The sequence below is a fragment of the Anser cygnoides genome, chromosome 6 (genome assembly GCF_040182565.1).
Source record: "Anser cygnoides isolate HZ-2024a breed goose chromosome 6, Taihu_goose_T2T_genome, whole genome shotgun sequence".
Lineage (NCBI taxonomy): Eukaryota > Metazoa > Chordata > Aves > Anseriformes > Anatidae > Anser > Anser cygnoides.
In genome coordinates, this window is record NC_089878.1 from 40,505,198 (window position 1) to 40,619,999 (window position 114,802).

At 48.9% G+C, this 114,802-nt stretch overlaps 2 protein-coding genes and 1 long non-coding RNA gene across 8 annotated transcripts; 1 reads left to right on the forward strand and 2 right to left on the reverse strand.

Annotated features, from left to right (window-relative positions):
- Nucleotides 1-1,047: 1,047 nt before the first annotated feature.
- On the reverse strand, nucleotides 1,048-78,621 carry CACNB4 (calcium voltage-gated channel auxiliary subunit beta 4). Of its 6 annotated transcripts, none has more exons than XM_048080976.2 (15): nucleotides 78,496-78,621; nucleotides 78,275-78,358; nucleotides 29,352-29,471; nucleotides 28,878-29,000; nucleotides 26,819-26,949; nucleotides 24,809-24,885; nucleotides 24,419-24,438; nucleotides 24,230-24,310; nucleotides 22,346-22,404; nucleotides 18,413-18,522; nucleotides 16,976-17,127; nucleotides 13,072-13,167; nucleotides 6,617-6,802; nucleotides 5,197-5,249; nucleotides 2,396-2,604 (listed from the first exon to the last, which is right to left on the reverse strand). In XM_048080976.2, exons 1-14 carry the CDS (start codon nucleotides 78,502-78,504, stop codon nucleotides 5,199-5,201), a joined length of 1,299 nt encoding a protein of 432 aa, XP_047936933.1. In that variant the 5' UTR covers nucleotides 78,505-78,621; the 3' UTR covers nucleotides 2,396-2,604; nucleotides 5,197-5,198. The 6 variants fall into 6 exon arrangements, 4 of the variants coding, with proteins under 4 accessions (XP_047936931.1, XP_047936932.1, XP_047936934.1 ...); XR_007169829.2 differs by lacking the exon at nucleotides 5,197-5,249 and adding an exon at nucleotides 5,923-5,988 and having other exon boundaries at nucleotides 2,536-2,604; XR_010832279.1 differs by lacking the exon at nucleotides 2,396-2,604 and adding an exon at nucleotides 5,923-5,988.
- On the forward strand, nucleotides 78,621-81,591 carry LOC125185021 (uncharacterized). Its single transcript, XR_010832287.1, has 2 exons — nucleotides 78,621-79,974; nucleotides 80,749-81,591. It is a non-coding gene; the product is annotated as an uncharacterized lncRNA (long non-coding RNA).
- STAM2 (signal transducing adaptor molecule 2) lies at nucleotides 81,116-104,514 on the reverse strand. Its single transcript, XM_066999330.1, has 14 exons — nucleotides 104,362-104,514; nucleotides 96,755-96,839; nucleotides 95,337-95,412; nucleotides 95,033-95,128; nucleotides 92,784-92,930; nucleotides 91,067-91,136; nucleotides 90,508-90,694; nucleotides 89,164-89,258; nucleotides 88,666-88,748; nucleotides 88,398-88,485; nucleotides 87,547-87,601; nucleotides 86,754-86,907; nucleotides 85,059-85,228; nucleotides 81,116-84,825 (listed from the first exon to the last, which is right to left on the reverse strand). Exons 1-14 carry the CDS (start codon nucleotides 104,399-104,401, stop codon nucleotides 84,594-84,596), a joined length of 1,578 nt encoding a protein of 525 aa, XP_066855431.1. The 5' UTR covers nucleotides 104,402-104,514; the 3' UTR covers nucleotides 81,116-84,593.
- Nucleotides 104,515-114,802: the final 10,288 nt, after the last annotated feature.

Genomic DNA, 114,802 nt, shown 5'->3' on the forward strand with positions numbered 1-114,802 from the left:
TTAAATGATCTGATCCCTAATGCTACTACAGAATAAAGATAAACAGCTGTCTAATCTAGCTTTATACATCTCAGTGCATCCTTTGCAATTAATACTTCAATGCACACAAACAAGAAACTTATTAAAGCTTATAGAAAAAATGTTTTGCCTAATGCCTTCTTTCTCATGCAGGTATGTGTGCTGTACATGTAATAAAGATTTGTAAAAATTACTGGAGAATGCTCCACTGTGCTATAGCAGAAAATATTAGAGAAGGCAGCTGAAGCTACCATTCCCAGACCAGATCTCGTGGTACTTTCTCAACCTAAATGCGCTTTTGGAATCTGCAGGCATTCAGCTGGAGAAAATCAAAGGGGATCAGGTCTGTTGTGTCCATTCTTAACTCTATTACTCCAGTGGATGCAGGTATTCTAATTTTCTTCTTGGTAACTGGCCCATTTGAATCATCTAGTAACGTTTAAGGATGCCTTTTAGGCAGAAGAATTGTTTAAAAAACTAATCATGCATCCATGATTTTTTAATGCTGCTAGAGATGTACATCACTTTTGGCTATACCAGATATGAGATGAATTACTTTTCTTGTTGTTAACAACAAGAAGATAACCAGACTCAATGGTGGTGGAAAATATCAGTGATCTTTGTTAACTGGTCCAGAAAGTAGAATAAACTGTAGTATCCAGGAAGTTCAGTTAGTGCTACATGCTTTTAAAGCCCGCTTTTGGGAAGAAAATAAGCGGATACAAAAGTCAATGATCCTCATTTTTTTGCAAAAATAGTTTTGACATGAACCTGCATAAAAAATGCATGTTCAGCATAGTTCTGTCAATTTTAGAAAATGCATGCAGTGTGGAGCTTTAGGAGTCTCTGCTTAAAGACGTTAGTGTGTTGTACAAAACTGTCAGTTACGGTAACTTTTTCCATCATATTGGATCTAAGGCTTCACTGATAATGTAAGACGTAAGGTCTAATCACATAAGTTTATCTATTTAAAAAGAAATGAAGACTCAGTAGGTGAGAAGAAGTGATCATTAAGAAGTAAGGCAGCAGTATCTCGAAAGATTTATCATGGTTCTTTGAATTAAAAACATCAGCTCTACAACTTTATGTGAGCAGATTTTTTTTCTGATACTCCATTTTTATTGCAAGCTAATTCTGACCAATATCCTATTTTAACTTTTGATAATTTATGAGTGTTTAACCCCGCCCCCTTCCCTCAGATTTCACTACTGAAATTTAAACTGATGTTCTTCTGGAGAATTCTTGTGCGATACTGGAATTTTCAGACATTCAAAGATGGATTTTGAAAGAAGTAATAAACAGGTACTCAAATGTACTGGAATGTGGGTAGTCTACACACTGGGTAAGAAAAGTGTATTGTTTTCCATTTAAAAAGGCAGAATACTAAAAATGGGAGAAAAAATATTACTTATCTATCCACTGACGTTCCATTTTGGGACTACTAGCTGTATTCAGGTAAGCTAGAGAAGAAAAAAAAAACTATTCTCAACCTCTAACCATACAAACCATTCCTAAGTTTGTTCTTTTTCCTATTTCCCTTTATCCTGTCACAGTTCATCTTTGCTGACCGCAACACAAACGCCGGTGCTGGCTAAACTAAAGAAATCATTTTGCTGCAACACTCATGCCAGGTCAAAAAATAATTTCAAACTGGAAAGTATTTTGTAACTGCTGCAATAATTTGTGATATTTGGCACTCTCAATAGTTTACGTTTGGTTTGTCTGAAAAAGCCATTCTGGAAGTAAGTAGTTAGAATAAAATACTTTTATTCTAGAATAAAATGCTTTTATTCTAACTCTATATGTAAATTGAGCTTCCAGCAAACAAATACTGTAGCTGACTTTCCAGCTCCTAGTGGTTTGTAATTTTCAGATTTTTCATGTTTATTTTTTTCAATTGATTGCAACAAGCTCAAGTCGACTTTCCAGTCAATTCACCCAAATTCCAACAGGAATTGGCTTATAAATTGGTTCCAACTGGAACTGGTCATTTGGAATTTCCAGCACAGGAAATTATTTTATAAGTGCCTTGATAAGTATCCTAAATTACAAACTGATGTGCCTAATATTTAATGACAAGAAAAGGTATGGCTATAAATGTAAATGCTGTACTAAAAAACCAAAACCCAAATACAACCTATATGATCGGGCATAAACGTAAGGGCATGGTAACTTTTTTTGTCCCCTACTTAACATCAAATGTCAGCAGATTGTAACCTCAGTATGACCGCATTACATCTGCCAAATTAAGATGAATTGTTTTTCCTAGCTACGTTATGGCAAGTTATCAACTGATGAATACTACTTTTCCCCGGGTTCTTGAACTCAAAGCCTATGTCGTGAATCATGGCTATATCCTCCAGGGGATCCTCGGTTCCTATGGGGTTTGTAAGTGTCCTGGTATGAGTCAGAGTACTCTTCTTCCACTAGAGGATAGTGATCTCGGCTGTGTTGGGAACTGGAAGACAAGCGGTTCCTGCTCTTCCGAGCCCTTTCATTGTGATAATTTTCATCTGAGGTCATTAGACTTCGTCGCTCAATGGGAGAGTTCTCTGCAGAATGGCTGCTGTGCCTCATACGCTGGCTCTACAAGTGTCAAAGAATCCAAGGATTAGTACAAATAAAGAATATTTTGTATTTTTAAGCTAGTTTTGAAACTTATTCTGAGGTCTTTCAGAATCCATCCACTTTTGAGTAATTCATTTTATATTAAAACCTGTATGCTTACAGGAATGGGTCACAACAACAGTCTGGTTCCTAGAGCTGAAAGCAGACTGATTATTATATGTATATATATGCATATATATATATATAATGTAGCTATATATATATAGTATTATAATGCTTTTTTTTTCTTATGGTATTCACCTTGTTAAATATTACAGGCCATTTAGCATGAAAAGTGAGCTGATGTATTCAGCATTTATCACTTTTCTCTGATCACGAACATAGTAACATTCATGCTTCTATTCTGCTTAGAAATAGTTCATCATCGACTTATGTATTTCTAGAAAACATCTGGAGAGGGTTTTTTTTTCCTGTTGCTTTTAAAGGTGCAGCTCTCTGAGCCCTATTTAAAAACCTTCCCATGACCAAACAAAGGACAGGCAGCTAAGTAGCTGAGGGATGGTTAAAATATTAACAAGTTCTTCCAACTAAAACATAATAAATATTTTAAATAAGGCGACTGAAAATCTTTTACTGAGATAATTAAAAGATTTAGCCTCTGCTATCCTCACATTCCCATAATGATAACGCATTACACTTGCCACACAGACAAAATTAGTTGATGAGTTTGCATTTTTTTTGCCAGTAAACTGGCACAACGAAAAGTAGCCTATGCTGAAAAAACCATTTTGTTTACTGTCACCACATTAAACCTCTCAGCAGTATAGCCGTCCATACTCTCAGAACAAACTCGGTCACTGCTTCTCCTTCTCTAGACTATAGTCCCAAAGTCACTCTGCTGATCCCGTACTTTAGCAGGATGTGCCGCAACGGCTGCCCCCTCGGTGCCTCCTGCTCACAGGCACAGACAGCATCGTCTGCTCCTCTTGCTTCTGAAATTTCGGACGATGCTCTCTGTGCTACAAAACCTTCCTCCTATTGCTACATCCTCTCTATGGCAACTGTTTAACTGCATAATTTATAACAAAGGCTTGTCTGCATGGGGAAGTAACCGTGCGGACGGGTGTACATTTACAGCAGAGCAGATAGGATGTCCCATCCCTCTATGTGGATCGATGTTACCAAGGTTACTCTGAGACACCAACCCCTCGCTGAGCTGACACAGAGGAGGTGCCGTTCTGCAAATTCACACGCTCCATTACTGGGCAGCAACTTCTACCATGCTACCCCCAAGTTCTCCTTCTAGCACCATGTTTTAGTAGTGATTGTATGCCAAAGTCCACATATTTTCTTAAACGGCAACTTGAACTTCCTACGCTCATGCCCTCTATCTTCCCTGTAGTAATTTCCTCTCTGGATGCAGCCTGCTCTTTTGTTGGACCCTTTCTGTTTCCCTGCTGTGACTGTGTAGTTATCCTGATCCCTCCCGAGACTGTGCAACTGTGGCACAAACGTGGTGTGGCTGCATGCTGGTGTCATGCCCCACGTAACTTTTGATCGTGCAGCACCATCTGCACCGTAAGCTGTATTACATTTACTTCAGTTGTGGACTTAAAATGCAAGTCCTGGGGGGCCTAAGAAACACATTCCCCCAAGACGTGAACTACAGGTTTAAGGCTATTCACTGGAATTAGCCCAAACTATGTAGATTTAGGCCTAACCAGAGATTAGCCACAAGGGCTAACCACTGGCCCCTCACAACTGGCGATGACAAAACCTACTCTTCCTACCACAACACACCTACCTTCCTACCTGCAAACACACGCAGCTGGACATCAACATCTTTCCCTGTTAGGCAAGGCCACAACCAAGGGCCAAGTGGCCACTGGCTCTGGCAGATGCACCATACACAGCACCTGTGATGGGGCACAGCTGGAGCATGCTGTTGTGCAAACCCTCCTCCCTTTTGCTCTTTGCTGTACATATGCCAGTTAACTTCACCCTCGTGTCCTTCGTGAAAGATTTAAGTTAAATCAGAAATTTCAGTTCTCAGTAAACTGAACTCCAAATCGCAAACAAGGTAAAAGAGAAACACTCCCAAGCCCTGATTAGGTAAAATACCATCAGATTGTCCCAGTGGATCTGCACCATTCTCAGGTGTGGCTGTTATAAAAAGCTCTGGGCTTCTGATATTCAGTTCCCCAAGATATCAGGCAAGGAGTCACAAGGCCATAAGTAAAAATTCTTAATTTATCATAATCACCTAAGCTAGTTTAATTCCTAGGATTCCTGTGAGTGCTTTAATCACCGCCATCACATCGCTACATTTAAAACTGACACAAAATCTTCCAAAGGTTTGAATTAGTACAAATCTTTTAGGAGGATAAGCACTTCAGATGGTGGATGTCTCTAAGATAACCATGTACAAACACCAGAACTCCTTAAATGGGCTGGAACACTTGAGTGGCACTGGAAGCCAAAAGCTGCTGTCTTTAGATGGGCACAGCATTCCCTCAGGGAGAAATTTACCCCTCTGCAGAGTACTAGCACCAGTCAAGTCCCATCTAAGTCTTCACAATTAGGGTGAAGTGGGGATTAAGTGATGCATACCTTCAGCCAGCCCACTGCACAGGGGTGATTTTCATCTTCAGTGTGAGTTTTCCCTAAGTAAATGGAGCAACATTTCACAGTCACTGCTGGTGTCCATTGATCAGAGAGAAATAAATGCCTGAAAAAAATTCTGTGGATACACCCAGTTTTCAAAATGAAACTGAAGAGGTGAAAATTCTACAGATGGGATTTTATTGTCATGAAGGGATGGAAAACTGAAATTTTAAGGCAAGTGAAAATGGAAACAACATTTTACATGTGCGCTTTATTAGTAACAGAACAGTGTTTGTGCATTCAGCCAGTCAGGAAACAGTGACTTACTGATCCTAATAAAATCAAGCACATCATTAGAAATGTGAGTATCAAATACCATGCACCTGCTGTGAAGTGCAGGTCACCCACAGGAAAAAAAAAAAAAAAAAAAGCTTTATATTAATTGAAGACACTGAACAATGAATTGTTTCCTTCAAAATTGTTACCTGCTTCCAGATATTCTACAAGCAGAACAGAGGTTAAATTTGTCAGGTGAATTATTCATTATAGGTAGTTTGTTCAGCTCTGCTTTTGACATACATTAGGAAGTGCACATTCCTAAAAGCCACACGCACACAAAACACCCTCTGAAACTTTCAGACTTAAAGGTTCACTGCAATCCTGATCTTCTCAAGCATTCAGAACTATTACTTCAAAAACAGTTTCTGTTTTCAAACTTAGTAAAGCACGTACTTCTCATTAAGGACTATTTACATGCCACGTTTGAAGTTTCAAAGTTCAGCCGTTTTTGAGCTATGCCTGTGAAAAAAAATGGTCAGAATTTTTTTCAATGGGTAAAAGATGTATATTATTCACACTCAAAGAACTCAAAAAGGTGAAGGCATTTTGCTGATACAAGAGACAAACATGGAAGTTTTTCACCCAACAGTGAATGTTTTGTGAAGTTATGAGGGTAACAAAACGGGACCATTACAGCAACTGGTCTACATTCTTAACTGTAATAGCTGTTAGCTCAACTGCTGTGACAAATCATAGCTGCTTATTCTCAATCTGAGAGGATCTCATTTTCACCGGCATTTTTTCCAGGTTCAGAATGCCATTTTTTAATATGGCTAGAATATTGCTCGACAGAGTGTCATTTATCCCCTCCTCAGGAACTAGCTCCTCGCCAGAAAATTGATGGCCATTTTAGTTCCCATTAAGGCAAGAACAGTCCCAGCACTTCAGCACACAGCTGCGCCTCCACTGCTTATGGGCCTCTGTTTTGAGGGCCTCTACTCTTACTGCTGGCTGTGGCCAACCAGTGAACAATAATCAATGAAACAAATAAAAATGATGCTATATGTTACACCATTTTCCCAAAGATAATAATTAAAAAAGAATACCTGATGTGCACTGCTGTTGGGGCTGAAACGTATTTTCATACCTGTAGTCCAGAGATTGCAGCAGGATATGGTGAAAGTGCAGTGGATCCTAAATTTCGCCCAAGAAGAGGAGTCATGGGTGTGCTACTGGTGGTGTGGGTAGCACGCCAGTATGCCTCAAGGTATTCTGCCAAGTGTTCGCAAGCATCTTCGAGCTGATTTTCATCCAAAATTACATCAAACATTTCCTGATCACAACAACAAAGTTTGGTTCGTTACGATGTTATGGAAGAAATGAGAGATGTTAAACAATTCTCATCATGCTAATCCTTTGGAATTAAATAAATAGCAATGAGAGCATGGCAATTGCAAAGGAAAACAATGCGAGTGGGCTTATACGGTGATCAAAAGCCAAAGCTCTCAGAAGTGACCGAATCCTTTCAGTGTGAGTCGCCAGATGTCGAACGGGGCCTACCACGCTCAAAGGCACGGGACTGTGTGAATGAAATTCATTTTGTACAAAACGCACTACAGTGGAAGACAGGACCTAAAGCTACTTGCCAGAGTAACACGGGGATGCTTTACGTTGGTTTTGAACCCAAGACTCACGCGCACTTCTCGTATCCCAGCTGTGAATGCACTTCCAGAGCGAATCGTGCCCCTAGCAGAGGTTGTCAGACCAGTGATGCAGCACGCCGCTCTGTCAGCAGTCCTGCTGCTCAAAGCTGTGACAGCGCAGCCAGCTGTTGGTGACAGGACAGCCAGTTTGGGGGTGTACAGCCAGGAATCTGTCTCCACGCACTGTGTGCGCAACTACCTGCTTATGCCTAGCTAGACAGACAGCCCTGTACCTGCTCTCGGATCGGCCAGGCCAGGTAACATCTTTTCCGCTGCTAATCCCTTCACCTGGGGACGGCACTCAAGCATCAGTGCAAATCCTGGCATTCTGCCTTGGACCTCTTCGCTGTGAGACCCCCAGAGAGGCTATTTGGTAGTGAGCATGGAAGGAATTCAAAGCCACGCGTCTTCCGTGCTGTCCAAAGGACACTCTGCAGATTGCAAGTGCTGGCGATCAACTGCTGATAGCAAGCCATCAGAAACAGAGTTCCTCAAAACAACTGTAAATGTATTTTCAGCAGTGAATTGCTGTACCTCATCTTTAATCTCAACTCTCACCCTAGTGGAAAAAACCTATTATGAAATTCTCACAGGAAATGACAAGTGCAGGTGGTGCAGGTGCTAAGAGCGACTAATACAAACCACAGCCTGCTTTTCCTCCCTGCATATTCACAGGTCTACCCAATGGACACGGAGCTGACGTCTCTGGCATAACATATAAGCCGCATGAGGAGGTTATTAGAAATCTCGCTCTTGCACCTACCTTCTGCCCAAAAGCCTGCTCCAGAACTTACTTCAATACTAAAACCATTTTATTGATTCATCCTTTCTTATCAGCATGGTGGAGAAATGTCTCCTCCCCTGCTGGCAAGTGTGGAATACTCTTTCACTTGCAGTGCTACAAATACTCCTAACACTACATCCTTTCATTGAATTCAGCGTTTATTGCTCCTTCTTCTGCTCCTCTGTTTATGTACACACCTGACACACTCCTTTGCTATTTTGACATTTGAAACTGCATCCTTCATTACATAGCCACCCCACTCACACCATCAGTTGTTGAAGAAATTAGTAATTCAAGCATAGTGGTGCTTGGAAATGTTACAATGGGAACTGTTTAAATATACTCTGGAAAATATTGAAAATAAATGCTACACTTGGAACATAACGTGGGTTTTCTTGTAATACAGAGCCAATATTGTTACCTCCTGTGCTGCTCACTCTTTGCATAGCTGGCTGCTGACTTGAGGGCACTCTAGCTGTGCATACAGCACCCCTTTTTGCAGGTCATCAGGTAATTGTACCTCTAGGAGTATTTTCAGCTGCAGGGGGACTTAGCAGCAAGCAGCTCACGCAGTACTCTTCCATCACCCTCCAACTTCCTCCCGCTAAACGAGGGAACTGTTTCTCAAGTTTCTCTTCACCCCGGTTCGGGTGATCCCAGGGGCTCACGACGTGCTGTCCCGGCACAGCTAAGCCTGCTGCACGGTGCGGGTAAGACAAAGTGAGCAGCGATGGGAACTCCACCGCTGCTACCTACGGCCTCCTTTGCGCTGGGGTAGCAGCTTCATGCACTTCCAAAACAGCACCAGCCAACACTCTAGCTAAAGTGCTTAAACCACACGGTTCTGTGGCAGTACACACCTTCATCTGCTATTTTGACAGTGATCTCAATTAAACTGAAATTAGGGAACAAGAACTTCTAACAGCTGCAGTGGAAGTGTCACCTTTTCAACAATTAACTCTGAAATAACGTCGGAACGGTAACGGTGAGCCTCTCAGGCTGTCACTTCAAGGTCACCTGGAAAAGCTGCAGAACTTGCAGGATCTTGATTCCAGGGCTCTACAGTGTTTTACAGAGAAAAACTGTAGAGAAAGCACTTTTTCTCTACAAAGAGAAAAGTTTTTTTCCTGAATTTAACAGTTCTGCTCGTAGCTAAACTGCATTTGTTCTATTTGTATGTATTTGGGAGGAGTTAAAAGAGAGTTAGAAGAATCATTTTAAAAGATCCTTGTTTGTAAGGCTCATGGAGCAAAGCAATTTCTTCCCAGTTCTCCTTGAAATGCAATTTATTGACTGCAGTGTTTTTTACTACATGCATAAAACGTTTATCATATAAGCTTTTCAATATATTAGTATTTCTTAAGTGATATGGATTAATACAGTGATATTTCCTGTATTTTTTCAGTAGCCACTGTCTCTGCTATTTCTTTTGGTTTACTCTAGTGCCATTGTAAAATATTCTAAGTGCGTTACCCCGTCAGCAACACAAACCAAAACTGCGGTGACTACAGAGGTGTCCTCCTCACCCACCGGTGAGAGAGGGAGTGGAACAGGGGCTGAGCCTCGGGCCCAGCCCGCAGGCGGTACTGCTACGGGCTAACAGTAAGATCCAAGTGTATACCACCAGAATATCTAAAGCTGCATGATCAGCACAGCTCCTGTTTCTTTGAGCCATATGATGTCCCTGCTGAACAGAGCCATGCAGCGCGAGGCATGCTTAGCCCTGGCTTGAGCAGCATCAGTGAAAGACTAGCAAGGAATTAATAATGAAAGCAGTTCCTGAACTTAAATATGCCAAAAAAGAGAGCTATTTTTGTAATGTCTAGACGTACAGCACCATCTGATTACTTAAGACTGACTTGCAGCGAATGAAAAAAAGTGTGGCTTTTATGGTTTTCAAGTATCTTCACTTTAAACAAATAATCCTCTTGCAGGAACTTGAGCCGCAAAACACATGAAGCAGGTCACAGTGCAGAAGACAGACAGTGATGTCTTTGGTCTTAGCAGTGTACCTATAGTTAATTAAATCATGAATCAACTCAGTCCTTTAATTTAAACACAAACAAATCTAAACACTCATCAGCAAAAATGAACACTTCCTGACAGCAGTGAAATTTGGTTAGGAAAGTCCTGTTGGCTTCACCATGGACTCTGGCTAATACATTGATACAGTGCAAGCCTTCGGTGTGATTTCATAGCAATTTCATTGCCAGAAGATTTTACCAGATAATTTGAAGACTGGTTTAAAAAGCTCAATCAAGGAAAACACAAATTCTGAACGATACAAAAGATTGGGTCCTACTTGTTCACAAGTGCCAGCCCTCAGGGCTCTTGCTAGGGGCTGTCTGTAAGGCTACAAGGTCTAACAGGCCAGGCAGAGACAGCAGGTCTGGCTCTGAAATGTGACCTGGAATAGCGAGGGCACTTCACCTGGATTTATATCTGTATCACGTGGGTATTGTCTTGGCAATCTTGTATTTTGCTCGTGACAGACTAGGTTCTACCCTCACAAACAAACCCAAACATCCCAGTAACCGGGGCTGGAGGTGTGAAGCCATCTCCCCTCGAGTGCTCTAAGCCAGGAATAACTTTCTCGAAACAAACCCGTGCAAGGCTGACCTGATGATGTCCGCAGCAGGCTGTTGTGCAAATCCGAGTGGAAAGCAGCCTCGGCGGCAGCACAGCCACAGGTCTGAAATCGGGACGCTCTGAAATTCGGGAACACTTCTTATCCGGGTGGGGTCCCTTTGTTGTCTTGGGCAAAAAACTAGAACCGCAGGACTGGGTACTGAGGCAGACTTTACTGCATCCTGGGCTGAACAATGTTAAGTGCTGTGGTGCAAGGAACAAGCTACAACACGCACCCCGTGCTGCACGCTGCTCGTTTCAAGCAACGCAGCTCTTGCATCACTTCGACTGCTGTGAGCAAATCCCAGGGGAGTAAGAGGAAATGACTGCACAAAAGAGCAACTGAGGCTGTGAAACACAGGTAGGCTCCTCCGTGCAGGTGGAAAAATAAATAAACCCTTCAAAATGCAAAGAATGAAAAATGTGTGGCAGCTTGTTGTGCATGCAAGCTCCCGGTGATGGCGCAGTGCAAACAGCACCAGCCAGATTCAGACAGGTGCAGGTGCAGTTCCCTTGGCTCACAGCCCTTAGGAGCTGGAAAGGCAGACACACACACACTTGTACAGGGATTGTTTTGTATGACAGAAAAGTGTACAGCATTGGTTTAGCTAATTGGACCTGAGTGCCTCACAGGAATTCTCTGTCACCATTTTAAGACATAACAATTCAGCAGAAAATTACACGTGAAGAGCACAACATAGCTAACTGCTCCAGAAGAAACAGGGTGGTTTGAGCAGCTTTCGGTGCTGCTCGAAGAGGGAAAGGAGGACGAGGCAGGAAAACAATCTCCAGTTACTGTAACCAGAAGCTCCGAGTGGCGCTGCCCTTGGCAGAGAGGGCAGAAACGAGGCTTTTCAAAACCACGGCGTCTCCTGCCTGCACCGCCTTGCCCACGCTGGGATGTGCCGGGCTGCGGTACGAACCCAGCAAGGGAACGTGAGCCTGTGCAATGCACAGCCCGACCCTCATCCGCCGTGTGACATCCCCTTCGGAAAGCCCTGGGGGCTAGGGGGGAATATGCACAACACCCACAAGCTGTCTGATGCCTCCAGGCTGCATTCAGCTGCTGGTGACAAGTTCGGGCTGGCTCCGCAGTGCAAGCAGCTGTGTATAATTGCTGTCACCATCCAGCGCTTCTGACAGGGGACATCTGCAAGTGGTGCTGCTAGGGCAAGAGAGCCAGCAGGAGGACGGCTGCTGAAACCACACCTGTTGGCAAATGGCAAGCTGCCTGGGGCAGAGAGCACTGCAAAAAAGTGCATTCAGCTGGAGGACCGAGCTACTCCCCTCAGACACACCACCACCACTTCTCTACATGATGGACATTTTTGTCCTGCATCGGGGAAAGGAGTTCTCTCATTCTGGACACGTTCTTAAAGCATTCAGCTTTCAGATAAGGACAAAAATTTCATTCAAGCCTCTTTCTTTCTCTGTTTTCTAACACCTCAGCATAGATCGAGCCTGAACACACACCCAAACATTGTGCAAAACTCCCAAGATTAAGTGTTTTGACAGATCTACATCAACTATTCCTCAGTTTGTGTCTGGGACATGTGTTGGACATGAGAGCACTGGAGTAAAGGAGATGTGGCTCAGCCTGAATCCCTACTCAGGGGAACAGTTAGAAAGAAACATCTTTGCTCATCTTTGCTATACACATGAGGAGTGTCCAGAAATACCTGAATTATCTTTTTATAGCCAGTGGGGACTAGAGAGGAGGAGGCTGTGAAGTTCGGTATCACAAGAAGCATACAAAACCAAAGTTTAATGGAAATAAATCCTTGTGGATCACTACTCCAGAACAAAAGCTGTTTCAACTTGTTTTATCTGAAATTTTAAGTCAGACGGTACGATCACAGAATCCCTCCTGGTGTCTAATCTGAATTTCTCTGATTCTCCTCACAGTGCTTTGGTGTGAGAAAGATGGTAAGCCACAGGCTGGATTTTCTCATCATTTTTGTGCTATGAACAGCAGCCTCTGCACTACTACAAGGTTGCTCACAGCTATTACACTGTAAAAGCAAGCCCTCAGCCAAGCCTGTTTCCACTGCGTGGCTTTCTCTGTCATAGAAAACAAGCCCGGTTTTCAAAAATAAACTACGCAGCTGAGGCAAACTCCTCTGAGGCTTCCCCTCAAACCAGGCCTCGGAGACTTTGGCCCTTCAGCACCTTAAGCCAGCGCTGCTCCTCAACTGACGTAACTCGCTGACGCGCTGCTGCAAGTTCAGTTTTACCATACACGTCATTTTTGACCTGTCATCTTGCCAAAGATAAAAGTAAACCCGGCTTTGGAGATAATCGGGAAGAAAGTAGCAAACATTTTTCTTTCTTAGCAATAAAAGCTGCTCTAGGGTTGCAATTGCAGGGCTGTCTGAATCACTACGAAGCGAAGTGATAACACGTGAACTCAGCTACAATAAAGGACCAACACAGCAGAAATCTTTAAAACTCCACGTATGACAAGTTCTTTCTTTCTTCCGTACTTACTGGTGGGCATTGTGCAAGTTTATCAGCTGCCACCAACTGAACATTCAAGTGTTTACTTTGTGACTTTCCTCTAGATTTAATCAGTCGCTGCAAAACCTGATAGGGGAAAAGAGGAAAATGTGAGTTTAAGAACCATGTATCTCTACAAAGCTCAGACTGACATCCCACTGGAGGACTAACAAGTTCAGAAGCTCTCCATTACGTTTAACAAAACTGATAAAATATCGTCCTAGAATATAAGCATAAACCTTGCTGATAACTTCTCTGAGAGCTGTGCACGTTTCCTTCCGCACCACATTTGATCCCTTGCAAGTATTTCAAAAGCAGTGGAAATGGTGATTTTGATTTATTCTACTCTAAGTAATAGGTTATTTATGACAAATGTAATCTGGAAGACCACAAAAAATATAAATGAAAACAAGCATGTTGTGCTGTGTAGCAATAATGCTGCGACTCTGTTCCAAGGTACATTCTAGGTCCAAAAGGTATTTTACACACTGTTTGTATTCCTCTTTTTTTTCCCTTTTTTTTAAAATTTATTTATTTATTTATTTTACTTCCACTATGTTCATTGCTATATTTTCAGGGGCAAAGTAGTTAGAAAAATCTAAATTATTTCTCTGTAAAGTCTCAAGGAAAATGACAGGAACATAGAGGAGAGTATTTTTTACGTTGGAAGGACCTCTAGAGGTCTCTGTGCCAACCCCTTAGTGAAAGGAAGCCCAGATGATCAGATTGCTTCAGTCTGCCAGCTGAGTTTTGAACCCACCCAAGGCAATCCCCAGCCTCCCAGGGCCAGGACTGAGCCGTTTGCTCACGCAGAGCTGCACGCGGCTGCCGGCCGTGTCGCAAGGCTCGCTGCTCGCTGCCGACACGCTGCCACCAGGACCCCCGGCTGCAGAGCTGCTCCCCAGCCGGTCGGCCCCGATTTAACTCCAGCCCCGCGGCAGGACTCAGCATTTGTCTCTGATGAACTTTGGGAGGTGGCCGACAGCTCGTTCTGCCAGCCTGCAAGGTGCCCCCAAATGACAGCCCTGCCAGCAGCACGTCGACCCGCCCCAGCCTTTGGTATTTCCCACGAACCCGTACTCTATCTCGTCACCAGGCTGTTAACGAAGACGCTGAACTGTGCTGGCCCCAGACGCCAGCTGGACTTTGCACCCTGACCAGCGCCCTGGACGCAGCAGCCCCTTCAGTCTTAAGCACCTTCCGTCGTCCGCGTTCACCCGGTGCCCGTCTCGGCAACTTGCCTGTCGGGATGCTACAGGAGAACACGTCACAGCCTCGCTGAAGTGAAAGCTAGCAATGGCCTACAGCTCATCCTTTGTCCACTGGGGTCATAATCCCTGACGAAAGGCAGCGAGGTGGGTCAGGCATAATTTGCCCTTGGTAAATCGCTGCAGGCTGCTCCCTGTCACCTCCTTGTCCTCCGTGTGGCCGGAGATGGCTTCCCGGAGATTTTCTCCGTAACCTTCCCAGGGACTGAGGTGAGGCTGGCTGGCCTGCGGTCCCCCAGCTCCTCCTTCCTGAGGACGGATGTCAGATCTGCCTTCTCACGCTTCTCAGCAATCTCCCTGGATCACTCTGAGTTTTAAACTACAATAGGGAGCAGCCCTGCAACAGCACGAGACATCTCCTTCAGCACCTCCAGATGGATCCCACCTGGTCCCTCGGCCTCGCAGCTGTCCAGTTAGGCCAGTGGGCACCAGATCAAGCTTCTGCTGTGGGTGCCTGCCACAAGCAGCACTGGGCCCACATTTTTCTTAGCCCTTCTTCTGCTTGCCACGTCCTTACAGAAGCCCTTTTTGTTACCCTTAGCGTCTCTTGCTACTTCTAGCTCCACCTGGACTCTGGCTTTCTCAATTCCCCACCCAAACTGTGCTCCTCATGGGACGCCTCTGCCTGCGTCCTCCTTCTGCGTGCCTCCTTTCCGTGTCTGAGCTCAGGCAGCCATTCCCTCTTCATCTGCACTGCTCACAGGGCTGGGTGCCTTGTCTGAAGCTCAGCTGAGGGTTAGGGCTCGCAGACAGACAACCCAGAGCTACGGCTGTGGTGGGGTCGGATGGCTGCAAAGGGGAACTGGGAGCTACACAGAGAATTTGCTCCTGAGGAATACTTTAATACGATGCACAACAGATCTCTAGCAACAGGTAATAGCATGGTGCAATTCTGTAATATTCACTGTTGCAATTTGTTGTTAGGCAACAGGGACCTCCCTCTGCTTCCTACTTACCTGGAAATACAGTGAAGGATCTGAGACAGATTATTCAGTGTAAAAATAACCGTTATTACAAAAAGAAAGTTTACACCAATGTTCAAAAAAAGGCATGTCCTAAAGGAACACGTGAAATATAAGATGAAGACAGATGTTTTCTTTCTATCCACTTACACTTATAAGAAAAATTGTTTTGTCTCCCCTCCTCCCCAGCCTTAACTGCTAGCGATTGCTCTTTTGGTCCCTGCTGCAAGCTGTGCCTCCTTCAGATGTGCCAGCTGAGCTGCTCATCTGTAACGTGTGAAACAAGCCAGGTTAGGAATGACTCGATTTAAAGTTACCCAGGCTTAGTGTGGGCTAGGACAGATGTTGCAACATGGAGATCTGAGAAATCGTGCAGCATGTCAGTGGCAAGGGCTGGATTTAGACAGAATGTGTTCTACGTGTTAGCAATTAAAAAGGATTTGCTAAGCCAGCAAAGTCTTTGTTGGATATGAACTCTGCGGGAGTTTCATTGAAATCACTTTTTCAAACAAGTGCTCTTACACCTGGTAGACATTCCTGAAACTTCTTAGACCTAATGGATTTCCGTTGGACAGTAACCCAAGCGAATTCAGTCAATATAAACTAAGCTACAAAAACAATTTTAAATGCATCTTCCCTAGCAGCACGGGCATACAGACAGGGGTGGGGTCTTCCTACTCATCACAATGCAAAGCCCTGTCTATATACCCAAGCCCAAATACAAGCAAGGTATCTGCTCTCGTGTCTTATTTTTTTTCAGCTTCTGTTGCCCAGCCAGCAGGTCAAGCAGGCTGTTACACCGGGGCTACAGGGGACAAATGAAGCCAGGAGGAGCTAGCCTGCAGGACAGCTGAAAAAGTCAAAGCCAGTAGGGAACAGGGCTGTGACCCAGAGCGTCACCACGGAGGGTACCCGCTCACCCAGTCCTCACTACAGCCCTAGCAAGCTAAGTATTATTGCTGCTGCCTTAGCCAGCTTGGCTTCGGGAGGGTAAGTCAGGTCAGGTAACATGCTGTGCTAACATAACTAGTTTGGGCTCAATTCTATCCTGTGTACACCAGGATGACTGTCTTAAGGAAATACAAATTACTTAATTCGTTTCCACGTCTTCTGTGAAATAACTGTATTTTCTCCCTTAAAGAATTACAAGACATCCTGAAAGCTTTCACCACTGCGGGCAGCCACGTGAATTGCTCTGTGATGCCAGGCACTGAACCCATCTTTCTTTTTAAGTGGCATCTCCAAATGAGCAAGAGAGTTCAGGAGAGCATAAAATAGGGAGAATCAACACCTGCTTCAGGGGAAAATGACGACTGTAAAGTGTTGATTAGCATCTTCATGAACAATATGCCAAATGCAGTATTAGCTAAAAAGTAAATGGCAACTTTAAAGAAAAATAGTTACATGACCAACTCCTTCCTCTCCAAGGAGAGAATAGGAGAAAAGAAGTGAATACATGACAGATGTTAGTCATCTTTTGACGCACTTCTGGAGGCAAAAAGTGGCAGTGACAGAGCTCTAGAAGGATCTTTGAGCCTCAAGCGGTTTGTCTGTATTGCTGTTACTGCTGGAAGGGTAAAGAAAAAAATCCTCTCCTGCCTCCAGGAATGCCATACAGCTATTTCAAAACGCAAATGCAGATAATTTAAGAGTCAGATACATTACCTTTGGAGAAGACACTTTAACATGGACAATAATTGGTGCTAAAGATGTCTTGATAAGTTGTGCAGGGTGATTGATAGTGTCTGCATCTAGGACAACCAGCTGTAAAGACCTTGCCAGCTCAAAGATTCTTTCAATTTCACTCTGTACTTCAGCTAGAAAAGGAAAACAAAATGGGAAAAAGCCGTTCAACCACGGCATTGCTTAGGCAAACACCATCACCCATTTAGCTTCATGGACTGTAAACACTCAATACATGAACTCTGTACGTGAATTAATGTAATTTCCAGAAAATAACCTGTTACTTAAGGACTTTTTTTTTTTAATTAATGTTACCTTGGAGACAATTTGGTTGTCTGAAAATACATACCTGCTACAATTAAATGCATGTTTCAATTAACAGAAAATAAACTCAGGCATATTTTCCAAACTGCTAAATATCTTAGGAGTCTTAAGATTTTTTTATTTTTTTTTGACAGCAAGTGATGCATTGATATTTCTTAGAAGAAATCTCTTCTTGCTTGAGAACTGCTCCACAGAGCAATGTACGTTCACAGGCCCAAGAAGATGTAGTACTCTCCCTCGCAGTTCTTCATTTTGGGGGTGCTTACTCCTGGACTAGAATGCAAACTAGAGGTGAAGAGCCCTGCCTCCTATACCTCAAGTTCAAACAGTCACTCAAAATATCAGAGAACTAGGTTTAGATGTCTTTTCTTCCTAAAAAGATTAAAAAATAACTCATCCTACTTCATGGGATGGCGTCCCAGAGAACAGGTTATCGGTTTGTGTATGCTACGCACAAATTTCCATGCCTTGTTAAAGAAATAAAGATTTATCAGGACAGCGTAACCCAGAAGTCATGGTACTGTAAGGGGAGAGCAGGAGGACCTATACCCTCATCTCCGCTCTCAAATCTTGGGAAATTTAAGCTGTAGCTGTTCAACATTAAAAATAATAATAATAATAATTAAAAAAACCAGCCTGAGGGTCAGAAACAAGAACCTGCTTCCTTCCTGACTGGACAAGGTGAAAGCTCTCTGGCACCTTGTGATGTGGAATTAAAAGCCCAGGCCTGAGAAGAGGGAGCTGTGAGGCCAACTCCCCTCTGGGAGGAAACAGCCCTAAACTCACCTTCTGGCTGCAGGCCTCTAACTCACCTCTGGCTAATGTCAGTATAATCGTTATAACAACTGTAATAGTGCTTGCTCCAGCCCAGGAATTGCCCAACGTGAGGCTAACAGAGTACGCTCTGCTCCGTTGTCACTCCTCAGCTGGGCAAATCTTGTCTCCCATCAGAGTACGTGAAATTCAGAATTCTACACTGAAATGCTGTAGGCACATTCAGAATTGCAGGACTGGTGACATCTTCAAGGCTGAAATCCTGTCACCTTCCTGCAGTAAGCAACCGTGTTCAGAATCAGATCTGTGTCAATGTCTCACCTAAACTGGATCTCGTGTTTGACCGCTCAATTATTGCCCTCTTACTCGGATTGTTTAGAACAGACCTCTTAGCAAGAGAAATGTCGGCCGTCACTCTCGTTATTGATATCCTACGGGTAAGAACACAGGACAGAACAAAACCACAGCAGTTACATTCTCATTGTGCCGCGCGTGGTTTACAGCTGCATTTCATTCCAAAGTGCAAATACAATAAAACATCAGGCAGACATTGATATCATTAAAGAACAACTAAAGAGAAACGCTGGGTAACTGAACAATGTTTTCTGTTGCCTACACTACTGTACACCCTTGCATACAGCTTCTGCTCTTCTGCTTAATGCATGAGCTCACCTCTCCCCATCCCAACCCTCACCCATCTCCTAGATGATTTTACACAATAGCAGAAATAACACAAGTTAAAGCAAGTCTTAGGGCATACAGAACAGCCGAGTCATAGCAGCAACAGTACTTCTCCTCCCGGATGGTTAAACTACAGCTGACGTTGCTGGCAGGTGAGGCAGGGCCATATTTAGACATCTGAGGAGCAGACTTTGTCACGTCTGAGTCACTGAGCAGCACTGCCTGCTCCAGGAGCTTGGCCCTCCAGCACACACCCTCCTTTTCCAGACAGAGCTGCGCCGACGGGCTAAATGAATCAGCCCAGAGTCAAACAGGAGAAAAGTTGAGCCTGTGAAGCCTTCTCTTTAACTCAAGGAAGGCGATCCTTTCCGCTTTTCACTGATCTGTCAGTGAGCTGGCGAGAGACCAAGAGTGAGTGCCCCCCTATATCCTACGCACGGGGGTTCGGGATGCGGAACAAGCCAGTTTTATGTACCTGTATCTGAGAATTTGCCTTTAAATTAGATTATAAAACAAAGAACACGCAATCACTTCACGTGAAATCCAGTTAGGAGGACTGTGATGAGTCAAAGAGCCATGAATAATGAAAAGAAAACAAGCTGGAAGCGACTCGCAGCCATTCCACTCAACTTGAGATGGAGTCTTAAAAACAAGTCCCAAGTATTTTTCCATATAATACATAAATAAAATTACTGCCAGAAAATGCAGTAGAAACAAAACGTATAAATGAGTTTAAAAGGAATGCAATAAATTAATGGATCATGGAGCTAAAGGTGCTAAAACACAGCGGGGTCTGGGCCCCCTCTGGCTCAGGAGGCTCCCACATCTCTGCTGGTATCTGAGCAGTGTAGCGGACGGACCCTAAATGCTCACCTACTGCACCTGGTCTAGCGCAGCCAGCCACAGGAAGCGTTTCATTCTCCTGAGGGAGGAGTAACCCTAGGCGTCACTGCTGCTGAAAGATGTTAAGAAAAAAACGTGCCTTTGCTGCCTTTTGTTTATGCTGCGTGTAGTCAGGCTTGGTCTTTGCAACAGCAACTAAATACAAGGCGGTTAGAAAAGGAGGCTGCTAAAGCCTCTGCAGCAGCCAGTCCCTGAACGCCTCGTAGCAGCCAAGCTCCAGCAGGCTCCTTTCAGCAGGTGCAGCCCTCGGGCCACTCGTTTCCTTCCCTGGCCAGGAGAGGCTGCCACAGGTACAAAAGAAGGGGCTGACAGAAGCACACGAAGGGGCAGGGAAGGAGCGCTGCTAGTTCAGGTCGTACTGAAGCCTTTTTCCCTTGTTGGTATCATGGACCTGCCGCAAAACTGCAGCACAGATGGAAAAAATAAAAAGCAAACCAGAAGGCTGGAGGGGGAAGACCCCAAAGCCAGAAAAGCTGGCAGAAGGACCAAGAAGCAGCTGAGGTTCCAGAAAAGGAACTCAATTGTTTTACCTAAAGGTTTGTATTTCACACTTCTGCCTGATCTGGTTGCCAACATAGCTAACAGCAGTAAGCTTGACAAAAAATAGCCCACTCCAGGCAGGATGCCTCCCTTTGCCTCTCGGTGCAGACCAAGGGCACAGTGGGGCCAAACAGAGCAGAGCAAGGCAAGGTGCGAGCCCACCTCCCGTCAGCTCAGGCAGCCTAGACGGGCGTTCAGAGGGCGTTACACGTGTCCTTCTGCTGATCTCTGGCGCTCAGGCCTCTGCCGAGTACATTCTCTTATCGGGTACACAAATACACCTCATAAAGGGTATGTTCCCAGCAGTCCCGCCCTGGCAACTCGAGATGACTTACCGCCTCCAGCTGCCATGGCTTCCTACCACAAACGACGATTTCCAGCTCCCGCGGGACATGCAGAGCTGGCAGACACGTGCCAACAGCTGGAAGGGAGCACACGCCACGGTTCCCTACCCGCCCCTAACACAAACGTGCACCACGGCTCCCGCAGTGAACTGCAGTGAAGCCAGCGCAGCCGTACCGCTCCGGAGCAGGGAGAGGATGTGCCGACAGGGTGCAGGAACAGCTCAGAACCACAACAAGTTTATCTGCAGGCTGCCACGTCCAGGGCTTCATCTGTCACATTTCCAATCAATCACTACATTTGTAGGATCTGCTAAAATCACTTGAGCCAAGTGATTAATAAAGCCGAGGAGATGCGTTATTTTGCACAGAGGTTGATCACTGAATGTTTTGTTGAAGCTGGTCACGGGTTAGTTCAGCATTGCCACCTCCCTGCACCCCAAACCTACCTTGACCACAAATCCTACTCCCCCTTTTCTAAACAGACACTTATTCTCATCATCTTAGTGCCAATGCTTTAGTTATTTACAACCTGACTTACTGTCATACACCAGCTAGCACAGAACGAGCTCCTCGTTACGTGGTTAGCATATACTGAACAAAGTAGGAGGAAGGAAGGGCAGAACACCCCGAAGATGCAGCGGATATCTACGACTACTGATGGTTTCCTTCCAGGGGCAAGAAGAGATGCCAATGACCAAGCCTCCCTTCCTAACAAGGGCATCCAAATTTTTACATTCCTCATCACAGCTCTTCAGGAAATTCTTGCTCCAGCTGAACAAGATGAACCCTCCTTGCAATTTCTAAGTTCTAACACTTTTTTTCCTGTATTTTAACTCTCAGCATTTCCTTCCTCAAACTTCTTAGTAATTTCTGACTACTAAGGGTATTCAAGAGTTCATTTTTCTTAGGTGCTGGTCTGAGGCACCACTACTGCACCCTGTTGAAATGGGCTGTTTCTGATACTTATTACAGGGCTTGGGTGCGATGAGTTTTATTTAGAGATTATCCTGCTGTACGGGAACCTGGAACTTTACAGAAGGTGCTGGAATGAACTTAGCCCATATGGAGCGACTTCAAAATAAACCAAGAGGAAATTGTATTTGGTGTTTGCACATTCCAGCACCTGGCTGGGCTGATCAAGTAGCTGTATCCAGTGGTTAAGAAATTTTCACATGTCCAAAGAACTGCGAATAAAACTGTACTTTTATGTGCAGTCGCATGGGCTTTCTCAACCGCTCCACGACATCCATGAAACGTACTGGACAGCTCTCTGAAACAGAAGCAATCCACGGGGCTCAGCACAGCAATGACCTGGGAGCTGCGGGGAGAAGATGGCCAGGAGCTGGGCTCTGCTGAAAGGGTTTTTAACTGGGTGGCACCGTTCTCTCCCACTCCTGGCTGTACAAGGGTACAGCCGGCTTCCCAGGGCAGCTCTGAAAACCCAAGCCTGGTAATGTCATCTTTAAAGTGGTTTTGGCACTCTTTCCATGTCCCCCAGTCACCTTTCATCTAGGTTTCTCCTGTGACTTCAGTCTGACAAGATACAGAGTCAAAAGTATTCACTTAAACCCGAGAAATCCTACTACAGACAGCAGATTTGCAGACACATGCACTTCTGGTAATACGCTAGCTGCTCTCCACCCCAAAGCTGGCTGCATTTCAGTGTTGATACAAAGCTGGTAAATCAGTTCTGAACATGCATCAGGCTTCTTACATTAAAAAAAATAATCACTAAACCATTAGCAACACACGGGGAACAAAGCAAGGGAAGGACAGGGTTTCTCACCTCCCATCAAACCTGTGCTTCAGGAAGTCAAAGAGAGCTTTCTGCATCATGTCAGTCACCTTTGCAGAGGTGAGGAAAATTGAACAGGGAGGATTGACAGGGAGAAAAAGAAGTCAAAAGCAAGAAGAGAAGTAAGTAAAAGGTAAGGATACTGCCAACAATCAATACCTTTTATAGGTAGCAATCATTTAATCATCATGCCCTCGGCAGCAAGCGTTGTAATAAATACCTGCAGGTTTCCTGACTCCCTCTCCAAAACGCAGCCTGGAGGATGTGAGAACTGTCACCCTGCTCCTGCCTTTGTTTGCACGGAGGCATTAGGAGACACCTCACCACCCTGCAGAGCAGTACCCTTCCCAACAGGCTTCAGCGTATGTCAGAAGCTTATGGGACTTTTCGGGTCCAACAGAACATTTTTTCCCCTCCAGTAATGTTATTAGAACTGGTTTAAGACTCCAGATACAAGATCTATCGTGTTGGATGACTGTTCTAGGAGAAGAGCACAACTATTCTCAGAGAGGCCTACAAGCAGGAAAAACAGATGTTTCCATTCCTGTACATGGGGAGCATCTGAGATGCTCAGCCCCGACAGCAGATGTCACCTCCTTTCCTGCCTGGGCTCCCTGTCCCTTCCAGTACAACTGCGACTGACACCGATTAGCTGCCGGTCTAGATAAAGCCCCCAGGCCTCTGGCACTTCAGTTCTCCCAGGTTATCTTTCAAAGAGGTTCTTACAGAATTTAGTCAGAAGGAAAAAATAGTGAAGAGGACTTTCCCATATAGGTTGCAAAGGAAGCTCAATGTGTTTCCGCCATGTGGAACAAAATTTGAAAAAAATTAACACCCCAACTGCGTTACCCCTTATACACCTTTAGATGTTCAAGATGTCATGTTTAGTATTGTTTAGTCTTATTTTCTTACACAAAGAGGGGAAACACATTTGTAGAGAGGTATGTTTTTAACAAATGGCCTCTCTCCCCTCCAAACATGAGAGTGCCTAAGCAAATTAACCTGTGGTGCAGCACCATAAAAATAAATGCATGACAGTTATTCCTGTCAAGAAACGTCGCTGCAAAATTAAAAGGCAGATAGTAGAAAATGAAGTACCTAATTCCCGCTTTGCTAATCTACACTCTAAATCATTCTTACAAAAAAAATGATGTAAGAACACTGCATTATGCTAACAACAGTGCCATGCTGCAATCTTCATAAAAGAGCCATTCCAATGTTTAATAATATCCTATAAAGTACTAACAACATTAATTAAACTAAATGAAGTGTAGCTTTGATTTTATGTTCATGTTCATTTAGATCCTAATTCAGCAAAACGCTTAACAGATGGATAAGTTCACCAAAATGCCCTGCTAAAAGCCTGTGTTCATTTAGCAAGTGTTAAATGCTCCTTTGAATCTGCAGCTACCTTGAAAAATGGGTCTCCTGCTTATCTGTACCTGTTATCTATCACGCCACTCTTCCACTTGGGAGTAGGTAAGTAATTTACAAGGGCTAAAGGTTTCCTTATGTATATATTTCAATATATTAATAATCTTGAAAAAATAAACATCAAGAAAACATGCTGAAACGACAGTCAGTTTCAGGTGCTGGAGAGCAGGTATGGATATTCTACAGCAGTCCACCTGTTTCATTTGCCAACGCCGAGTTTCATGGGACAAAGTTTTCATAAATGAAAAAAGGAGAACAATAACCTTACAGGGGAACTTTCTTTAAAATTTTGGCTAACTAAATTCAGAGCATCTGCTAGTTTGACTAAAGTTTTATATGTATATGGAAGTCTAGTTAGTTAATTGGACAATACAGCAAATGTATTAAGGCAAACGATGGACAAGAAAATATAAACTAAGTGCAAATACGTGGAATACGTACCTCGTAACCTTTCAGTGACGGACCTACTAAGACGACAGGCCTCATTGATGGGACTACGTCATACGGGGGAACATGTTCTGTCTAGAAGAAGAAAACGTCCCTTTAGATCATTAACCAAACCAGATGAAAATTCTGGGAATTATGTATTAGGAATAAATAAAACAAAATGAAAACAGAAGTATTACTTACCACTTTTTGTTTCTGTTTTGCTAAAAGACCAAATAAAGAACTTGGTTAAACATACGCTGTGCATAACAACTTGCAGACAAAAATCCCTTTCTCAATGCACTTTTCATTTCCCTCAACGTACCTTGCTCTTCATCAGCTCTATTTAAATTGGCCACTCATTGCATTCTGGGGGGAGCTGCCCCTTTTCCTGAGATTTCTTTTTTTCCAGTCCCTTAGCAACTACTGCATGTCTAGAAATAGATGTCTTTCTCCACCTCCGCATGCAAGCACTTTTCGGTAGAACATCTTAATAAGTCAGCAAAGAGGGAAAACATGCACTTTTCATATATGATTTTTAAAATAGAATTATTAGAAATAGCAAGAGTTTCCTTAAATAAAATTCTGCCTTACCCGTGGAAGTGGGCGTGGCTCGAAATGTGCCAGAAACCATTTCTCCAAGACTTGAAGAAGAATTTCCACTCGATTTCCTATGGTAGCAGATAGAGCCCCATTAGCACCAAGTATCCAGAGACGTGAACTCGTGAGGTTTGAGGCAGCAGCTAAGAAAATTGCCCCACGAGAAACTACACGGTAAATGAGAGTGTCTTCACCCCTATTCACACAGTGAGAAATCTTCCTCTGCAGGGAGCAGTGAAGGCAGGGGCATGGGGAAAGTGAAGAAGCTGGAATTAAGCAGACCTCTGTGTCCAGGAGAGCTGCATGCAGGCTGCGAGGGGACAGCAGGTCCCACTGCTGACCGAGCAAAGCTCTCAGGAAAGCTCAAGGCAGCCACAGGAGGGCTGCTGAAGCAACCCGATGACTGCACATGGCACCACGGCTCAGTACAACCAGCAAGTCCTCGGTGCAGTAGTTAGTATTTTGTGTTACGTGCACCCTGAGCAGCAAGGGGACGCTGTCCAAACCAGGGTTTTGTCCTTGCTTTCCTGCCATGCGCTCTCCGAAGTAGGGATTGTTTACCCCTGTAAGCTTGGCAAATCTTCCGCACACATATCCTAGACACTGCTGCAAAACTCACGATATTGCAAATAATCACTAGCGATAGTTACTGTGCTTAAAGACTCTAGAAACCCTCTTTAATAGGTAACTTTTTACTGCCTTGTTCAGGCAAAACCAGAATTCTTCATCACAGAGAGCCTTAATTAGCACAGGTACTCGCAGCTTTTAAAGGGATCTTAAGGTAGAGAAACTGTATGGCCATGTCTAATGAAGGCGCTCAAAAATAAATGATCTCACCATCATTCATTACAATCCTCTTTTATAATGTTTCGCCTTCTTATGTTTGATTTTATTCCCAATATTCTCCATAGATGAGATTAGACAAGATATTTGCAGGAATTGGTGATTTGGTGGTCATGCCCGTTCACACAAGCAGAGCATCCTTCTGCTAATACACCATACAAAAACAGGATCCTAAACACTCTCAATTTGATAGACCTCTTGCCCTGAGATACACTGCCTTTCTCTGAAGCTATTCCAGAAATTGTAAAAGCAACTTGAAAAAAAGCACAGTTAATGCTGCTCGATCATTCTAAAAATATTTCCCCAGATGGTTTATACTTGAAATGATTTCTGACCTTGATTAAGTGTATTAACTCCCTGACAGTACCATACAGGCTAAATTGTGCTCCTCTTACTGCTCTCTGCTAGGTCTAGATTCAAATGGCTCACCTTTCTTTACTCTGCAGTACTAAAGTTTCTGTCCTCCTTGTTATCTGCGTGAACGTTTAAATTCCGTTTTCAATTAGTGGGAATAATATGCTGGTAGTAAATTAGTAATTTAAAAAAAAGCATTCTGTGTATTCAGCCAGTAGAAGAGAGAGACTTCGATGACCAAACTGAGACTAAGAGAAATCATTTTACTTCCTAGACCTGTGAACAAGTTTGTATTTTTCCGGGGATTTGCTATCTCTAGGTTTAGCAGTGTGGAGACACAGAAGGGTCAGGCTGGAAGATGAAGAGAAGGGAAGCTGAAGGCCAGAACTGTCTCTATGATGTTTGAAAAGTCTGGTTCTGGCCAAAATGGAGGGGAAAAAAAGAAAAAAGAAAAAACCCACAACCTTGAGAATATGAGAGCTGGGATAAAAAGCTGGCAGCCTTTCAGCACCAACAGCTTGACTTAAACGCCCGGGGACATCAAACTCTCTAGCCCTTCAGAAATTGCTGTTGTTACCACTCCTACAGTATAATTTATCTTTTCTAAAGCCAATACGATTTTTCCCTGTTTTTCATAGTCAACTTCTAACATGCCTGTTCTCTGCAAATAGGTATTTTCATTTGGAATCCCAAACCAAACACTCATTCAGATACACTGCAATAAAAAAGAATCGAGTGACCTTTAAAAAACATTGTCCGGTGTCAGAAACGATTTTAAATTATTTTAAAAGGTTACAGCATTCTTACCCTCCATGGAAACGTCCTCTCTTCTGCTCCTGCTGAATGCGGATATTCTCCAGTCTAAGCGGGCTTGGAATAAAGCCAATCTCACAGCCCTCCTTAACCAGCCTTCCTATCCACCAGTCATTATTATATTTCTGGAACACAGAAAGGTTACTGGCTTCAGTTCAAATGCTTCATGTCCAAAACTCCCTCATTTTGTTATCCACAATTCTTAACTCCACACTGAAGTCAGAATACTGGACAATCTGCACAGTTTAAATGAAGTTAAAAGGTGCTGGGCAGTGCCCGGAAGGCCGGTATCTACAGCTAGAGAGTGGAAAGCCGCATTATCGGTGACAGCACTTGCTTATCTTTTAACTGCCCTAACACATTCTGCTGTGACTTCTCCTCTGATGCCACCAACTGAGGTGCTGAGTGTGATGGAGATTTAATGAGCGTGTGACATTTCTGGTGAACAGACTCAAACCAGGCTGGATGGGGTTTGGGCAACTTTTTGGGCAACCCTTCTTCTATTAGCAGGACGTGGACTTCTGAGCGATGCCTCTAGAGATGAGATTGGAATCGGGGTTATGCTGAGAGCACCTGCACAACAGAAACGATAAGGATGCAGTAAGGAAAGCAGGGCTGTGTGCAGCAGGTCATTACCTCCCATATGCTATTCTCTGCCTCCAGCGTGTGGGAGGACTACAGTTCCCTCCTAGTGGTTGCCATGCCCATGATTTCTTCTGCATTGTCAGTAATTGTTGCACTTTGTCTTTTCAGTAAGCTCATAACGTATAGTCTTGTAGGAGACAGATGAGACACACAGGACATATTCTCAATATAGCAACTCATCAGTTACTGCTGATGTTTCATCTTGGCAGCACGGCGACCTTACTTCTACCTAGTTTAGTGTTGTTCTAAAATCTGGAACCATGTTTATTCTAGTCCAAGTGATCTCTGCTGAAACGAGGGCAGCTGTTTGCTTCCAGCCCTGAGTGCTAGCAAAGGACATTTCCCTGATGGGAAGCAGGTTTAGAAGGTGGGCAGCTCAGGTGTGGTGCTAGGCGGGACAGAGCACATCCCTGGGGAACACGGAGGAGGGGGAAAACCAATTCTATACACAGAGATTCAGATTTCACAGTGCCCCGCTTCCTCAACAGGGGTTTAAGCATCACTCCACACAAACATATACATAAAAAAAACCCAGCCCACAACTAAACTAAACAAAAAATAAAATAAAAAATCTAAAAAAGAAAATCAAACTTCCATCTGTTTCCAGCAAATTGAGAAAGTGGAGCATGCAAATCAACTGCCTCTCCTGTGTCCTTCTCAGGGAGAAAGAATTTAAAGCAACCCCCTCTGTTCTAGCACCAATCTCTGTCTCTAGAGATGAAGAAGCAGGTGCTTTCCTCTTAAATAGGCTCAGTCTCGGGGAGATCAGTGCTTTGAAGCAATGATGGACTAACGTTCAAAGAAAGAGACAAATTAGTACTGAACACCCTCAAATAAACCCACAGAACGCAGAGATAAAGAAATGTTTCTGCAAGCTGCAAGCCTGTGTGCAGATCTACAAAACAACAGGGGGTTATGCAAATTTCGAGGGCTCACTTCAGATTAATAATTGCTGAAAATATGCCCGACATGCAATAAAATGTATTCTTCTCTACTAAAGACATATTCAGGGCCTGTTTATTCCCATTCCTTTTTCCTTATTTTAGTATATTTTTGTCCTACAGCCTCTTCCATATTTTCCTTTCTTCTTGTATTATTCTAAGTCTCATCTCTCTTGCAAGCCTCTCTGGTGCTTTATGAAGACCGGGTGCAAACTGCTGCTACTCCCCTTCTTGATGGACAGACTCCCTTTTTATTACTTAATCTCAGATCCATCACAAACTGGATTTGATTGACAAGAGTCTGAATCTACCACGTTGAAGGGAATTTCAAATACAGCAAGATTCTGTTGCCTTCCTGTGGCATGAAAATGCAACTAGAAGTCAGCGACATCAAGCTTCACGAAGTACAAGATAAGCACCCCAGGGTGCTGGGACTCTGAAAAGGATGGACTACTCCTTGTTTTTACCTCTTTAATGTGCAGGAAGTCCTTGGCATCAAAAGAGATGGCAGTGCTTGGGACAGGAACATCTTCGTCCAGAGCACCACAGTAACTCACATTAGTCTTAACAGCAAATGCTACTGGTTTGGACTACAAACAGAAACAGACATCACAAACAGCGGAAACTTTTCTGAATCAAGCATTCATTTGTTGTATCCAATTACCAGAAGTCTAGTAGAGGGTATTTGCCAAATACATCAAAATTCTGACCTAGTAATTTCACACGAGCCAACACAGTTCAGCTCACTAAAGCAGATCCCCTTTATACAAGAGCATTTACAGAATATTCCCCCCAAACCTTGCTTGCAGGTAACGTCACTTGGTTGCCAAACTACTGCCAAAGATACCATCGTCACTATAAAACAGCAGTGTGAATTTTAACACCAGGCAAAGGACAAGCACCACATAACTCAGCTGTTATAGAAGTTTACAAGATTGCACCTTCGCCCTTTCAAGTTGTATAGCTGCTTGCTGTTCTCTTTCCTGGCGGATTGCTTCCCTGTCTTCTTCCAAAGACACATCAGAGTCTGAGGGTCTGCTTGTGTACGAGTCTGCTGAGCCCTGAAAAGAAAAACACATCACTAAGAAAACAAATGTATGAAATCGGAACTCCTTCCCCAGCCAGGTACATGAAATACTTTTGAAACAATTGTTTCCTAATTCTGCTGCGTGGGTTTTACTTATTGTTTCTGCAGAATTTAGCAGAGAAATACCACGGCTTTATCTTAGCCAGAGACAAACCCCCAAGAAAAGCCTCTCCCCACTTTCAAAGAATCCCTTCGCTCCCTCACTGGGTCACATCCAGCTCAGCTGCAGGCACGGTACAAAAATCGTTGTAACACTTGAATCCTGTTAGCCAGCCTGAGACTCGAGCCTGTCAGGGGCTAGGTCACATCGAACGCAGTTCAGGTGTTATAAAGCTTGCTTGGAGCCACCCCTCCCTGCACACACAGCTCCGCTGTGCCAGCACCTCCCTCCTGCTGCGTGCGGCACTCACACGAAGCTCTGCTCTCTGCTTCAGGAGCAAAAAAAGGCAAAATTACGTTATTAAAAGCTACTCGACGGGGCAACACAAAAGCGAAGCGATGACGTGGATAAAACCGGCACATAGGAGCAGCAGCAGCGTGTAACCGCTCGCAGGGGGGAATAAGGCACGGCCACGGCTACACCTCTTCCCTGGACAGCCCTCGGGGTGCGCCGCAGCACGGGAAGTTTGCAGAGCAAACTCTCTTCCTATCACAAAGCAACCCAACCCGTGTCCTACGCGTCTGGTCAGGCCTGCACGGAGCCAACTGAAAGACAGGGCTTTCCCCTTGCAAAACAGATCCCTCTGAAATCCCAGGCCCCTCTCCCCAAAACCTCACACACACGCTCGACCCAGAAGCTTGGCAAGACGAGGGCTTGGACCCAGACTTCACAGAGCACCTCCGATGGAGGGGCGCGGGATGGCTTTTGTACGAACGGTGAGCTTTCACTACAGGAGTACACTCCTACAAATACCTCAAAATCCCAAAGCCCAGGTCTCACTCACAAGAGCCACTGTAGAGCATCGTGTCCTTCAAATGTGCTTTTTTCTTCTTAAATCACTTCATATCCTGCAGCACAGGGACAACACTCTCTGTAAGCTACCACAGAAGTCAACATCCCTCCTCTCCGTGTACACCAACGCTTTTCCCCCTTATTGGAGAGAGAGTGCGAAGCGAGCCAGGCCCCACGGCCGGGCAGCAGGACACCCCGACTCGCCTCCCTGCTGAGCAACCAAAGGGGATCCCAATAGACCAGGGGGAGGCTAAATCCGCCTGGTCAGATACTCCAGACCTAAAATTACAGCTGCCCTCCGTGCGGGAGCCTGCATTGTTCAAAGCAATTAGAGCAAAAGGAACGCCAGACCAGGAGTGGCGACGGGAGAGCATCGCTGCACGACACGCGAGCGGCCCATCATTCCCTGCCGAGTGAACGCTGCGAGGATGCACAGTGCTGCGTGGCTGCTGTCCCCACTCCTCTTACTTCGGACAAGGCTTCAGCAGCAGCAGAAAGAAGGAAAAGCAACAGTGGTGTCCAAATAACAAATGAAAAGGCGCACCAGGAGCTCAGTGCGCACTGGCGTGTCCGTGGCCCGAGGCCAAGCCACCAGCGCTGCCGTCGCGAGCAGCAGGCGCTGCTCTTCTGCCGCGTGTCCCTGCCCCAGCCCCTCCCCTGTTACCTTGCCATGTGCCGAAAGGAGCAGGGCCCAGGCAGGAGAGATCTCAGTGCCTGCGAGCGGGGACACGGCGACCAGACGTGCACGGGCACGCGCCTATGGATCCGCTCGGTCCTCTGGCCGGGCTAGGCGCAGGGCCGCGGAGGAAGTCAGCGGCAATAACAGCGACGCATGATGCACAGCTTCCCACGCTGGTTTTCAGAGGTGTCTGTCTGAGCGCTGACCTACTTTACGCTGTCGGAAGCATGGAGCCTTACCCCGAGCAGCTGACGCCGCGAGGCTTCCCCGGGCTGCTCCCCAGCGCCGCTGGCCGCGGGCACGGCAGCTGACCCGGGGCGGCACGACCGCTGCTCCCGCAGGTCACGCCGAGCGCCAAGGGGCTTGTCCGCAAGGCACGGCCCCGGGACTGCGCCTCCCGGGACGGGGAGCCGCAGGACGCTGCGGAAACAAGGCGCGGGTTTGCAATTGGCGGCGAGGTGGATGAAAAAGCAGCCCGAGGCGAGCACCGAAGCACAGGCCCAGGAACGTGAGTGCCACGGTCGGTTAGAGCAGGGGACCAAGAGCACGGCTCCTTCGCCCTTGCAAGTGCCCCCCGACTCCGCGGGCACCCCGTGCCCCTGCAGCCGGCACCCCCGAGCGCCGTGCTCTGCTCCAGCCCCACGGGGCTCCTGCCAGGAGCGACCTCGACTCGCAAAATGGGGCTCGGAGTCGGTCGAAGGGGAACGGTCCAGCTTCTGGCTGCTTTTAAGACGCTGCATAGAAAAAAAGCAGCGCTTCCGATATTTAACTTTCGTTTTTTTACATTTTTTTGATTGAGGATTGCAACGTTGCCAGATTCTCTTGTGCAAGAAGCCCACATGAAGACTCACGGCTGTAGAGCACCGAGAGCACTGAAGCTCTGGGCCGGCAGCTCGGGTGTGCAGCCACAGGCACGATGGCACTGGCCGCTACAACGCAGCCGCTCTCCTGCAGCACCGGGGGAAGAGCGACTGCCTGCCTGAGCCACGCGACGGAAACCAAGTTATGGGGGCAGTCTACGGGGAAACGAGCGAAGCACAAGGAGAGAAGGCATTCCCTGTCTTCTTCTGTACACCAGGACTTTATCAAAAAGACCCCTTCATTTCTCTGCCACTTACAGCGGCAGGCCGATAACTGGGGGCGCATCGCGCACACCCCCAGTTTCACATTCACACCTAACATTGGGGTCAGACCGTCACGCTGCCGCGCTGCCTCGGCCTCATGGCCCGGGGAGATGCAGCAACTTTGTGAAGCGGGAGAGCAGGCGAGGACTTCCAGTGCCCACCAGCTCTGAGAGTTCGAAGGACACAGGCTGTGCTAGGTAGCGGTGTTATCCAAGGCAATGCAAGGCTTGCCTCGTGTCTCACAGCCATTTTACTTTGGGCTGCTGCGAGTTCATTTCTCCTGCGATTTATTATTTATTTTCTCCCTCATTCATTTCCCTCTCTCACCAATTAGCATAATTCAGCTTCGATACAAACACTGAGGTTTGAAGCAATCCCAAAAATGGGAGGGAAAACGCGTACTTCGGCCAAAGCAGGAAGAACAGCGGCTCTACTTATTCAGCAGCTACAAAATACCGGCGGATGAGCAGTCCTCCTGCCCGCTGCCGGGCCTGCTGCAGGACACGGGCCGAGCTGGCTGTGGGGCTGGGAAGGGCAAACCCACGGTGGTTTCAGGCCCCAGGCTGCCTGGGAGGAAAACGCGCCCTGCTCCTGGACAACGGCAGCCAGCCAGGCCCTCTCCCTGAAGGAAAGGGTGGAAGAAAATGCCAACTTTTAGCTGGTACGGTCTCAGAAGGCAAAAGAAAAGACTTCAGTGGGGCTGCAAATAATTTTTTCCCAACCGCCAGGAATCTACAGACCCGAATTGGTCTCTGAGCAGCCATAACGTGCGATGCGCTGTCATATAGCTCGTGCAATTAACGCGGCAATCCATTAGAGGCTCCACTAAGCCAGATGACAGGCAGTCTCTTTTGAAAAGATTTAGGGTGCTCCAGGAAGCATTTCTGAAACCGAACCCTGATCGGAGAGAAAGCTTCTGCCTTCCCCGTGAACACGAGGGCAGCGTTCGCCACCTGCAGGCACCGGGCCCGTCTCTCCCAGGAGCAGTCGTGGCAGTCCCCGTGCTCGAGGCCCCGTGCTCCCCGACCGGGAGGTCAGAGCTGCTCAGGAACACAAAGGGATTTCTCCTGAAGCCTGTCGGGCTGCAGAGCACAGCTCTGCCCCGTCCTGGGACGGGGCCCTGCACACACTGATGCTGCCAGACGGCAGCGAATGGACACCTACGGCCACCTGGGGACCGAAGACATTTTTTTTCTAAACACGTTTATGGCTGTAAGTTTTTGGAAGCCACACATTGTTAGCCCTATTCATGCAACAGATAACACAAACCAAAAAATCTGCTCTCTGCTGTACTTCCTATCCGCGGAGTGCAAACGAATACGACGCACAGGGCAGCTTCTCCCACCTGCCAGGAACTCCTCGGCTGGGAACGTTGCTCCTTTTTCATTCTAACAGGCTGAGCAGAAGCTGGGTGACCGAGAAAACCAAATATTCCAAGGCAAGAAATGGTACAAACCGAAACTGCGACCTTTTAAATAACGGTGGGTACTACCGCTGCCTGCATTCGGTGCTCACCTGGTCCTGGCGCTCAGAGCAGGCGGCCGAATGTAATTACCGGCAGGTGATGTAATTAAGAGGCGAAAGCAAAGCCGTGGGTATCTGTTCCTTTGGCAGAACGCTGTGCACGGCAGCGAGCCTGGGGCCAGGCAATCTGCGGGCTGCAGGACTCTCCCGGCACAGCACGGCACGGCCGAGGCCCCATCCTCAGCACCGGGGCGTGGGATGGGCACCGGGAAGCACCGACGGCTGCTGCACCCTGCAGAGGCTTCGGTGCCCTACGACAGGTCCCGGGGAGCCACCGCAACCCCAGGGACTGCAGCTGGACTGGGGAGAGGGGTGGCTGATCGCACACGCCTTGGTCTTTTTGGCTTTTGCTCCCTTGGCACGAAAGCTCCTGTGCGACTCGGGACCCTGCAAGCCGCCACAGCAACAAAACCCAAGGGGCTATTCACAGGAGCAAGGCCCTGCAGAGCTGACACGGGCAGGGCAGCACTGCCCTCGGCTTGATTTTGCTCTCCTCCAGAATTATTTAGTCTCTTACAGCTGCCGTAACGTTAAAAGCAGGGTCGAGCGGAGCTGTAGGCAGGGATTTCAGCAGCGCTTTGTCCCGGCTCCGTGCCCAGCAGACAACATGGATGTGCCGCGGAAGGTCCAGACGGGACAAGGTTCAGCTCCCAACCAAACCGTTTTCTTGCTCAACAACCACCACACCCGAGCCAGCTGCATAGCCATTCTGCGTTGGGTTGGGATTTCACAATTAAATGCTTGGTAATTAGTTCCTTCTATATGTTTGGTAAATTTATTTAAGACAACTCATTAGGTGTCTCAGCAATTTGGAAATTACTAGGTAGTTAGAACATGTTGCTTCTTTGTGAATACTAATTATTAGAAAATAGGGCAACCGTTCTGCTATTTCCTTTCACGATCTCTTTTCCTGAATTTGAGATCTTGCAGTCACATCTCCTTTCTCGAGCAGCCCTCAGCTCAGCACAGATTGTGTTTTTACATCTGAAAACACTGGTAGAAAAAATAAAAAAGAAGCACTAGTAATAAATACACTTACTGCCAAAGCGCTGGGCTCTTCAAGTGAGCATTCACGGCACACCCGGCTGCCTCACGTGTAGGACGGCACACGCTCACCTGCTGTTACGTGCACAAGCCCACAGCTTCACGACCCACGGGGACCACGGGGAAGCCCGGGCTGAGGCTGCCCCGGGTTGCTGGAAGGAGCCCCCGTGCCGCGGGCCTTCAGCTCTGCGTCCCTGCCCGGCACGCAGCCCCGAGGAGAGGAGCTCCGCGCGCCCCGCGGCACCGCCAGCACCACCTTCTTGTGACGGGAGGCTGCCAGGATTGAAACATCTGCCTACAGCATCCACAGAAGTGCAAAATGGCAGACGCGAGTACCCCCGTATTCTTTTTCCATCCCTCCAAAGTAACCCTTTTTATTATTTTTTGACCTAAAAGACTACAAATCCAAGCGCACTGAGGGATGAGGATTAAAGCCAGAGAGACGGCGGAAGGCTCGGATCACTCTTCTCTAAAACTGCACCCGCACCACCAAGTTCGAGTAGCACACCAACTTTTCAAATGCCTTTTTTATTTTTGTTCGAGCCATGAAAAGAGCTCGTGGCTGCCTGGGAAGGCTCTGATCTGCATTTGTTCCCACTGCTTGTGGTTGGAGGGACGACTGAATGGAGAGCTGAACACCTCCGCTCGGGATTTCGTTTTAATCTCTGCAGCTGGGCCCTCTTTTCCGTGAGAGCTATTCAGGAGGCCCACAGGAGAAAAAAAAAGGTGTTTTTCCAGTGATAAAAGGCACCACGCGAAAGCTGCAACATTTAAAAAATGATGCTTTATTTGTTTTTAATTACTGGGGCTCTTGAAAGCATCGAGTGATCTCCGCAAGGCTCTGGGGAAGCTGCTCCTCGTGGGTTTGCTGACACCTGGGGAGAACACGGCAGCCAGTGAAGACGCAGCTGCCATCCCAGCCGAACTGCGCCGGAAGGGCGCCCTGTGCCTGTCCCCAGCACCACGCCGCCAAGTCACAAATGTTTTTCAGTCTCGGGAACAGAAGAGACAAATATTGCCCCCAAACGCCGCCAGGTTTTTAAAGAAAACCCCTGCATCTAGCTCATTTCTACAGCAGGGACGCTGAGCTTAGAGCACGTTCCTAAAGCACCATGTATAAAACCAGGAGCGACGTTGCTGTCATCGTCACTCTCGAGGGTGTCTAACAGGCATAGGAGACTTCAGTTCCCCACAGCAGGAATGCTCAACACCATCAAAAAATTAAAAATACGACAAATGCGAGACAAGAAGGGGAGTTTTCCCCGAGACCCCCCTGTCAGGAAGATCCCGCCTGCCTTCACCGCGTGCTTCCCCTGGTCCCGCCCGCTCAGTCAGAGAACACGCATCTTTTTGAGGAGTTCTGTGATCACAGCGTCCCAATTTCCTTCTGGCGTGGTGTCACCACTTCCCACACCGCCAGGCTTCAAACAACCAAAATAGCCCCGAATATTCCTTTCTGCTTTCCAAACAGGAGCGGTTTAGAACAGGCTGAGCTGCCTGGGGACGTCACCAGGCTGATTTAGCAAGAGCACGCGCTCACCGGCGCTGCTCGAGCCGATGCTGGCTCTGCCGCTTGCCCCCGGGCTCGTAGGACACGACGCAGGACCCAAACCGTCCCCGCAGCGCTGGGGGCACCCCAGCTGCCCAGAAGCTGTCTTTTCGCCTCCACGAGCCTCCAAACTCGGAGGCCTGGAAACAGCTTTAAGCACCAATAAATTAGGCTTACGACCAGAGCACGTTACTTTTTGTTTCCTTTTCTGTTTTCCGCCCTGTCTTTTCCCAGGACCCTTCTCCCAGCCGCTATGATCTCATTTTCCCTGCAGCAAGGACGACTTTCTGCAGTCACCCGGCTGCAGGATTCACAGCTATTCCACGCCGCTGGAAATATCTTCGTACAAAGCCCTAATTTTCTAAGTACTATGCACTCCGTAAATAGCAACTCCTTTCCCGAAAAGCTTGCGGTCTGAAAACTGAACACGCTGAGAGCAAAATAGAAGTGAAAGGGCATCCTGCTCTCACCTGCCGAGGTAATATTCCAGCGGCACTTTATGGGACTTAATTGCTGTAATCAACCCAGGGCTCCACGGACTTGCCAGGACCTCGGGGTTATCACAGCCTGCCCTTCGCTGCCCACCGCCTGCCCGGCACTTCACAGGACAGGGCTGGAAATTCAGCACGCCCCACTGCAGCACCTCGGGGCCGCGAGCGGCCAGGAGCACACAGGTAGCCCAGGCACACTTTGCAACCACTGCCGCATGAAACACAGGGAAAAAACCACAGAGACTTGTTGAGGGTTACTGTACCTATTCTGGTTTGAATATTGGTCTATATGTTCGAAATATACCCATGCTTTGAGAGGTGTATGTGATCACGTATCCCAGAAGACCTGTAGGAAGGACCAGTGTGACACAGGACAACCAGCCAGGGCTTGGCATGGAGAGATTAGAAGTAGGAACAACAAAACCTCACGGACGTAGAGGAATCCTGGGATGCTGCTGGCTAAATAGGTCTCAGTAGGTCTCTCCATCTGTTCACTGTTGGGATAATCTAGGAATCTACCGAGTTACCTTAGGTAGAAATGCGAATCCAGGAAGAGGAACAGCAAAAGCCTGAAGTCTGTACCTAAACACCGTAATACTTTTTCCGCACGCAGCACGGCCTGAATGTCTGGTCCCAAAGCCTTACGACTGCCATGAGTGTATGACAAACGGTTTCAGCCGTACCTAGTACACAGCATGTGACAGTCATTGGGAGACCTAAACAAAGAGAGGCTGGAAACTCAAAGACAAACCCCCCTTTTTTTAATACGCATCTCTAGCATTACCTCAGAATGGGTTCTTAATTAAATGGCTTGGAAGAAACAAGGGTTTAGTATTTCTTATTACCTGCCTCCAGCGGGCATGCCAGCAACAAGAACAAAGCTTCTCTGCGAGTCACTATCGTACCTGCAACCTCCAGGATCCGGCAGAAGCAATGCAAGAGACAGACCCGGAGGCCCCGCTCCGTGCCAAAAGCCTCTTCTCTATCAAAGTTGTCGCCTGTAATCGGTAACACGATTCTACAGGAGCAGCGAACGGGACAACTTTGAGCACCTGCATATTGTTCTGTGCTGAAAGAGGGGGAAAAATGCCTTGTCAGGAAGAAATCTGTCAAAAACTTGACAAGATTTAAATCCCTTATTTTGGCCTAAAGCTTTCACCGTTATTTTGGGATATTCTGCAAAAGGTACATCTGTTCAAAAAATGCCACTGCTGTCAGAGGTTCTGCTAACGCCCTACAAATCCGAGTACTGAAATGTGCCCAAAAAGGCAGGGAATGAGTATGATGCTAGAGAGAAGTCAAAGCCTGGTCAAAGGTCTAAAAACGTTCGCTCGCGGGGAGTTCACAAGACTGTGCTGGCTGTTAGGTGTCTTCTGCATCAGACGGGTGATCGTATTTACCTCCGAGGGCAGGAGAGATTGGGGATGAACACACAGACATAGCTTCTATTAACGTTCATGCAAACATCAACGTTTACTCCACCTGGAGCCTTATGCTGCAGAATGCTGCTGGTCACATCTGCGCCCAGCCTTTGGCAGCACCCCAGAGCTCTTCCTACACTGCCGGGGCTCCGCGGTGGGCAGGGTGACGGCGGCCAGCCCTCTGGCCTTGCTTCTGATACCCTAGAGCTGGGTTAAGGAGGATCGAGGGTAAATGTTTAGGTACACTTGCAACGGGGTCTTGAGGGGAAAAAAATTACAACAAGTTTTCAAACGCTTTTTCTCTTTGCTGCTCAGCGAATGCACTTGACCAAAAGCCATCGCTGGAGGCTGTGCGAGACCTGCCAGGGCCAGCGCTGCTCCCACCACAGGCGCTCGGCCCGGCACTTGCGGCACGCGGTGCTGGAGACCTCACCGAGACACCTCCATGCTCCACCGCTCCCTGCGAGCCCAGGTGCCCCGTGCTGCTGGCATCAAGGGGAGGCTCCTGCGGCAGGGTCTGCACCCAGCTCCACCAGCAGCGCACAGCAACAAGCGCAAAATGTGCCCGGGACTCGGGGGTTTGGGGCTGCTGGCAGCCCCTACGCGCCGTGTGCCTGCCCAGGGCCGCGGGCAGGGCCCTGCAGAAGGAGCAGGCTGCCAGCGCAGACACAGCCGGGCCGCGAGCTGCTCCTTGCTGACGTTTGTTTGTGCACCGCTCGAGCCGCAGCCCCGCAGCCCTGCCCCAGCCCCTTCAGCTCCGCCATCCTGCAGCCCTCACGGCGCTCTCCAAGCTGGAAAGGAGCCGCGCGAGGCACGCTGCTGGCACACAGAGAAATTACCGAATTAGCAAGAGGTGCCAGATGAAGGAGAAAACCCTGCTGAGCCTTAGGGAAGAGCAGCTCCCCTTCCTCCTGAAGCAGCGCCCAGCGGGGTGCTGCTCGGGCAGCTCGGCCAAATCCCTCCGGCCGGAGCAGAGGGAGGAGAGCAGCCGCTGAAGCGAGAGAGACGGAAGGAGCAGGCTCTGCCTCGTCCTCCTGGCAGCCTCAGCGCCGCTCGCGGCCGGGCGCCCGGAGCCGGGCTCTGTGTCAGCAGCACCGCGGCAAGCCGGGGCTATGGCAGAGCGGGACTCGCTCTAGGAGAGGAGAGGAAAATAAAAAGGCAGAAAAAATAAAAGAGCGTCCTGTAGGATCCCCCGAGACTGCAGCACGGATCCAGGCAGGCAGGCAGGCAGCCGCTCAGGAAACCGCTGCTGATTTTCTTCCTGAAGAGGTTTGATGGGGAAGGGCGGTTAGCCTCCTTCCAGCTGCTGGGAACCAGTATTTTCCGAGACGATGCAGCAACTGCAGCTGGGCTGGGAGGATGCAACCGAAGGCAGGAATTATTTAGTAGCAGAAGAAATCAGGGCTTTGGGGCTGCGCTTCCCTGAAATGCACAAGTCTAGCTCCGCTGAAACCTAGGCTCTCTTTTTTATCCCTTAGCTCAGCTCTGGCCCCAGATTCCAGAGTTAATGGGCATATGTAATTCCTGTTGAGGCCAGGAAGGCTTGGAAATGTCGGGGTTCAGCACATCAGCCTGAGAAGCAGGCTGTAAGGACCCCAGCCATACCTCTCCACGGATCGGCTTTCAGCAGAACAACTCGGCAGTGTTTTCCTTTATTTACTTTGCTGCCGTTGTTATTCCGAGGATACAGCCTGAGCTTTCTCTTTCTGTAGGAGATCAGAGCAGCCAAAGGAAGGGGAGCCTAGCTTTATCAATAGCTTTGTAAAATATTGAGTTCTGATGCCAAATAGATCTCACCAGTCGTTTATAAACGAAATTTTTGTCTATGAAGGAAGACACAAAATACCTGGGCCAATTTACCTCCCTCTGAATGTCTGCTCTCCCCTCGCAGCTACCACTTGCACGCAGAGAAAGCGAGTAACAGACCTCGCAACCAGCAGAGCTTCCTCCTGCAGACAAAAGAACGTGGGGAAGCATGTTTGTGTGTGTCCTACCGTGCATCTTGGAAAGGGATCTTAGTGCTGAGCACACTGCATGTCATAGTGACGCTCATAGCCATCCCCCAGGTGTCACGACTGTAACTTTAAAATGGGGCAACACCAGGACACGCTCGGCCTGATACAGTCAATGTGGTTTTGGCCCGAAACGTATAAAACCAAGGGCTGGGGATCAACCAAAGGGTTTTGAGCCTGGGGCCGTACACACAAGGAGCTATTTGATGTAGGTGTCTTGGTGCAGACTGCCCTCAGCTACCACCAACGGTGTCAGCACAGCCCTCGGCCTGCAGGGTTTTTTTCAGTAGGATGCAAACTGTTTTTTTGCATCTTCCAACAGTCCATACTCCGGTTACTGGGAGGCCAAACACATTTTTCCACGAAGCACGGAGCTTTACACACGACATCCACGGGGCCAGATGCAACTCCGAAGCTGTCGGCAGCACACTTCTGCCATGCTGATGCAGTTTCATCCGGAGAGCGCGCACAGTGCCAGGCTCTCCTCCCCCTTCTCAAAAAACAATAGTGCAAAATGAGAGGCTCGGAAAGAACATGAATAATAGCCAAAAACCTCCAGAAAATGTCTGGGCAGAGAGAGACCAAAGCGCCAGGGAAAGAGCTTTCTCTGCATCGTCCCAAACCCTCTCTGCTCTGCCGGCCCAGCATAAGCCGAAAGAGCAACGGGACGAGCCAGGCGGGTCGGAGCAACGCCTGCACCCAAACACAGGGAGGTTTTGCTACAGAAAGGTGCAAGCTGGACTCCCAGCCAAGAAGCAGGCAGCCTCAGATGTTCAGAAGGGAGTCGCGGAGCTAAACATTTAACCGTGTCCTTAAACACTGTCAGAGATGACGTACCTCCTGCATAGCTGTGGCTAGTGGCAGCAGCAGCACCAGGAGGGACATCCAGCGCCAACTTTCAGAGCCTAAGCCAACTGCTTAGTTCAATTCAGCAGAACAACCTCTGTGAAATACAGTTTGTGGCTAACAGGAGATATTCCAGCCTGCGGCGCTCCCTCGCTTCCCCTCCCGCTCGCTGCATGTTTGGATGCAGCAGGCCTAACAGGATAAAGGCAAGGATCGCTTACTGCCCTACTAAACCGGATCCGTTCTGGAGGGCAACACCAGGTACCGAACGCTTCCTGCAGCTCTGCTCCTGAGGACAGCAAGGGACAAATAACTGATAACGGAAATTAGCACAGAAAAATGCAGGGAAGTAAAGTAAAATTGATTTTTCTGATATATTTTTTTTTGCATCAGTCTGTATACTGTTCATTTTCTAATAAGATGTTGATAAAAAGTGCCGAGTTCCAATATTTCTGTTTTGAGGTGTGAATACCATAGGGCTGAGGTCTTGAGAACATTTTAACCAGGATAAGTACTGCACGGCAACAAAGCTCCTTCCCATATCTTGTCAGAAGCGTTGAGAAGAAGTGTGTTGAGCAATAACTCTGCTCACTTTTTTCTCCTTTCTTTACGCAGACAGCTCAGCGGGCACACTGGATGACAAGCACGTACCCGTAAGGTTACTCTGCGTGAAGAGCTCCTGCAAAACGAGAGCCTGCCACCAGCCCCGGCTCAGCACCAGCAGTACAGGTCCCTGCTGCCCGGTGTGCTTGTCGCACAGACGTCTCCCCCTCGCAGGGGAAGCCGCGCTGCCTCCAGACGTGGCTGGTGCCGAGGCATAAAACAGCGATGGAGGTGGCTCTCCCACGGCTGGAGCCTTCCTCCTGCCCAGTCCCGGCACTGGGTGCCACAACCGAAACTTCGCCGAAGGACGACGCCGGGCTTGTTCTGCCAGGAGGAGATGAGGGCACCACGGGTTGTTCTGGAGGATGAAATCTTACTGCGGTATCTCACGACACAGGTAGCTTAGCAGGGAATACCTGGCGATCTGTCAGCAGGCACAGCTTCCCAAGCAAAACCGAGAGATGTATTCTTCAGGGGATACACTGATCGCAGAAGGAACAAGGTTTAAAAATATGCCGTGGAATCCTGCACTGGAAGACGTTTGTAAGGAAATACCATAGGACGTAGCCACTAAAACCAGGATTTTATTCACTGGGTGCTAATAAGAGCAGATTAAAGGATGAAAGGTTCTGGAAAAACTGTTGGAGCTACCAGGCGAGAGGCCTTCGGGTTGCACCTGTCTCCATGGGTGGCAGGGCACGGAGCCCTTCGGCTCTTCCCAGGGGAGCAGAGGGGCCCAGGGCTCCTTCACGGCCACACTGGACACGGCCATTCAAAAAATAATCCTCCAGCCTCATAACACCAGACTCAAGAGCATCTACAGCAACACATGTTAAAAGAAAATCGGACATTTATGGTAAATAACCCCTAACTGTGACGCTGTTGTATGAAGGGCAAACAGCCTGCGGGAGGAAGCTGAAGGAGCGAGCGAGCCGAGCAGCGCCAGAGCCCGTTTGCGGGGAAATGGCCTGGCATAGAAAAAAACAGGAAAGGACTCGCAGGGAAAATATATTTGGTTTAAGCAGAATTGTCTCAAAATAGAAAGGCTTGGGGAGTTTTATCTGAAGTGTTAGCAGCTTGTTCAAACATGCGCTCCACCACTTCAGCGCGGAGCAGGATGATACGGAGTATTTTTTCCCCGTGATTTCTTCCATGTTGCTGCAATAAATCACATCACTGTCAGGCTGGTGGAAAAGCACAACCAAATAGCTCCAGATCTGTAATTCATACAGCCTTTGTACTACTCGATGTTTTCAGGAGAAAAAACAGACCAGCCCTTCTCATCCCCTTTGTCCTCCTCCACCGTTTTCTTGCATTTCTGTGCTGTTGTGAAAGCAAAAATCCTCACAGCCCTGAAGACCAAAGCAGAACCTGCGGTCCACTGCTGCTCCTCCTGAAACAGTCCTTTCCTGAAAAGCAATTAACCCCCTTCCTGACAAGGCCAGCTGTGGAAACTGAACGTGCAGAATAAAGTCCTGTGCATGCACAAGGCCAGGCCCCCCCGGCTTCCTCCAGCTCTCCGTGCGGGGCAGAAAAGCGTGGCTGATGCTGGACGCGCAGGTGGTTCCCCAAAGCGAAGCTCAAGCTTCGGAATCAGCGCTGTGGGGCAGGCAGAAGGAGGTGGGCACACGATGGCGATCAGAAGAGGTGCTCACCGTTGCGTGGCCACAAAGGCACCGCCAGCTCACACTGAGCGCGTTAGGAACCGCGCCACGTTACCGAAGGGACCCTCAGGGGAGGGGAAGGCAGTGAAAGGTGCAGGAGCCGGGAGGAGGAGGCCAGCAGTGACCCTCCACGTGCTAACCGCGCTGCCTACCCGTGCGTGGCCACCTGCCCGTCTAACCCACCTGGGCTGCCAAAATCTCCTCTCCTTTTTCAAGACCTGCTCTCCTGTGTCCTGTTTCCAGAGGCGAAATCCCTGCCGGTGCCCAGAACAGAGAGACTGGCACAAAGCAGGTCCCCGGGAAGTCACCCGGGATGCCTTAACGGGGCAAGGCAGCTCCAGGCAAATCTTTCCTTGGTTTAGGAAGCACACAACAGAAGTTCCCTCGAAGCCAAGCACCAGAACAGCTCCGTACATAGATGGCGTTTCACCAGGAGTGATGGCAGGCAGCGAAACTCATCTGACACGCACAGGTTCATGACGTAACATCTGAAGAAAAGCGAGAAGCCCACCAGCGATTGACCTCTTCGTCTTCCAGAAGCGTGCCTCGCCGCAGGTGCACCTGAATGCAAGGACGTGCTGAAGGCCCGGCAGGCAGGAGGGGACGCTGCAGAGCGAGGCACTCCAAAGCTGGAAGCGGGTCACTGCTGGCACGAAAATGGGCGACGAAGCACTGTGGAAAAATACAAACTGGGATCTGACGGAAGTTGGTGAGCAAATCCCCACAGCGCTTGCAAACTCAGCATTCAGGCAGCTAAGTGGCACTTTGAAATTAATTACTGGGTTCAGAATGACCACGAGTGCCTGGCAGGCTTGTCCTGCCGGTAAAGCCATCTGCGTACGCGCGAGTCGCTGGTTTTAAAACCAGGCCCCACTATCTCTGTAGCTGCATCTTCAATGGAACAAACATCTAACAGCCCCGGATCTCACAGGCAGAGCGTGTTCCAGGGAGATAGGAAGCAGGCCATGACACCACCAAATCCCAGGCTAAGCTCGTCCCCTCGCTGCGTGTTCTCTCTGCGATGTGCTCCTCCAGCGCCAAGGGCCCCGCTCCTCCCTCAGGCGCCCTTGAGCTCGGAGAGCGCTGTTTGCGCTTCCCAGCAGCGGCATTTTCTTAACACCGGGACGTTTCTGAAGCGATCCACAGTCCAGGATCAGCCCTCGTCATGTCAGTCGGACCCTGAGATCGCTCAAGAGCTGCCCAGAGGAGCCCCAGTGCTGGGGTAAGGCCGTGGAAGGACGCGCCTTGCTGCTCAACGCGCCGTCCCCGTCAGGTGGGCTCTTGCACGCCGCTGAAGTTGAGCACACAACACCAGCTAGTCCTCCTCACGTCCTTCCAGCTAGCTGCCTTGAAGGGTTTTTGTTTGGTTTGGTTTAGATTTTAACGCATTTTCGCTGAAAACAACACTTCTATGGAAACAGCAGGCGGTGATTTCTAAAAAATATTCTTCTTCCTGCAGGTTTTCTTTGCCTGCCACGCTATCAGATCACAACACTGCACTTAGCGCACACAAGATCTGAGTCAGGCAGAAAATCACTCTAAAAGTGAGCGCAAACATCAGACACTGTAACAATAGCTGATGCTGTAGTGGCGCTAGGAAATTTTAGCAGGAAAAAATAAGCAAAACCACCCAAGCAAACCCCCAAAGAGAAAACAAGCCGGCTTTCCAGTCCCTGTCAGCCAGCCCCTCACACAAAAGGGAAGCGTCGGGCAGATGATGATTCATTACTCGAGGCGAGCTATTAGGAACTAATGGAAACACATTAGGAACTGTCAAAAAAAATGCAAATGCTCTGACCGTGTAAAAGCCAAATCTCAACGAGAATTCAGCAGACTTCACGGACAGAGGATAATCTCGTGCTAACAAAACTACCTGACGAATTCCCACTCGAGACAGACCTCGGTGTGTACTTGGAACTGAAAACCCCACGTAAACAAACAGCAAGTGGGGAACTGGCAGCACTCCGGCAAACAGCTCCGCAGTGGCTGGGTCCTAACGTTACTCAGCTTTTTTGGAGTAACCATTAGAAAACTTAACTAGTTCAGATGGAGAAACAGAACAGCTATGCTCGAAGAGGAACGAGTGTCATCAGCCAACGACTGGCACTGCAAACGCTGCTCTCGCAGCCCTGGAGGGCCTTATGAGACCGCCCGCCCGCTGCTCCACGCGGTCAGACCTCACAAAGCGGGACAGCTTCGGCAGTCTTCACCTCTTTTCTCTTGATTTCGGTGACAAGGAAAGGAAAAGGGAAGCTCAATGACTCCCAGACGGCCCGCAGGGCTGGAACGCAGCACGGTCCCTGTGCGGTCTTACTCTACAACGAATGGTACCTACGAACCACTGCTCCGTGCGCTGTCAAGGCAGCGTGGGGCACCGGGCTTCCCGCTGCCACTGAACCCTGCTGGCAAACCTGCTGGGGAAGCAAACCGCACTGACCCAGGAGCAGCCTTCATCCCTGCCTGCTCAATCTGTCAGGGCACTTCGAATGACAGCCAGATCTAGGCAGCTACCTTCCAGTCCTCGGCTTGACAGTTTCAGAAGGGACCCGTGGAAGCGGTGCTCCAACAGAGACCGCAACCCTTGTAACCCCCCTGGAAATCCCACAGCTCATCTGACAGCCGGATGAAGCCTTCTGCTTGGTCTCAGCCGCGCATTGTACCGAGATGTTCTGTGAAACAGATCTGGTGCCACAAAACCCGCTACATTAACAGGCTCTGGGATGGAAAGAGACACACTTCGCAGGCACAAGGAATGGATTTCATAGGAGAATGCAAGTGCGTGCTTTTGACCACAGCCCAGGGCACACACACTCTGTGGCCGTGGCCCTGCCACACCTCTCCGTTGGAGGGCCAGAAAGCGGAGCACGAGGCTTCCAGCGTGCCCACTGCATACTGGCGTCTGCCCCTTTGGAAGAGTTTTGTGCTACAATCACCAAAGTTACAGGGTGTAAAACATTCCCACACCCACGTTTTATTTCTTACATTCAACCTACTACCACAGAAAAGACACACGGGGCAAGAAAAGGCTTCCTGCCCTCCCTCAGAGACCAGAGGCACCCACAGAGACCCAGCCAGTACTGGAACACGAACTTCCCTAGCCAGGCTTGGGTTTCTGTAATCACGTTTGTCTGCGTACGCAGCTCTCAGGAACCTCGTCCCCGTTGAGAGAAGGCGCTCGCTAGCAGAGGTGACTGACTGGTGCGAGCAGCAGCGCCCCTGAACTCGGGAACGGGAGCGCAGCGCACTGGCCTCAAAATACGGGCACTGACGGCGAGCGTGGTGAGCAAAGTGTCGCCCGGCTCTTCCTCTCACCTCCCTCCCAGAGACTCTCAGCAGCACCCTCTCAAAAATGGCACTTGCTGATTGCAGACAAGCCCACGGATCGGCGTGGTTTCCACATGGATGCCGCACAGAACTTCTGTACAGAGGGACGAAAGCCCAGCGCTACCGCCCGGCGTCACAGCAGCCTCCGTCCTGCCTCCTGCAGCTTGCGGGCGATGCCATCGAGGTGCGCCAGTACCTTTCCCTTCCCAAATCTGCCAGCGGTTTGTACCACGGGTGTACCAATGCACCAGAATGACGCCAAGCACAGCTTTCTAACGCGACGCATGACACGAAGGGATGAACGCCGCAGGTGAGACGCGCACACGGCACGGCACACCTCTGAAGATCATCACCAGGGTCAGCCCCACAGGTGGCCGCTCCCTGCAACCACCAAAGGACTTTGGTTATCCAGGACGCTGCTGTGGATCTGGGCGCGGATCCCACCGACAAGCGTTTATCTAATCCTCTGTGATAAGGAGCGTGAACTAGCAGGTACCCCTGAGTGGAGGGAGCACATCTCCCCCGCTCACACAGCGGCGAGCAAGGCGTCCTGCTGCTCTGGCGCACGGAGAGCCCCCTCCAGCACCGGCAGCAGGAGGCAGGCTGCAGGTGCAGGGATAAAGAGGAGATGGAGGGAAGCCACAACAGGGCTGGACGCAGGCCAGAAGACTACGAGGAGTCAAGAAAACACCACACAAGGTGCACGGGAGGCTTAGAAGCAGGAGACTACGCTGGAGAAAAAGCACATCGGTAACGGCAGGGAACAAAAGGACCAGCAGAAGACAAAGCCTGACGCTCTTCGCCATCCCAAGTGACGGCGCGTGGAGGACGAAGGCGGCCTGGATGGAAACGCTGCCATGACTGAGGCACGCGGAGCGCTACCGCCGCTGTCAGCGCCTGCTGCCGAGCTGAGGCACCACGCAGCGCCCTGCCTCCACGTGCCGGCTCCTGCCCCGCGGCCGCTCCCTGCCCTCACCTCGTCCCTCTTAAGTCGGGCTCTGTCCCGCACGCTCCTTCTGCCCAGCAATTCCTCCCGCTGGCCGGGCTGCAGCACCTGAGGGCTGTCCGTCCCCACCAGCTGCGCTTCTGGGCAGACGCACCCAAGGGCAGCAGGTCCCAGCAGCCCCGACAGCCACCTCGGGCACACGAGCCCCCAGAGCCCCCCGGATTAGACAGGACAGGGCGACAAACAAGGCAAAAACTCACTCGGATGATGTTACACGCTATAAAAGCCTGAACTTTGTGTTCATTACAAGGGTATTTGTGTCCACAAAAGTTGTTTACGTCTCTCTCTGCACCTCTATCCCTCAACGTGGCAACTACTTTCTGCCTACAACCACTGGTAGTTTTTTTCAGCTTCAGCAGTGTAATTTTCCTCCCCCAAAAAGCCTCACAGTAGCTAGCTAGTGCATCATTTACTTGGCATTAATCATCACAGCTGGTAATACATTGTAGTACCCATGCACACGCACAACCCATTCCTTCTTTTATACGTGTAAACACGTACTTTTGCATACATTTGGTATATACACACAAACACACTGTAATAATAACCTCAGTCAAAGAAAATCATCTATGCCTCAATTCACTCTCAGAAAAACGTCATCTTTCTTCCTGGCTTTAGTAGGAAAACTTCACCTACACAATTCCAGAGTGCTCCATAAGCAGTTACCCTGTATATCCTCTCCCAGAAGAACCTAGGGATAAATTCAGCGCAAAGCCCCAGCTTCCTATCTTTAAGCACTGCGTGGCTTTCCCCAGTGAGCATGTTCACCCCGTTTAAGTGCCACACACTCACTGTTCACCTTTTCTTCCAAGGTAAATGAAAAATTGCTACGTGCATGTGTTTTAGTGGGTGCAGCTTTACTGTTGAAGAAGCTCGCGGTGGCTGAGCGAGGTCACTGCCATTCTGCTGGTCTCTGCCTGTAACAGCGCGAGGTTAGCTTGAGGCAGAGACTGGAGCCAGCCAGCAGCACACATCTAATTCAGCCCAGGGAAAACCTACAGCGGTTAACCCTTGATCACGACTGCCCTTCCAGATGCTCCTTTCCCTGATTTATATTGAGAAGGAACAGGTCCGCTGCGATAAGCCCAAGGCAGCAGCTCACCTCTCCGTGCTACGACACTAACCTCAGGAAAGGGAGGTGAGCAATTTTTGGTTTTGGAGCATCTACAGCAGCACCCAACTGCTACAGCACAGCTGCAGCTCCTACCCCAGCTCCACGCTCATTCCTGCGGAGCTGCCTTCCAGGTCTGAGGTCAAAGCAGATCTGAGCAAGCACTGCCAGCCCAGCAGGCTGCCACAGCTGGACGTGCCCTGGGACTTCCTTCAGAGAAAATGCAGTGTGAACATGTACCACATGCCAAATAATACGACTGGGGGGAAAAAGGCAGGATTGGTTTGTCAGCTTGTATTTCTTGCTATGAACACGAGCTCGTTCTCTGCTAGTTTCTTACATTAGGCCGCCCTATAGGAAGCTGCTGTACGTGTTTTGTAAGGGCAAATGCCTGCTTGAGGAAGATGTGAGCCGCACCAGTGACTCATCTCGGTACGGTTTATTTTGTGCTAGAAGTATTTCAAGTAGCTCAAGTACCCGATCACACCTCCCCGTGCTTCAGGGAGCGCAAGTGCAGCGTGCACGCTCGTCCTGCCCCGGGTTCCCCCGGCACACCACACCTGGGCCGTGCCTCCCAACCCCTAACGCCCAGAACAGCACCGAGTCCTCCTCAATCCTCGCGGCTATTTTCTCTTAGCCGCAGGGAACCGGTCCTCTACCCCCAGTTTGCTCTTCGCTATATTAATTCCGTTACATCTGCTCGCTCCCTGGCTGGAAAGGAATACCCCCGTGCCCCATCAGGCTACCTGTTTGCCAGAATATTGTCTCAGCGGGCGTTCTCGGCTCGTGAGTCAGAATCCCCGACAATAATAAGGTACGGCGCTTTGAGCGAGTGGCGTGGCAGCATGAAGCAAACAAGCGCTCGGGGAATTTTATCTGCTTTGTGTCTGAGCCTCTGGGGCTTAGGCTCTGTATGAGACGCGTGTTGTTTTTAGGGCTCGGTCTGCCTTTTTTGCTTTTTAAATGGGAGATGAGGCGCTCACCCAGCCCCCCGGTCCCACAAGTTGAGCATCCCGGAGCACCGGCAGGGTTACAGAGCCGCCGCCACCCCTCCACCAAGCAGCCAGGAGCGCCCTGAGGAACCCAGCCACCCGATCCTCGCTCCAGCCCCCCCGGGCGGGCACCCCGAGCCCCCTCCGGTGCCACGGCGCCTGCCACGGCCGGCTGTGCAACCTCCCCGGCCTCCCGCTGGCACAAAACGGCTGTCTGCCAGCAGCAGAAGGGGATCAGCGCGTCCCTTGGGGCGCCTCACGGGCACCCCGGGGAGCCGCCAGCACGGCCCCGGACCCCCGGAGCCCCCAGCCCCGGTCGCCGTACGGAAGGCAGCCGTCCCGCAGCCCTCCCCGCGGCGGGGCAGCGCAGGCCGCCGGGCTCCGCGCCCTGCCGCCGGCACCGGGACCAGAGACCCGGGACCAGAGACCCGGCCCCGGGCTCCGGGCTCCGGGCCCGGCCGTTACGCAACGCCGCAGCCCCCGACCCCAGCCCGCCGCCACGGCACCCACCGCCTCCGAGTCCTCGAAGCCGTGCAGGTACAAGTTGTCGTACATGGGGCCCCGCGGGCGCCGGGGGCGCGGAGCGGTGCGGCTCGGAGCGGAGCGGAGCGGGCGGTGCGGGGCCGGGCTGCCCTCAGGGCGCTGCGGACGCCCCCAGCCGCGCGGCGCCGCCTCCCGCCGCCCACCGCCGGCACCGGGCCCGCAGCCCCCCCTCCGCCGGCCTCCCGCTCCCCGCGCCGCCGCGCCGCCATTGGCTGAGCCGCGCCGCCGCCGCGCCGCCATTGGCTGCGACGCGCCGCCGCCGCGCTGCTATTGGCTACGACGCGCCGCCGAGCAACGGCTGCCGCTCGTCGCCTCAGCGGCGTCCGTCCGCGCAGTGCCCCGGCGGCTGCCCGCCCTGTCACGGCCGGCCCGGCGCGGAGCCGTTGCTCGGCCCGGCCCGGTACCGCCGCACGGGCACGGCAGGCCCGGTGCCCTGGCACCGCCAACCCCGCTGGGAGCAGCGAGAGCCCCGCCGGGCCTGGTGGGCCCAAAACGGCCGCAGCACCTGCCGCTGTGGTGATGGAGGATGGCTGCTGGCTGCGGGTCCTAATCAAAAAGTCGTAATGTGGAGGCTTTTCTCACAAGTGATTTCTGTTCCACTCTAGAAAATAAATTTTCTCCTGATGGCACATGGTGATGCTGCAAACAAACAAACCCCAAACACTATGAATTAAAAAAATAATAATAATTTTGGCCAAATGACGAAACAAATCTCTAAAAGTGACCCTACCCAAGCTTCAGTCTTTAACTTTCCGGTTGTGCCTGAGGAAAGCCCTCAGTCGGTCACACAAGGAGCAAACAGCACCGCCAGCCCTTCCCCTGTGCACCCCCTGGCCTCCCATCTCATACCTCAGCACACGTTCCTCCCTCCCCACACTTGCGGTGGGCACGTATAGCACCGAGGAATAGCCCTACGTGAGCCAAAACAAGACAACAAATCCAGGGAAATAATTTACAATTTAATTCCTGTTGCTAATTAAACTAATTATCTCAAATTTCATCTTTAGTGTAATCTAATCAAACATCTCTGCGTTCATAAACACTTGCTATCTTTTCCATTTGTTTCACCTACTATTCCTTCCAAAGGCTTAATTTAGCGCTGCAAAGTTACCACTAATCACTTGGGAGGTGGCCAACAGGCATCTGAGGCAAAGCCAGAGGCATTCGTCTCCCCGTGTTCACAATCTCTTATCAATTTCTTCAAAAATTCCCCCCAATTACGATAAATCTTATTTCCAATTTGCTGCTTCCCCTGTGCTACCAGTGCATTCTTTGCTTCTGTCCACGCAAGCTCCTGGTTTGCCCAACGCCCTTTGTGTCTGTAGAAGCACCACAGTCCCACCGACTGCCGAGGGAAGAACCTCCTTGTTAACGTTTACTTCTCCTGAAGTGCTTGTCAGGGTTAAGCCCTCAGACTACGAGATCTTCCAAGGAACAGCAACATCCCTAGCCCGTGAAGGAGCTCATTGCCAACGTCAACCCAACAGACAAACTGCGAGCTGGTCAGTGATGCATGTCTGATGGCTTTCAGTGGTCCGTCTGAAACAAGGGAGCACTTTTTGTCAGGAGACAAAAACCACTTCGTACAACTGACGCTACCTGGGTCCTTTTCCCGGCCATCACCACCAAGCGTGGGACAGCCCCAGACGCCGAACCGGCCCTCGTCCCGCTCGCGTTATCCTCCCAGTGAGGCCATGGCCGGAGAGCACAGCCAGCGTGGCTGGGGCACTTCCCAAGCCTCGACCAAGGCTGTTCAGCTGGAGGAGGATTTCAGTTCCTGAGATTGTCTTTAAAATTCTCTTTGAACTCCCATAGAGGAGTTAATGGATGAATGTTTAGGGCCTGCGCTACGCAGCATTTTGCCCCCCCTCCCGAAGATCCGTGATGTCACAGACTTAAGGAAATAAATACATCGGTGGTAGGGGGCTATTAAAATTTAAAATGGGAAGGAATTTCTAAGTGCAACATCAAAATCATTTGTCAGCACAAAATAGAAGAAGGACATGAAATCAGAAGAAAAAAAAATTGTGTCTGAGCTTCGCATAAATTTGTAATGAAATAACTTAACTCAGAAGTCAGGGGAATAGCTGTTTGATTTCCAGTACTTGCATTGCACACTGCCCTTTTAAGATACAGAGGTTATTTAAAATATATATTTAATGACTCGACTTGAAAGGCTCCTAAAAGACGCTATAAAAAAACACACAGCTCATTAAATCAGGATTGTACTGCAAAGATGTAAACATAAGGGACGCCCGCACGACCCGCTTCCAGCATTTACCTTGGGTGCCGCCAGCACGGCGTGAGGGCCTCCCCGGCTCCCGAGAGAGGGGCTCCGAATCCCCCTGAGGAGCCTGGAGCTGCACCCTGCCCTCACCACCCCCTGGGCACAGTGCTGGGATGCGGGGACAGCCGAGCTTCACCACAACAGTCCCAAAAGCTGGGAGCAAGGGTTGCAGAAGGGGGGGGTATAAGGCTAAGGAAAATAATTTGAAATAATTCACTTCAGTGACAAGCCATCACTAGCCCTCTGTAGTATGTACTGCAGGTATCTATACATGAGTGCTGGAGCACAGGGCATTAGCTCACTAAAAGCACGTTATGTTTTTACAGACTGTGATACCGTGTCCCACAGAGTCAGATCTCACCGGCTCCAACTCAGAGCAGGCAAAATGGAATGGGTACAGAGGGAAAAACCTTTTCTAGGTGAGCTTCCCCAAAAACAGGTCAAACAAACAAACAAAAAAACCACTATAAGAATAGATGAGGGTCACACATTAACTGAAGGTTTTGAGAGATGAAAATCATGCCTGGCCTCTTTCTGGAAGAGCATACAGATGCTCTGATATTATTAGGCACGGGAATTTCACTGCCTCAGGCCAAAGACAAAGACTCTGGTACCTGTCATCCTCAGCCTGCACTTGGCTGGCACCAAGGCAACGAGCATCCAAGAACCGATCGCTCTGCGTGCGTGCGCGTTGGTAGCTGTGAGAGACCCGATGAAAACATGTCATGGATGGCTAAATGAGCTGAATTAAGTCCTTTTAAGGTCTAATCCTTTAAAGATACTTTAAATGGTGTCAGCTGCTACATTATCCATTTTGTATCATTCAATGTGTTTATGGTATTAATTTTCAAAGACTGGTAAATAGGTATTTTCAAGCAGTCTGGTCTCTACTTTTAAAGGGATTTAATCACGGTGCAGTGCAATCTCTACAAGCATGTGGGTTATTCCTCGCTGAGGATTGCTGTCCTCTGGTGATCTCAGCAGGGCTGCTGTGAATTAGGTTTCCTGCGGATTTACTGCAATACCGTATGCAGGGAGCGTACCTCATCCTTTGATCTCGGGCCACAGCTCCTCATGTTCCCAGGGGCACAGGAGATTGTGAAAAAAACGCGAACAAAAGACCACAAAATAATCCGGTTTCTATAGGACCTACCCAACGTGTCTGTCTGCCCCACTGATGAGGAGCGTAACGAGTCCGTATGGCGTAGCCATGGAGGTATCCTTTGGAATCACCGAATGGTCCATGCGGTGGTGGTCATGGTTAATTAAAAGCCTCCTCCTTCTAAGGACTTATTACAGCCTTGTGTGTAGGTAAAAGGACAGGCTCAATGCTAATTATGCTGTTCGCGGCATTTTGAAGCAGCGTTAAAACTGAAGTCAATGCTCTATTGCACCCTGCTAGGTGATGGAGAGGAAGGGACTGAAGTCGGACTACTCCGAGCATCCCACAGACCTCGGAAATTCGTGGCTCCCTCCAAACCCGCTGATCACACCAGAGTTTATCCCCATTCTGGTTTTTGATTGGAACCAACCCTTCCGGGACTACAAAGGAAAAAAAAAAAAAAAAAAAACATAAATCCTCTTTGAGGCATGCATCCATGTATTCCTGAATATCAATTATTTAGTCATTTCGGAGCTATCCAAACGTGGGAATACTCTCTTTCCCAGAACACGAATTTTGTACAGAACCACGGGAAATTTTGTTTAAAGCCCAACCTAATGATTACACAACCAAATGACAGCACTCGTGTGGTTCTTTTAGGAGATGTAGCAACGAACTACTTGCATAAACACACTAAAGGGCCATTTGAATAAATGCACAGTAACTAGATTGCCAAGTCAAGTAAATACCTCAGCACCGCAGTGCGCAAAGCCAGAATGTAAGTCAGCAGCTTCTGCCTTTTTCCTACTTTAACAGACTTTGCTTCCACCTGGGGTTTTGCTGCGGCTGACGGACCGCGACTCGGGCAGCGGGACCCCGTGCACCCTGCTGCTGCGGAGAGGGGTTGGATCGACACGAATATTCACCCCGAGGCAACGAAACCCAAATACTGCCGCAGCGAAGATGGACAGAAGTTCCTTACAGCCTCCTCCTCCTCCAACAGACAGGTTATGACCCTGGGCTCACAACATCACTTAGGACTAACGAGACAGCACCCCTGCGGACGGCGAGGGCATGTTAACAAGAGGCATTAGCGGTTACGGTAATAGCGCGTCTGGATATGAACCCTCTCCTTTAGCAGCTTTAAGCACACAACAACTGCAGCATTTATCAGCACACCTTACCCAAAACATAAGCATTGGTTCTCATCTTTGTTAACTTGCATTTCGGGACCTGTTGAAACACATCGCGCTCCCCCACGTAACGTTGCTCCTGCTGAAATCAGCAGCAGAGCCCAAGCGTGTATTTCATTAATATCAAGGAAAAGGACTGTCAGCATTCTCCAGCAATCCACCTAAGGCAGAACTTGCTTCCACCAGTTGGAGGGAGTCCAGTTGCTCACTCTTCTAAGTTATTTGGCACAGCCCACTTGCTCGCCCTGCTCCCTCTAAAGCAATTTATTTCTCTGTCTCTCTCCCTCTTCCCTCTGTTTTATAATACAGATTAGGTAAGCATCTGGTTTTAGCAGCAACAGCTTCTGCCTCGGGGTGGAGGTACGAATGAGATAACCTCCTGAGATCCCCACTAACCCTGTTTTCTAACATCTCAGGAGCCGTGAGAACTGGCTGTCAGTTGTGGTATTTGGCTGTCCTAGAAGTTATTAGATGAGTAAGTATTTATACTTCAAAACGGAGAAGCATTGTGGTGTTTGGGAGATGTCTTGGCACGGAGGATTCTGTGCATTTAGAGGTTTAATTCAAAGGGAGAACTGGATGGTATGCTTTAATTCTCTGGATTTCAAGTAATAAATTAGTCTGGTAGGGTCTAATTTGACAGTTCTTCTGGAGGCAGGGAGGTGCTACCTATTCTAAAACACATTTATCTGACACTGTTATATAAAGGCTTCTATAATTAAAGAGAGTGTGAAGACTTCATTGTCACTTTCTCTCGATTTAAAGCACCTACAACGAGAGAGGTAACTGGGCTACATTTGCAGGTATCCTCTATATTTAACTAGTTGTGAGATTTCTCTTTCCTGCAGGCTCTATGGAGATTTGCAAAAAGCTGAGCTGTGGGAAACTCGGAACCATAGCTACAGCCTTCCAGAGCAGTTTTGATACAGAAGAGTAGATTATCTCCACCTCCTGAGGCAGATATGAATGTGCTCTCAGGTTTTTATAATTCCAGCCAGCCCTACTCTAATTATGGCATCTGCTGGTGCACGGTATTGAGCACGGCAAATCCGAAATTACCTGCAGAACATGGCAAGACACAGCCCACAGCCACAGCACCGTATTAACGTGGGTGTCCCTTTCAAAGCCCGGACATTTGAAAGGAAGGACCTACAGAGCAGTCCCGGTGATTCCCACAGGCACCGCACGCAGCCGTCGCCCTCCAGCACAACTCCAGCCCACCAGCTACCGGCCGGACGCCCAAAACACGGTCACATCACAAAAAGACAGCGCGTTTTTAGGGCTGGAGTTGGGTCATGGCTCTTTGCTGAAAGGAGGATATGGGGGCTCTCTTTTCAGAGAAGACAGACATTTTATCTCCCGTGCCTGAAAACATCTGGGCCTGAGGATTAAGCGCTTGTTTTATTTCTTATTTTAAGCTCCTCTTCTCTTCTGATGAATGTTAATCAATCTCTTTAACTGCCACAAGTGCTGATGCCGAGTGTTGCTGCACACCACTTCAGACTGCAACTGATGAAATGATGGGAAACTATCAATAAAAGCCAATTACTAACTTTATGGGAAGCCGCTGCTGCTTCACCCCAGCAGTTGAAGTCGCCTCTGCCTCCTGGAAACCTCAGCAGCACTGAGGCACACGCGCACGGGCACAGAAGGGCGACAACTACGCACCTGGGGCTGGCGGAGGGAGGCTGCGGGGAGCCTGTGGTGGGGAAGGAGCAGCGCAGGAGCACGGCGCCGAGCCCCGCAGCGCCCCGGAGCTCGCCTCCAGCACCGCTCTCTGCTTCACGCCGCGTGCCCCGTGCCTGCCTCACACCCACACCTTCAGCATCGCCCAGTACGCCCGGTAACGGGGTATTCTTTATTTTGGGGAATTTAGAAGAAGTAGTAAACCTACAGCTTCTGTTGTGTGACGCAAACTGATCTGTACTTTGCTGCTTCTCCCTGGGGTTTTACAGGGACAGCTTGATTAGCCTGTCATGTTGGGTTTTTTTGCTCGTTTTATTTTATTTTCTTATGCTTTATAACCCAATTACCATATACTGCAACACAGCATTTGAATTCCATGGCAAGGGCCTACAGGAAACTTCAGCTCATTTCAGCAGATTTCCATGACACCCATCCAAGTGGAGAAACGGATCCAGAAACAACCGATCAATGAAGGAGCAGCCACTTAGCCCGCTCAAGTCCTTTAAATATTTAGTCAGGGTATTTGAGAACCGAGTGGGGGGAAAAAAACACAGAGATTCAAGAATTTTACTGCATATTTAAGTAAGAGACTTTACCAGCAAGAACTTCTCTGGGAGACCTTTTCTCACCTGCCAGAGACCGTCCGTTTAGGATATTCTCGCCATCCAGGAGTACACCATAAAATCTGTGTACAAAGTCCTGAAAACAGTGACTGCTCGTCGTCGTTATGGGGCTCTCCTGGAAGATGTAAGGCAGTAAAAGAACCCTAAAACGTATTTCTATGTGCCTCGGTTTGGGAGGGCCTGTTGGTACCTCTGACTTTGGGGCGCCTCCTTGCCGGAACAGCTCCGGGTACGGCGGTGACAGCGATCCAGGGGCCCCAGCACCGCCAGCCAGGTGGGAGGTCGGGATGGATCGGGTCGTCTGCGCTGGGGATGACAAACACCTGCAGGTCTCTCTTAATTCCTTCAGCACCTCAACGTACTCCATACGCCAGCAGCGCTGTGTGAGTCCTTTTACAAATCAGAGGCAGTCAGAATGGCTAAAAATACCTTCTGCCTTTCCCTTACAAAAGAGAACAATCGTAATTACAAAAATCCTTGCAGCAGAGCCCGTCTCCCTGTTACGGGTACGAAAAGCCCTGTGTGTAAAGAGGGGTCGGTGCACGAGCAGTTATTAAAATAGGATGGAACAGGATCTGTTCCTCTGCTTTCGGGCAAAGATGTTTGAATCAATCTGTAAACCTTTACAGTTCCCAGTCTGAAGCAATACATCAATGCACATGCTGTCAGTGCCAGTCTGTGAGAGCTGGGAGTAGTTCAGAGGCTTGATCAGATCAAGTTATTTCTAACATAATGCTCTGAACATTTATACAGATACTAATATTTTTTCCCTTACCACTTTCATGCAGTTGTTAGATATCTATTTTCCCTAATCTCTCAAATCCTATACTCATGCACAAAAAAAGAACAGAATGGTTAGTTTATTCTGGCCTTTAACATGATCCTTACGGAGGCTACTCTAAAAAAAATATTTTAAAAAAATCCCTAAATGGACTGCTGAGGGGAAAGTGGTGTGCTAGATCTGAAACTGCCTATGAGACAGGAAACAAAAGAGCAGGAATGAATGGAGAAGCAGCAATATTTAGGGTCTCGTATTTGCTACAGTCCAAAAAAAGAGTATGAAACACGTGCAAGCAAGCCATTTGGGAGCAAGCATGGAAAAATTCAGCTTGAATAGCTAGGCTTGACAGAGATACAAGCAGAAAACAGAATATTATAATGGGAGCTGCTGAGAATAATAAATAATGGCAGTTCTGCCATCTCTGCCCATAATCACTGCGAGCAATACAGATGATGAAGCAGATCAGAAGCATGTGTTCTCAGAGCTTAATTCAATATCCAGAAGAGGGAGCACAGAATTAAATGGCTACAAAAGTCAAAACTGATAAGAGGAAATATTTATCCAAATTGTAGAAGAAATCCAGAGTATTAAAATAAATGATAGAGCCAAAAGCTTGTAACACTTATCCTTAGAAAGGAAAGGATTAGACATTTATTTGAATGCTACAGGCACTGCAGCTCGGCACAATCTGCTAAGCAAAATCGGAAGAGATGTAGGCAAACTCTGCTTTCGGCCGTGATCCCTCGGCGGGGACAGGCTTAGGAAGAGACCTAGCATTGCCGGCAGCCTGTTCTCTACCTGTTTGCTAATTCACTTTATTCTCCCAGAATACCTGCCGCTGGCTGCTGTGATGGACTTGCCGCTGGAGGAGACTCATATTCAAGCTCTTCAAAACCGGTAGCTGTTGCTTCCCACAGCACTCCCACAGCCCAGCCAAAGGTAACCGTACTTTGGGCCTGACGCCTGTCAGCATTGCTTTCAGACCTGGTGCAGGGAGGAGAAACTGGTTTTGTTCCAGTTCCGACCAGAAGTGAAATTATGACTTGAACCCTCATTACTGCTATTAAACGTTATCCTTCAGTGACATATCAGGCGTCTCAGGAGGGAATATTGCTGCCACCTCTTGGTTCAGCAGAATAAAAATAGCAGAGTAAGATTACTGACCGGTGCTCTGCACATGGGGCACCCGAGCAGCTTCCATTCCTCTCCCCCACGCCCTCGGAAACCTCTGGTTTTAGGATGGCTTTCAAAAACGAGCTGGTACTAGGGCAATCTGACGTTACTTCTGTTGACCTTGATTGTCAAGCTGTAGGCCAAAGCATTTCACCCGTGCCCCACAGCCCTGTACCAAGATCTGCAATTTCGTGTTAGAAAAATAATTATACTGGGGTAGCAGGAGTTGTTGCCAGGAAGGCATTTGGTTTTAACTTGAAGACATCAGGAAAAAGGTGAGCTCACTCCTGAGACCGTCATCCAGCCTCTGCTTTGGGGAGGAGCTGCCTGCAGTTGCGTTAAAGCACTCTGAGCAAGGCTTGCTGAAGGTAGTTATCCCCTTAACATAACGTGGGCAGCTCACTGGGAAGAACGCCACTAACACTTGCTCTGTCTTTCTAATTCTTGGGATGAAGAGACAAGACTCAGGGCATTCCACTGGCACATCCACGCTTCTCGCTGCCGTGACTGCGGGAAGGAAAGAAGACGCAGTTGCTTTCCAGGTGTACAGCAAGCAGCAAAGTTAAAAACACTTTATAAATTAAATTCTGTGCAGGCATATATTATACCAGCAATCCAGCCAGCCAGCAGCAACCCCAGAGCTGGGAAGGGCCCCTGCAGCAGGTGACAGACGCTACGCAGCGTCGTGTAGCTGGGGCACTTTGCACAAGCTCGGTGCAGCAGCCTTACCCACTCAGTCATGAAAAAATAAAAATAAAGGACTATTTATTAAACATGCTCAGTGTTTTTCATAGTAGCAGGAAACGAACATTAAAGATTAAATAGCTTCTTTTGTCAGTGGACTCACTCCTTCCCACACATGTATGCTCCGCTCTCCCCAGTGAGTTTGAAAGCCCTGAATTCTTCTTCATGCAGCTGATTCAGTTTTATTCATCTTTTGAAGAACCCACCTAAAATCTGGGGGTGGGAAAGTAGGTGGTAAGGGCATAGGTGACAAAGGAAGAGCAGCGAGCTGAATTACGCTCTGATCTTGTGAATGTCTAGTGCAATAGGTGAAGCCTGATGGGCATGATACATTCATGAGAACATTTCCTTAAAATGCCAAATGTCTTTGGTTCTATGCAGGTTGTAAAAGAGGCGTCTGAATGCCTTTATCTTAACTGAGCAATGACGCAGGAGTAATGAAAATATTCTTTCTACCTGCAGCTAGTTTCCCTCTTCCCCCGAGCATTAACAGCCAGTAGCTCCCAGAAGTTCCCCCCCTCTTGCCAACATCCATGATACAGACCGAAACGTCAATTTTCAGAAATGGAGAAGCTATTTCCAGAAAAACCTTTTGTTGTATCCAGAGTCATGTGCACGGTTTGCCAACCACAATCAGCAAACAGCCTGAAAGTACCCTCAGCTGCCAGCCTTACCTTCCCAGGAACTCACCCTACTGCCAGCCTGCTCGTTAGCCCCTTAAATGCAATTAATGCCCCCAGCTCCCCGCGAGGTGCCCCCCGGCCTCCCCGAGCCCCCAAAAGTCAAGATCACCGCTGGGCAGCGACGTGTAGGGGCAAACGCCTTTTCACACGTTTAGTAAAACCTTTACAGGATGAGGAAGTCGCTTGGCTTTGCTGTGAGTGCTGTGACACCTAACGCTTTGCTTAACGCTTCAGTCTCTGGAGGAAGGACAATACAAGAAACACAAAATCAGCTTTAATTCAAAATTGCTGGCCAACACAGCTGGGGGAATCTGCCTACAAAAATCAGAGCTGCAAACCCCCTCAAAACAAACAGACGCTATATGCACTGGCACAAAGCGACACCAAACCAGCTGTTCTGGTGACAAGTGCAGTCAGCTTTCTTTTCTGGAGTCGATGCCCGACTCCTAAATTCTTGGAGTCGTCAAAACCTCAGAGGTTATGCCGGCGCGAGATCCCTTTAGCGCATCGAGCGCACGGCTCAGGTCTCGCCGAGCCCGGAGCCGCAAGCCGGAGGTACGGGAAGCAGCGCTTCCAGAGCCCCAAGCAGGCCGCCTGGCTAACCCGGGAGCTCTGCTGCCGCAGCCCCCTGTCCTCCCCTGCTCGCTGCTGCTGGGCAGGACAGGCAGGAGCATCCAGCAACGCGAAGCAAACGGCCGGCTCTTCCGACAGGCACCGCCTGCACGAGCGCGTTTCTGGAGCAGGACTCGTCCTTACAACACGACGGCAATCCGAAAGGGAACTGCCTCCATTTTAAGGGCTTCTCTGTCAAAACCGACAGCGCGCATCAGTTAATAAGGGACAAAAACCTGGTTTTCTTCTGCTACGTGGCCTTCTACTGCTATTTTGAATGTGGGTTACCATGGCAATCGGCAGAACCCGGCACGGATTTGTTTCGTCATAATTGCTGCACAATTTGGGGCACCCAGCTAAATACTATCCTACTATTTCCTCCAGCTAGACTCGGGAGCGGAGCTTCCACGAAGCTCATGGTTTAATGAACAAGCCGTCACAAAATATGGCAAATTAAAGCAATTATAATTATTTAGAACGACCGAGTTTAATTCCGCGAGCACGTAGGAGTGTTTATTGGTGTTTTCATGACTCCAAACAATTCCAGCTTCAGAGAATCTTCCACATTTCCTCCGTGCCCCCCATGCCTGCGGAGGAAACAGGGAATCCCATACCTGCACTCGGTGCCCAGGGCTTCGAGAACAGCCAGTGTGGGACCCGCAGGGGTCCCACAACCCTGCCCCATACCTGGGGGATGCTGCAAATGCTGCGGGCTGCCCCAAAAACGCGCACAGCTGGAAAGCACGAAGCAACAGGGCTCACAAATGCCCAGGCACACAGCCTCTACTGAAGGGACGCGACGGTGCTCAAGTGCCCTCCGGCAAAGCCGCGCTCTCCCACCTTGGCCTCCAGGGTGAACACCAGGCAGGGGGGCCCCCAGGAGTGCTCAGCAGGGGCTGAACAAGCTCCCCTTTCCCTGGAGAAAAGCTTTCGGTGCAGCACAGCAAGGGATGGGGCAGCTGCCCGCTGGAAAGTTACCCTTCCAGGACTGTTTTGTGTTTTAATATTAGGTTTCTCACAATTTTGTATTGCCAAAACAGCAGAACCAGGCTAATTTGCATTAGTGAATCTGGGTTTCTTTGCCTTTTTTTTTTTTTTTTTTGATATTGAACCTGGAAGAAAAGCCAAGAGTTTATACTTTAAAAACAATCTGGTTTAAGTTTACGTAACTCCAGATCTCAGCAATGCCACCGTGCATTGCAGATCCCTACCACATGGCCCGGCAGATATTTATATACCCGAGCACGCCAGCAGATCACAGCGCCGGGAGCAACACAGACGAGGCAAAACAAGCCCTGCATCTGAGTTCCTTGCTTTTCTGCGCTCCGTATTCAGAGGTTTAGTGCTAAATTACACGTGTGTTTGCGGTCTGATAGCACATAATTTTCTTCTTCTGAAAGCGCGAGCCGTAATTCCAACCCTCTGGGCTCGCTGTGTCCGACAGCGGCCCCACCTCTGCCCTCGGCCTCGACGGGGCGCCGAGGCTGGCGGCCACATCGAGGGGTCCCGCTGCACCGGGGAGCCGTACTGCCACGATAAGCAAGCAGCTCCAGGTAAAACACAAAACAAGGGCGTGGGTTTTACGGTGTAAATGGAAAAACTGAAAGACAAATGCACGGACATGCAGGCAGAGGGGCACAAACCAAAAAGTTTAACTCCCTGTTTCCATTCATCAGCAGGACGTAAAGTTCTGGGGTGCGAGTGCTTCAGGTGGCTGTTGGTACGTGGCTAAAGCACAGCGCCAGCGGGAGCTAAGCCGGGGAGCGCGACAGCATGGGCAGTGCTTTGAATCCTGCCCAGAACTTACGAACCAGCTGCATCCTCATTCTGTGGCTTGACAGGACGGGAAATATTTCATTTAAGAAGTTAACGAGTGCTTTGTGATTTTTGATTTGTCTCGTGCGTTCCACAAATGTAAATTCAAAGCAAGAGCCAGGGCTTGTGCTCTCAGCTACGGAGACCAGAAAGCAAATTCCAGGAAGCATCGTGTGATTGCTAGAGAGCAACTTGAGCTAACTCCTGTCTCCTGAGCTAACCCGGCATCAGATCAGACATCCAATACTGCAAATTACAGCCCGAAACAAATCAGCAGGAGCAACTCTCTGGAATTTCATTGTACTGGGCTGGTGATGCCCGACTCTGAGCCAAGCGCTTTGCTGAGGAACTTGAAAACTGTAAAGGTGGCATTTAATTTAATTTTCCGAGAGGACACAGGGGCTCCAGGGCTCCGACCGTGTGCTCGGTGAGGAGGGGATGGCAGCAAGCCGAAGTGCCAGCCCCACCGCGTGGCTTCGGCCAGAACTGCACGCCTTTAGCACGGCCGGCAGCAAGGTGCGCGCCGCCCGGAGCCTTTACTTTACCTGGGACTGTGAAGAAACAGGCATCGCGCTCGGTGAGCGATGAAACACCTCGCAGGAACTGCAGGGGAGCTCCATCTTCCTGCCTCCTAGCACGGCTGCAGGAACACGGCATAAAACCCGCTCACCTGTCTTCTGTGTCGGTGGCCGACACATTTACCCTTAGCAGCTACACTCGCGTCTACCTGTCGGGGAAGATGCTCTCCAGATGAACGAGGACCTGCCAGCTTCATCTTGCCTGGAACGCTAAGGAAGAAATTTGGGAAAAGATTCCCACGGACTACACCACAGCTCGATATTCAGAGCACAGCCCCTGCAGCGGCCATGAACAACAAGCGGCTGCGGGCGAGAGCAAGGCCACGGCGGGACCGCCGTGTGACCTGCGAGCTGGCAACGTCCCCCACGGCAAAACAGGAATAACGCAAGCTTGTTTGACCCCAGAGAGGCAGAGAGGAGGACGTTTGTTCCTCCTACAAAACAGCCGCACAGAGGTGAGCCCCGCAGGGCTAATGGCCGGGGGCTGTCCTGACGGCGCGTGCTGGCAGCCAGCACCCCTCCGAACCAGGCCCTTCATCCCGTGGCTGGGTTAAAGCGCATCGTGCCGAGGAAGGGATGGTTGGTGCCAGACCTGCGTGAGAAAACAGCACAGGTTGAAACCACTGAGGAGAGCAGGGTGATCCATCTCTAACACCACGGACTTGAGAAAAACCACACGGGATTAATGCTGGAAGCTAACACGGTGCATTCCCACTGCTTGTTCGCGGCCGGATCAGCACGCCTTCAGCACCTGAGGTAATCAGAGACAGAGACGATGCTGGCTGAGGAACGAGAGCAGGGAGGGCTGGCCACGGTGCTCTGAGCCACCGCCTCCCGCACCCAAAACCAAGAAAATGAGCAAAAAACGGGAACCGCCGGAGGTGAGGAGCGCCCCGGTGCACGCTGGAGCCTGAGACCCAAAAGCTAAAGCAGCAGCAAGCTGAAGCAGAGCAGGTGAGAAGCCATGAAAGCGACAGCCACAAGCACAGTGAAATCCGTACAGAATTACAGTCTGCCAGGAAGCGGAAAGACAGAAATTGGCCAACCTGTGGCTGGTGGGCTTAAGAGCAATTCAAACGTATATTGAGAACGGGACATTAAATAGGTTGTAAAAGACTTCAGGTGTAGCTTCTGCTACTCTAAAAGTGGCAATGGTGACACGGAAGTGACGGGAGTGCTAACACAGAGGAGACACGACTATTAACTAGAGCTATTCTCTTGTATTTAGACATAAATAATGTGACATTCACATCTAACAGTTACTTTCCCTCTATGAGTAACAAAGAAACGAGAGCAACAACAACTATTAATTTTTAGGTCGTCAGGCAAAATTTTCACCCAAACACGCCACTGAAATTGGCTAAAGAGCTCTCTGAATTGTTCAGAATTGACGGCTTATTTTTAAGTAAGCAAGCCTCGAAATGCTGAGGAACTTTCGAAGGATGAGGAGTGAGGCAGCAGCGTGTAAATACCGAACCTGCGCTGTGCCGCCGGCAGCCCTGAGCACACGGCTCCAAACGACGGCTCTTCTCACTGCCCGGTGGCACAGTACGTTGTCCGTCCTCATGGAGCCCTCCCAGGCCAAGCTGCGAGCTCCGGCACTACTTACAGCCTACAAATCAGCAGCAGAAGGCTTCAGCAGCCCAGCCCAGACTACACAAAACTGAGTTTTTCTAACCGCAACGCGTAGGAAATCTGAACCAGCAACTGATGCCATGCGTCATTCCCCCGGCCAGGCGGATTTCATTTCTCCGTTGCACACCAAATTGCTTTGGGGGCCATTCCCACAAGTGGCTTTTCCTTCATTTATCACAATGTAGACGTGCAGGGGCAGCAAACTTCAATTTTACTGACAATGGCAAACAGGGGAAAAATACCCTGCGTTATTAGCTCAGGCAGTCCTGCCTGTTTTGCTGTGGAAGGACACCAGTGATTTCAGCAGGAGCAGGACAGAGCAAAAGAGATTTGGCCCCAGATACACAATCGCTGTTTGCTTAGGTGCAGCAAAGGAAAAAAAATATTGTACTTAAAAAAAAAAAAGGCAAAAAAGGAAAAAAGTCCTCAAGAAATTGTACATGAGATCTGCTCTGTCCCTCCATATATAGGATCACTCCTAACATATGGCAAAACACACCGTGTCTCTCTCCAGCACCCTGAAATTCCTTGTTCCCCGTCCGTGCCAAGCGAGAAGTGGCCCTCCCCGCCAGCTGAAGCCTCCGCACGCTCCAGCCGCAGCCTCGTGCCGCCGCGCTCTCCGGCATGCCCACGCTGGTGCGCCCACACCTTTATTACCATGAAAATCACACTTCTCCACGGCTTGTTCTTTCTCTAACGCGCCGCATCCCCGTAGCAGGCTGATTTTAGGCCCCAAGCTGTTTCATCCCCTCGTGTTCCACGAATCCTTCACCTCCCGAATCCTCCTCTGTGCACCTTTGCTCCCTTCCAGAACCGCCCCGTGGCCACGATGCTCCCAGCCGCTGTCTGGCAGCGGGACCAAGGACTTGGCTGCTGCAGGAGGAGACGCTCAGAGCCCAGCCCTGCTGCACCCAGGCTGCTGCTCAGGGCTCGGAACACCTCGAGCCGTCCCCAGGCTCCGCCAGTTTCTGGCCGGTAACACCGAGCAGACTTCGCACGGCGGGCAGCATTGTTCTTCTGGCCCGTAATGCCAAGCAAACGCCAACAGCACCCTTCTTTGCTTCCTTCATCGGTTTCTTGGTTGCTGTGCTCAGGACCAAAGGTTTCGCGCTGTCCTCCACCCAGCTGCGAAGACCACAGCAGCTGTAGCTTGCAGGGACAGAACCCAGGAGCCGGCTGCATCCCCACAAGCGCGCCTTTATTCACGCATACCCTCACTACAACAGCCAAGGGATCTCTCCAGAGAGCTCCGAAGCACGAGATGCGAGCTCTCACGTGGGAGTGCTCTGGGAGAAGTAGTAAATTTAGGAGCCCCTTCTCAAAACAGGGTCTTCAAAGCACAGGTCTGCCGTAAGGAAAATAAAGAAACATCCGGAACTGCGTGCTCAGCAGGAGTTTACAGCTGATCTAAAAATAAAGGTGGGGCAAAAGGGAGACATTTGAGTCAATGTATGTACTGTAGAAATTTAGGGCATGATTCATTAGCCAAAAAAATCCGAACACCCTCTGTAGCTATTTTCAAGGAGGTACATGCATAATTTATGTGGAACAAGAGTGGGCTGCAGTTTCCCCCACACTGCTTCTGCATAAATTACACCGGCTTGTAATTCATCACACTTCTGTTTTTCCTGCATCTAAGTGGTAACCTCTCATTTCACCAGCACAGAAAACGGAGTCATCCGTGAAGAGGAAGGTGAGGCACTTGCAGGTGAAACCGTTGCAGGTTTGACACATGTGTATGGCCCAAGACAAGTGGAAAAGGGACCGTCTTCCTGGAAGAGGCTCACCGCGTGGTGACCCTTCGCTGCTGTTTTGTTGCTAATTCCCAGAGCTAACGACAGGGTGCAGAAGTCTTTCTAAGCCACCAGAACTCTCAGAGAGGACCCAAAGCACATGATTATGCAGAAGTTTAAAACGGCAGGAGATTTGTCATGGAGGGACGTCAGCTGCTCAATCACTCGTTAATGCTCTAAATCAGAAAAATCCTCAAGTGCATTAAATGAACAAATAAAACACCTTGGCTTCTAGCAAGGATAAATCCTGCATGAAGCTGAAACGCAGAACAAACGCTCCGTTAGGAGCGACTACACATTTCACGGAGCAGAGTGCAAAACCTTGCAAAAGCCTTGCAATGCGAGCAGCAAGAGGGCCTGAACGGAGGGAGTGGTGCTCCGCAGGCAGCAGCCGGCCCCGTTGTGCAGGGAACGCCTCCACGCCGCTTACAAGCAAAGATGGGAAGAGCAGAAAATGCAGAAAACGTGGCAGTTGTATAAGAAATTCTAATAAGAAATATGCAGCTTGCACAAAGATGCCCACCAGGGACACCAGTAAACCTTCTGTACCTCCACGTCTGACAAGAGAGGACACGGCCTTAGAAATAAACTGGCAGAGGAACAGGTAAGGATGAAGGAGGCACACGGCACAGCGGGGACACACCACGTGCATGCCGCTCTTCATGCTGTTCCTGGGGAGACACAATCAGCCTACAAAGTAGTTCCTTCAGCTCTGGTCATGAGAGGCAAGCTCGTTAGACAAATCCCAAGGAAGGCAGGCCTGAAAATACAGTCAAACATGGGTGTGCTCTGCCTGGCAAGGCTTGCATCATTTTACTTTTTTAAATGCACTTTCCTGCTCTGAAAATCGTGTTTGACAGCAAAAGCTGTCTGCCTCCTGACTACTGGATAATGCTAAGATTAAAGCACCCGCATCCAAGTGTCCCCTCCTGCACCACAACTTGAGGTTGGCGTTTAGGGGCTCACCATTAAGACTGCCAACTCATGCTCTTGCTGAAAAAAATGGAAGAAAAAAAAAAAAGAAGTGCAAAACCAGAAATGAACGACCAGCAGCTGCCGGTATCTTCCACCTCCTGCATCTCACAGTGGCAGTCCCCTGCCACGTTGCCTCCTGCAAGTGATGCAGCACACCCCGAGCTCCCAACAAGGGTGGGGAAAGCTGTAGAAGACAATAATTGTGCAACCTTACCCATTCTGGCAAGTCTCCACTAACATTTTTAGTTTGTACGCTCCTTGTTCTGCAAACCAGCGAGGGATGTATTCTGCCCCTTCTTTCTCAATCTCTCTTTTCTCCTCTTCTTTTTTCTTTGCCCCCTTTTTTTGTTTTTAAACTTTTCCTCATCTCTTCATATCTCTCTACTAATTTGCTGGTGGCACTCCATAGACTGGGCAGCCCTCATCAACCAGGGAGCGTCACGACAGGCTGAGTCCGCAGCCAGTTTTAAGAGAGAAATGCAGGATATGACGCAGAGAGAGAGAACAACATTTCCTGAAAGAAGCCAACAGCAACAAAATATCCCCGAACGTCCATAGTCAAATTTAAAATAGTTAATTAAATGGGTATTTGTGGTTTCCCCTCTTCCCACTCCTTGCCTTGCACACCCGCACGGTTACCCTTCAGCAGGCGGAGCACGCCGCCCTGCGCGGGCGCTTTGAGGCTGGGTGGTCGCAGTCCTAGAAATGAGCTTCTCCCGTGAAGAAAGGCTGAGAGAGCGGGGGCTGCTCAGCCTGGAGAAGGCCCCGGAGGGACCTCATTGCAGCTTTTCAGTACTTAAAGGGGGCTTAACAAAGATGGAGAGTGACTTTCTGCTCAGGTGGATAATGATGGGACGAGGGGGAATGGTTTTAAACTAACGGAGGGGAGATTTAGATGAGACGTTAGGAGGAAATTCTTCCCTCAGGGGGTGGTGAGGCCCTGGCACAGGCTGCGCAGAGACGCTGTGGCTGCCCCATCCCTGGAGGTGTTCAAGGCCAGGCTGGACGAGGCCTTGGCCATCGTGATGTAGTGGGTGGTGTCCCTGCCATGGCAGGGGGTTGGAACTGGGTGATCCTTGAGGTCCCTCCCAACCCGAGCCGCTCTGATTCTAGGACAAGGCCCCCGGCTTTGCCCTCCCTTCGCTTCACAGGCGCCCTCCCTGTCACCCAGCCCACACCCCGGCTTCGATCCCCGCTCCCCCGTCTCCTCCCAGCGCTCTCACCTCCCCGTGGCCGTTTCAGCCCCACCTCATCCCTCACATCTCCGTGTCCCCGTGACCTTCTTCTCCCACCCGGCAGGCTAGATTGGGAAGCCCCAGCCCCCCGGCACCGCAGCAAGCCGCGGAGGCGGCCTTCACTGCCTCCAGCGTCCCGCAGCGCCACGTCTCCAGCCTCTCACAAAGTGCTGCCACCCCACGGGGGCAGCTCCTCCCCACGAGGCCAACAAGACATCGAAGGCAAGATGGGAACATAATATTTAAGCCATGAGTGCTGCGAGGCACGGGGAAGATGAACGGCCGGCTGGCAGGTTAATGTGCCTCGGGCCATTAACCCCAACTGGCCATTAAACCTAAGAAATGGCTTTTGTGCTGAGGTCTTTTTTTTTTTCCTTAATAATTTCAAGATGAATAAAAGAGGAGAAAAAAAGCACGCCAGCTGATGAAACACCTCCTAATGAGAAGCTCAGTTTCAGTCGCCAGGAACAGATCGCCCAAGAAACGAACGCCCCACCCAGGCACAACAGATCGCGTCGTGAGAGCTCATTTGGACGAGGTGCCCTTTCGGTCCCCCACCTCTTTCATATTTAAGAAAAACCAACCCTTCTGTGGCTCGGTACACACCGTCAGTGCCGTGCTCTCGGCTGGCCACGGAGATGAGGCGGGCAGGAGGAGGTGGTGGTGCGAGAACAGCCGTGGAGGGCAAGTGGAAGAAACAAGCGCCAGGGGCCCACGCAGAGCAGCCAGCACAGGGCATCTCTTCCTGCACAGAAGCAGCACTATTCCAGCCGCAACCTTCATTTGATTTTACCTGCATTCTCTGTTATTTGTATTTTTATGACTGTAATTCTCTGGACCAATGGTTTCAGCGCATAACGAGCGACTGCTTCCCAGGTATATAGAGTCCCACCTACACGCACTGACAGCAGGAGCTCTCCCCTGTGTCCTGACATCCTTTAGGTTAATACGCTTGATCAACTACCAAAATCACTTTCTAACAGTTTTTGGTTTCCAAGAGCAGAAATGTGAAAATTATACAGTCAGGCTTCCCCACGTAGCCCTGAAACGAACACAAAGGAGCTACGAAGCTATTTTTCCAACTCCGCAGGTCACCCAAGACCCAAGGATTTTAGGAAAAAGCTATTTCTGTCACCACCATATTCTTCTCAAAGCACCACGACACATTTTAACAAATACAGGTTTGGAGTCCCATGTAATCATCTCAGCTTCCTCTATATTCAGCACAGACAATCGCACCGAGATTGCATTTGACACAAACTCCCGGTGTCCATAGAAACTGCCTGACGGCAAACGCAGGCGCAGCCTTCCCGGGGCTCCAGCTCCCGAAAGCGGCTCTCGTTCCTCACGCGGCGCTGCGACCCCCAGCTGCAGCTTCTGTACGATCTGGTACCACGTGGAAGACACGCCAGGGCTGCAAGCCCAGGGCACAGACCCCCGGCGAGGCTGCGGCCAGGCCACCGAAGGCCAGGGGAAGGCACAGGGCTCCTGGGGTGCCGGAGCTCCGAGCCTCCGCGGAGGATTTTCATCTGCTTACCTATCCCGCAGCACGCACTGGGTATTGCCCTCGTGCCCCGAGCGGCACTGTACCACGTATTGCACTGTGACACCACCGTGTGATAAGGGGAATTAATTTTATAGGTCACTCCAGGAGGATACATGGAAACAAACACCCACACCACGCACAAAGAGACAGGCAACTCCAAACTACAGGGAATTTTGGATGAGGAAGAGCCAAACCCTATTTTTTTACTCATACCTACGCTGCCTCTGCTATTAATATCTGACTTCTCTTGTGTGACTTTAGGCTATTTTAAAAATGAAACCTTGTTCCCATGGAGACAATAAGCCGGTCAGCACATCTGCTGAAGAAGAGGGGATAACATTTTTAAGTGAGATTTTAAGGGCCCGGGCTTCCACGAACCCGTGCCAACGGCTCCACCAAGCACCCAGAAGGGATGCTGTTAACACAGCGAGCTGTCACCTGCACGATCTCCGTCACCTTCACGATCTCCCTCCGTCACCTACACGATCTCCGATGCTCTTGTTAGCCGACCCGTCCTCCCCGCCACGTGCCGTGCTCACGGACGAGAGCTTCTCATTAGCCGAGCGTAACGAACCTGCCTCGACGGCTCCTAGGTGGCTCTGCACAAATCCAAACAAACCCCACAGCTCGGGGATCTCTTTATTTATTTATTAGCAGCACGCACTCACGATCGTTATTTGCTTGCAAACAACGACAAAAATCCTTTTCCTTTTCCAGCGGAAGACTAATGGGAACATAATTTGAGATTCAATTAGTGCATTAAGAAGCATTCAATTAAGCCTCCCGGTGACACAGAGACAGGCAGCCACGCTCGCTCTCCAGATGAGGAACCGAAACTCGCAGGGAGCCTGCTGGCTTCCTCGCGGTGATGGCAGGATCACGGAGGGAAGCCACATTTCCCGTTTTCCGTTTCCCAACAAGAAAAGCCATGGAAGTTTCCCTCTACTGCCACTTCAGACTGGTGAAGCTCGCCCCGCGGCCACCCCCTAACCCAGATGTGCAAGGAAAAACCCAACCAAGGCAGGATTTTGGGATGTGGGAATCAAGGCAGCCCTGTGACAAAGGCCAGCGCAGCTTCCAGATGTACGCACCGACACGGGACAGCCAGATGCCTCCAGCTGTGCCCGACACGGAGGCCAAGGACAGAGGACACTCCAAGGGACATGCAGGCTAGGTTAAACCAAAGTCAGCTGTGCTTCAGCAGGGTTTAACTTAAAAGAGACAACTGCTGTACCAGTTAAGCACACGGATTTGAGAACAAAGGCGAGTTAAAACAATGCCGCTCTGCCACGAAGACAAGCCTTGCATTCTTTGGAGACGGGGATGAATCTTTTATTCACCTGTCAAATGCTTTAACAGTTTCTAAATGCTGTATAGAAATAATGATCCAGCCCTGTGTCGAAGGCATAATCATATTCCATGACAGTAAGTTATATTTTAGAAATTAATGACTCATCGTAGAATTGAGCTCATCCTGGTAAATCACGGAGATTCTGATCTGCTCCCTTGCAGATATATATTTTATCAATCTAATCAGCATTTGGTTTTGAGAAATGCCTGGTTCGTTGCACATCTAGACTGGACTGGACACCAGCACTCGGCATCACCCACCTCCCGCTATCAGGAATCTGTGTTACAGAAGACCAACGTCTCAAGGTCACCCACTGATGGCTCACTACATCCTCAGGAAGATGGCTTTAAAACAAGAACTGAAGGGAAAAAAAATTTTACGAAAAGATCACTACATCTGCCCATGTACATCACCGATCAGCAAAGAGCAAAATTAATTCCTCTTAACCAGCAGCAGGGATGAGATTGTTCTGTCAGTTTGGCAACCCAGGACGAGCACCCTCCCACCCGAGGTCACCACTTTACAGTACAGTCAGCAAATAACATCAGCTAAAAAGCTCCAAACTGTACTTCAGGCCATGCAACGCTCTTGAAAAGTGCTGGCGTACAGAACTCAGCTGGCATTTTCCTGGGCAGACGACAGAACTCGTGCGCTTCACAGCTGAGAAGACACCTGAGACGGCAACGGGCTGGTTGGTTACACGTCGTGTGTGCTAAGGGAAAGGCCTTCAGATTTTATGAACAGCAACACAAATGGCTCAGACGCCCTCAGAGCTTTCCAAATCTGATATACAAAAACTACTTTGTCTTGACCGAACAAAGAGAATGAATGCGGATGCCAACATCCAACTAGAGTATGCCGCTTGGTCCCGCAGGGAGAACACCACAATCGCGTGTCCAGAGGCACAGGAAAAAATAACTAACCTGAAAACAAAGCAACAAAACTCTTTTGAGAGATATTCACTTTTTTTTTTCAACCATTAAAAATGTTGCCGTGGCTTAGGAGATGGTCAAATAATAGAAGGTATTTTCTGTTTCCTTTTCCTCTTAATATCACAGATGAAAAAGCAGCAAGCACAAGCACTACCAGAGATACAACGCTAGGTTTAACTGTCTTAAAAGAAAGCCAACTTTAACTTCAACTATCTTTAAAAAACAATCAGCAAAAAACCTTCCAGAAATAAAATGTATGTCTAAATATGGCTTTATGTAGTTAGATGTGCTTGCAGCAGACAACTACACTCTGGCTACACTAAGTCTCTGGCAAGAGGTGAAGAGAATGTCCATTGACTACTCTGAGTCTCCCAGAGGACGTTATTAAAGGGCCCTGTTGGTGTCCAAGAGCAGATAGCCCCGTATTTCATTTCCAGCACGGGAATTACCACAACGCTTGCCTGGCAAGGCGCAGGAGATAACAAGTAACAGCCCTGCAGAATGAGGGTCAAGCCGTCAGGTCCAGAAAAAGACAAATTTTGGTTGTGTATTTAAGAGTAGAGGCACCCTAAACTCGACTCCTTCCCATCAAAGGCAAAAATCCATCCGTCCTTCAGCTCACAAGACTTCATCTAACAAAACCTTCCCAAAATGAGAGAGGGCAGGCGGAGCGGGGACCTCGGATGCCCTTTCAGGGCCCTTTCGGGTGCGCTGCTCGTCCCATCTCCTCGTGCCACAGTCCCTGCCTCAGGCACCGACTGCCCCTGGGCATCCCTAGTTCAGTTACACAGACTCTTGAGCTTTTTCCTCCCAAAATTGTATCAGCAGACACACAAAGGCTTTAAGGACTCCTGGCACACGTACCTGGGAAGGAGGAGGTGCAGTCGCTGCCCCAGCGACGCCACCAGGACCACCTGCAGCACGGGAGCAGCCACCGGGGCACTTTATTTGACAAGGCGTGGTGCTGTGACATAGCCTTTGGGCGACTTTCGTTGTTGTTCACAGGTCACCCAACTTTTCCCAATGAAATTCCTTGAAAGAAAGCATGGGCAACAGAAATGGTGCTACCAGAAGTCAAAGGAAAAAATAATTGCATTACAAGTCACGTCATGTCAACATAAAGGGTGGAAACAAAATCCTCGGGAGAAAACAAACAAACCAACAATGAATTATTATTACGGCGTTTGCAAAACTATAAGCATATGTTTTCAGCTGGCCTACTTATTTGCTTATGCCACCACGTTGATAATTGACTTCTGTCCCTTAAGGGACTCGTTAAATGGAATTGAGCAGCACCTACCACGTCAGAAGTACAATTTTGTACGCCCGGCCTTCGCTCAAGCACGGCATTAACAGCTTCAGCGCCAGGCCTGCTCGCAGCCTCGGCTCTGCCACCCAGGCGGAGGTGCCCAGGCAGCAGCACCCCGAAACCTGCAGCACTTCGGGAGTGCCGGAGCCGCTCCGCTGCCCGGGGACGGGCTGGATGGGGCTGAGCGGCGAGCAGCCCTCCTGCAGCAGCCAGAGGTACCCACAGCACACGGAGAGCAGCGCCGTGAGCTCCTGTCCTGCCTCACCACCACCAAACAGCGCTGCAGGCAGCGGTGTCAGGAAAGGAACGCTGCCAGTTACCGAACTGGAGAATAGCTCCAGAGCTCTTCACAAATTAGCGCTGTAATTGATGATTGTTACTGGCATTAAACAAACTAAACGTTTATCCCCACGGACCCTAAAGCAATTTAGCCCTGGAATGGGCCCCAGGTGAGCCGGAGTGGAAGGAGCACTGCTGATGTCAACGGCCCTCCAGCAGGAACCAGCACGAGTTTCGGCTCCAGCAGCTCCTCGTGCTGCCCACGACGCGCCGCCAACCTCAGCGGGTGCCTTGACTGCTGGGGGCGGCAGGGGACTGCCCCGTGCTGCCGGCGGAGCAAAGCACAGACGAGCAGGTTGCTCACTCGTGTGCCCACCTTCTAACACAGGACCTAAAACTGCCCCGCACCGAAGGAAAGGCAACGTGTGTTACCGCTTTGCAAAACTCGGTGCCCCCACAAGGCAGCCTGAAGGTCACACGAGGCTACGAGTGACCTTACCCTCTGGAGAAATCGTTCTCTCGCACTAGCCGGCAGATTTCCAGCCGTGCCTCCCTGTCCCCACTTGTACATCACTCAGCGCCTGTCTTGCAGCGCAGCGCTTCTCCGTTAAGAGGCAATTACGGGCACCGTCGGCTCTCCACACGCGCGGTACATTTGTAGCCCTGCCGTTGCTGACACACACAAGACTCAAAGCGACTGCCCGCACTTATCACCACCCGGTCTTGACAAAAACACAACCGCAGAAGCTTGTACAAACATTATCCTGGTGCTAAGTTAAACTGACCTATGAATTTAAACCAAAATTAAACGCAACATAATGAAAAATTGAGTAAAGAGCTCAAGGCTGGGGGACCTGTGCCTCCCCTAACACAAAAGGAAGGAAAAGAGTAAAATTTCCATTGGTATTGTGAAAACTAGTTCACAACTCATAACACATCCGAGATCCAAAACATATTTAAACTCCTCTGAGACACATATTGCAAATCTTACTAACAGAATTTCTTTTTGCTTTTAATTACACTTACATCTCCAACATTACTTGAAGACAAGTCCTGTTACCAGGAGTTTCTTTGCACTTCTCAAAGACAAAATGCCAACCCTGAAGTGCTCGTTCCAGCACTAAAGGAGCAGCAGAAACACCGCAGTGTGTACAGGAGTGGCGAGGAGCAGAATTTCCATACGGTGAGGAACATTGTACTGAACGCACAGGAAGAACTAACGCGACCCTTACCTAAACACTTCTTTGATGCAGCTCTTCTACTCACGCTCCCTCAGCGAGGGGAAGGTGGGAGGCAACCCAAGAGTTATTTTTGTTGCTCAGCTCACACAATCCAAGTGAAATCTTCCTACTGATCTCATGTAGGGAACTAACGCACTTGCCTGCTCCAAAGGTCTCCAGATACAAAATGACCGTGGATCTCCTGCCGTCCGAAATCGCTGCAGTCTGAAATGTCATCTCGGAGAGTGACTAAAATAAATGCATCTCCCTGACTTTTCTGAAAGGACCGACGCTGAGGAACGCAGCTGCCCTCATTCTCACTCAAACGTGTGTTTTCACGTGGACAATGCCTGCAACACGTGCTTACAAGCGGTGTCTGTGACTACAGCAGTCACCCACACCAGCAGCGTGGAGAGCACAGCGAACATTGTGTGCACATCATCCACGGGAGGAGACGAAGTTCTGAAACCCAAACCTTGGAAGCCACAGGACTGTCGCAGTAGAGGACAGGCAAATAATCCTTGCACACTGCAATTTCCATCCTAATTCAGCCAAACGTAGGGATGCAGGAATCACAAAATATTATTTATTATTCTGCTAGATCAAAACCAGGAGCCTTAAGTATTTGGCAGTGCCCCTCAAATGTGCTACGACCCACGTCGCACACACCACTATCCCATCGAGAGGGATTTGAAAAGTAAATGCAAGTCTCCCTACCTTCTCCAGAAGGCACCAAACACACTGAATCCCGCAGTGCCTCCAGAGCACACTGAGTCCTAAGCCATGAGACCAAAAAAATGTGCAAAGCAGAAGAAACGTTCAGCGTGTTTTGAACACAGCTGAGATACTTGATGCAATCTAATTCACCCGTCACATCCAGCCCGCTTGTCTGAAGAGCAGCAGCTCTCACGCGAGCAGCGGCTTTCCCCAGGTACTGCCGTGAGCGCTCCCACGTGCGAGGCTTTCAGCGCCACGCGGCGCAGACTCGCTCCCTCGGACATCCCGTGCTCAGGAATGACGCCGATTCCCCTCGGTGTGCCTCAGTCACAAGCCCTCAGCCTCCCGCGTGAGCACAACACCTATGGATCACTTGAAGTGGCATTTCCAACAGCCTGAAAATTCTCCGGGACATCTCCAGGAAGGGCCCGCAGCCACCTGCTCAACTACCACGATGTGCTCACCCAGCCTGGAAGCGCCTTTCCATTTCCTTGCTGTTGCTGGATCTCTAATTCCTTTGGCTGGGATCCCCTCCAGCTCCTCCTGCCGCGCGCACCTCGCCCTGCGGGACGCGAGGAATCGCCACACTCCATCCCCTCACCCACGGACCAGCCCCACACCTCGCACGTCTCCGCAAAACGGGCTTCCACGCTCAACAAGCCTCCCTTGGCTTTCCAAGGACCCTCATCCGCTCTCCTGCTGCTCCTTTAAATTTCTACTAACAGCACCGAGAAATTTGGGCGAGCTTGAAGTCAGGGCCATGCGCCAAGGAACCTTTTACCTCTTCTCCCTCTCGAGCAGGTTAATAATATTTACTCTGACAAACATCACTCGGGAGAGAAAGCGAAGGTTCGGCGGCTACGGCTGCTAGCCGTTGTTTTACCAAGGGACAGCTAGCAGACAAGAGCGCGAGACTGCAAATAGAAGAAGAAAGGGCAGAAATAGTTATTAGCAGGAGGCTTCGTCTAAATTGCTACCGCTGCTCCTGTAACGCCAGGGGAAGCAGGGCCGGGTATAATTAGCACCGAGGAGCCTGGAGCCCCGAACTGAGGTGCCGGCGCACGACATCTCTGCAAGCACACATCTCGCAGAAACCTTCAACTCCTCAGAGCAAGCAAGGGCTAAAACCTGGGCTCCCGTCCTCTCGGAGAAGTGGATTTCTTGCCGGCACCGCCACAGCGGATAGCTGAGAAATCCACCCGGAGCATAAACCACGGCTCACAAGCTGGAAGGCAGACGCAGCACGGGTGTTTCTCAGGAGAAGTCACGGCCCCAGGTGCATTTTCCAGGCCTCTCGGGTCACCACCGCCAGGCTCGCGGCGCCGGGTCCCACCCGCCCCGAAACTCCCCCAGAGGGGCACCGCGACTTCGACCGCCGCTGGCCCTGCCGGCCACAGCGCAGAGCCACAGGTGGTCACGGCACCGCCGAACCGCCCTGCGACCACCTCAGGGCGGGGAAGTTAAAGGGTAGCCACGCCCGCGGCCGGCCGGCCAACTCCGCGCGAAGCCCCGGGGCTGAGGGCGAGGAGCGCGGCGCTGAGGCGCAGCCGGGGCGCTGCACCCTCCCGGCCGAGGGGGAGCCCCCGGCCCCGGAGCCCCCCGGAGCCGCCCCCGGCCGCTCACCTGCCGCAGGATGAAGCTGGTGGACGTGGTGCTGCCGTCGGAGCGCTTCAGCCGGCTGCGGCGCGTCGCCGTGCCCCTCGTCACCTGCGCCGGGGAAGGCGAAGCCATCAGGGTCGCGCCCGCCTCAGCCCTGCCCGACCCAGCCCGGCCCAACCCGGCCCGGCACGGCCCGGCCCGTGGCGGCCGCCCCCCCCCCCCCCCGGGGGCCCCGCAGCACCCACCGCGGCCATGGCAGCGAGGATCGGCGGCGGCTCCCGCGGCCCCGCACCTCAGCGCTGCCGGGGAGAGAGAGCGCGGAGGGGAGGGGAAGGAGGGCGAGGGCGGGAGGGAGGGGACGGGGAGGAGGCGGCGCGGGGGGCGGGCGGCGCGGGGCGGGACGGGGCCGGGGCCCCGCCGCCATCTCGGGGCGGGTCGGGTGCGCGGCTGCCCTTCGACGACCCGCGTGAGGCGTCGAAGGGGAGCCGGGGGGGCCGACAGCGCCGCTGCCACCGCCCCCCGAGCCCGGCCCCCGGCCCCGTTTGGGTGCCCCCGGGCCCCGCCTCAGCGCTGCCAGCCGGGCTCGGCACGGGCAGGGGAAGGCCGGCAGGGACGGGGGGACGCGGCCGTGTGGAAACCTGCCTGAAGTTGGAGAGCAGGAACGGCCTTTCTGTGGAGCCTTCTGTGCTCGCCTTGCTCCAGCTTGGCGGTGTATCGGGCTGCGCACCCGCACCCGGCTCTTCCCCAGCCTCTCTTGGGCTTGTCTGTGAGGGGCCCGCTGAGGAGCGCTGTATCTGGACTTAGCTGGGTAGGTAATTCTCAGAGCTGACAGATTTATTACAAACAAAAATCATTTATGACGAACAGAAACGATCACGAACTGCCAGAAATCACCAGAGCTTTCGGTACAGCGTCTGGTGCAGGAACAAGAGCTGCCTCCCGGCCGGGCTCCCTGCTGCGCCCCGTCCCTACCGCAGGCCCTGGCACACCGCAGAGGAGCGCAGGCGCCCCGGGCAAGTCCCGGCTACGAGCCCAGCACAGCCTCCGAAAGCTGGAACTGATCCCCAGCTGCTGCACCTGTGTGAACCAGCCCAGCCTCCACCGCGCTGCCACCTGGCACTTCCAAGTATCGATCGGTGCGAGTTTGCATCAACTACCATTCATAAAGAATGCTGTAATTTCCAGGGCACGGGGGGATAAAAATAAATCAAGAGATGAAGCAACTTGTTTGAAGTCAAACAGGAAATCTGGAGAAGAAGGGGAAGCAGGACCTGGATTTCCTGCTTCCCACTCCTGTGCTTTAGCTACAAGTACATTACACCTCCCACTGAAATGAATGAGAAATGTGTGCATCTTTGAACTGATCCCACTTCTACTCCAGAAAGCTTTGAACGCAGACCAGCTCCCTTGGAAAATAACTTTTTCTCAACCAACTGGGAAAGGGATCAAGAAAGCAAGCTGCCAAAAGCATCAAAGCACCACCGTTTCTCCAACCTATGCGGTAGCAACTTTATTTATATTCCGAATTACGTTAGAGCTACCTTTTCCAGCCAGCTGCCATGACCTTTAAAGTTTGCGAAAACAATTAGTGCACCCAGATACCAGATGTGTGAAATCAAGGCAGCAATAAGGCAAACACCTACATAATAGGCTCTAATCATGCTCTGAAGGCTGCTGCCCACTGGCTCCATACAGAACAAGCACACCTCTGCTGAAAGCCCAAGGTACGACAGGGTGAACACATTTCTTTCTCTCACACTATAGACACAAACTGTAGATTTTAATTTTTTTTAAACCCTGGATGAAATTAGGCAGCCTGGTTTCTTTATCGGAGATGAATGTGGGTCATGAATGCTGTAGTCTAAATTAGATTATTTTTAAATTCACCTTAATCATTAAATAGGTACTAGTAAGGATACTTTTGACATTATTCTTGGTGTGGCTATGTTGCTCACTTCCCAGTTTAAGATACTGTCCAGAAAATTTACACACTCATCTCACTTCAGCGAGACATAGTCATGGTTGAGATTTGAAATGAAGAACAAAGCATTTGCCAGTAATTTAGTAAATGTGTTGGCTTTGTAAGGTTCAGAGGTGTAGTTTAAAGTAACCTGAAATCAAGCCAGTAGGATCAGTGCCTCAAAAGGGTGCTGTAAATAAGTGGTGGAGTGCAGCACGGTGCTTTGTGTCTAATAATGCCATCCTCAGGTGCAGCAGGCTCCTTGCACACATTGGTTTGGCATCCACTCACAGCCTCAGCAGAAGGCATCTTTAAAGCACAAGGATTTATTCTTACTTTGAGCTATGACTCCTTCTGGGTAATTTGTCTCCTTGAAAACCTATAATAAGCCCTAAGCAATTATGGTTCATTCTTAGGATGTGCGATACACTGCTCTTAAAATTTCATTGTATGTGTTTTCTATATAAACGCCTTATCATTTGTGGCAATTGTGTGCGTTACCGTTTTCTTTACGGTTATTCTCCTCTGTTCCCCATAGCGGTTAACATACGTATTGGTTAGCAACCAGCATGCAGCAGCACTCTAACCTGCTGAGCCCAGCTTACAGACAACCAAAGGTAACGAGCAAGGGTTCCCGAGTAGAGGAGCTCATCCAGCAGAGGTGAAATGCAGCACGGCTCTGAAATTAAGCTCGCCTCTTCCACAGCACTGGCGCTGCTGGGAGCGCGTGGGAGCGCGATGAGCTGGAGGTAAGTGGGCGCACGGCTGAGCGGGCTGGGGAAGGAGGAAGGTGAAGGCTGCAGCACTGAAGTTCACGATTCACGCTGTGAGTGGCACCTCACGCAGCTTTTGCCTCGTCTTGCTGGCAAGGATTTAACCTGAGTAGTAAACAGAAGACTCTTCGCCCGTGTTTGTTAAATAAACTTTGTTTTATTCACACAAGGCAATGCACACATATTGCAGACAGGAGGCCAAACGGATATTCCATTAAAACACATCCCCCATTCTTAATACTGCAAACTCTTTAAGATAATTTTCTGTAAGAACTGTGACGCATCTATTAACCAGTACATATTCACCTCAAACCCCAGGCAAAATAGAAGTAGAACCACAATCTGCATCCAAAATTCAGGCATGCTGTATGCTGGGGTCAGTTCGCTAGCTGGCAGACGTTACAATTCCAGTGGAGCCAGCAGAGAGATGAAAATCCGGAAGTGCTCAGACCCTGCCCCGTTTACATTTCTTTTCCTTCATTTCTCATTTTCACTGATTCAAAACAGTTTCAGTCAGTTTCATGTAAAATTTAACTGGTAAGAGCCATAAATTCTAAAAAGTTATTAATTCGACAAATATATCACAGTGTTCAATGTAAGCAAGAGTAGTGCCTATTATGTCTTAGAAAAGATGCATAGATAAAAATAAGAAAAAACCCTTCCTATCAGAAAATAATTACTGTAAGAGATTGCAGCTACAGCCAGGTCCTGCTCGGCACTCCTTTCTAAAGGACGGCCTTCAAAAGAATTACTGTTCCACAAGCCTATGGACATCAATGAACAAAAGCTAAATGAACACAGAACATTATTTTAAGGTCTACCTGTTACAGAAACAATTTTAATATTGTAATTTTTATACCAAATTTAATAGACAATGCATTTGTCACATCAAGGCCATACAAAATACCAATGAGTCTCAACACACACCTCTGAATGGTGGCATTACAGACATGAAATCATTGCTTTCAGTTGACTATAACTTAGACGTAATAGGTTGCCAATTCACACTAGAAGAAAATGTATCTAGCATCGATATTTTTAACATCCATGAAACAAATATTACAATAAAATTCTCATTATAAAGTTGCACAAACTTCTATGTTAACTATTAAGAGTTTATATGAAAAAGCAGAAGTTATCTACCCTTGATTCCTGTTATAAAACAGTAGGAATAAACCTAGTGTAGAAATCCGAAGTTAGATAAATCCTTTGGCAGCATGTTCAGTTACAATCAGGCCTTAAAAATAAATATGATAATGTATAGAAGTTTGAAGAGGAAAAACAGTTCCTATTAACACCAAAACCCTCTAAATACACTATTTTAATAATTAAATTATTTTACACTATCTACAAGTTGCATATCACAGAATTCAGAATATAAGAGATGACAATCACAAATCTGGCTTTTATATAAAATTTCAGGCTTTAACAGTATGCATATATGTAGTTGTGTAGAAAATCTCAGACAAATGAGTATATACATTATTTATATTCATAAAATAATTAGAAGTAATCAGATCACATCTGTCTAGCCATCTCCGCTTAGGATACTCAATATTTCTGCTGGATCAAAGTTTTGAATCCAATAAAAATACCTACCTTTATCTCATTTACTAATAAACATGGAAAATCTATATAAATGACAGCAAGGTCTAGTTTGATTATAAACCAATTTGGAACAAAATAAACTCTTACAAAAAATCTCAAAACAATAAGAATTTTGAACAGCAGCATTGAAGTTAATTATTCCTCTTAACACAAGGAAAAAGTTATTGGAATACTTCAGTATTGCAACGTGTTATTTGTACTAAACTACTTCAGAGGGAAGTATACCAAAAATTAAAGTCATTTCAAAAGGAAAGATGATAGGTTCTTTCTAACTGCACAGATTTAAATAATGATTTAAAGAGCAGGTACTGAATCTCTTATTCCATAAGCACGAGGCTGCAATCGAATAAAGTCATGATACTAAGTAATTAAATAAAATGCAAAAGCAATGGAGGTGGCACTGAGTGAACGGTGGTTTTTATTACTCAGCAACAGTCTACAATCTGACAGTTCTCATTTGGTAGAAAAATTATACACCAAACATACTTATTTAGACATTTTTGGAGTTTCAGACATTTAACAAGAAGATGTTTTATCAGTGATTTGCTTCCATTATTTTCTCAATCTAAAGATTATGACTCATCATAAAATTGTTAAAATATGTATAAATACAACTATGCTAAACTGAGTAGGTAAACAGGAGAATTAAGTGATTTTTTCAGAGGCTGAAACCATAAAAGAAAAAACATTCCTGAAAGGTAACTCAGCTCGACTGTTCCTCCTTAAAGGAAAAAAAAAAAAAGAACCTACCCATTAAAAAGTGCATCAGGGAAGAAATTCTTAGATTTCTTGTCTTAGCCACCAAATGCTTCACTTCCACAGTCCCAAGGCAATTCCTTTTCTAAGGACGTCTGATATTTTCAATATGCAGCCATTCCTTGTATTAAATGAGGAGCACACTCACAAAGCACGCGTAGTCTGCCTATACGCAGGCTGTTAAATACACCTTTCCCAACTTGTTTAAGAGTTTCCCTCTGTAACCAGCGTTTATTTAGACACGTAAATGGCAGCAGCAGCAAAAGGAAATCCTAGAGAGGCAAGAACCCCCTGGTCCCATACAGATGATTCCTGTTCCACTTGCCTCCCCAATGGAAATGGAACAAAGGTGGATTCTCAGTCTTAAGCTTCAAACATTCTTGATCCCCTCCTTTACCACACAGAAGTGCAGTTCTCCTTCACTTCTACATACAACAGAAAAAGGAAAAGAAAATACATTCTGTACAAGACCCTGGCTCAGCACCTCATATCCGGAGTACCCACAGTCTGCTGGGAGCATCCCTTGCGTGTACCACCTCTGCCAAAAGCAAGTTCAAGCAACCCCCCGCAATTTCTTTCAAGAGAAACACATCAAAGTTCTCTGTAGTTTCCCAAAATCTAATAGGCAGCACTGCAAAAACATCATCCCTCATACTTCTGTAGGTACATGGTCCTCTCCGTCACAGTATCAAATCATTTTCTCCTCCAGCTCTCCTCTGATTAACTCGTGCAGCTGTTCCAATTATCTAGCGCACACCGTGTCATAAAGCTCACGACAGCAGCACAGAGAGAAGGAGGTGTCTAAATCAGCAGAGATTTTCTGAAGCTACTTGGATAGAAAGATTACAGTGAGACACCAGAAGAGAGAATGCGTACTGAGAGCAACGCATACCACTGAGTATGCGTCCTCAAGTTTCCAGAAACACATTAAAAAGAAAATTATTTTTGGCCAATCTTTTTCCTATATTCAGACTCACAAATGGCGTTTCCTGAAACCACTGAACTAAGGGCTCAAAGTAATCTGAAATTATTTTAAACCGTTACCTAATCTAGTTCAAACTACCTTTAAGCAAACGATTAACGACCGGTTCTGATGTGTATTTTAACTCAGCATCACCCTAATGCACTAAGTTGGGTTACTTAAAAAGGAAAATGCATTTTGATATCTGTGACAGGTATTAATAAAAAAATCATTAGCTTCAGCAAATTGTATTCATTATTTTAGAAGTATGAGCCTGGTTTGTTTTTAAAGGAGGGGCTGTTGGTGGTAGTTTGTTTGTTGCTGCAGAACGGAATGAGCAGGAACTGCCATGGGATAACCTGGTCCTTGGGGCAAACTGGACGCGTTGTTCTGGTAGGCTGACATATCCACCGACACTCCCATCTGCTGCTGGCTGTAGGCAGCGGTGCTGGCAGCTGATGGAAGACCAGCATTCTGGTTCACGTACGTCTGGTTCAGCACAGAGTCTGGTCCTGGGCTGTAACGAAACAAACCGAACCAAATCTAACTCTGACAAGTTCACATCTATTTCTCTGATAAGCAGATTTGCAAGCGAGAATTTTGCCTAGCCCAAAAGCAATCTGTGTACCTTCAAAGCGGTTAAACAGCATTACACGTCACTGTAAATACCTCACGGAGATACAGCCTCTAGGCAAAGCAGTAAAATTACCATCAGGAATAGGGTGACGGAAGAGTTTGCTGAAATGATACCTTAAATAGGCAGCTTGAGCAGGCTGAGTTGCTCCAGAAGAATTTATATTTTGAGGCAGAGACCTCAGCTGCCCCATCTGATCAGGTCCTAGGCCATAACCTGGGGAAATGGTGACTTGGTGAACACCTTGGATCATGTAGTTTCCACTAGGTGGCTGTACAGGATATGACTGTTAATTAAAAAAAAAAAGCATACCTTTTATTTTCAATTAAGCAGCAGCAAATGTGGCACAGAATACAATAAACAAATACATCAGGATTCCAAGGCTCAATGAACATCAACTTTCCAACAGCGTTCTAAAACCAACACATGCAACTTCTCCTAACACACGACTTGTGAATAGGCATCCTTTATTGCCATCAGCAGGCACCTTTTTCAAAAATGCCCTGCTAACAAGGTCTGTCCTTACTGTCTGGACGATCCTTTTGTATCACGTACAAGACCTTTGTCCCTCCCAGAAGCCTTGTTTCTTTTTCTGTAATCTCCCTTGACTTTACCATGTTCAGTCCTCACACATTTTGATGCACAAACACGGTTGAGTGGGATGAGCACCATACAAGATTTGTTATTTAATACATTTTGGGAATAAAAACAGAGGAATATTCTAAGACTAACATAAGAGGAAATTAAAAAAACTTTAGTTTCTGGCATCTCTGATTTAAGATAACACAAGTTTTCACTCAAAATTCAGATAGAGCAGGTGGTATAACATGCTTATGGAAGTCTGTACTGCTCTGTATTGCTTTTGGACTTGGGACAGTATAGGGACACTGAAGGAACAGACAGTTTTGTGTCAAGTAACTGTGCTAGGCCCAGCACGAGTAGCATTATCTCACATTTTCACTGCTGGAAGCATGTATCTTGAAAGAAATAGTAAACTCCCGTTGCCTTTTGGCTCATGTTACTTCTTAACCTCCAAATATACTGAATTTTTCATCATTACCAGAAGCTAAGGACATAGAGTTACTTTAACTGACAGATTTTCAGATCTAGCAGTTGCTATGGCAACTATTCTTTATTCTTTTCCCACGGAACAATTAGCATTAAAGTAAAATTCACTTGAAGTAAAGACACTCATTCTGTGCTTTCTTTAAAAAAGGATCTTTAAAATCCCTCTCCCCTCTATTTTTGTTTTCTTAGGACACCAATATGGCACACAAGAGATACTGTAAATCCGTTTTGAGCAACTACACCCACTAATACAATACCTTTTTTTTCCCCCTTGGAAAAAAAGAGCTAAAACCAGATGAAGGTTTCTATACTTAGCAAAAGTGCACTGGGCTCATGATTAATGCACTAATATTCAAGTTCACTCACATCCCTGCTATTAGATAAGAAGGTAACATTTTACTTTAAGACTGAGAACATGACTCATCGCAAGAATATCCACCAAGCTGCTGAAACACACAATTCTCACTAGGAAAAAAAAATCACAGAAAGAATCTTAAGTATTTTCAATAAATCATCTTTATGTTAAAGTGAGCAAAATTAACATCTATAGCTTATTGTATGAGCAGGTAACTGCAAATTAAAGTACTCTGTTCTAGTGTATATTCTAAAGGCTATAGAAAGTCACCAGGCAATGTCAGATTGTTCGTAGGCTAGCAAGAAAGCCTACACTTCATTTTTGGTGTCATCTTTTTAAATAGGAATCTATATTAGGAAAGTCTCTATTTCCAGAAGAGGGTACTGACCTGCACTGAAACACCAGAAGATGTAGGTGGGTATTGTGCGGGATGGTGGAGTTTCGAGTAGGCTGAATACATCGGCGTTTCATTCATCAGTTTGTTATAGAGCTCCAAAGCTTCCAGAACTTTCACATTCAATTCAGATAATTCTGAATGTTTTCTGTTTCAAAACAAACGTATGCAAAACACTAAGTTGCTCTAACATCTAGTGTTAGATGGTAAAAAAGGAAAGTACTTCATTAAGCAGGTTTGAGCATGCATGAAAAAAAAATCTTGAAAGACAGATGGCTGATTTCTTGCACATCTGTATCATAAAATGGTCAGAATCCACCCCGTTCCTTCTACCAGTGAAGGAGAGCCCGAATGGTGAACCACCATCCTTCCCTAGCTGTAATAAAGCAGGCAACTCCACGACATTAATCGATTTTTCCTTTCACCATTAAATACCCCTGAGTCCGAGGGGAACGGGGTAATGATGCTGTTGAACAGATTTTCCTGTCGTGGAGGGCAGCGAGCATCAGAATGAGGATGTCAAGTTCCAGACAGATAGACCAGCCTACAATCAAGTGCTAATACAAAATACACCAAGTAACTTATGCAGTATGCTTAGGAGAACAGCAACAAAACCTTAAGTACAGAAGTCCTGGTGTGAGTAGTAAATGTTAAAAAGTAAAAGCAGAATGGTCTAATTTTTTCTTGCAAGATTTTCTACCTTGGGAGATGAAGGAGAAAATTAAAATAAAAAATTAATACAATTTGAAGTATCAGTAAATCACGCAGAAGCTACATTCTGACTCACCTATCTATCTCTTCTAGTTTTTCGTCTATCATTGGACCCATTTGTTGGCAAATATCTGTAACCACAAAAGAGTCAAAGTAGTTAGCACACTTCACAATTGAATTTTAAATCCAGCCAAAATATACTTTAAGTACACTAAGCATAAAAATTGGACAGTGTCCCTAGTTATCAGGCGTGTCCAATTCCTCCAAACCAGAGGAGAAAAACACTTTGGTTATTCTGCTTTGTCATCCTCTCTTCACTTTCCCTCCACAAACAGAAGACTCCTGATGAAAACTACAGAAAATTTTGCATTTCTGCTTCCACCTCCAAGGTTTATGGTGTTCTCATCTTTTACTGGAATACTGCCTATGAATCTATCTAGGCCCCCTGTACTGAAGATATTCCCTTATTTTCCAGTTTTTCCATTCTACAAAACTTTTTTTCCCCCCCAAAGTACCCTCAATTGTTCTTGCACACCTTGAACTACCCAGCTCTTAAGTGAGCTGAACTTCCCCTCCCCTCTTAGCAAGCAGTACTTTGGAGAAATTTTGACTGACAATTAATTGCTTATTTTATGTAGAGTTTTGATAGGTAGGTATTTCTTGCAAAGATCAGGCAGAGTATACTAGCTAGAAGCTAAGCAAATTGCTCTGTTAAACAGGGATTTAGCTTGAAAACTGTTAGAAAACACAGAGTTATACTTATATCCCCATGCTCCCTTTGTGAAATAAATTATTCTACAGCACACTGACAGTAGATACCCTGGTTTCTCTGAGCTTAACATAAATACAAAAGAATTACCAGCTTAATCGATGGAAAAGAATTGGGAGAAGAAATAAAAGAATTAGCAAACTTAGTTCTCAAAGTACCTTCTGAGTCTAGAAGATCTGGAGAATCAAGCTTTAGATCTGTAGGATCTATACTCTGAAGTACCTGCAGTGTTTTATCCATCTTGTCCTGAAAGGTGGAAGATAAGGTTAACAACAGCTATTTCTGAAGCATGGCAGAGGCTGTTTTAATTTTCGAATTAAAAAAGGTCTTTACATAAAAAAAAGTTCTCCTAACTGGCAGCATCAAAACAACGTCTTAATCTCTTAAAAATTTCAGTACTTTTGTACACTGAAAGTGACTGCATACCTCGTCTATATATACAGGCTCAGGTTCTGCTTTCTTAATTTCTTCTGTAGTATCCTCAGGAACACAATTTTTATCCACAGTTGCTGCAAGAACAAACAGTAGTTTCTTTCCTGTGGCTGCGTTACTATGTTAACTTAAAGTACACATTTTAATTGCTTAGCATCAAATCTTTAAATGAGATAGAAATTTGAGTAAGTATTTTAAGCAGTGATGCACCTAGCTGCTGGAGAAGTATTATGTTACTCTCTAAGAATTATGGCAAAATGAACTGAATTACTGCAACAGGGAGAAGGTAACAACTTACAATCAAAACGTATCATAAAAGTGAACTACAGCAGTGGTATATGCTTGTTTGCTTGCAACAGCGTCAGGATTTCTCCCTCAATTCTTTTCTTGGGCTGATTTCAGGAAATGATTTTGCTGATGGGCTAATTAGTACTTCCACCATAAGGCCGCCTTTCTAAAAATAATGTGTCAGCTTTTTAGCAGCTAACTTACCTGCCTCAGGTTCGACATTTAAGTCAGAAGTCACAAAATTAGACGGAAACAATCCCACTCCTCTATGATTTTCACCTTTCCACCAATTGGCGTCACTGGGGAGATAAAGCCGTGTTACAAAACCCTGAACATCACCTCTGAGCATCAGCAACATTTTGTGCTTTTGACGGAAAACCTGTGATATCTGAGGCACTATTTCCCTAGGTGTCCGGTAACAGAGGTAAAGGAGGATGTCTGTACAGATTAGCAGCCCAGCAGCAAAGCCAAAAGCAGGAGCTGGGGAGGAGAGAGGGCGGGCTCGGGGGAAGTAAAACCATTTAGCAGCAATCACTGCAAGCTTAAAGCACAGCTCCTCAGTTCTTCAGAGTGATTAGATGATAGCCCATTATAGCTTCACCTAGAAGTTTACAAGAAGTACACAAGTGGGGACTAACATTAGAAATATAATTAATCTGTCACAGCCTGTTAAATTAGAGCAGCGTTAGTAGGTTCTGCTTCTTAGCTATCGTTGGAACAACAGTGACAAGAGTGACAATAACTACCTGAAGCACTTTTCCTCAGTTTTATTCCTAGCAAATGTGACGCTTGACAGCCAGAGATTCAACAATTTCTGGTATCAGCTGGAGTTCGGTACTGCAATGTGCATAACTATTCTTATGACGTTATAACCAATTAACATTTTAAAAGCTACAAATTGGACCTCCACCACAGAATGGTTATCTAATGAAATACACAGAGGTTCCCTCTGCACCAAAACCACCCTGAGGTCACAAACGGCAGTGACAACTGGGCCAGTGGCATGCAGTCGGTTCGGCTGGGCAGAGGCTACTTTCTCCTTGCCGCTGGTATTTTATTTATTTATTTTTATTATATAAAGCAGCAAGCCAAGCTTAACCAGGATGCTGTCCATCAGAATCACAGCATGCTGCCTCTCCATTGAACCTCAGCAGGCAAAGCAAGACAGCTGCACAGGAAAACTTCAGAGAGAAAAGGCAGCTTCCTTTGATTACAGCCACAGAAAGGCTCCAGCAGCATCAGATAGTGTTGCAGTGGCAGGGGAGGGAATCTGTTTTTAAGAAATGGGGGGACTCTGTTTTAAAATCACTGGAGAAATACATGAACTGGGGAAGGAGGGCAAGTCTGGCCTCAAAGAAATGTTAGATACAATTTTTTTAAAGGGTTTAAACAATTTGGGGTATGGAACAAATAGCAGAAGATAAAGATATTTGGGGAAGGCCAGAGTGACAATATATGTGCTTGTGGAAAAGAAAGCCCTGGGGGGAAAAAACTGCTAACGACACAACAGTTGTGGAATAAAGGCACCTTCATCTGAGCATGTTATACCTGTCATCCAAAACAAAAATAATTTCTCCACTTTTAAAGGTGAGCTCATTGTCCTCGACGGCTTCAAAGTCATAGAGAGCTCGCACCTTCCTTGCGTTCTGACTGGTTTGCTGAATTTCTGCAGATGGGTACAAGGATTTGGTTTCCATTTGTTGCTGTTTCTGCTCTTGCAATGACAATTCAATAGCTACAGTTAGGAGAGGAAAATAAAACAGTTAAGTCTGTATATTTTATCCCTGTATACAAAGGCAGTTTGCTTTCCTAATCAAAGGAAATATTTTAATAATATAAACATGGTCTTTATGTTTAATATTTTTTTCTCCAAACTATGAGCCATTTATTACATTTCAACAGCTTTACTCTGCCCTACAACAAAACAAAAAGGTAAGACATTAAAATGTTCCATAACTTGTGCATGATTAACATAAACTTTAATTCCCAACCTGCTGTGCCCTCGCGTTCAGTTCTTGCAGCAGAAGAGGGTGCAGCTTATTTCTATGCATTTTAACAAAACGCTCCAGAGCACAAGCCTAACCCAAGGCTGTGACTAGTAATTTACCTTTAGCTATATCTTCATCTTCTTTGTTTTTACTTAATGATGAACCATTCTTAGCAGCATTTGTGGTAGCCTGCAAATGTGTTAACAATAGAATAAGTTCATGGTACAAGGGAAGAAGAAAGCTCTATAATTATATACTTTAAAAATTAGTAATAAGTTGTTCCTGGTTAGTTGCCTTATCAGAAGGTTTCATTACCGACCCAAGATGATCTTCTAGATGAAAAAATTTACTGTTGTCCGGAATCTCATCCATGTTTTATTTTGTTTTCAGCAGCGAACAAAGTAAAATAAATAATGAGATCTCGTTTATTTAACAGATTTCATTTAAATACTTCCTCATTATTTAAATGAGTTCTGTTTAAATGACTACTCTTTTTGCCTTTGCCCTCCATACCTCCCCTCAAAAGGGAAGGAAAACTCTTTGGAGTCCTACGTTTGTGAAGACCCAGGTTATTAAGCTGCAGCTGGACTTGTTAAAAAGTGGGATTTTTCTCCGTGTCACACCAGAAGACACCCTCAATCTCTGTTGTTGGGAGTGTGGAAACAAAAAGCGAATGTTAGGAGCTGCTGCCTTGACTAACTGAGTCTCCACAACAGCACAGAGAAATCATTCCTAGAGTTTTCGCTCCAACAAGGAAGTCATCCTGCAGGAACGAAGAACCTAGTTTCAGACACTGGGGTTATCAACGGTCCTAGAAAACAATTCTGTACAAGTATACCAGAAACTAACAAACCTCAGTGTTACTGTTTGCAGTGAAGTGTGTGAGGTCAAGACAAAGATACAACTTCATATGTATTTGTAGGAAAGAAAGCACAACTGGTTGCAGCTCTCTTTATCTTCCATGTTTCTACCATATGTTTTAATGCTCATCCTAGATTCCGAGGTGAAAACGTCTTTGCAGAGAAAGGAAAGATTGTAAAAGTATTAAAAACAACTCTGTTTAATACAGAGAAAAGTAAACTTCACGTAAGGAAAACTCAACAGAAGTGACAGTTCTAATTTTTCAGGATTGACCTTTGCCTAACTCACATTGAACATAATATTTAGAAGCATCAATAATAAAGCACAGAAAATAAGAAAACCTGTCACCATATCTGGCAGCTAGATGATCAGGCATAATACACCAGCAGAAGGAAAACACAGAGAGCAAGTGAGGTTAGGGACTGGAGCACCCACCACTGCAGAGCCAGTACAACTCCTGACACGGACAGAAAACTGAAACAGGAAATGGGGATTTAGAAAAGGAAAGCATAGCACAGAACAGATCATCTTCAAAGATGTCTCAGTTCCAGATACTGCCCTTTGTTTCATGAGGCTCTGTGAAGAAAAAAAAAAGATTTGTGCTCCAAGTCAGCAATTAGAACCATGAAACACCAAGTACAAAGTGTGGGTGTAGGATTGCTTAGAGTTAAGGCAGCGACAGCTCGACAGAGCTCTAAAAAAATGATCTGAAGAAAGACAGATCTAAAACGAAACAACTCATGAGGACATCATGAAATAGCTATTAGTCTGTTCTTATTTTTCTTCAGAAGGCAAGGAAATATATAAGGCAGAATGAAATGAACCTCGGTATTGGGAGGCAACCAAACCAGAACAAGGATCCTACTCTCCTCTGACCAAAAGCACCTAAGATCTCTTGTGGACAGCTTTTCATTTTGTTCACTGCCAGAGGGCTAACAGGAGCAGAAGTACTAAGTATTCCTAACCAGCTTTTACCTGTGATCCAGCAGCAGGAAAAGTTACACCTTCTTCTTTTAAAGATTTAATTGTTGCGGATATTAAGCTGCACTGTGGGTCCTTCTGAAATTCTTCTGACCACTCCACCATCAGACTTTTCAGCTTCTCAGATACTTTTGGATGAGCCTAGAAGACAAAATTGCATAGAAAGCAATACTTCCACCTCAAAGTGAGCAGAAAGAGTTGTAAAACTTTGTTACCAAAGCCCTTTTTTTTTTAATAAATACCCTAATAATCAATTCATTGCATTCAATAAGACAATAAGAAAATTTTGAAAACAGAACCTAGCATACATGACCTTTTATACATTGATTCAGATATTACAGACAGCATGTTTAGCCCCTGGAGCATCCTCCTTCAGCCCTTACAGCAATCCTCTGAGGCAAATTCTCTTGCACAGCCAAAACTTGGAATTTACGGGCAGTTCACCTACACATACTGCTGTAATTTTAGTGGAGTCAATTTTAGGTGGTTAAGGAAAAAGACTGACAAACTTTTCAATTTTTCAAATGTTAGCCATGCTTCCACCTCAATAGTTTGGAGAGATTCAGGCTGCCTACCTCTATGCCGTTCTCTGTCCTCTACCTTCATCTGAATGATTTACAGCTACCCTAAATCCAGGCAGGACCACTGATTTTGTGCAACACTGCAAATTTTACCTGCTAACAACCTCATGCCAAGAGATAAACCACCTGAGAAAAGCGAGTCAGACTCACGCATCACCCTACTACATGGCTAAAGGACACGCTTCTGAGCATACCTCAGAAGCACACCTTTAACCTGAGCTGCTGTTAATCTTCTAATAGCCTTAGAAAAAACATTGGAGCAAAAAGAGCAACACTTCATGACAGCAGCTAACATACGTGATTGTCATGCCAATGTTACAAGGGTAAAACGTGGACTAAGCATTTCAGACTCCATCCACTTTGTGGTTTTCCTTCCAATTAACAAAAAGACTACCATTTGAACCCAAACCATCCCAACTAACACCAGGATACCTGCTGGTGAGCGAGTATTCTAGGGCTGGTGGGCTCACCTCTATCTGCTTCAGCCTGCCTTGTACAGATGAAAGCGTGGGACTGCACAAAATGCTCCCATCTGAGTGTCCTTCAGACCACAGCGCAAGCCTGTGGCTCACCCACAAACACGCTGAACAGTAAGAACATTGACGAGTTTGGGCTCGAGCATGCATTTAATTGAAATAAACCATGTAGCCCAGTAGGTTCATTATCAGCACAAAGGTATTTGTTACACTTGTCTGAACTAATTTTCTTTCAGAGAAAAGGAGGAAGCACAATTTTATAGGCCCTCTGAGGATTCTTTCTCCAAATGGGCAAGGGACAGGGGAAAACGCAAGTACTTCCCAACAACAAAATAATTTATGCTCCGGTAGGCGATTCTTCAGTGGGATTAGAGGTTTGTTTTTACATCCACAAGCACTGTCAGAGCATGAAGGTCAATGTTCTATTTCAGAATGGACCATGGCTAATGAGAATAAAGTGGAGGACTTCAAGACCTATTTTTCCACAGAAAGCAAGAAACAGAAGAGCCATGAACTCATTTTGCTTCCCAGCAATTTTATTAGTTTCCTTAATTGCTTTGCTCAACCTCTGATGATTCCAGGCCTCCCATATATTTGAAGACTATCTTCTTTAGTCATTTTTGTCTCCAACTGGAGCAGTAATTATGGTAAAGCAGGTTCTGCTTACTCAGTTCTTTACATCTAGATTTAGATCCCATCAGCTGCTTGACCCCAACCATTTAAGTCTTCCTTTCTCGGTTAACTCCTCATTCAGTGTTCTGAGAATCTCTAGAAACTAAAGTTGTCTGAAGCCTTCCTCCTTTTCCTTGTAAAAATGTAATTTAACTTTCTCACTGTTTTCCCTTTGCACTTTAGCTTAAGAATTTCATTAAAGCCAAATAAAAACTCTTTTCAGGGAAAGCTGCCTTCACTACTATCAAATTAATTGGGCTTAGGAAGAGTCACAGATTATAATTAAAATTGCTCGTGTAATTTTGTTAAAATTTGGGGCAGGTAGTAAATGAAAATACACAAATTTCAGGGATAAGACAAACAGCCAGCAGTACCTGCAACTGCACCAAAACTAGAAAATTTTATTAGCTAGCATATTAACTAGAGCATTAGTTTTGCCAGTTCTTTGCTATGATGAGAGAAAGCAAAGAAATCACCAAAATAATTCTCCCCCACAAAGTTACAAAATAATTACCTTGTTTATTATACCTCGAGCTTCACTAGCAAAATCACGAGAACACACTTCTAAGTGAAATATTTTTCCACAGTTTGATACACAGGCTCCTAAAAGCTGACAACAGAAATACAATGGTGAAGATGTATGACAACAATAATCCGAAATAAAAGCACGCATAGAAAAAGTTCAATCTTTGTTCAGCATGCACTCTCCCACTACTACCGCAGATACACAGAAAGGTATTAATTGATCAGTACACACTTCACAGCTCCATTACCTAAAGGAACAGAAAGGTTTTGGAAAACAGGGACAGTTTACTCACTGTAAGTGCTTGCAAAGCCACATGGGGAACTTTATGATTTACTCTCTTCATGATGGCTTTAAGGCAATCCTTTGCTCTACAAAAGGAACACAGGAAGTATTAGCGATAGATGTGACTGACCTAATTTGCAGAATGAATGAAACCAGCTACTCAAGTTTGGTAAGCAAACAAAACCGTCTCTATTTTAAGAAATGTAAATGGAACCTAACCTAAACTTTTCCCAGAGCAAGCCTGAAAAAAATATTTAACAACTTGCTTGCTCTTAAACGTGCTGAATTGGAGCAGACTCCATTTTTATGCTGACATTTTGTATTAGTTTCCATAGTACTGCTGACAGGTCACAAAGAGAGCATTTGCTACTACGTTGAGAAAATAGATTTGAAATAGACAATGAAAGAAATGTCTTTTCATTTATAAAAAAATAACTCTGCAGCAGCAGTGACCGAATGGCTATTTAATTGGCTCCTGTAAAGGCTCTCTATAGATTTAATTTTAAAAACATTCACAGCTTGTTAGCTCTTGGATCCCATTTTCAAGACACCTGAATGTCAACACAAAAGAAACTTAAGTTTTTACAATCCCTTTTTCCCCTCTACAGATGTTTTCTAGCATTAAAGATTTTTAAAAAGGACTCAAAGAATATTCTGCACTTTTTTCCCTTGAGGACTGAAGATTCCCAGATTGAACAGATTCGCCATTCTTCCCTGTGGGACAGGACATAATTAATACAAAAAGAACTTTCTCAGTGTAGTACCCTTAAATACGACAAATAAATGATAAAAAATTAAGATCAGTTGAGAATTCAAGTATGTACCAGCTCAAGTTGACTACAGAATTTGAAACATTTTATCGCTCAAAAATATTACCTTAAAAATGAGCAGATCCTTTTGACAATTGTAAGATCACTGAAATACCACTTACATTTCTATATTACCACTTAGGCTAAACTGATCCAAATCAAGGTGGGCATTGACCTCAGTTTTTTCCTCTTTTCTCCTGTATCAGTCCCATCCTTTCTAATCAACAGACAGATAAATTCCTCATCATAAATAGCAAACTGTCCTAACTAGATTTTTTTTCCAAAGAAACTAGTTCACCGTTTCCTATTGACATAGCGCCTTCTCAAAAGGAATGCAAGATCATTAAATATAAATAACTTGGTCTACTGTGCAAAACCTCCTAACATTGGGATGCGTTCAACGTCTCCCAATTGCTCTACTGGAAATCTGGTTGGAATATTTTTTTAAAGAATTTTAAAACCAACTGCACACGTCTGTAGAGCTTACAGAAGCATCAGATCAGTAGCATTTCCTGCATGTCTGACTACAATGAGCATTTTGAGGTGTGTTTCTCCTGAAACAGTATTCCTCTTCACAGGAAGATGAAATTACACGTCGTGATGCTGAGCCACAGCTTACCCATTAGGAGTGCTGCCAACTTTGTCACATATATCCATAATAAGACCCCAGTCCTCGCTGGTGTTATATTCATTTGTAGCCTTTTCTGTAAAGAAAACCAAGACTGATTAAGCATAAAAATACCCGATTAAATTCAGATTCTAGTGAGCAAATACCTTCACAGCCATACAAAAAAGGGATCTCCCCATATAAAATGCTGAGAGGCAGTGTCTTCCAGAGTGCTAATTCCTCCTGTTTTATGAAGCATTCTGCATGTATTTTCTTATGGGAAGACCAGCACGGGACTAAGGAATGCATTAAGTGTTTTAAAGATCCAAAAAGTGAAACAACTTCAAGTGTAATGCTGTAAATAATGAAAAACCTGCTTCTGTACACTTTGCTTGCTTACTCCAAGTTTAGGCCGTAACCCTAAGTTAGAGTTTATGCAAGGCCTTCCAATCTTTGCATTCAGGATATATTTCACACGGAAAATATATAAATTATGATATATTTCACACAGAAAATTTAATATATATTATGATTTTATATATATGTATGATATATATTATATATCATATATAATTTCCTTTTTATTTCCAAGGAGAATAAATAAATCCTTTCAGACCTCTAAGGGAAAACCACCTCCTCCTTCAATAAACTTCTTACAACACTCCTCTACTAGATTTTTTCAAGAAATCTGAACGTCACAAGCGTTGAGAAATGAAAGCGACACGGAAGGATTACTGAAGGTCCCGAAAGCGGCCAACAAAAACCCAAACTGCTTTACGTAAAGAACGTATCCCTACTTAACACTCACAGCGTTCCATTCGATGTTAGCAGACAAGGGATAACGTCATTTATTTGTGCCTCCCCTTTGACTTTTTGCTAGAACCATGTTATTTTAATGCCATGTAAATATGACAGCTCCATTAAAACAACTCATGAGAGCAATATTTTATGCATTACATCTGCCACCTTACGATTTAATTTTAACACGCCACTTTAGTATTTTGACTAAGCCCAAAGGTAAGAGCTTTCAGATTTTTACGCCACGTAGTAATTCCATCAGAACGCACTCCATAAACGATCCTGGCAATATCATAATTACTACTTTTACAGCATTTTGAGTAAGAGAAGTCACCAAGTCCCTTAGTGACTGAGCACTTTAAAGGCTATTTAGCAGATTAAAGCAGCACATCATGGTCACTAACTATTAACACGACGGCGCTCTGCGACAGCTGCTGGTCCAAAATGACACGGCCTGCTGACAGCAGCACTACCCCGAATAAATGCATTTTCGGGTGTGCAGCTAAGCGTCTTCTCTGATAACCAGCTCCACGGCTCAGTTCTGCAGCCAGGAGCTGCAACAAACACCCCCTGGCAGCGGAGCGGCCTCCACAAAGAGAACTCGAGCACAGCGGAGCCCCCGAAACCTTCCATTACAGAGGTAAAAGCAGACCAAGGAGGGGGAATGGAAGCTGGCAATTTTGGCCACACGTTATCTTCACAGGTTGGAATTACTCTTCAAGGGAAGCAAACGCTGCTTGAAAGCACGTTCCTACAGCACAAAGCTCCTTAAAATACTTCCCCAGAAAAGACGTGAGTGTTGGATTTTCTTTTAAGTGCCTCAATATTTTTAGGACACTAAAACTAAACTAATTGCTTGTTCTTGAAAATAAAGGAGGGCCTGCAATTTTAAGCTGCCTAACATGCCATTTATTTTTAAAAAAGCAAAACAAAGAACCCCTGTATGCAGGGCATTGCCTGGGTATGTGAACTGCAAGTACTGAACCAGCACAAAGGAGACACCAGGAGCAGCACAACGCAACGCTCGCCGCACACAGCTTCAGCCTGCTGTTTGCTGTGAAGGCCCACCAGCTGAAGTCGTGTTTTTAAAAGCATCACCTTGCACGCCTCCATCCCCGGGGTGCAAATCCTGCCATCAGGACTTGCCAGCCAAATTACTGCGTCTCATCCAGTGACAGCAGCAGCAGCACCCACAAAACCAGCACCAATGCCTACACAACAGGCCGGGCACATCCCGCTGCCTTGCGGCACCCCCAGCTGAAAGCTGTTTCTGCTCTGAACCCCCAGGTGTCCGCTACAGACACCCCTTTGTCCACGAGCAAAAAGACAACGGTGAACACCAAGAAGCGGTGGTAGGTCAAGAGAAAGGCATGGATGCTGAGAAAACACAGGGTTGTGTTTCACACCTGAGTCTTTGGAGCCTCAAAACACCACAGACAGCAGCGACCAACTCTGCACCTTGTTTTTTCCAGTCCCAGCAACGCCCCCTGCCTCAGGAGGATGCAAACTCACCTGAGACACAGGAGCGCTTTGATACAGGCGGGCACAGCTAGCAAAGCAAGCCTGCAGACAGGCACCGCCACGTGTCTGAGTGTTATCACCTCACTGACACCAAAACCACAAACGCAGACCGCTACACTTCCCTCTTCCTCCACCCCCTTCTCTTTCCCTCCACTACACTCCTTTTAAAATGGAAAAGGAATCAAATCAGGTAACTGATTTCTGGAGAGGTTCTTTAAAAAAAAAAAAGAACATAACAGCACCCCTAAAATGCACCTAAGGTGCTTTGACAGACACAGACCTGTTGGGTTTGCAAAAGCCACCTCTTCTGAAACAGCGCAGCGAAGAACTGGACTGAAACAGACACGTGGGCACGGGCAGGTAGGACACGCAGGGCACTTGGGTTGCTTACAGGCCAGTCAGAGCGCAAGCCTGTAAGCCGAGGGCGCAGCGTAAACACTTCTTGCACGTACTTGTGAGCACACAGCCGCGTGCCAAACGCAGGGCCCTCCTCCCAGCCCCACGCACGCCGCTCCACGGGCAGACGCGGTCCCGCTGGCAGCGAGGAGGCTGCCCTACAGCAATCTCGTACAGCTTCTGAGGTTTCCTTCCTTGCCAGCATGACGAATTAACAACATCTGTCTTCTTGCTTACCACGAGCTCCAGCTGAAGAATCATCTCGAAGAGTAACTGCTCTGCAGATGCCGAGATGGGGACCTTGATCAGAGGAAACGGATGTGGGAAGGTGCCTTTTCCAAGGTTCCTTCAGTGCTAAGAGAACACAAACCTAAAACACCTAACAGCTTGTGCTCCGTAGCTCTCCAGCCGATGAAGGAACACCAGGCTCGAGCTTAGTTTTACAGGAGCGGTGGTAAAAGTACAACGTGTTTATTTGTGTTGCTGCTTGGAATATTTTCAAAAAAATTAAAGACTGCAACACGATTAATCGCTTTGAACTGGATCGGCTCCCCGATCCGATCTGATCTGCCACGCAGCTGCGGGAAAAACCGTGCCAATGCAAGAGAGGAGACAGTGCGAGGATGAGCAGCTGGGGAGGGGAGGGGACGGGAGCCCTTCGCTGGTACTGCTGCCAAAGGAAGGACTGCTGGGCAAGGTGCTGCCTTGGAACACGGCCTGCGGCTCCCGTAGGAAAGAAGGTAACGCCTCACCAATGCCCCGCTGCCACGCACCGTGCCAGGGCCCCCCCGGTGCCCAGGGCCCCCGGACGGGGAGCTCACAAGTACGTCCCGCCTTCCAGCCTCATCACACCGGCTCTCCTCTCCTCCCCTTTATTCCCCACGCAGGGGACAGGTAACACGCAAAAACAAGGGTCCAGCGCGGGGACCCATCAGGAGAAATCCCTGCCGGGGGAAGCGGTGTGCCGCTGGTGCCTACCCGGAGCGTTTCTCACCATTCCGCAGACCTCTTGCTGGTGAATTTAGCTGGAGCTCTGCGTCCCGCTGCACGCACGGCGCCTCGCACCGACGGGGAAATCGGCAACGCTGGCCGCTGACAGCAAGCCCTCGCTGCTGCCCGGCGCGCAGCCTTCGAACGCGTGCAGTGTTTTGTTATTCTGCCCTCAGCTCCCTCGAGCAAGGCTTGCCGACAATGCCAAACAACACATCGGCTAAGAAAATAAACACTCAAATGCAACAATTTTTTTTCCCCCGCATCAATTTTTACACTAGAAACGGAGAAAACCAAGCAGTCACAGGGGGACTTGGCGCAAGGAGCCTTCCAGCTTGATGTGACGTTAGTTAAAGCCTGATCACTGAAACGACAACCTTCTGGAGGCTGATTTGCCTCCAAAACATATGTGAAATAAAAAATTGTAGGCACAATCAATCTTGTATTTGGAGTTTGACATAGCACCACTCTAAGTTTGTAAAAACAGAGCCAGAATAACAAAAGTGAAAGGTTAAAAACTGGAGGCCTGCTCCTGACTGCTGGCTTTCGGAAGAGAAACCAGAACCACACAAACACATTTCTGGAAACCCAAAACTTAAACCTACACCTTCTGTTGTTCGCCTTGCCTTTGCATACCCAAACCAGAGAAGAGCAAAAGAAGCCGCCTAGCTTTGACTTAACGAGCGATTATGAAGATGAGCCCTGTGCTCATGAGACTTGCACTTCCAGTAACGCTGCACCGCCCACTTGGTCCTCGCTGAACGGCAGCCCTGGTTGTAACGACCCTGGTAATTAACTGAATGACCCTGGGTAATTAGCTGCTCAACCCCACGGAAAGAGTGGGGGAACCCCTCGGGCTGAAAATGCTCCTCAGGACCACCGCACCCCACTGCTGCCCCATCCCTTGGGGCCCCTCCACATGGGACCCCAGCCCTGCCCCATGCCCGCCTGCCCCCCGCCTGGCTGAATTCTTCCCCAGCACCCCACCTAAGGCTCCCCTGGCACAGCACCACTCTTCTCCCCTCCCTCACGTCCCCTTGCAAAGAACTGGACTGACCAAAGGGAGCTCTGAGAGACCTTTTTGCAGGGAAAACCCAGTCCAGCGAGCAGGCTTCCCGGGATACTTGTCCTCAAAAAGCTGCCCTGACATTTTGTTTCGAGTCAATTGGCCACCAGCCCGAAAAGCAAACAACTCCCAACGTCGGTCTGAAAGCTACAAAACCCTGGAAGTTCTCAATAACCACGTCTTGCACCAAACAAACAAACACGGAGTTGCAGATTCAGAGGCCAGGAAGCTGAGTCACTCAAAGGAAGGTAAAGTCCGAGGGCTTGAGAAGATTTAAAGAAGTGAAAGAGAGAAAGATCCAAGCACCAATGACACCAAAACCCGCAACCAGCTTGTCCTCAAACATCTGCGAGGCCTTACACCAAGCGCTGAAGCAAGAATTATCCCTGCGAAATGAAAGGGGAGGCGATGAGATCCAGCAGAAGGCAGGTGGTGTTCCCGGGAGGGCACCTTCCCTGGGGTTAATTCAAGCACCAGCTGCTCCGCTCAGACGGCAGAGCGGTATTGCAGAGGAAGCCACGTGCAAGTTATTAGCCACAGCTCCTGGCTCGCTCCGCAACGCGAGGAAGGCGAGCTGGGATGTACAGCGCTCCCAGGGCGGGGAGCGTTTACTTCCCGAGCGCCTCGAGAATCGCTCTGGAAAGCAACACTGCAAACCCTGGCTGACACTGACCGCGGGAGGAAGGGTCACAGGGACGCCAGCAGAAAGCTGGGAGGCTTCTCCAATGAGAGGGAGGACTAACGCATCGTGTAAGGAGAAACATAAAGCTATCAGGGCTGGATTGGACAGCCAAAGGTGACAGTTAGCAGGACAGAACACGAACTCAGAGTCGATTAAAGATCCTCCTAGAAACATGAGCTCGGCGGCTGGAAACGAGAGGAGAATGACAGGCACGCGGAGTTCTGGCACAGGAAGACACGGGCCGCCAAGGTAAGGCGGCACAAAGAGGCAGGTACAGCACCAGAACCAAACACCCCAGGCAAACGCTCCAGCAAAGGCCGAGGAAACAAAAATCACCAAGTCACCAGCCACCCGTGACCCCGCGGGCAGGTCTGGGAGTCATTCAAGCTACACAAAGACTTCCTGCTCCCCTGGCGTGCTCACAGGCTCACGACAGCAGGCTAGCTGCTCGCAAGCTGAGGCGGCGCAGACTCTTCTCCGCTGGAGGAAGAGCTACTTGAGAGCCAAAGGCTGTGACAGCAAGGGTTGTGCTGGAGAACAGCACGTGCGAATGAACGACCTACGAAGAGCACCAGGCAGGAAATGAAATCGCTTCTAACCCTGTAAAGAACTCAGGCACCGGGCTAGCCTCTCAACAAGAGAAACAGCCGAAGGAAAGCAAACTCCTCCGAAACCGTCCCAGAGGTTAACCCCGTGGGACCGCAGCTAGAGGCGAGGCAGCAGCCAGGAGCTGAGGCTGCAGGCAGCCCTGCCGAAAAGCAGGCGCGCACGTTTCGGACCACGAAAACAAAACCAGCTGTGGCAGAGCGAGGGAGCGCTTATCTACGCTTTCTAGAGGTGCCCTGAGAAAACCGCAGCACGAAGCATATGGGCTGAGGAGATAGCTGCATCGACCCGACCTGTCGCTGCCCCCAGCAGCGGGGCCCTGCTCTTCCCTGGGACCTTTTCAGGGGAGCCCTGCCCCTCGCTTTCACCAGCACTTTGCAGCCCTCGATGATTTAAATTGCCGAATTTCCAAACTCGTCTCCTTCACAGATGATCCAACGCGTCGGCCAAATAACTCTGTGAAATAAGTTTTGTGGCAAAACGCGCGAGTTAAAGCGGCTCAGTGGGGAATTCAAACGATCTGGGTGGAGGAGAACACGGGAGAGGAGCTCTCCTTCCCTGCAGCACCAGGACGTCGGCTGGGCTCACCTACGTGCTTGGTACGTACCTTATTTCTTAAGCAAAAAGAAGAAAAAACAGTAACATAAAACAGTTAAATCCTGACAGAAGCAGTATGTGCAAGCAGTTACGCCTGGTAGGTATAAAGCAAAGTTTAAGAAAGCACAAGCGCACAGACTGCCACCCTTACAACGCTACAGAAAATACATTGCTATAAAAATACAGCATATAAAAGAACACTCCTGAAGCATTGGGGTTTGGCAACGAACGCTGCACACAGCTGCGACAGTCCCAGGTCAAAAAACCTTCAGTGGTGCAGGTACAGCAGCTGGAGCCACGTGAAGGGTGACGCCGGACACACACAAACCCCACGAGGTGTCCCAAACAACCTGACTGTGCGGCTGGCCCGGCGAGCTCCTGCTTTCATTGCAATCGCGGCTCGACGCTGGAGTCCCACGGGGGTTTGGGGAGGGCAGGCAGGCAGGGGACTGGGCATCCCAACTGCGAAGGCTCCCTGGGATCGTGGCAGGCTTGGGGCAAGCAGGAGAGGGGCGCCGAGGGGTGCTGAGGGGCGCTGCCCCCAGCCCTTCCCACCTGCACGTACCGCGGCCTTGCCAAAAATCCCACGGACGCCCAACTCCTCTTCACCTGAAGCTCCAGCCTGACAGAAGGCACAAACCTGACCCTCGCAGGTAGCTTTTTAATTTCCTTTTTCGGCGCCCTAAGCCAAAAATGGCGCTTTTTTTGGTGTTTTTTTTTTTTTTTTTGGAGAAAACCAGACGACAACCCGCAGCTGAGGCGAGGAAGCAGCGGCCGGGGCAGGCGGGCCCAGCGGGGCTGAGGCAGCGCCCTCGGCCTGCCCGCGGCCACCTCAGCCCGGTACGGCCCGACCCGGCCCGGGCCCCGCCACCAGGCCTCGCTCCGCCGCGGGGCTGCGGCCGCGCGTCCCCCGCCCCCCTCCCACCCTCCCTCCCTCCCTCCCCCTCCCGGGCGCTCTCTCACCCACGTCCTGCTCGAAGGGGTTGGCGGCGAACAGCGGCATGGCGGCGGCAGCGCCCCCCCCGCCCCCCGGCCCGGCCCCGCTCCTCCGCCGCCAGCACCGGGCAGCGCCCGCCCCGCCGCCAGGCCCCCGCGGCTGCCCGCGCCGCGCCTGAGGGCGGCACTGCGGCAGCGGGCAGGCGTTCGCCGGGGCAGCCCGGCGGCACGGGGGCCTCGCGGCGGCGCTGTGCGGAGGCCACGCCCCTCAAGCCACAAGCCACGCCCCCTGCTCCATAGGCCACGCCCCCGACGCACAGGCCACACCCCCGGATCAATAGGCCACGCCCCCTTCGCTGCTGCTGTGACGTCACGGGCGGGCGCCATCTTGTGGCGGTGCGGGGCCGGGCGGTGTCGCTGCCCCGCCGCCATGTTGGCTGCCCCCTCGGGGCGCGGTTACCGGGCGCTACCTTATCCCCCTCAGCTGCGGGGTGCACGGTTAAAGCTCCTGTAAAAGCACAAAGGCCAAAGCTGAGGGGCTCGGAGTGCTGCACGGGGCCTGGGGTGGCCGGGGAAGCCCCTCAGAGCCCCCTGGTGTTGTGCCCCGTGAGGGGCTCACCCACGGGAGCACCCCCTGGCGTGACTGTGAGGGAATAAATAACGATTACATACTGCAATGTAAAGGAATTGTGAGGGAATAATTAAAGGTTATACACTAGGAACCGGGTTTCACTTGAAGAATATACCAGAGTGTACCGATATCCCTTCAGGAGGGGAGGCAGCGCCGGCACCTCAGCACGCTGCGTGTCAGCAGCGCCTGTCCCCAGCCCCTGAGCTCCTGCGGCCGCACGGTGGCCCCGGGCAGCGGCCCCGGGGCTGGCCGAGCCGAGCCGGGCCGAGCCGTGCCGAGCCGTGCCGGTCCGTGCCGAGCCGAGCCGAGCCGAGCCGAGCCGAGCCGTGCCAGGCCGCCGGCAGGCTGCAGGGGGCGCCGCCGGCTCGCTGCGGCGGGGCTGAGGTGAGCCGGCGGAGGCGGTGGTGGCAGGGCAGCGCGGGGCGGAATGCCTCTGCTCCGCCTCAAGTTCAGTAACTGAATCGAAACTTGGGAGATTTCAGTCAGTGAATCAGGCTTGGGTGTCTTCTCCATTTCCTAAAATACCACAGTGCTGTCTCTGTCATCCTGACGTGGAATCAAATGAGATGCTTCGCGTACGTTCACTCCATTTATTATCTGGTCGTGGTGGGACGCAGCACCTGAGAGCTGTCACGCTTCTAGAGGTGAAGGATGGGGAAGGAGCGCCGGTGCTGGGCCCCTCACCTTCCAGCAGCTGTGCACAGTCCAGAAGCATCTACGGAACTCCTGCTCTAGGTGACAGCACAACCAAAGCCACAGGACATTTCCCGATGGCCATTAGTAAACCCAAATTCCTCGGTAAATAATTAAATCCGCAGTAATAACAAGACACGGGAGGAGAAAAGAAAAAAAAAAATAGGGCTCTGCCAATTATTTGAGTCCTGCAGGAACAAGCTGTTCATTAAGAAGAACTCCTAGGAAGCCCTACCGAGGAGGACAGAAAAACAACTATAAAAAAAAAAAGTTACTTCTGAACTCGTTTCTCCGGACCAAATCTGGCAGTGTGCTCCCCCCGAGCAGCGAGCAGGCCGTGCCCCCGCGCCGGCTGCTGTGCCGTCACGAGGACCACCTGCAGGCTCTGGTGCCTGTATCAGCAAGGACCGGCTTCTGCTCGCTCTGCGCTGCCCTGTCACACATCAAAGGGGCCCACTCTGAGCTTCCCACGTCACTTTTATAACAATGCGTTGTCATAATATTTAATTTCAAGCCTTAACTTTTATAACAGATGTGTTGAAGGACAATTAATATTGTCCAAAATGTTTGCTTTTAAAGAACTTGGGTAGCACTTAGGGAGCTTTCCCCTACTGCCTAAAAGCCCAGAAGTGACTTGCTAAGACTTTGAGCTTTGTTTTGCAACTGACTGGGCTCTCTGTATTTCCCCAGCTGCCCCCTAGTTTACTTGCCAGTTTTTGTGGTTTACTGAAATATTTTTTCCTCTTTTTCTAATGGTCTCTCTCCCTTGGTGCTCTGTGTAGGAGTCATGCAGACAGAGAAACTGATTAAGCAGAGAAATGCTGAAAATAATTCTGCTAAAGCATTTCAAGATGTCCACGCGAAGACTCTCCCCCTCAGCCCTTCTGATTTTTCTGTTAGGTGAGGCTTGTGATGAGGGAAGCTGGAGCGCAGCACGCTCTTTCAAGTGTTAGTATTCTGCATTTTTACTGCTTTCTGCTCAACAGATGAGCAGACCTCATATCCTTCATGCCCTTGCATGCGAAAAGATACTGCTTGAAACAAGTACGGAAAAGCTGGAGCGTTTTTAATAGTGACTTTTACTTTATACACAGCCTGATGCCACTTAAATGCAACATGCCCTCACTGTTTAAAGACTTTGATTCATTATTGTTAATTTTTTTTTGGCTTTTGTTACACGGATTAAGCATTCAAGTTTCCTCATGCAAGCACTTAGACGCCTTTTTATGCGTGGTTATTGCAATACACTTGGAATCAAGCTGACATTAACTGAAATAGATTATTTTTTTCCCAATTAAAAGTTTTATTTCCTTGTACCTGTTGTTTCACAGCGTTATTTATCTTTCTTATATTAGCCACCATGGAGAAGACGGAGGGGGGAGGTTGGGGAGCCAGTATGGATGCATCCCACTTCTCCCCAGTTCTTCCATGCCCAGCACCCGCCCAGCACCTCGATGCAGCCTTCACTTCCCAGCCACCGCCCTGACAAAGGCACCACCAGGGCAGAATGCGGCCGCAAAGCATTCCCGACTGCTTCACAAGCCAAATTTCGGGTCAGATGCTTCCTCTGACGAGCCCCCGAGTTCAGTGTCCTTTCAGTGCATGCATTCGCGCTCCGAACGGGAAGCGCCGGCACGCTGCTTCGCGTCTCGCTGTCCGGCGGCAGCTCGCGCCCAGACAGTGCGTAAGCAGGACCGGGGTCAGAGTTGGACCTGTCTGCAGCTCCGGTAACGTCCAAGGGGTTGTGTTCGGTGCGCTGGGACCCCTAGGAACCCTTCTGAGGCTGGCTTGTGCTTTTCAGAGCGGCAAGTGCAGATGCAGAGCTCGGTGCTGGGCAACAGGGCTGCGCGTTATTTCGGGGTGCTCATCCCAACTCAAGACTGAGCATCTGGACACACTTTCCGTGCCTTCAAGCACATAATTAGCAAGGCAGCACAGAGCACACAAATGTACATTTTTAATTATTTCTGAGCTCCTACACCCGCCTTTATGGATGCTGAAGTAGGAGAGAAAGCAGCAGCGCGGCCCGGCAGTCGCCGTGTCAGACAGACACAGTCACGCACGTTTAATGTATGCTCAGCAATCAGCTGATCTCACAGGACAAAACGTATCCGGTTGGTGCTGCGAGTCTTGTTGCACTTCTTCAGCAAAAAAAAAAAAACAAAACAAATCAAAACAGACCCGTGTCAGAGAGAGACTCGGGAGTTCATGAGACAGGGACTGGGACGAATGAGCGAGCCCGACAAAATGAGCCCCCGCGTGCAGCGAGCAACACAAGTCTGCTGATTCGAGCTGTGCATTTTCCAGGATTTACCCCACGCTGCAGGTTCTCTGGCAGCCAGGGGTCCTGGTGGAGAGAGAAGCGGCTTTTTTGCTGTTGTGGGTACACGCAGGAGGATCCTGTGGTACCCGTAAGAGCAGAGGCCCGCCCAGATGTGCCACCAGGATGCTCCTGGCTCACCCGTCAGGATCAGTGATGTCGCACTGATGCAGTCTGCAGTTAACTCTGCACTGAAGAAAATCACCTGAATTTCCCTTGAAAGCGTGTCTTGGAGAAAACGTTTCCTTCAGTTTCCCTGCCTTGCATTTTATGTACTTCAAACCTGCCACGGGAGGACTGAAAGGAAATTCCCCAAACTGTCGGAAATGTCCTCTCCTGGCACACTGGGCCAGATCTGCCTCTGACTGCACACCCGTTCGACTAGTAGGATAGGCTAGGATAGGCCCTGCGCGGCTGTCTGGTGGCTGAATTCATGTTTATAAACTACTCTGAGATCCTCAGATGAAAAAAGGTTTGTGAGCAGAAAATAAGGAGTAATTTGCCAGTTTCTAACCTCATAAATGGATGATTTTAAATTGGAAGAGGCACCGCAGGGGCATGATCACACAGGCGGGCTGGGAACAGCATTTCCCTCCGCCGTCCTGGGAGCTCCAGCTGCATAATTCCCTCCACCGCTGCAAACCCAGCTAGCATTTCACAACGAACTGAAAAAAAGCCACTCTGAATTTATTTTATAGTTTTTAAAAATGGAAAGCTCGTTTGTTTTCAGCCAGCCTCGTACTTCTTTTGTTTCTCTTTTCGTGCCACATTCACACGGCTCGTGAGCAAAGCCTCCCGGACACATTAACTGGAGCAGGGGAACCAATTCCGCTCAGTTTGAGCTGGTTCCTTTATTCCGCACGGATTACGGCCAGCGGGTTTGCCCCGGGGCTGCTGGCTGAAGCAGCCGGTTCAGCCCCGGTGGAGCGTGGCAGAGGCAACGTCCCGCATGCACGGGAACACTTGTGCAGGTCGCAGGAGCCCGGTGCCTGGGGCACGCACAGAGGACGGGGAGCTGCCCTGTGAGCCCCTTCTCCCTGCTGCGGAGCTTGTGCCGTCTGATATTTTCATACAGGACAGCAAAACTGCAGCTTAATCGGGTTAGCGAATCGCACTAAGAGCCGCCGTAATGTTTCCTCTTCAGTACCAGGGCTGGTGCTGGGCGCTCGGTGCGGGGCAGAGGTGGGACAGGCGCTGGTGGCCCATGGCAGGGGACGGCCGAGGGGGGAAAAGCGCAAAAGAGAGCTTGGTGCCGGCCGCCGGCCGTCCCGGAGCAGCAGCCAGCGCTGACACCCCATTAGGACACGGACCAAAAGTGCAAATCTGGTGGTTTGGCCACCGGTGACTTTCATTTTTCTAAAGAAAATGCTTCTGGCATTTGTAAAAAAAAAAAAAAAGAAAAAAAAAAGAAAGGGAAGGCACAGCGCCAAGGGTCTGGGGGAGCTGCTTGACTGATGTAGGGCTGCCGCTGCCCGTCTTGTTTGTGTCGTCAGAAAAGGCTGCAGCTCTCAGATCGCTCACGGCAGCAGCTGAGCCGCGAGGCTTCCTGCTCTGCGCTCCTAATTTTGCTTTAAATGCAGAAGAAGGAGAGGGTGAGAAGCCTTAAGTTTCCCGTTCCCAAATGGCTGACTGGCTACAGCCCCATGCGGGGTCACAGGGAGCCCAGCGGCGTGCTGACCCACGGCGAGCATCACCCGCTCTGGCCACACCGAGCCCCGAGCCCTCCTCCAGCTGCCGGCACCAAACTGTACAGTTTTTAAAAGCATTTTGCTGTGTATTGCCCCACCAAATGCTGGACGGTTCATCCCAACGCCTTTCCTTGCACCCCTCATTCTCTTTCTCAGAACGTACAGGGAGGAGGGGGACCTGGGGACGTCCCTGCCCATGACAGGGGTGGGCTCCGAGGGGGTCCACGTCGAAGCCCAATCTGCCGGAACGCAGACAAATGAGCCTAATGAGCAAACACGTCTGAGTCGAAATATTATGTCGCAGGAGATCCCGTGGTGATGGGAACGACCTTATTGCATTGCTGCCCCAGACACAGACCTGCTCGATGCTCTCCGTGGGCCGCAGCGAGGCCTTGGCCAGCCCCGGGGCGCAGCGGGGACAGCGGAGGCGCGGCCGGGCTCTACGTGCGCAGCCACCGGCCAGATGCCGAGCATCACCTCCTCCAAAACCTCGTGCACGGCGCAGCTCCGCGCTTACACCGCCGCAGGTGTTTCACAAGAAGGCGTTCAGGAAGACCGCTGCCGGCGGGACGGGGACAGGGCTCCAGGAGCGGGCAGGTTGTCCCACAGCCTTGGGGCACCGCGGTGGCAGCGCCGTCGTGGGCAGCCCGTCGTTGCGAGCGGGTGACGACCGCTGCTGCCCCTTGTGTGCCGCAGAGGAAGGCGAGCTCGGCTAGGAAGGCTGGAGGAATGTCACTGACTGCCTTCTACATCTGTTACATCTCAGAATAATTTATTTTAACCTCCGAAGATACAAGGGAAAATATTTGAAGGCGATGGAGCCTTGCCAGTATTTCCAGTTCATTATAAGCAAAGAACTGTTGCTTATAGCACTTTTTTGGAGCGGAGAGCAGTCTGGTTTTAAATCCCTTAAGCAATGAGGAATCGTATACTAGCCAATGTAAATTCTTCTTCGGTAAAGAATTCACTAATTAAAAAAGTTTAATTTTTAAATCCAGCCTAAGTTTTCCCCTCATTTCCTCCCTTTCCATAAATGTTCTCTCCGCCTTCCCCGGGCACGGCCGGCTGCCCTGCGCCGGGGCTCACCCCAATTTCTCGGGGCTGGCTCCAGGCAGAGCCGGGGCCGGGGCGTGCTCGGGGCCGGGGCCTGGGGGAGGTGGGCAGGGCTGGCTGGAATGTTAATCGCCTCCAAAGACGCTAAAACCGTCCAAACTGCGCGGCCGGGGGCAAAGGTGAGGTGAAGGACGGGCGGCGACCCAGCGATGGGCGCGGTGGGAGCGCCTGGCGTTTGGGTGGCGTTTGGGACCGCGTGCCGGCAGCCCGCTGGCGGTGGGGACGTTGGCACCGTGGGCGCTGCTGAGCACGGCGCGCTGGGTGTGAGAGGCAGCGGAGGCCCAGCCCCTGCACAGCCCCACCAACAAAAGACACATTAACAAAAAAATGCTATTTTCCGGCTGCAGGTTCTGCTTGCTCCTGCGCAGGACCGAGAGCATGACCCCATTAATCAGTATGGGGTAAAAAGCCGTTACTCCCCATTCTGCTTGCACATTTGGGGCTGTGAGAGGGGCAAAGGATGGGCCTGCGGGCCTGGCGTGGACCCGGCATCGCCCCGCACGGGTGGCAGCGAGCGGCCGGACCACGGAGCCTGGAACAGCCGGAGACACGAGCAGAGAGGCAGCTGCGCCTGGAGATGACACCGTATAAGCAGATCCGTGTGAGTGTTAGCAACATTCAAGTTTAATTAAATTCCTGCAAGGTTTTTTGGGTCTTCATAAATTTCCTTTGAGCTTTCTGCCAACTAGGATATGCTCTCTGGCTTCAGAATATGAAAGCGAGTGTTGTTGTGTTTTGCAAATATGTTTTCTAATGCATGCAAGTGCTGACTATGCAAAAGCCTCCCTGGTTTCCATGATTAACACAATTACAGAAGCACCAAGGGTAGCAGCCCTTCTTGTTTTCGACTATCCTTCACAAACAGGAGACGGATCAAAGTGTCCTGTGATTAAGTTCATTAATCACACCCACACCGTGAAAAACCGACGACTCTTCTGCCCCGTTTTTCACAGGGGAAGGCATGCTCGGAGCTGGCCGGGGTGGATTCCCTTTGGGTTCGGCTGTTTATTTGCTCGTGGCTCCCGCAGGAGGACGTGGCCAGGTTGGCAGCGGCGAGCCCGCCGCGCGGCCCCGGGCAGGGAGCCGGTGACTGGGAGCAGCGCCAGCCCTGGGGGGGGGACGGGGCCATCGTCACCTGTGTGCAGCCCCCCTGTGCTGGCTTTAAATTCTGAGTTTCGCTGAACTGCAAGCAGTGGCACAACGAGACCTCGCTTGCTGGTAAATGGCGACGGGAGGCCCGTGCCTTGCCGGGCCGCTCCCGGGCTCCTGCCCCCGGGGGGACTGCAGGGCGGGAGGGCGGCACAGCGCGGTCATTTCAGCTGGGAAAGGGATGAAGGCCTAGAAGAGCAAGAGCCAAAGGTCTCTCTGGGAACGGTCAGAAGGGGATACACTGAGAAATGTGTTTAAAAACAGAGAGGTTCTTCCCTTGGGGATCTGCCACCTGGAGCGCCCTGCAGCCCGGCCTTCCGGGCTCTTGGTGCTCGGAGGCTGCACCCGCACTGCTCCGCGAATAGCCCTGCTCCTCTGGGGGTGTGCTGAACCCAGGCCAGGACCCCACAACGTGACCTCTGCCGAGAATTAGCGAGAAACTTCCCGTGGCTGCACAGACTTCTGCTGCACGCCCTCTCCGTCGTGTCCCCAGGCGGAGGAGCCCTTCCTTCACTGCCCCTCCTGCCGCTCCTGCAGCCCCCGGGGAGACAACAGCGGCTGCAGGGGAGCTGCCGGCCCTGCAAACAGCCCCCTGTGCTGGTTAAGGGGGAGGTTAAGGCTGGTTAAGGGAGGGCGACGTTGTGTCTGACCCTTCTCCGGGGTCTAAACGCTGAAACGCGGAGCACCGAGCGCTGCAGGTACCCGGGGCACGCCGAGGGCGAGCTGCTTTCACCCCGCGGCACCGCACCGCCCGCTGCCCCGCGGGGGCTGCTGCCTGCCAGCTACAACACGAGCCTTTAGGTGACACCGCGGCTTTCGGCAAGGCTGAATGAATGACGGGCCACGGGCTCTGCAGGGCAGGAACCTCGGCGCAGCGTCGAAGGGGTTATCCCGATAAGCCGGCAGCCCCACGTGGAACAAAGCTGGCATTTCAGCGAGAAGACAATGGATTGTGCTTTCTGTATTCGTTTTAGTCATCCGTTTGGCATCGAGGCTGAGGTCACCCACCCAGCCATGCACTGCAGCATCTCTGTTCTCGCTAGCAAGGAGAGAGAAGCAAAACAAAGAGGAGCTGAGTCGGCAGGAATGGGGCAGCAGTGGGGTCCGGAGAAGTGCTCCGATAAACGGCTCTCAGATGATGCTGCTGCAGTCCGTGTCAGGACACTGCTCAAAGCCCTCCTGAGCAAGCATTTTCCCTGCCACACGTCCTAGCACGTTGCACGGCCGCTGGTCACACTCCACTCCCGACTCCCGTCGCGAGCAGTAATTGCTAGCTCGGCCTGCTTTTGTGGCTGAGCGATGCGATTTGCAAGGCGAGCACTCAAACAGCAGCCAAAAGGGTGTAGCGACTGCTACCCATCTGTAAATATTTTCTCTAGCAACAGCTTAATTTCCTGTGAAACATTAAAAAGTTTGTAGATCTAACACACATGCATATGCAGACACGCGTCTCAAAAAGCACACAGCGGGCACGCACACGGGCACAACCCGGCTCAGGCCGGGCTCTGCACCACGCAAAGAAAAGAGCCAATTTGTCACCCCATCCTGTTTTCTGGGAAACACGCTCTAATTATGCTACTAATAACGAGGAAACCTGTGTTCTCTGTCTCACGGCTTCATTCCCAGGGCGATTTCCCTCGCCGGCAGCCGGCCCAGGACCATGCGCGGTGCGTCCCGATATCGGGGTGCCCGGCGAGCCGCGGCCAGCCCGGCCAGCCCAAACCACCGGCGTTCCTCCAGGGGCAGGAGGCCTCGGGCAGTGCCTCCTGGGGCCGCTCTGGTGCACGCATCAGTTCTAGCACACGTATAGCTGCGATGGTCAGACGGAGAACACCGAGCAGCTCTGGAGCTCCAGGTGTGTGTCCGAGCTGGCACGGCCGTGCACAACGCTCCCCTGCGGAGCCACCGCCGAGGCTGCTGGAGCTCAGACCGGCGGTTCGCAGAAGACCAGAGCTGCCAAGCTGGGACACCGTTTTGGATCCCAGTTTGGCCTTGCGTTCCTGGCGGGACAAGGCGGAACCTCGCGGGCTACGGCTGCACACGGAAAACCTGCGCTCTGTCCTTAAACGGTGCCATCCGCATTGCCCTGGTGTCTGCTGGGAGCTCCAAGCCGGTACGGGGAGGTCAGAAAGGCCGCTCTGATGCGCAGGCTCTGGGCAAGGTGCTGCAGAGACCGAGCAAGCCCAGCGCTCGCAAGCCCTCCCCTCCCCTGCTCGCTGAGAGACAAATGTTATTCATCAGCCCTGCAAATTGAAATCCATATTTTTCTCATGACTTCTGAAACTCATTTAAGGCCTCTGAACGGCTTCTATCGGCCGAAAAAATTAAATTAATTTTATTCCTCTTGCCTAACAGTCCTCGGGAGTTCTTTTGTCAGGAGGCCCTGGTGGCAAAACAATGGAAACTTGTGCGGCGCTGACGCCCGAGCGCGGCGTGGCCGCGCACCGAGCTCGCCTCCCGGCCCGGCACAATGCTGCCATTGTCCCACGGCCGCCGGCCAGCCGAGGCCGCGGAGCCGCCGGAGCTCGGTCCCGGGACCCGCACGCTGGCAGGCGTTCTGGGAAGGCAAGGGGAGAAGGAGTATTTTTGCAATTAATAAAAACAATCCGCCGAGGTCAGAAAACGTCCCCGCCTCGACGATGGCTCTGACGCTCCTGTGATAGCCACGGGTCCTGCGGCCAGCTGAAAGCTCCAGGCGGGCGCACAGATACACATCTAGCCTAGCCTCCGTCTCCGGCCGCGTTCAGAAAGTGCTGCTTTACACCCAGATACGAGCGCTGTTAAATATTGACTCATCCCCTCCCATTATTTTCTGCCCCATTATCTCATTTTCACGAGCGTTTGCAATTCTTTGCCTTTCTGGGAATTCAGAAG

Coding starts and splice junctions, on each gene's coding strand:
- CACNB4 (XM_048080974.2), bottom strand. Junction 29,472..78,274: donor CCAGCTTCATCCTGCGGCAG/GTGAGCGGCCGG, acceptor TTTTCTTTTCAG/GGCTCAGCAGACTCGTACAC. Junction 24,439..24,808: donor AGCCACGCCCACTTCCACGG/GTAAGGCAGAAT, acceptor TTGGTCTTTTAG/CAAAACAGAAACAAAAAGTG.
- STAM2 (XM_066999330.1), bottom strand. CDS start 104,401: ATGCCGCTGTTCGCCGCCAACCCCTTCGAGCAGGACGTGG. Junction 92,931..95,032: donor CTCGAGGTATAATAAACAAG/GTAATTATTTTG, acceptor TTTGTCTTCTAG/GCTCATCCAAAAGTATCTGA. Junction 88,749..89,163: donor AAATGTCGAACCTGAGGCAG/GTAAGTTAGCTG, acceptor TTGTTCTTGCAG/CAACTGTGGATAAAAATTGT.